General features: G+C 45.5%; 1 protein-coding gene across 1 annotated transcript; it reads left to right on the forward strand.

Moving 5' to 3' along the window:
- The first annotated feature begins 15,900 nt into the window (after positions 1-15,900).
- On the forward strand, positions 15,901-83,935 carry TMCO1 (transmembrane and coiled-coil domains 1). The gene is made up of 7 exons (XM_073642565.1): positions 15,901-16,054; positions 28,565-28,642; positions 48,946-49,005; positions 53,612-53,658; positions 69,914-69,981; positions 78,190-78,334; positions 83,028-83,935. Exons 1-7 carry the CDS (start codon positions 15,985-15,987, stop codon positions 83,124-83,126), a joined length of 567 nt encoding a protein of 188 aa, XP_073498666.1. The 5' UTR covers positions 15,901-15,984; the 3' UTR covers positions 83,127-83,935.
- The last annotated feature ends 60,244 nt before the right edge of the window (positions 83,936-144,179 follow it).

The following is a 144,179-nucleotide window of genomic DNA, read 5'->3' on the forward strand; positions in this document are numbered from 1 at the left end:
CGATCGGCACTCGTGCTTGCGGTTTTACACTTTTTTTTTTTTTCTTTTGTAGAGGACGGTCGCGCTGTCCGATCATGCGCTGAGCTGGGCCTTGCAGTGCCTGGGACACCACAATCACTGCTCCTGCTGTGATATCAGATTTCTGGATCCCTCCTCATCCACCCCATCCCCCCTACCTTTCCCACACCACCTTTCTGCCACCAAGGGCTGATCAGTGCTTGATCACTCAACTTTTGGCAGTTTTTTTTTTTCGTGCTTCCTCTAGCGGCAGATCACTGATACGCACTCGTGCTTGTTGTTTTACCCCCTTCCACCCCACCCCCTTTTGCACCATCTTCGTGCGCACATCCATCAGCTACCAAGCGTTGATCAGTGATGCAGTTCACTGATGCGCACTCGTGCTGTTACAGCTTTTTTCTTTAACTTTTTTTTTTTAACACAGGCACACCAAACAAACAAACACACCCACACACAGGTCCCGCACCCGCTATTCAGTGGAGGAGGCATATGCTTTCCCAGTGAGGGAAAGGATCCCACCTATCTTTATGAACCAGCGCTCCCCCCTTACTGACCCCGTATGGACCTCACACCCCCCTGAAAATTATGAGCCACTGATTATTGATTTTGTAGTGGAATCGAGTTTGACACCACAGGCCTCACAGAAATAGACTTTTTCAAATCTCAGAAGATTTTGTAAACCTTATGGTGGGCCAAACCAATTTGTACGCTCAGCAATTTTTGGTACAAAACCACTTATTTTCTAACTGGTCTCCTGTAGATGCAGTAGAAATGAATGAAGTTTTGGGGCCTGGTCCTTCATATGGGAATTCTAAAGAAGGCAGAAGTTCGGCAATGCTGGAGTGTTGATGTTTTGTATAACTCTCTAGTGTGCCGAATGGTCATGACCTGGACACGTCTTGAGGCCGTCCACAAGTTCTTGCATTACAACGATAATGCACGGTGTCCTGTACGAGATGACCCCAACTTTGATCGTCTTTGCAAAGTTCGGCTGGTCATTGAGCACTTCAACAACAAGTTTACTGAATGGTACGTGCCCCAAAGGGACATCTGCGTGCATGAGTCCTTAATTCGTTTTAAGGTGCGGTTTGGGTTCCTGCAGTGCCTGACCAGTAAGAAGCTGTAAAAACTGTATGAGAGTACCTCACAAGTTTAGAGTTTATGAAGGGAAGGACTTCTGGCTCAAACCCCCTGTCCTGGGGGTGAGTGGGAAAATTGTGTGGGATTTGGTGCTCCCCATGCTGGATCAAGGTTATCACCTCTATGTGGATAACTTTTTTTTTTTATTATATATACCAGCATCCTACTCTTAAAGTCCCCCTCTGCGCTAGGTACTTCAGCCTGCGGTACTGTCCACAAAACTCAGAGGGGCCTCCCGAAGACGCTAATTGGGCAGATGCTCAGGAGTGAGCGCAGAGCCCAATGTAGCAACCACCTATTGGTGGTCAAGTAGAAGAACAAGAGGAATGTCCTTTCCTTGACCCACCGTACATGGTGATGGCAGCACCCCCAGCACTGTACGAGGTTCCTCTATGACACAGGTCATCCAACCAGTTGCGCACAACAAGTACATGGGGGGAGTTGATCTTTCTGATCAAGTCCTTCAGTCGTACAGTGCTTTGAGAAAGGCCAAGATGTGGTATAAGAAGCTGGCCGTGCACATTGCTTTCCTTCTATCACGATGTGCAGGCCTGACTTCTTCGTCGTACCTTCAGTTCGAGGAGGTAGTGATCAAGGCCCTGATATTTGGCAGTGGTGACGGAGCGGGCCCCAGTACTTCCGGAACGGAAGGACCTCTAATCGTACCAGGCCAGCATTTCCTGGGAGAGGTCCCTCAAACAGGAAAAAAAGGTAAGTCACAAAAGAGGTGCCGAGTGTGTTACCAAAGGGGGATATACAAGGACACCATTTACCAATGTGACACCTGCCTCAACAAACCTGGCCTGTGCATGAAAGAATGCTTCAGAAAGTACCACACATCCATGGACTACTAAATTAATTTCTGACTTACACAACTGACATATGACAACCTGACGAACACTACAGTCATGGCCAAAAGTATTGAGAATGAGACAAATAGTAATTTTTCCAAAGTTTACTGCTTCATTTTTTGTAATGGCAATTTGCATATACTCCTGAATGTCAGAGTGATCAGCTTAACAGCAATTACTGTACTTGCAAAGTCAATATTTGCCCAGAAAATGAACTTTAACCCCCAAAACACATTTCAACATCATTGCAGTCCTGCCTTAAAAGGAGCAGCTAACATCGTTTTAGTGATTGATCCATTAACCCAGGTGTGGGTGTTGATGAGGACAGGGCTGGCGATCAATCAGTCATGATTAAGTAAGAATGACATCACTGGATACTTTAAAAGGAGGCTGGTTCTTGGTATCATTGTTTCTCTTCAGTTAACCATGGTTATCTCTAAAGAAACACGTGCAGCCATCATTGCACTGCACAAAAATGGCCTAACACGGAAGAGTATCGCAGCTACAAAGATTGCACCTCAGTCAACAATCTATCGCATCATCAAGAACTTCAAGGAGAGAGCTTCCATTGTTGTCAAAAAGGCTCCAGGGCGCCCAAGAAAGACCAGCAAGCGCCGGGACCGTATCTTAAAACAGTTTCAGCTGCGGGATCGCACTACCAGCAGTGCCGAGCTTGCGCAGGAATGGCAGCAGGCTGGTGTGAGTGCTTCTGCACGCACTGTGAGGCGGAGACTCTTTGAGCAAGGGCTGGTTTCAAGGAGGGCAGCAAAGAAGCCACTTCTCTCCAGAAAAAACATCAGGGACCGACTGATATTCTGCAAAAGGTACAGGGAGTGGACTGCTGAGGACTGGGGCAAAGTCATTTTCTCTGATGAATCCCCTTTTCGATTGTTTGGGACATCTGGAAAACAGCTTATTCAGAGAAGAAGAGGTGAGCGCTACCACCAGTCTTGTCTCATGCCAACTGTAAAGCATCCTGAAACTATTCATGTGTGAGGTTGCTTCTCAGCCAGGGGAATCGGCTCACTCACAGTCTTGCCTAAAAACACAGCCATGAATAAAGAATGGTACCAGAATGTCCTCCAAGAGCAACTTCTCCCAACCGTCCAAGAGCAGTTTGGCGCCCAAAAATGCCTTTTCCAGCATGATGGAGCACCTTGCCATAAAGCAAAGGTGATAACAAAATAGCTCATGGAACAAAACATAGAGATTTTGGGTCCATGGCCTGGAAACTCCCCAGATCTTAATCCCATTGAGAACTTGTGGTCAATCATCAAGAGACGGGTGGACAAACGAAAACCAACAAATTCTGGCAAAATGCAAGTATTGGTTATGCAAGAATGGACTGCTATCAGTCAGGATTTGGTCCAAAAGTTGATTGAGAGCATGCCAGGGAGAATTACAGAGGTCTTGAAGAAGAAGGGGCAACATTGCAAATATTGACTTGCTGCATTAACTCATTCTAACTGTCAATATAACCTATTGGTACTCATAATATGATTGCAATTATATTTCTGTATGTGATATAAACATCAGACAAACACTAATAAAAACCAGAGGCCAGCAGATCATGTGAAAATATAATTTTGGTGTCATTCTCAAAACTTTTGGCCATGACTGTACACAACTGACGTATGACACTACATTATAAAATTCACATATCAGGAATCAGTAGATCAGTTCAAAAAGGGGGCACTTGTTAGGCATTTCCACTGTTTAGGCATATCCAGGGCTCTGAAAACGTGACATGACGCCCACAGACCATTCTATTAAAGTCTGCATTCCAAAACTTCACTCCTTCCCTTCCGAGCCCTGACGTGCACCCAAACAGTAGTTTTCTCCCACATATGGAGTATCTGCGTACTCAGGAGAAATTGTGCAACATCTTTTGGGCTCCAATTTCTCCTATTACCCTAGTGACAAAAAGATTGCGGCTAAAAGGTCGTTTTTGTGGAAAAAAGTTTTTTGTTTTTTTCCATGACTACATTATAAACTTTTCTGACATACTTGGTGGTTCAAAGCGCTCACCACACATCTAGATAAGTTCCTTAAGGGGTTTAGTTTTCAAAATGGGGTCACTTGTGGGGGAGTTTCCACTGTTTAGGCACATCAGAGGCTCTTCAAACGCGATATTGCCTCCGCTCTCTAGTCCAGCGAGTTTTGGATTGAAAATGTCAAACGGGGCTCTTTCCCTTCCACCCAAAGTGACTTCAAATGTGGTGTGGTCCCAAAAAAAATAAATGTAAATTTTGTTGTAGAAATGAGAAATAGTTGGTCACCTTTATAATTTCCTAACAAAAAAAAAATGTTGGTTCCAAAATTGTTCTGATGTAAAGTAGACAGGTGGGAAATGTTATTTATTAACTACACTGCTCAAAAAAATAAAGGGAGCACTCAAATAACACATCCTAGATCTGAATGAATTAAATATTCTCATTGAATACTTTGTTCTGTACAAAGTTGAATGTGCTGACAACTAAATCACACAAAAATCATCAATGGAAATAAAATTTATTAACCAATGGAGGCCTGGATTTGGAGTCACCTCCAAAATTAAAGTGGAAAAACACACTACAGGCTAATCCAACTTTGATGTAATGTCCTTAAAACAAGTCAAAATGAGGCTCAGTATTGTGTGTGGCCTCCACGTGCCTGTATGACCTCCCTACAACGCCTGGGAATGCTCCTGATGAGGTTGCGGATGGTCTCCTGTGGGATCTCCTCTCAGACCTGGACTAAAGCATCCGCCAACTCCTGGACAGTCTGTGGTGCAACGTGATGTTGGTGGATGGAGCGAGACATGATGTCCCAGATGTGCTCAATCGGATTCAGGTCTGGGGAACGGGTGGGCCAGTGCATAGCTTCAATGCCTTCATCTTGCATGAACTGCTGACACACTCCAGCCACATGAGGTCGGGCATTGTCCTGCATTAGGAGGAACCCAGGGCCAACCGCACCAGCATATGGTCTCACAAGGGGTCTGAAGATCTCATCTCGGTACCTAATGGCAGTCAGGCTACCTCTGGCGAGCACATGGAGGGCTGTGCGGCCCTCCAAAGAAATGCAACCCCACACCATTACTGACCCACTGCCAAACCGGTCATGCTGAAGTATGTGTCAGGCAGCAGATCGCTCTCCACGGCGTCTCCAGACTCTGTCACGTCTGTCACATGTGCTCAGTGTGAACCTGCTTTCATCTGTGAAGAGCACAGGGTGCCAGTGTCGACTTTGTCAATCCTGGCGTTCTGTAGAAAATGCCAAGCGTCCTGCACGGTGTTGGGCTGTGAGCACAACCCCCATCTGTGGAGGTCGGGCCCTCATACCACCCTCATGGAGTCGGTTTCTAACCGTTTGTGCAGACACATACACATTTGTGGCCTGCTGGAAGTCATTTTGCAGGGCTCTGGCAGTGCTCCTCCTTGCACAAAGGCGGAGGTATCGGTCCTACTGCTGGGTTGTTTCCCTCCTACAGCCCCCTCCACGTCTCCTGGTGTACAGGCCTGTCTCCTGGTAGCACCTCCAGCCTCTGGACACTACGCTGACAAACAAAGCAAACCTTCTTGCCACAGCTCGCATTGATGTGCCATCCTGGATGAGCTGCACTACCTGAGCAACTTCTGTGGGTTGTAGAGTCCGTCTCATGCTACCACGAGTGTGAAAGCACAACCAACATTCAAAAGTGACCAAAACATCAGCCAGAAAGCATTGCTACTGAGATGTGGTCTGTGGTCTCCACCTGCAGAACCACTCCTTTATTGAGGGTGTCTTGACAATTGCCAATAATTTCCATCTATTGTCTATTCCATTTGCACAACTGCATGTGAAATTGATTGTCAATCAGTGTTGCTTCCTAAGTGGACAGTTTGATTTCACAGAAGTTTGATTTACGTGGAGTTATATTCTGTTAAGTGTTCCCTTTATTTTTTTGAGCAGTGTATATTAGATGGCTGTCGGACAAATGGCTTTAGGGCAGACTGCTCTCTCTCCTGACTATCACATACACAGGAGCAGTTCACCAAGCGTTCTTGTGCTCTCTATTAGCGGATGTCTGGCTCATCGAGCGGCGGCTTATCTTTAGAGAGAACAAGAGGATCAACCATTGGAATTCCAGTACGCCGGATCCTTCCCTTCCCTCACATAAAGTATGGAAGGAAAGTTGAGAGGCCCTATACACATCAGATTGTTGGCTGAACCTGTCGACTTTAGCCTTATGTGCATGGAAGCCTTAGTGTAAGGCCACGGCCCCACTATCAGTATTTAGTCAGTATTCGGTCAGTATTTTTTCTCCGGAGTGAGAGCCAAAACCAGGTGAGGAACAATCAGAGAAAAGGTATAATAGAAACAAGTGCTCCAATTATGCATTTCTCACCCACTCCTGGTTTTGGCTCCCACTCCTGAGAAAAAATACTGCCCAAATACTGATATTGGGTCCATGGCCTAATCTGTAGAATAGACATTACTGAGTTCATAGAAATCATGAACCTCAGTGCAGCAACTCCGATCTCATCTTCTCTATAGTGAGACAGCTATAATGGAGTTAGTGTACGAAGGATGTTCTTATAGACAGTACAGTGTGCCCAGAAATCATGAACCTCTGTACAGCAACTCCAATCTACAGTACAGACCAAAAGTTTGGACACACCTTCTCATTTAAAGATTTTTCTGTATTTTCATGACTTTGAAAATTGTACATTCACACTGAAGGCATCAAAACTGTGAATTAACACATGTGGAATTATATACTTAACAAAAAAGTGTGAAACAATATGAAAATATGCAGTTGCAAAAACCATCAAGCGCTACAAAGAAACTGGCTCACATGAGGACCGCCCAAGGAAAGGAAGACCAAGAGTCACCTCTGCTTCTGAGGATAAGTTTATCCGAGAAATCAGCCTCAGAAATCGCAGGTTAACAGCAGCTCAGATTAGAGACCAGGTCAATGCCACACAGAGTTCTAGCAGCCAACACATCTCTACAATAACTGTTAAGAGGAGACTTTGTGCAGGAGGCCTTCATGGTAAAATAGCTGCTAGGAAACCATTGCTAAGGACAGGCAACAAGCAGAAGAGACTTGTTTGGGCTAAAGAACACAAGGAATGGACATTAGACCAGTGGAAATCTGTGCTTTGGTCTGATGAGTCCAAATTTGAGATCTTTGGTTCTCTTGAAGCTCATCAAGAGAATGCCAAGAGTGTGCAAAGCAGTCATCAAAGCAAAATGTGGCTACTTTGAAGAACCTAGAATATAAGACATATTTTCAGTTGTTTCACACTTTTTTGTTAAGTATATAATTCCACATGTGTTAATTCATAGTTTTGATGCCTTCAGTGTGAATGTACAATTTTCATAGTCATGAAAATACAGAAAAATCTTGAAATGAGAAGGTGTGTCTAAACTTTTGGTCTGTACTGTATATATATATATATATATATATACACAGTGGGTACGGAAAGTATTCAGACCCCTTTAAATTTTCCATTCGGTAAATTCTTGGCTGAAAAAAACCAGAAATGTAGAAATTTTTGCAAATTTATTCAAAAAGAAAAACTGAAATATCACATGGTCATAAGTTTTCAGACCCTTTGCTCAGACACTCATATTTAAGTCACATGATGTCCATTTCCTTGTGATCCTCCTTGAGATAGTTCTACTCCTTCATTGGAGTCCAGCTTTGTTTAATTAAACTGATAGTACTTGATTTGGAAAGGCACACACCTGTCTATATAAGACCTCACAGCTCACAGTGCATGTCAGACCAAATGAGAAGCATGAGCTCAAAGGAACTGCCCATGAGCTCAGAGACAGAATTGTGGCAAGGCACAGATCTGGCCAAGGTTACAGAAGAATTTCTGAATTACTCAAGGTTCCTAAGAGCACAGTGGCCTCCATAATCCTTAAATGGAAGAAGTTTGAGACCACCAGAAGTCTTCCTAGACCTGGCCGTCCAGCCAAACTGAGCAATCGTGGGAGAAGAGCCTTGGTGAGAGAGGTAAAGAAGAACCCCAAGATCATTGTGGCTGAGCTCCAGAGATGCAGTAGGGAGATGGGAGAAAGTTCCACAAAGTCAACTATCACTGCAGCCCTCCACCAGTCAAGCCTTTATGGCAGAGTGGCCCGAAGGAAGCCTCTCCTCAGTGCAAGACATATGAAAGCCCGCATAGAGTTTGCTCAAAAACACTTGAAGGACTCCCAGACTATGAGAAATAAGATTCTCTGGTCTGATGAGACGAAGATAGAAATTTTTGGTGATAATTCTAAGCGGTATGTGTGTAAAAACCAAGCTCTGCTTATCACCTGCCCAATACAATCCCAACAGTGAAACATGGTGGTGGCAGCATCATGCTATGGGGGTGTTTTTCAGCTGCAGGGACAGGACGACTGGTTGTAATTGAAGGAAACATGAATGCGGCCAAGTACAGAGATATTCTGGATGAAAACCTCTTCCAGAGTGCTCTTGACCTCAGATTGGCCAAAGGTTCACCTTCCAACAAGACAATGACCCTAAGCACACAGCTAAAATAACAAAGAACAAATTTGTGACCATTCAGCGAGAGCCCTGACCTAAACCCAATTGAGCATCTCTGGAGAGACCTGAAAATGGCTGTCCACCAACGTTCACCATCCAACCTGATGGAACTGGAGAGGATCTGCAAGGAAGAATGGCAGAGGATCCCCAAATCCAGGTGTGAAAAACTTGTTGCATCATTCCCAAGAAGACTCATGGCTGTACTAGCTCAAAAGGGTGCTTCAACTCAATACTGAGCAAAGGGTCTGAATACTTATGACCATGTGATATTTCAGTTTTCTTTTTTAATAAATTTGCAAAAATTTCTACATTTCTGTTTTTTTCAGTGAAGATGGGGTGCAGAGTGTACGTTAATGAGAAAAAAAATGAACTTTTTAGAATTTACCAAATGGCTGCAATGAAGCTAAGAGTGAAAAATGTAAAGGGGTCTGAATACTTTCCGTACCCATTGTATATATATTACTATGTAATAATTTATGTCACTTCTGTGCTGTACATTATGATGACCGTCGGTGGCGCTCTTTTACGCCTCTCCCCGAGGAGCTCCGCCCATTCTTCACAATGTGCTGTGGACAGAGCTCGTGGACAAACGGGAAGAGTCACATTGTGGAAAACTGAATAATCAGCAATGAGTGTAATTTATTATATTACAAAAAGCAACAATAAAAATGTTTTATTAATCAAGAAAAAAAAGAATTTTGCCCAAATACATAAAATATATAACAGTGTAAAAATACATAAAATATATAACGCTACAAGCGTCCCTCTGTCTGAAGCCTCTATAGACTGCGCATGCGTGACGCGCCTGCACAGTCTGGCTCCAGACAGAAGACCGCATCCAGCCGTTACAGGTAAGAGGAGTGTATGGCGCTGGAAATCGCGGTATGCATAGTCACTGAACGCATACCATGATCTCCGGCACCATAAAGACATACTTACCTTACCGGGAGGAGCGTTGCCGCGGCGGAATGTGGCGTCAGAATCGGCGCATGCGCATAGCTCGCTATCCGGCGCCATTTTACTGAAGACACATTTGCAGTGTGTCTTCAACAAAATGGCGCCGGACAGCGCGGTATGGGCATGCGCGTACTCCAGCACCACACCCCTTCCCCGGCCTCCGGCAGAACGGGACACAGTGCTGGAGCACAGGGAAGAAAGGTGAGTAGAAGTGTTTTATTTTTTTGTGAGTGCAGTGTGATGGGGATGAGGGGGCCACACATACCAGAATTGGAGATGAGGGGGTACCATGCATACCAGGATTGGAGATGAAGGGGTACAATGCATACCAGGATTGGAGATGAGGGGTGACATGCATACCAGGATAGTGGATGATGGGGTACCATGCATACCAGGATAGGGATGAGGGGTGCCATGCATACCATGAAAAGGGGTGCCAAGCATACCAGGATTGGGGATGAGTGGTGCCATGCATGCCAGCATAAGGATGAGGGGTGCCATACATGCCAGGGTAAGGATGAGGGGTGCCATCCATACTAGGAAAAAAGGTGCCATACATACCAGGATTGGGGATGAGGGGTGCCATGCATACCAGGATAGTGGATGAGGGGTGCCATGCATACCAGGATAGTGGATGAGGGGTGCCATGCATACCAGGATAGGGGATGAGGGGTGCCATGCATACCAGGATAGGGAATGAGGGGTGCCATGCATACCAGGATAGGGGATGAGGGGGCCCCATACATACCAGGATAGAGGATGAGGGATGCCATGCATACCAGGATAGGGGATAAGGGATGCCATGCATACCAGAATAGGGGATGAGGGGTGCCATGCTTTCCAGAATTGGGGATGAGGGGTGCCATGCATACCAGGATAGAGGATGAGGGGTGCCATGCATACCAGGATTGGGGATGAGGGGTGCCATGCATACCAGGATAGGGATGAGGGGTGCCATGCATACCAGGATTGGGGATGAGTGGTGCCCTGCATACCAGGATAGGGATGAGGGGTGCCATGCATACCAGGATAGGGATGAGGGGTGCCATGCATACCAGGAAAAGGGGTTCCATGCATACCAGGATAGGGATGAGGGGTGCCATGCATACCAGGATAAGGATGAGGGGTGACATGCATACCAGAATAAGGATGAGGGGAGCCTTGCATACCCGTATGGGGATCAGGGGTGCCATGCATACCAGGCTGGAGGGGTGCCATATACCAGGATGGGGGATATTAATTGATTTGGGGGACATCTATAATATAACCAGGGATGTGTCCTTCTGTCTGAAGCATCTATAGACTGCATAGACACTGCGTAGACACTGAATGCGAGCTCCGGCGCCATAAGTACATACCTGACCGGAAGGAATGTTGCCGCGACACCTCTGTTTTGGCCGGAGTCCGGGGGAGGAGTGCGGCATGGGAATCGGCGCATGCGCATAGCTCGCTATCCGGTGCCATTTTAGTGAAGACACATTGGCGCCGGACAGCGCGGTATTGGCACACGCGTACTCTAGTGCCACACTCCTCCCCCAGCCTCCGGATGTGGGCTGCACATAAAATGATGGGGGCTGCACTTAACAGGATGGGGGCAGCACGTAACAGGATGGGGGCGGCACGTAACAGGATGGGGGCGGCACGTAACAGGATGGGGGCGGCACGTAACAGGATGGGGGCGGCACGTAACAGGATGGGGGCGGCACGTAACAGGATGGGGGCGGCACGTAACAGGATGGGGGCGGCACGTAACAGGATGGGGGCGGCACGTAACAGGATGGGGGCGGCACGTAACAGGATGGGGGCGGCACGTAACAGGATGGGGGCGGCACGTAACAGGATGGGGGCGGCACGTAACAGGATGGGGGCGGCACGTAACAGGATGGGGGCGGCACGTAACAGGATGGGAGCGGCACGTAACAGGATGGGAGCGGCACGTAACAGGATGGGAGCGGCACGTAACAGGATGGGAGCGGCACGTAACAGGATGGGAGCGGCACGTAACAGGATGGGAGCGGCACGTAACAGGATGGGAGCGGCACGTAACAGGATGGGAGCGGCACGTAACAGGATGGGAGCGGCACGTAACAGGATGGGAGCGGCACGTAACAGGATGGGAGCGGCACGTAACAGGATGGGAGCGGCACGTAACAGGATGGGAGCGGCACGTAACAGGATGGGAGCGGCACGTAACAGGATGGGAGCGGCACGTAACAGGATGGGGGCGGCACGTAACAGGATGGGGGCGGCACGTAACAGGATGGGGGCGGCACGTAACAGGATGGGGGCGGCACGTAACAGGATGGGGGCGAAACGTAACAGGATGGGGTCCGCACATAACAGGAATAAACCAATAGAAATGCTCACCATCCAGGCACAGATAAAAAAATCATGTCTGACCTGTGATGATTGCTCCATTAAGAACATGAGCAATTCCATAAAAAAACACTAAGGCTGTGTGCCCACTATGTTTTTTCCAAGCGTTTATGCTGTGGAATTTCCGCAGCATAAACGCTTGGGAAACGTTTGGTAATCCGTGACCCATCACATGACTCAATGACGTCACCGCAGGTTCTTCACACCACCGCGAGCCGCGCAACACACCGGACGCGGCAGAGAGAACACCGGGAAGACATCGGAAGGTGAGTATAAACTTTATTTTTTTATTTTTCACCATTCTTATTCTTATTTAACTAACTTGGTCACACTACTATAAATCCATGCCGGTTGCATGGATTTATATGGTGTGACCTAGTTGTCAAGCACTTTCCAAGTGATGCTAAAATCGCTTGGAAAAGCGCTTGATAACCCGCATGCAGAAATGCAAGTGAAGAACGCTTCACAAACGCTTCTACCTGGCAGGAAAAACACATGTAAAATCCGCATGCGTTTTTCCTGCCAGGGAGAAGCGGAAAAAATATGCAGAAATGAAGCAGAAAATTTCTGCAGCATTTCTGCATCTCCCTGGCAGAAAAAACGCATGCGGATTGTGCATGCGTTTTTCCTGCAGAATACATGCGGAATACATGCAGATTCACATGCGTACCCACATGCGTTAACGCATGTGTTTCCGCATGCGGACTGACAAACACTTTCCAGGCGATAGCATCACTTGGAAAGTGCTTGACAACTAGGTCACACTATATAAATCCATGAAAAAGGCATGGATTTATATAGTGTGACCGTAAAAATAAAAAAATAAAGCTATACTTACCCCCGATCCCCCGCCGCGTCTGCTGCAGCGCTCGTCCTGGCTTCTTCCGGGTTGCCGGCATCTCGCGAGACAGCCTGCGGTCACATGACTGCGACGTCATCTCAGGTCCTGGAAGGAGAAGCGCTGCAGGGGCCGCCGGACAGGTGAATATAAACTTTATTTATTATTTTATTCTTTTTTCACAGGTACAATGGTACCCAGGTCTGGACGAGAGTCTTCTCTCCTCCAGAACTGGGTACCATCCGCACACAGAGACGCATAAAATCCGCTTGTACAAATGTACAGACACGGATTCTATGCATCTCGATGCAAGTCAATGGCGGCGCTTCCGCAAAATTAATGAACATGCTGCGGATTTAGGCTGAGTTCACACGATGCGTATTTCATGCGTTTCCGCTACGTTTTTGCAGTTGCGTAAACGCCGCGGAAATGCATGAAAAACGCATGGTAGAAGGGAAGCAATATTCCCCAATTGAAATCCGCATGTGCTGTGCCCATGATGCAGATTTTTCCGCAGCGTAAACGCTGCGCTCAAAAATCCGCAGCATGTCATTTAATTTTGCGGAAACGCTGCGTTTTCGCCGCCATTGACTTGCATTAGAACGCGCCAATTCCGCAAGACTGCATCTGTACTTGCGTAATTGGTGCGTTCTAATGTGCGGATGGTACCCGGGTGTGGAGGAGAGTCTCATCCACACCCAGGTACCATTAAAAAAGCTGTAAAAACAAGAATAAAATAAAAAATATATATATACTTACCATCTGTCGGCCCGCGCAGCGCTCCTGCTTGCTTCCCGGCACTTGCAGTGAGTTGTAGGACCTGCGGTGACGTCAGAGTCATGTGACGGGTCACGTGACGCTGACGTCGGCAGGTCTTTCAATTCAAAGTTGCCGGCAGCCGGGAGAACGGAGTGAGCAGGACAGCGCGGGCCATCAGAGGTAAGTATATACACTCTCTCGGGTCACACTATATAAATCCATGCTGTTTGCATGGATTTATATAGTGTGACCAAGTTGTCAAGCACTTTCCAGGTGATGCTAAAATCGCCTGGAAAGCGCTTGTCAATCTGCATGCGGAAACACATGTGGATCCGCATGTATTCTGCAGGAAAAACGCATGCACAATCTGCATGTGACGCGCCCCCTGGGACATATTCCTTTTTGAGGGGAATACCCGGCACCGGATCAGATGGGGTGTTGTAGTCTCCGAGCGGCTGTGACCCGGTCCCGTGCCCAGGGCGTCAAGCTATGTGTTATGTGGCAGTCCTTACTGATGTTATTAGAGTTCTTTTTGTGTCGACTACGCCACCCGTTGTAATGCGGTCACTGTGGCCGCCGCTGCAGCAGGGTCCGCTGAGGCTGATGGTGGATGTGCAGCTTGGTGGGATAACCCCCAACGGGAGGGGTATAGCCTCAGAGGGGACAGGCGCAGAGGATGGGGGTTGTGGTGGTGCAGCATAGATGATAAAGGAAGACAGAGTCGGGTTGTGCAGTTAAGGGTTTTACTCACTGCTGATGTTCCTGGTCACTCTAGCTCCAAGTGACCACCCGAGCCGTGCTGCGTCCACCAGGTCCTGGATCCGGCCAACCCCCAAAGAAGTCCGGAGCGTGGCCCTGAGCTCCCCCTCTGTCCTTTCTTCAGCCGTCCCCACCAGTGATTCACCTAAGTCCAGCTCCCTCGGGCCTTCTGTTGGGCAACCTTTGGCCTTAGGTTCCCTGACCCTTCCTGTGGTGTGCCTTCAGGGTGAATGTAGTGGGTGACCGTGACAGACACTGCCCACGGTCTCCGGTCTCTGGCTGGGGAATGTCTTTACCCCCACCAGCTTGGGTTCCGGTACCCTCTTGCTGACTCCTCACCCGGTGCTCTAATTTGGGTTCTTGGGTCCCTTCTTTGTCTCCCTCTGGGTCTTTCTTCACTCCACTCTCTCTCTTCAGGGCCTCTCTTTCTTTCAGCTGCTCCTCTGCCAGCTTCCGCTCCTCCTCTCCTGCTGACTTGTCCTCTGCACTGACTGACTCTCTGCGTCTGACAGGCTCCTCTGCGTCTGACCCTGATCCTAGTTGGTGCCCTCCTTATAGATCCCTCTATGTGTGAGCTCAGGTGACCAGCACCCAATGAGCTCCTATCACTACCCAGACTGCTCCCCCTATCTGCCCCTACACTACATGGGATGTTCCTCCCCCCTCCCACTCCAGCCAGGAACAGGCTCGGTCGCACCTGCACATTTCTAAGTGGGAGTGCCGTCGGCCTGCTCCCCGGAAATGGGATGTATGTAGTGCATGCAGTCTATCTGAGCTCAGTTCCACACTCCTTCCTTACCCGGGAGTGGAATATCACACCTCTGGCTGAGGTGCAATACCCCTGTAGCAGCCGGATCCTCAGGGTGCTACACATGCGTTTTTTCTGCCAGGGAGATGCAGAAATGATGCAGAAATTTTCTGCTTCATTTCTGCATCGTGTGCACATAGCCTTATTTGCGCTGCAGAAACGCTGCGGAAAAATCCGCAGCATGTGCATTGACATTGCAGAATGCCTTTGGGGACCATGGGGTGCGGATTACCATGCATTTTTAATGCGTTTCCGCTGCGGAAATTCCGCAGCGTAAACGCTTGAAAAACGCATGTATATCCGCACCCCATGGTCCCCAATGGGATTCCGCAAGTTCTATGCACATGCTGCGGATTTTTCCGCAGCGTTTATGCCGCGTTCAAAAATCCGCAGCATGTCATTTAATTTTGCGTTTCCGCAAGCAGAATTGCCTTTGTCCAATGCATAAAAAACGCAAGGCAATTCCGCATGTGGAAAACGCGTGATAAACGCGCAAAAAATGCGCGATAAACGCGTGTGGAATTCCGCATGCGTTTTTCCGGGAGAGGACTTGCATTTATGCAGCAGAAATTTTCTGCTTCATAAATGCAACGTGGGCACATAGCCTTAAAAGCCAGATGAGGCGACTAGACTGCAATGTGTATGAGGATCCTGAAGCAGCGCCATCTAGTGGTGGCAGTGCTGTAACTGTCTACAGCGGAGGGGATTTATTGAGGACCTCGCTCCAGTATCTCCGATCCAGTCTCCTCAGCAGTGACCTGTCCAGAGTGGAGTGGATAATGGGAGAACCTCAGAAGATCAACTCCGATCTACACGCAACCGTCACTCGTGTCCGCTTACAACGCCCACAACACGTCACCCACTCAGGAGCAGTGTACGGTCACGCTCCCAGCATGCCTCTGTCTTCTGTACGCCGGCGCGTTGAGTGGCTGCTGCTGCTGGCTCTGGGATCATGAGTACGATGTTTGCGGACACCGTCCTGATCGTCTTTATCTCGGTGTGCACGGCGCTGCTGGCGGAGGGTGAGTGGCGCCTGGTGGGAAGCCTGGCCTATAGCTCTGTACGGGGGCTCAGTGACCTCCCTGTATAAGCCGCTGTACTGCACATGTGACCCGGGGCTGCAGGACCTGACCTGTAGGGGAGCCCCGGCCTATAGCTCGGTATGGGGGCTCAGTGACCTCCCTGTATAAGCCGCTGTACTGCACATGTAACCCGGGGCTGTAGGACCTGACCTGTAGGGGAGACCTGGCCTATAGCTCGGTACGGGGGCTCAGTGACCTCCCTGTATAAGCCGCTGTACTGCACATGTAACCCGGGGCTGCAGGACCTGACCTGTAGGGGAGACCTGGCCTATAGCTCTGTACGGGGGCTCAGTGACCTCCCTGTATAAGCCACTGTACTGCACATGTAACCCGGGGCTGCAGGACCTGACCTGTAGGGGAGACCTGGCCTATAGCTCTGTACGGGGGCTCAGTGACCTCCCTGTATAAGCCGCTGTACTGCACATGTAACCCGGGGCTGCAGGACCTGACCTGTAGGGGAGACCTGGCCTATAGCTCTGTACGGGGGCTCAGTGACCGCCCTGTATAAGCCGCTGTACTGCACACACAACCCGGGGCTGCAGGACCTGACCTGTAGGGGAGACCTGGCCTATAGCTCTGTACGGGGGCTCAGTGACCGCCCTGTATAAGCCGCTGTACTGCACATGTAACCCGGGGCTGCAGGACCTGACCTGTAGGGGAGACCTGGCCTATAGCTCTGTACGGAGCTCAGTGACCTCCCTGTATAAGCCGCTGTACTGCACACACAACCCGGGGCTGCAGGACCTGACCTGTAGGGGAGACCTGGCCTATAGCTCTGTACGGGGGCTCAGTGACCTCCCTGTATAAGCCGCTGTACTGCACATGTAACCCGGGGCTGCAGGACCTGACCTGTAGGGGAGACCTGGCCTATAGCTCTGTACGGGGGCTCAGTGACCTCCCTGTATAAGCCGCTGTACTGCACATGTGACCCGGGGCTGCAGGACCTGACCTGTAGGGGAGCCCCGGCCTATAGCTCGGTATGGGGGCTCAGTGACCTCCCTGTATAAGCCGCTGTACTGCACATGTAACCCGGGGCTGTAGGACCTGACCTGTAGGGGAGACCTGGCCTATAGCTCGGTACGGGGGCTCAGTGACCTCCCTGTATAAGCCGCTGTACTGCACATGTAACCCGGGGCTGCAGGACCTGACCTGTAGGGGAGACCTGGCCTATAGCTCTGTACGGGGGCTCAGTGACCTCCCTGTATAAGCCACTGTACTGCACATGTAACCCGGGGCTGTAGGACCTGACCTGTAGGGGAGACCTGGCCTATAGCTCGGTACGGGGGCTCAGTGACCGCCCTGTATAAGCCGCTGTACTGCACATGTGACCCGGGGCTGCAGGACCTGACCTGTAGGGGAGACCTGGCCTATAGCTCTGTACGGGGGCTCAGTGACCTCCCTGTATAAGCCACTGTACTGCACATGTAACCCGGGGCTGCAGGACCTGACCTGTAGGGGAGACCTGGCCTATAGCTCTGTACGGGGGCTCAGTGACCGCCCTGTATAAGCCGCTGTACTGCACACACAACCCGGGGCTGCAGGACCTGACCTGTAGGGGAGACCTGGCCTATAGCTCTGTACGGGGGCTCAGTGACCGCCCTGTATAAGCCGCTGTACTGCACATGTAACCCGGGGCTGCAGGACCTGACCTGTAGGGGAGACCTGGCCTATAGCTCTGTACGGAGCTCAGTGACCTCCCTGTATAAGCCGCTGTACTGCACACACAACCCGGGGCTGCAGGACCTGACCTGTAGGGGAGACCTGGCCTATAGCTCTGTACGGGGGCTCAGTGACCTCCCTGTATAAGCCGCTGTACTGCACATGTAACCCGGGGCTGCAGGACCTGACCTGTAGGGGAGACCTGGCCTATAGCTCTGTACGGGGGCTCAGTGACCTCCCTGTATAAGCCGCTGTACTGCACACACAACCCGGGGCTGCAGGACCTGACCTGTAGGGGAGACCTGGCCTATAGCTCTGTACGGGGGCTCAGTGACCTCCCTGTATAAGCCACTGTACTGCACATGTAACCCGGGGCTGCAGGACCTGACCTGTAGGGGAGACCTGGCCTATAGCTCGGTACGGGGGCTCAGTGCCCGCCCTGTATAAGCCGCTGTACCGCATACATAACCCGGGGCTGCAGGACCTGACCTGTAGGGGAGACCTGGCCTATAGCTCGGTACGGGGGCTCAGTGACCGCCCTGTATAAGCCGCTGTACCGCATACATAACCCGGGGCTGCAGGACCTGACCTGTAGGGGAGACCTGGCCTATAGCTCTGTACGGGGGCTCAGTGACCTCCCTGTATAAGCCACTGTACTGCACATGTAACCCGGGGCTGCAGGACCTGACCTGTAGGGATGACGTGGCCTATACCTCGGTACGGGGGCTCAGTGACCGCCCTATATAAGCCGCTGTACTGCACATGTGACCCGGGGCTGCAGGACCTGACTTGTAGGGGAGACCTGGCCTATAGCTCGGTACGGGGGCTCAGTGACCGCCCTGTATAAGCCGCTGTACTGCACATGTAACCCGGGGCTGCAGGACCTGACCTGTAGCTCTGTACGGGGGCTCAGTAACCGCCCTGTATAAGCCGCTGTACCGCACACATAACCTGGGGCTGCAGGACCTGACCTGTAGGGGAGACCTGGCCTATAGCTCGGTACGGGGGCTCAGTGACCGCCCTGTATAAGCCGCTGTACTGCACATGTGACCCGGGGCTGCAGGACCTGACCTGTAGGGGAGACCTGGCCTATAGCTCTGTACGGGGGCTCAGTAACCGCCCTGTATAAGCCGCTGTACCGCATACATAACCCGGGGCTGCAGGACCTGACCTGTAGGGGAGGCCTGGCCTATAGCTCAGTATGGGGGGCTCAGTGACTGCTCTGTATAGGCCGCTGTACCGCACATGTAACCCGGGGCTGCAGGACCTGACCTGTAGGGGAGACCTGGCCTATAGCTCGGTATGGGGGCTCAGTGACTGCCCTGTATAAGCCGCTGTAATGCACATGTAACCCGGGGCTGTAGGACCTGACCTGTAGGGGAGGCCTGGCCTATAGCTCGGTATGGGGGCTCAGTGACCGCCCTGTTATAAGCCGCTGTACTGCACATGTAACCCGGGGCTGCAGGACCTGACCTGTAGGGAAGCCCAGGCCTATAGCTCGGTACGGGGCTCAGTGACCACCCTGTTTAAGCCGCTGTACTGCACATGTAACCCGGGGCTGTAGGACCTGACCTGTAGGGGAGACCTGGCCTCTAGCTCTGTACGGGGGCTCAATGACCGCCCTGTATAAGCCGCTGTATCGCACACACATCCCGGGGCTGCAGGACCTGACCTGTAGGGGAGACCTGGCCTATAGCTCGGTACGGAGCTCAGTGACCGCCCTGTATAATCCGCTGTACTGCACACACAACCCGGGGCTGCAGGACCTCACCTGTAGGGGAGACGTGGCCTATAGCTCGGTACGGAGCTCAGTGACCGCCCTGTATAAGCCGCTGTACTGCACCCACAACCCGGTGCTGCAGGACCTGGCCTATAACTCTGTAGGGGGGCTTAGTGACCGCCTTGTATAAGCCGCTGTACCGCATACACAACCTGGGGCTGCAGGACCTGACTTGTAGGGGAGACCTGGCCTATAGCTCTGTATGGGGGCTCAGTGACCGCCCTATATAAGCCGCTGTACTGCACACATCCCGGGGCTGCAGGACCTGACCTTTAGGGGAGCCCCGGCCTATAGCTCGGTACGGGGGCTCAGTGACCGCCCTATTTAAGTCGCTGTACTGCACATGTAACCCGGGGCTGCAGGACCTGACCTGTAGGGGAGCCCCAGCCTATAGCTCTGTACGGGGGCTCAGTGACCGCCCTGTATAAGCCGCTGTACTGCACATATATCCCGGGGCTGCAGGACCTGACCTGTAGGGGAGACCCGGCCTATAGCTTGGTACGGGGGCTCAGTGACCGCCCTGTGTAGGCTGCAGGGCTTGACCTGTAGGGGAGGCCCGGCCACTCATACAAGGGCAGCTGCACTTCCTCTGTCATGGGCGCAAGGTCTGTGCATGGACATGGCTCCTTTCACCTTTCCTTACTGCTGCACTGGTCTGGGGTGTTACCTCACTGCATATATTGGGAGCTGGACCTGGCAGGTTGGCTTTTGACAAACCTGAACTTTTTCATCAGTGGTCTCAGGGGCAGCTGCTCTCTCCTCAGCCCAGGGCTAGCTGTCTGCTGAATAAGCCTGGTGAGCAGATATGTAAGGAGCGTGGCTGCCCTAAAGGATGGTTTTCTGCCGAAACGATCAATGATAAGATCAATCATCGCCCTAATACACAGGCTGCCCTAACCTGAGCAGGGTGCATTGGTCTCTTCCTACAGTTTGCATATTAGCAGTGCACTTACTCCAGGAGACGTGCTGCCGACAGCGTTCATTTATGGTCCAGCGCATATTATCGTGGCTGCTGGTCTGGAGCTGTGAGCCGCTCCTACCACCCGCCATACACTGGCCTGACGACACCTGTGTCATGCAGCAATGATGACCTTGTGCCAGGCCGGCAAATCCAAATAAGAGCCACGGATGGTAGGAGGTGGTTCTCACCGCTAATGTCCAGCAGTCACAGATTACTGACCAGGTTGGACGAGTTGCTTCACGACAAGTCCCATGATGAGTATTCTGAGTTTTAGATGTTGCTGTTCTGCACCATTAGCTAAATTAGGTTACTTGTGTTTTTTCATTGCATTTTTTACACACTTCTTTATTGTGGGGTTTTTTTTTCAGCTGCAATTTGTCTTTATTTGTATGTCATGCTTTGAATAAAACTGCTTTGTTTTCCATTCATCCTGTTACTTTGCTTTGATCAAAACGTTATACAGTCATGGGCTGATTACATGCATTTTTACTGCATGTCCCCTGCGGTAACACTATAAAAACATGAGTGTTTTTTTTTTTTTTTTTTTCCACGTATCGTTTTAAGTCTATGGGGAAAATTTACAAATAATATAGTAACATAGTTTTTAGGCTATATGCCCACAATGCAGAAATGCTCCAAATTTTTTCCTGAGAGTTTCTGCATCTCCCTGGCAGAAAAAACGCATGCCGATTGTACATGCGTTTTCCTGCCAGGGACATGCGGATGTGAAGCGTTCTTCACATGCATTTCAACATGCGGGTTGTCAAGCGCTTTCAAGAGATTTTAGCATCACTTGGAAAGTGCTTGACAACTTGGTCACACTATATAAATCCATGCAAACGGCGTGGATTTATATAGTGTGACCGAAAGAAAGGTAAAAAATAAAATCTATACTTGCCTTCTGATGGCCCCCGGTGTCTTTATCTGATGCGTCCTGGCAGCTCGTGGTACACTGAAGGACCTGCCGACGTCAGCGTCGCGTGACCCTTCACATGACTAAATGACGTCATGGCAGGTCCTATTTAGACCATCTTGAGCTGCCAGCAAGCAGTCTCCTCTTCTCCAAACCTGGGTATCATCCGCACATTGAAACGCATGGATTCCGCATGTACAGATGCAGTGGTCTGGATGTCATGTGGTCCAATGCAAGTCAATGGCGGCGAAAACGCCGCACATCCGCAAAATAATTGGTAGTGCTGCGGATTTTTCCGCAATGATAATCCGCAGCGGAAATTTCCACAGCACATGCGGATTATCATTGGGGAACATGGCAGACCATCTACCAAGGGTTTTTTAAGCGTTTCCGCAGCGGCAATTCCGCTGCAGAAACGCTTAAACCCTTGGTAGAAGGTCTGCCATGTTCCCCAATGATAATCCGCATGAGCTGTGCACATGCTGCGGAAATTTCCGCTGCGGATTATCATTGCGGAAAAATACGCAGCATGTCCATTAATTTTGCGGACACGCAGCGTAATCGCCGCCATTGACTTGCATTGAACCGCGTGACATCCACATCACTTCATCTGTACATGCGGATATCACACCGTTCAATGTGCGGATGGTACCCAGGTCTGGAGGAGAGGAGACTCCATAGAACCTGTTAAAGAATTTAAAATAAAAAAATAAAGATTATACTTGCCTTCCGATGTCGTCCCAGTGTTTTCTCCGCTCCGTCTGGTCTGCTGTATGGGTCGCGGTGTTGTGAAGGACCTGCCATGATGTCATTGAGTCATGTGACCTGACACATGACTCAATGATGTCGCCGCAGGTCCTTCACACCACCGCGAGCTGCCCAAGACACCGGACGGAGCAGAGAAAACACCGGGAGGACATCGGAAGGCAAGTATAATCTTTATTTTTTACCATTCGTATTCATTTTTTTTTTTTTTTTTTTTTTTCATCCAACTTGGTCACACTACTATAAATCCATGCCGGTTGCATGGATTTATATAGTGTGAACAAGTTGTCAAGCACTTTTCCAAGTGGTGCTAAAATCGCTTGGAAAAGCGCTTGATAACCCGCATGCGGAAATGCATAAAAACGCTTGACAAACGCTTCTACCTGGCGGGAAAAACGCATGTAAAATACACATGCGTTTTTCCTGCCAGGGAGAAGCGGAAAAAATATGCAGCATTTATGCATCGTGGGCACATAGCCTTACTTCAATCTTAAGGCTAAGTCCATCTAGTTCAACCCATAGCCTAGCATGTTGATCCAGAGGAAGGCAAAAAAAAAACCATGTGGCAACACTAAGCTCCACATTGGGGAAAAAAATTCCTTCCTGACTCCACATACGACAATCAGACTAGTTCCCTGGATCAACGCCCTGTCAAGGAATCTAGTATTTATAACCTGTAATATTATACATTTCAAGAAAGGCATCCAAGCCCATCATAAATTTTAACAGTGAATCACTCATTACAACATCATGCGGCAGAGAGTTCCATAGTCTCACTGCTCTTACAGTAAAGAAACCCATCTGTGATTATGATTAAACCTTCTTTCCTCCAGACGTAGAAGATGCCCCCTTGTCCCCGTCTCAGAGTAAAAAGATCAGTAGAAGGTCTTTGTACTGTCCCCTCATATACTTGTACATAGTAATAAGATCACCCCTAAACCTTCTTTTTTCCACAGTAAATAACCCCAAGTGTAATAACCTGTCTTCGTATTGCAGACCTCCCAGTCCTCTAATAAAACACATATTTACCATAAAAGAAATGTGCTTGATAAAGATATTAAAACCACACCTCAGGTCATTTACTGTAGTGTAAAAAAACAGTATATATATCTATGGTATATAAATCCGATCCACTTTGCAGGAACTAAAATACGCTGTGTTATGCACAATATTTTCACAGTTGGAACCTAGCCTGAACCCCTTCCTGCATTAGGACATGAATAAAGGCACATTCAGACATTTATCCAAATCTGTCTGAGATCGAGCCACAATGCATGGAAAGGTCATACCTCTCCTGACCCGAGCGTGATGGCTCCATATAAATATGATGGGTGCCCCATGCATACCAGGATTGGAAGAAGAGGGGTGCCCCATGCATACCAGGTTTGGGGGAAGAGGGGTGCCCCATGCATATCAGGATGGGGGACATTACCCCTATAACAGTGTCAGCAGCAGACCCCCTCCGCAGTAATTCAAACAAGCTGCTACCCTTGCAGGTAAATGATAATCTCTTGGGCTGTGTGAACTCTCCTTTCAAATCATTGAACGATATGAAATAATCAGAGAACATAAAGACCAGAAAAAAATGATCCTTGTTTTCCAGGTATGACATTCCATATATAGATAAGCCAAAGATTAGTTATAGGAAACAACAAAAAAAAAGAAAGGAAGAAGATCATGGGAAGATTCATATAACATAATAGATAAAATCCATACAAATTTAGAGGAGGAATCGCTATTAGAAATCACTATACACTGTACTAGTTCTTGTTCCTCCACTAGTCAAATGGAACAGGATAAAGTAGTTATGGACCCTATAGAGACTAATATAAATAACAAGGCGAAAGAATCTTTTCATCAAAAACATAAGAATGGGGCTGTATCATATCTCCCATTACCTAACTCCTGTGCAAATGGATCCAATAATTACACATAATAGATTTGAGACATTAACAGACCTGAATGTGGAAGATACACCAAAAGAAATAAATTCTCCAATAAAAACACGTTCTAGAACAAACAGAAAAAACCGGCAGTATAAAAGGATTGCAGTGAATGAAAAAATTTCTTCCACACCCGCCCCCAAAAAAACAAAAGGAGATTGTAGGGGGGGATCCTCCAAGAAAAAGATTACTGGATAAAAGAATATAAAGTAATTGATACGGGGCAAAAAAATCTACAATCTGAGCAAATATGAAATGACTAGAACGGAATACAACTTATTACAGAAGAAAAAATCATGCAAAATTTAGCCTTAAAGAAGTATTATTGGAAAAAAGATTTGAATAAACCAATTAATAAAATAGAAAAACATAGAATTAAAGGAACATCCATCCATCCATCCATACATACATAGTTGAAGTGCAAATCGATGTATAATCCAATACAGGAATACTCAGAAGCCTTCAACACTCTTCAAAATTTGGTTATTAGGGACATGTATAAGAGAGTAAAAAACAATATACTAATTTAACAAGGGAAGAGGAAATAAGTATCAAAAATGTTTTAAGATTCACTTCTTAGCGCATCTCTAGTTTTTTACATTGTATTTTACTGGTCTGCACTTGGGCAAAGGTGCCTTTGAGTTTGCAGCTTTGAAGTAGACAAACTTAGTACTAGTGCAAATCCCTCTTTTTTTAGTTAAAAACGTATCCCGCAAAAAACAAGCCCTTACATGACTGTCGGTCGAAATATGGAAAAATTATAGCTCTCAAATATGGCGATACAAAAAATAAATAAAACCAATTCTTCACCTGCTGTTGATTTGTTCATTCTGCCTCCCAAAGATCGCACTATGACTTGGCTCACATTTATCCTGTGCTCTGCGCTGAGCTCTTACATCGGGGTTTAATGTATTTCAGAGACACGGATTCAGACGGAACCACCGGTGGAAGATTCCCTGTAATGAAGCAGATGGAAACACTGTGGATGCCGTCTGGCCTGTGATCCGCTCTAGTCAGTCTTTTTAGGCATGCATAAAAGTGCTATCGGCCACAGTTTTGTGCACTTCTGAAAAGGACATTACTGATCAGAGGCCATACGGAGTCCAGAGTAACTCTGCTGCCTCATTATATAGAATGGATCTCTCAGTGGGGGAAGAGGGGTTCATCTGAATCACATCACGCTGAGATTTAGATGGAAATATAAGTGCTCAGCGTAGAAATGTCATCCCAAACGTTATGTAAAATGTTCCTAACTAAAGCTTCAAATTAATCCACAAAAAAAGCCCCCACGCAGATTCGTCATCTGTTAACTGAAATATAGGGAGCTTCCACGTTACCGATAGCACAAAGACTCTGGAAAAGCGAAATGGCTCCTGCCCCCCCCCCCCCCCAAAACAAATTCAGCAAATTCTGCACTCCCAAATCCAAATGCCCCCCTCTCTTCTGAGCTCCACAGTGTGCCTAAACTATATTTAGCGTCCACATGTTTGCCATTTTTTTGTAGCGATGAGAGCTCGTCTAATTTACAGGTGCATGTCTCCTGAAGCCTGAGCTGGTCACTACAGCGTACTGGTCACTACAACGGCAAATTTGCAATTTTCACTCTGCAACATCCATTGCTGCTTGTTTCTGGAAAACATCAATGGCGTCAAAATCGTCACTACACCTGTAAAGAAATTCCCAAAGAGGTATAATTTCCAAAATGGGATCACTTGAGAGGGATTCTGCTCTTCTAGAACTTAGGGTGCCTATATATGGAGTCTGCAAACTATTCTTGGAAAATCTGCGCTCCGTCCCTTTCGAGTCTCGCCGTGTGGCTAAGCAGTACTGTACAGCCACATATGGAGTATTTTTAAATTCAGCAGAAATTGTGGTAAAAAATTTGTTGCCATTTTTACCCATTTCCCAGTGTGAAAATATAAAATCTGGGGCTAAAACAAAATTTTGGTGGTAAAAATGTAATTATTTTTTTCTTCATTGCCCAATAGTATAAAATTCTGTGACCCACCTGTGGTGTCGATTTGATCACTGCACCCCTAGATGAATTCATTGAGAGGTGTAGTTTGTAAAATGGGGCCACTTATGGAGGGGCGTTCTGCTGTTCTGGCACTTCAAGGTCTCTGCCAATGTGACATGGTACCGTCAAACCAGTCCAGCAAAATCTGAACTCCAATTTGGCGCTGCTTTCCACTGTGCCTCCAAAAGTAGTTTTTGACCACATATGGGGTATCTATGTAAGCAGGAGAAATTGCACAACAAATTGTATGATACAATTTCTCCTGTTACCTTTGTGAAAATGCTAAATTTGGGGCTAAAAAAAAAACATTTTTTGTGGGAAAAATTATTTATATTTTCGCAGCTCAACATTATAAACTTCTGTGAAGCACCTGGGGTTTAAGGTGCTCACCACATATTGAGATGTGGAAACTAGACCCCTCGGGGAACCTAATTGTCACTTGTGGGGGGTTTCCACTGTTTAGGCACATCAGGGGCTCTCCAAATGTGACATGGCGTCTGCTAATTATTCCAGCAAACTTTACATTCAAAAAGTCAAACTGCGCTCCTTCCCTTCCGAGCCCTGCCGTGCGCCCAAACAGTGTTTTTTCCCCACATATGGGGTATCTGCGTACTCAGGAGAAATTGCACAACAAATTTTGGGGTCCATTTTTTTTGGTTACCCTTGTGAAAATAACAAAATTGGGGTCTAAAGTAAATTTTTTTTGTGAAAAAAACAAAAATGATTAACTTTTTTTTTTTAATTTTCTGTCATATAGACCCCTCAAAGTAACTTCTTCAAATGTGATGTGGTCCAAAAAAATGGTTTTGTATATTTTCATTAAAAAATGAGAAATCGCTGGTCAACTTTTAACCCTTATAACTTCCTAACAAAAAAAAATTGTGCTGATGTAAAGTAGACATGTGAGAAATGTTATTTATTAACTATTTTGTGTGACGTAATTTTTATGACCTTAAACCAGAGTTAAGTTTGAAAATTGTAAACTTTTCAAAATTTTTGCCAAATTTCCATTTTTTCGCAAATAAACGCAAGTCATATCAAATAAATTTTGCCACTATCATGAATTACAATATGTCACGAAAAAACATTCTGAGGATTACCAGGATCCGTTGACGCGTTCCAGAGTTATTACCTCATAAAGTGACACTGAGCAGAATTGTAAAAATTGACCTGCTCAGGAAGGTGAAAACCGGCTCGGGGGTGAAGGGGTTAATGTCCTGGCACTGGGCCCATGTATGGAGGGGACTCGGATGTTGAGCCCCTGGCACACGTTGCAGTTATATTTATAGCCAGCATTTGTCTCTAACAGCAGTAGCTGGAGCTGTGTTCTGTCAGCAGCTCTTAAGAGGAACCTGTCATGCTGAACACAAACTCTGTTAATCTATAGGTGAATAAAGTTCTGAACCTGCCCGGCGCCTGCACTTAGACCCCTGCTGCCAGGAGCAAATGAACTTTATGCCACCTGGCAGCGTTGAAGTTTCAGTCATGGGGTGGTGCCAGTGCGGGTTCAGTCACCGCTGTGTGTATAGAGCGTGACTGCTGTAACTGCGCCCACGGCACTGCCTGACAGTAGTTGGTTGCATTGTCATCTGATTGTCCAGCCCAATCATGTTTGCAGATCATTGTTACTGCACAATGAATGTCAGAAAAATAAAATAGAAAAAACAATGGCAGAATTGCTTTTTGTTTTTTCATCATTTCATTTTATTTGGTATTTTTTTTTCCCATTTTTCTGTACATTATTTGATAACATGAATGGTGTCATTTAAAACTACGACTCATCCCTTAAAAGACCAGCCCTGATACATCAAAGTCGATGGAAAAAATAACAAACTTATGGGTTTTGTAGGGGGGGGATACAAAAGCACAAAAATGGAAAATGTCCTCAATGTCAAAAGGTTTGAGTTCTCATAAGAGAGTGCAGCAGAGTACGTGACTGTGCACAGTACGGCTGCAGGTATAAGTTGGCAGTATACCGTTGCGTTGCTCATCCCCAGCTCTGTAGGTATAATGCAGTCTAGATTCCATATGAACCAGTGTCTATGGTTTGTGTGCAATGTGCTCACCTTGGGAATGGTTGTAGCTCTATTTTGACTATTTTCTTTGGTTACTAGTTGGGTGACAATGTACGGTGACTATGGAGGGGTGCATCGCTTTGCCCACCTCGCTGCTGCGTACCGTAGAGTAAGGAATGTAATTCTCTGATGAATCACCGTCACATTCTAATGAACAGTGAGCATGAAATTGGGAGATTCATCTGCTTCCCTCTCGCTCTGACTACATGGAAGATTCTGGAAGAGGCTTTAATAAATATTACTGAAAACCTCAATGTGGCCCCTGGCGAGTTCTCAATATGAACCTTTGTGTGCTGGATTTTATTGCACAGGTTAATGATTTCTTCTTTTTCTGTAGGTATCACATGGGTTTTAGTGTACAGAACAGATAAATACAAGAGGCTAAAGGCCGAAGTGGAAAAGCAAAGTAAAAAATGTGAGTTCCGTTTCTGCCATTTTTAGCTAGTATGAGTGACTGTCCACAGATGCAGACAGCCGTGAGTAAATGCATAGATTTGTATTGGTGAATTCCCTCTTTTCACCACAGCTCCCCATCAATGCCATGCTTCTATCCAAAAATTAGTAAAATATAAAACTGATGTATGTTTGTAAAAGCCCTCATTTCTGATAATAGAGTGCATAGTATGTAGATACGCAGTAGCACATGCTTCAGTTCCTGTTGTAATCTGCCATTTTGTAGTCTTGGGGTGCGTCTACACTACATAACATGTGGCCGGAAATGACCATCGGTCAGCTACATGTTTGCTGATCAGCAGTAGTTTAATAGTCTGTTCACACAGGCCGACCACACTCCTAATACACACAGAACATTTCTTAATAGAGTGTTCTGTGCTCTTAGAATATCATTGTTCTCAGCAGAAAAGGTCCTGGGACAATGTGCTGACCAGAATGATCATGTGTTTTTAGCCCGCTTAAAAGCAATTCCACTTGATGAACAAGAGTTTTGCTTGTTCGTTGGGTGATTGGCCATCTATTTACACTGTCCATGCGCACTCCTTCTTCATGATAATCACACACTATAATTGCACTCTTAGGGTATGTGCACACGATAGAACAACAAGTAGAAAAGAAGCATGCTAAAATGCAGTGATCACCAAATACCAAGTTTGGGAATATACAAATTTAATTGTTAAATATACGTGAAGGAACACTCAAAAATTAAAGCACAATTAAAAACCCAGTAGTCCCCACACTGAGTAAATGCCCATCCAACAACACACCATCCCCACAAATAGAGGAATAATAAACATAGATATCACAATAAAGACAAGAATAATAATTTCTGATGAGCAATGTATAACAGACCACACAACAATACTGTAAGTTTAGGGCAATACAATAATGACACCGTGTATCATTATACTGCACATAGGTAGTTGCAGACCACCCAAATAAGAAATATGTATAGGGGTAGGACCTGCACAAGGCAGTGTGATGACCACTCACCTAATACCTAATGTATGAGACCTGCCTAGTGAAGGATAATAAATCTATACAAAAACCTAAACGGCTCATATCGATCTTTGTGACAGCCAGACATCACTAGCTGGTCACAGTTTACCCTTAGAAAAGCCGACCTGATGTGGCACCAGAAGAAAAGTCCCGGGGATGGGGACGATGGGCAGGAAATGCCCTACGCGTGTCGCCTGGCTTCGTCAGGGGCCTATGCTTCACCTTACCTCACATCTCTATATATAAGTATGGCTTACTTTTAATTATTGATGAATCCACAATCAGCTGGAGTGGTCCGGAGTTCAGTGTGATGGAAGCGGAGGCGCGACCTCCATACCGGAAGTAAAGAAGTTTGTATTTGCGCTGGTTAGAGGAAACCCAGCGCATGCGCAGATACCCACGGTCTGCTATGTCAGTAACCGGAACAACGCTTCCACAGCCATGGGAACAGGACTCTATTGCAGCAGGCTTCTGTAAGTCTAGCGCAGTGCTGATAAATGAATAGAGTAACCAGCCCAGATTTGTCTAAAGCCCCCGTCTCACATAGCGAGATCGCTAGCGAGATCACTGCTGAGTCACGGTTTTGGTGACGCAACAGCGACCTCACCAGCGATGTCGCTGTGTGTGACACTTTGCAACGATCAGGCCCCTGCTGTGAGGTCGCTGATCGCTGCAAAGTGTCCTGGACCATTTTTTGGTAGTTGCTCTCCCGCTGGTCAGCACACATCGCTGTGTGTGACCAGCGGGGAGCAGCGATCAGGCTGGTAACTATGGTAAACATCGGGTTACTAGGGGCACACGCGCACCTAGTAACCCATTGTTTATCATGGTTACGAGCCTGCTAAAGTGAGCGGTAACCTCCCGCTCACTGTAGCAGAGTGGTAACCATGTTAAACAACGGGTTACTAGGAGCGCGTGTGCCCCTAGTAACCCGATGTTTACCATAGTTACCAGCCTGCTCCTGCTTCAGCAGGCTCGCAACCAGGAGCAAGACATCGTGGAAAGATTCTTTCCACGATGTCGCTGCTCCCCTGATCGTTGGTGAGCCTGCCTGTTTGACAGCTCACCAGTGACCACATAGCGACGCAGCAACGATCCCTGACAGGTCATATCGTTGTCGGGATCGTTGCAGCGTCGCTAAGTATGACGGGGCCTTAAGGCTAAATGCCCACGATGCAGACATGCTGCAGATTTTTTCCGCATCTCCCTGGCAGGAAAAACGCATGTGTATTTTACATGGCTTTTTGCCTGCCAGGTAGAAGCGTTTGTCTAGCGTTTTTGCATGCATTTCTGCATGCGGCTTGTCAAGCGCTTTCCAAGCGATTTTAGCATCACTTGGAAAAGTGCTTGACAACTTGGTCACACTATATAAATCCATGCAACCGGCATGGATTTATATAGTGTGACCAAGTAATAGTTAAAAAAAAGAATAAAAATGGTAAAAAATAAACATTATACTTACCTTCCGGTGTGTCCGGTATGTTGTACGGCTCGCGGTGGTCTAAAAGAACCTGTGGTGACATCATTGAGTGATGTGACCTGTCACATGACTCAATGATGTCACCGCAGGTCCTTTTAGTCCACCGCGAGCCGTACAACAGACCGGACGCATCATACAGGAGGCCGGGGGACATCGGAAGGTAAGTATAATGTATTTTTGTATTTTAAATTCTTTTTTTTTTTTACATGTACTATGGTACCCGGGTCTGGAGGAGAGTCTCCTCTTCTCCAGACCTGGGTACCATCCGCACATTGAATCGCTTAATATCCGCATGTGCACATGTAGTCATGTGGATATTAAGCGATTCAATGCAAGTCAATGGCGGCGATTCCACTGTGTGTCCGCAAAATTAATGGACGTGCTGCGTATTTTTCCGCAATGATAATCCGCAGCTGAAATTCCCGCAGCAGGTGCACACACATGCGGATTATCATTGGGGACCATGGGGCACGTATTACCAAGCTTTTTTTAAGCGTTTTCGCTGCAGAAATTCCGCGGCGAAAATGCTTGAAAAACGCAGAGTGGGCACGCAGCCTAAGAGCGGTTTGTACATGGAAGCTCCTAACTGACAGAAGCCCATGACGAGAGATTTTGTATAGGTGACCACCAAAAATAGGTGGTTCAAACATACAAGAATTATATTGACAGTAAAACCCACAATTGATGTTAGGAGTCCTGGGTAAAATAGAATTCAAATGTATCTTAGTATTAGGTCAAGTATACACAATCATCTGCATTTTACACACATAGGGGGTTCTCACTCCCTCTTGTGTGCAATTTCTTTATTGTTGGGGATTAGAAAGGGACGTTTGGACTTGCTGACTGGACTTTTTGGACTGGACTGTGACATATATACCATCATGAATTTCGTCCCAGAATGGGTGAATAGTAATAATTCCCCTGTGCTAGACTTACTGTACACATTTATATCAATATTGGGGTCGTTCTGATTGACCTGTAAATGTAATATTTATGGGTGCATTGATACAGACTTGTTTGCAGTCATGTATCTATAGGCACTTTCTGAGTAAAGTTATGCATGCCATTCAGGTATTTGACCAATAATTAGTGTTGAGCGAGTATGTTCTATTAACCTTTTCGCTGAGTATGCTCGGGCCGAGCTCTTAGTATTAACAGCTGCTCGGTGATATGGTTAAATCGCTCCCGTGTGCATGAATTGCAACTGTTTGGCAGCTTTATTACATGTGAGGAATGTCTATTTCTTACACATTCCTCACATGTAATAAAACTGTCAAACAGTTGCAAATCATGCACACGGGAGCGATTTAACCATATCACCGAGCAGCTGTTAATACTCGGAGCTCGGCCCGAGCATACTCGGGCAGAACATACTCGCTCAACCCTACCAATAATACCAAATATATATTTTGCTTGTATGTGTTGCCAAATAATAGATATATTGATATATAATTGTGCATTTTCCAACTGGTCATATTTCTAATAATTACTGGTTATTGATTAAACTTTTATTAAGATCATAAGCGCATATCTGCGTTAAGGGCTGAAAAATACCCAGGACTTCTAACATCAATTGTGGGTTTTACTGTTGATATAATTCTTGTATATATTTAAACCTCCTATTTTTGATGGTCACCTATACAAAATCTCTCGTCATGGGCTTCTGTCAGTTATGAGCTTCCATGTGCACCTGGTCATAGTACGAACGCTCTTAGACAAATCCGGGTTGGTTACCCTGTTCATTTATCAGCACTGCGCTAGACTTACAGAAGCGTGCTCACCAGTTGTGACATATAAGGTTTATGTCTAGCTATATGAGCGGACTATCTGTGCTGCTAACTCTATGCACCAAGCACTTTAGTATCACGCTGATTTATTTGGCGTTCCATTGTGACTGCCTGTTTGAACTTTATGCAACAAGCATTTTAGTTGCAGACCTTTATATAAGCCTAAGATATTGGGCAGGCCTGTTGACTGTCTGGCTTTTCTATGTGTGTTGTATGTGTCCTACATGATTTTATCTTAAATGTTAAGTTTTAATCATAAAATCCTCTTTTTTTTGCTTATGTCTTATCTGTGTTTTTCACACATGGATAAATTATAACGTTTCCATTCGTTGCAATGTTAAATATGAACATCACACACTGATGCCATCCATGTGCTGTTCACAGATCCATAGATTTGCATTGGACCTTTTTATCTGTGATACCGGAAAACGGACATCTCTCCATGTGTTTTGCATGAACACATGTTCTGTGAGAAAACATGGCCATCCTATGAAATAGTTTGATACTTACCTTCCATGAGGGACTTTGTTGGTCTATATCTTGTATTATGTTAGTGTTAGAACTTATTCATTCACCCAATTCTATTGTGTTAAATAGGTGCATCTTTGTGCATGCCCTGTACGGTCATCAATTCCTTTGTCTATTGAATAAAGCTATCACTTCTCTGTTCACTTACCCCTTGTCCGTCTTCATCCAAGTCATTGTTTGACATTTATATTATACATTTGTTGCTCAATACATAGCGTACTATTGTTTAACAGGCACCTGAGGTTTGGCATTTGCTCCACTATGAGCATGTCATGGTCTGTACGTATAAACTTTGACTATTTGAATTGTTTTTAATTTTGTGGTTTGTTTGTTTAATAAACATGGATTTAAAGGTGATTCCTTGTTGGCATACTTCCTTTCTCTGTTTTCTTCTCCGAGGCTGCGTGCACACGATGCGTTTTTCATGCGTTTATGCTGCGGAATTTCCGCAGCGGAAACGCATCAAAAACGCATGGTAATCCGCACCCCATGGTCCCCAATGGCATTCCGCAATGTCAATGCACATGCTGCGTATTTTTCCGCAGCGTTTCTGCAGCGCTCATAAATCCGCAGCATGTTCATTAATTTTGCGGAAGCGCCGCCATTGACTTGCATTGAGACGCATAGAATCCGTGTCTGTACATTTGTACAAGCGGATTTTATGCGTCTCTATGTGCGGATGGTACCCAGTTCTGGAGGAGAGGAGACTCTCCTCCAGACCTGGGTACCATTGTACCTGTAAAAAAAAGAATAAAATAATAAATTTATATTCACCTGTCCGGCGGCCCCAGCAGCGCTTCTCCTTCCAGGACCTGAGATGACGTCGCGGTCATGTGACCGCAGGCTGTCTCGCGAGATGCCGGCAACCCGGAAGAAGCCAGGACGAGCGCGACAGCAGACGCGGCGGGGGATCGGGGGTAAGTATAGCTTTATTTTTTTATTTTTACGGTCACACTATATAAATCCATGCCTTTTGCATGGATTTATATAGTGTGACCTAGTTGTCAAGCACTTTCCAAGTGATGCTATCGCCTGGAAAGTGCTTGTCAGTCCGCATGCGGAAACACATGCGTTAACGCATGTGGGTACGCATGTGAATCCGCATGTATTCCGCAGGAAAAACGCATGCACAATCTGCATGCGTTTTTTCTGCCAGGGAGATGCAGAAACGCTGCCGAAATTTTCTGCTTCATTTCTGCATCGTGGGCACATAGCCTTTGGCATGCTTTAGGTTGATCACTGTTTACTTGGTGGTGCCCTCTTTATTTCATTATACCATCAGATATGGACAGCATACACTCATGCCGTCCGTGTGCTGTACGTGTTTTTCACAGACCCATAGACTTGTATTTGACCTTCTTATCTGTGGTACCGGAATAAAAGTACAAGTTATATCAGTGAAAAAAACAGAACAAGTGTTGGATGGAATCACTGACTGGGTGGATCAGGGAAATGCGGTTCATATAGTATATCTTGACTTCAAAAAAGCATTTGATAAAGTATCTCATACTATCCTTATTGAAAAAATGACAAAGTATGGGATTGACAAGGCTACGGTTAGGTGGATTCATAACTGACTCTGATCCTACTCAACGTGTTAATAAATGGTTGCACTTCCAGTTGGAAGAGTGTTTCAAGTGGGGTAGCACAAGGCTCTGTCTTGGCCCCATTGTTGTTCAACATTTTATAAATGATCTAGATAAGGGAACTGAAGGTAAACTAATCAAATTTACAGATGATGCAAAGCTAGGAGGGATAGCTAACAGAGAAGATAGAGAAAGAATTCAGAAGGATCTAGATAGACTTGAACAATGGGCAGCGACTAGAACGGTATTTGACTGTGCACATGGTGCGTTTTTGATGCGTGTTTTGTTTTGCGCAGAAATGGACCAAAAATGCATTGAAATCCTTATTCCAGCATTTCCTATGAGAATTTGGAAGATCTGTGCACATGATCAGGAATTTTCCTGACCGGATTTCATGTGCGTTTAAATATGCAGCATGTCAACTCTTTGTGCGGATTTGCCCGCGTTTTTCCTATACAATGCATTGGAGAAAACGCATGGCAAAAACACACAAACAACGCATGAAAACGCAAAAAAATTGCATAAAAATGCATGGAATTTCCACAGCGTTTTTACTGACAAGGTGCAGAACCTTGCAGAAATTTCTGCAAGCAAATACTGATCGTGCACACACACCCTTACAGGGAGAGATGCAAGATTCTACTTCTGGGCAAGAACATTGAAAATTACATTTACAGAATGAGAGGAATAGAACTAAGCAACAGCACGTGTGAAAAAGACTTGGGTATACTAATAGATCACAGACTGCACATGAGTCAACAGTGTGATGCAGCAGCAAAAAAAGGCAACCATAGTTCTGGAAAGTGTTAAGAGAAGCATGGAATATAGATCACGTGAAGCAATTATCCCCCTCTACTCCTCCTTGGTCAGGCCCCATCTGGAATACTGTGTGCCGTTCTGGTCACCACATTTTAAAAAAGACATTAAAAACTTGAGCAAGTTCAGAGAAGAGCTACCAGGATGATGAGCGGACTGCAAACTATGTCCTACGAGGAACGGTTAAAGGATCTGGGAATGTTTAGCTTGTGAAAAAGACGGCTTAGAGGAGACTTAAAGGGAATTTGTCACCCCCCCCCGGGCGATATCAGACCTCTACTATGGGCATACAGGTTATAGAAAAGTAAATCTATACTTACCTGTATGGCCCATAGTAGAGGTCTCAATGCAGAGAAATCTGGTTTTATAAAGTCTGTTTTCCGGAGGCTTGGCGTCCGCATGCGCGGGAGGGGAGGCAGAGCAGGGGACGTCACAGGGCCCTGTGACGTGCAGGGGAGGGGGGGGGTGATATAATTTAGCACAGAGGCGGCGATTTAGGGGAATAGTAAGCAGATAGGGGGGGGTTTTGCTTGGCATCTCCCGATCTGCTTACTATTCCCCTAAATCGCCACCTCCGTGCTAAATTATCATATCCCCCCCCCCCTCCCCTGCACATCACAGGGCCCTGTGACGTGCCCTGCTCTGCCTCCCCTCCCGCGCATGCGGACTCCAAGCCTCTGGAAAACAGACTTTATAAAACCAGATTTCTCTGCATTGAGACCTCTACTATGGGCCATACAGGTAAGTGTAGATTTACTTTTCTGTCACCTGTATGCCCATAGTAGAGGTCTGATATCACCCAGGGGGGTGACAGATTCCCTTTAATAGCAGTCAACAGATATCTGAAGAGATGTAGAGGGATCATCCATATTCTCATTTGCACATGGAAACACGAGAAGCAATGAAATGAAACTGAAGGGGAGACGATACAGATTAGTTATTAGAAAAACTTTTTGACAGTGAGGGTGATCAAGTGGAACAGGCTGTTACGAGAGTTGGTGAGTTCTCCTTCAATGGAAGTCTTCAAACAGGATGGACAGACATCTGTCTGAGATGGTTTGTGAATCCTGCTTTGAGCAGGAGATTGGAGACGATGACTCCCGACTCCTCAATTTCCATGACACTGACTCCGACTCTCCGACTCCCGCATACATGGCTCATGTTTAAGTGATAAATTTACTTCAGCACAGGTTCATATCTGCTAAATGTCTGGACCCTTAGATCAGGAATAGGGAAGACATTTATAGGACATTTCATAACTTTCCCAAATTCTTATGAAAAAATATTCCGCACAAACTGCATTGAACTACTGTACCCAATTTATTATATATTTTAGGAGTTGGAGTCGATCCATTTTATACCGACTCCACCAAAATGGACACAGACTCCTGACTCCACAGCCCTGGTCCCTTCCAATTCTAACATTCTATGATTCTATGAAGTGCGTGCAACACGGATGTCTAATTGAGGCCTTATGCTGGAATTACAAATGCAGTTTTTGATGCAGCTTTTTGACATCCAGCTAAAGTCAGGAGTGGATTCAGCAAGAAAAAGAAATGTGTAGAAAAGACTTCTGCTTGTCCTGCATTGAAAACTGCATATGTTTTTCTGGCCTACGGGTATTTGCACATGGTGTCTTACACCGGCTTCTGTATCTCTAAAATAATCATGGATGTGTCCGTCTGTCCGAAACCCCTATAGACTAAGCAATCGCAATGCGCCTGCGCAGTCTGGCCCCAGACAGAAGAATGCATCCAGCCGTTACAGGTAAGATGAGTAAATGGCGCCGGAGATTGCGGTATGCTCAGGCACTGAACGCTTACCATGACCTCCGGCACCATAAGTACATACCTGACCTGGAGGAGTGTTGCCGTGGCGCCTCTGTTCGGACCGGGAAAGAAGTGCAGCATCGGAATCGGCGCATGCGCATAGTGCACTATCCGGCACCATTTTAATGAAGACACATTTGCAGTGTGTCTTCAACAAAATGGTGCCGGACTCCGGCGCCACACTCATCCAGCCTCGCTGGAGATCGAGGATGCACTGCAAAGGAGAGGGGAAAAGGTGAGTAGGAGTGTTTGTTTTTATTGTATGGAAAGAAGAACAGAAGAGCTGGCAGAATATGGGACCTGGATGGGGGAGCAAAATACCCTGGATGGGGGAGCATATACCAGGATGAGGGATCCAGATGGGGGAGCATATACCTTGATGGGGTACCCGGATAAGGGGACCATATGACAGGATGGGGGAGCATATACCAGGATGGGAGAATAGGATGGCGGAGCATATACCAGGATGGGGGACCAGGATGGCGGATTGAACCTGAAGGTAACTCGATACTAAGTTTCAGTAAACAATGTTTGTGTTTGTTTTCACTCTCGCCCCCTTAATCCTTCAATTTTTACAACCACCCTTAATCCCTACACCGAGAAACGAACTCATCATCTCTCCCTCCATCCTCACCATTCATCTCACCTCTTCCTTTGAACTATTCCTCAACATTCAATCCTGTGTATCTAAGCACAGACAGCCACCTCATGCTCTCTCCTGCTCCCACCTACTAATACTTTCTCTTCTCCTCCTCACTGCTGGCGACATCTCCCCAAATCCTGGCCCTCCTCACCACATCCCCACAGTCACTTCCACCTCCTATCCACGATCTATCACAAACTCTCTCAACCCTTCTAACCTCAAACACATCCTCCCAGCCCCGGTGCCCCAGTCACACTAACAGGAGCTCTATGGAATGCTCGCTCCATGTGTAACAAACTTTCCTACATCCATGATCTTTTCACCACTAGCAAACTTTCCTTCCTCGGCATCACTGAAACCTGGCTCACCCCCTCTGACACTGCCTCTCCAGCTGCACTTTCATACGGTGGATTCCACCTTTCCCACACACCCCGCGCCAGTGGCAAGCATGGTGGAGGAGTAGGTTTTCTCCTATCAGGCAACTGCTCCTTCACCCTAATCCCACTGCCACCCTCCGTTATTCTCCCCTCTTTTGAGGTGCACTGTGTGCGCATCTACTCCCTCTCCAACTGGCCGTCATCTACCGTCTCCCCAGAACCAGCCACCACCTTCTTAGACCATTTCACCACCTGGCTACTTCATTTCCTTACCGCTGACATCCCCACCATCATCATGGATGACTTCAACATCCCTATTGACCCTTCCCTCTCAGCTGCCTATAAGCTTCTATCTCTCACTTCCTCCTTCGGCCTTGCTCAATGGTTCTCTGCCCCCACTGACAAAGATGGCCACACACTGGACCTCATCTTCTCCCGCCTCTGTTCCCTATCTAACCTCTCCAACTCACCTCTCCCTCTTTCTACCACAACCTATTTACATTCTCTACCCTCTCCTCTCCTGGGCAACAATCCCCACTCCACAAACTTGCACACCCTCGCAGAAATCTTAAACACCTTGATGTACACTCACTCTCTGAATCCCTCCTCCCTCTTACAGACATCAGTTCCTTACATGACGCAGATTTTGCTGCCGCTTTATATACCTCCACAACAGCTGCAGCCCTCAATTCGGTCGCCCCCCTCACACATACCAAAGCTTGCACAATCAACAGGCAACCCTGGCACACCAGCCTAATCAAAGAGCTGCAACGATCCTCCAGGGTTGCTGAGCATAGATAGAAAAGGTCCCACTCCAATAAGCACTTCATCGCATTGAAACAGTCCCTCATATCCTCCCTGTCACACAACCCCAAACAACTATTTAACACCTTCAATTCTCTCCTCCGTCCCCCAACGCCTCCTCCCTCTCCTCTCCTCTCAGCTGAAGACTTTGCCTCATTCTTCAAGCAGAAAGCTTTTACCTAAAGTCCCCCCAGCCCCTCCTCACACCTATTCAATCCTCCAACAAAACCAGCTTCTCCACCATTACGGAAGATCAAGTTTCCTCTTTACTCTCCAAATCACACCTCACCACCTGTGAACTTGACACAATCCCATCCCACCTCATCCCTAACCTCACCACAGTCTTCATCCCAACCCTAACCAACCTTTTCAACCTGTCACTAACAACTGGTGTTTTCCCCTCATGCTTCAAACATGCCTCGATCACACCCATCCTCAAAAAGCCATCCCTCGACCCATCCTCTCTGTTTAGCTATCGCCCCATATCACTCCTCCCCTATGCCTCAAAACTTCTGGAACAACATGTCCACTTTGAATTGTCCTCCCAGCTCTCTTCCTGCTCTCTTTTTGACCGCCTCCAATCTGGCTTCCAACCGCACCATTCTACTGAAACTGCCTGACTAAAGTCACCAAAGACCTACTAACCGCCAAATCCAAGCGACACTACTCTGTCCTCCTCCTCCTTGACCTGTCATCTGCCTTCGACACAGTGGACCATTCCCTCTTACTACAGATTCTCTCATCTCTTGGCATCACAGACTTGGCCCCATCTTGGATCTCATCATACCTAAGAGACTGGACATTCAGTGTCTCCCACTCACACACTACCTCCTCATATCGTCCCCTATCTGTCAGTGCCCTCCAAGGTTCAGTTCTAGGACCCAGGCTTTTCTCCATCTACACCTTTGGCCTGGGACAACTCATAGAGTCTCAAGGCTTTCAGTACCACCTCTATGTTGATGACACACAGATCTTCCTCTCTGGACCCAATATCTCCTCCCTACTAACCAAAATCCCACAATGTCTGTCCGCTATCTCTTCCTTCTTCTCTGACAGATTTCTAAAACTTAACATGGATAAACAGAACTCATCGTCTTTCCACCATCTCATTCATCCCCCCCCCACCTGACCTATCTATCCATGTCAATGGCTCTTCACTCTCCCCAGTCCCACAAGCTCGCTGCCTTGGTGTAACTCTGGACTCTGACCTCTCCTTCAAACCACATATCCAAGCCCTTTCTACTTCCTGCCGACTCCAACTCCAAAATATCTCCCGTATCTGCACATTCCTCAACCACAAATCTGCAAAAACACTAGTGCACGCCCTCATCTCCCGCCTCGACTACTGCAATCTCCTGCTCTGTGGCCTCCCCTCTAACACTCTTGCACCCCTTCAATCGATCCTAAACTCTGCTGCTCAACTAATCCACCTGTCCCCACGCTATTCCCCGGCCTCTCCTCTGTCAATCCCTTCACTGTCTCCCCATTGCCCAGAGACTCCAGTTCAAAACCCTAACCATGGCATACAAAGCCATCCACTACCTGTCTCCTCCTTATATCTATGACCTAGTCTCATACCTGCACGCAACCTCCGATCCTCACAAGATTTCCTGCTCTACTCTCCTCTTATCTCCTCTTCCCACAATTGTATACAAGACTTTTCCCGCGCATCCCCCCTACTCTGGAACTCTCTACCCCAGCATATCAGATTCTCGCCTACCATGGAAACCTTCAAAAAGAACCTGAAGACTCACCTCTTCCGACAAGCTTACAACCTGCAGCAATCATTGCTCCACCATACCTTGCACGACCAGCTCTACCCTCACCTACTGTATCCTCACCCATCCCCTGTAGATTGTGAACTCTCGCCGGCAGGTTCCTCGCTCCTCCTGTACCAGTCACAGTTACGTTTTGTTAAAGATCATTATAATTGTTCATGTATGTATACCCCTTTTTTCACATGTAAAGCGCCATGGAATAAATGGCGCTATAATAATAATAATATACCAGGATGGGGGATCAAGATGGGAGTGCAAATACCAGGATGGGGGAGCATATACCAGGATGGGGGACCTGGATAAGGGGACCATATACCAGGATTGGGGAGCATATACCAGTATGGGTGAATAGGATGGCGGAGCATATACCAGGATGGGGGAATAGGATGGCGGAACATATACCAGTATGGGTGAATAGGATGGCGGAGCATATACCAGGATGGGGGAATAGGATGGCGGAGCATATACCAGGATGGCGGAACATATACCAGGATGGGTGAATAGGATGGTGGAGCATATATCAGGATGGGTGAATAGGATGGCAGAGCATATACCAGGATGGGGGAATAGGATGGCGGAGCATATACCAGGATGGGGGAATAGGATGGTGGAGCATATACCAGGATGGGTGAATAGGATTGCGAAGCATATATCAGGATGGGTGAATAGGATGGTGGAGCACATACCAGGATGGGTAATTAGGATGGCGGAGCATGTACCAGGATGGGGGAATAGGATGGCAGAGCATATACCAGGATGGGGGAATAGGATGGCGGAGCATATACCAGGATGGGGGAATAGGATGGTGGAGCATATACCAGGATGGGTGAATAGGATTGCGAAGCATATATCAGGATGGGTGAATAGGATGGTGGAGCATATATCTGGATGGGTGAATAGGATGGCGGAGCATATACCAGGATGGGGGAATAGGATGGCGGAGCATATACCAGGATGGTGGAGCACATACCAGGATGGGTGATTAGAATGGCGGAGCATATACCAGGATGGGGGAATAGGATAGCGGAGCATATACTAGGATGGGGGAATAGGATGGCGGAGCATATACCAGGATGGGAGAATAGGACGGCGGAGCATATACCAGGATGGGTGAATAGGATGGCGGAGCATATATCAGGATGGGTGAATAGGATAAGGGAACATATACCAGGATGGGGGAATAGGATGGCGGAGCATATGCCAGAATGGCAGAGCATATACCAGGATGGGGGGGGGGCATATACCAGGATGAGAGACCTGGATGGGGGAGTGTATACTAGGATGGGGGATCTGGATGGGGGAAGCATGTACCAGGATGGGGGGGGCATTCGGTTTCATTCATGGGGTCTGGCCCAGTGCCAGTTCAGTCATTGAGAATCCAGAGCAGCTGCTGTAACCCTGACTGACTGACTGACACTGGCTCTACATTGAGGCCGTCTGTCAGTGCGGGGGGCGCGGTTAAAGGGGGACCCCCTGTATACTCAGAGTGGTATAGAAAAAAAGATAGTACCAGCTTACCCGGGTTAATGGCGTCTGAAGCAGGGATTCCAAGGGACCACTTGGCAAGCAGAGAAAATGACTGAAGAGAAAAATCCAGCTTCATAAAAAGTTAAAAATTTATTTTCAAAGCAGCTTAAAAGTCATTAAAATCCATAATAGATAGAGCATCATGTCCCAATGATAATCCGCATGTGCTATGCACATGCTGCGGAAATGTCCGCTGCGGATTATCATTGCGGAAAAATCCGCAGCACAACCAATATGGGCGGGATTTCGCTGTGAAATGATAATCCGCAGCGGAAATTTCCGTAACATGTGCAGAGCACATGCAGATTATCATTGGGATACATCCCAGACCTCTTAACAAGCGATTTTAATGCGTTTCCACGACGGAAATGCCGCTGCGGAAACGCATTAAATCCACATCGTGGGCACACAGCCTAAGTCCTGCTCAGAGAGGTATTCTGAAGACACAGCAATGAAAGGGGAACTTTCAGGTATGAGGAAGTGATCCGTGGGCTCAGGAAAGCGCTGGTTCAGAAAGCAAGTTATTGGCTATTGTTTAAAGTGAACCTGTCAGAAAATGTATTAACTAACCCCCCAACCTTTTATATGACACTGTAGCCCTTCAAAAGATAGTCAGTCCATCCATTTATGATGCCAAAGTGCTGCTCCAGCAGCAAGAAGTCACCTTTTTGAGGTTGTCTGGAAATGCATTGGGTCTTGACAATGCACTTATAGCTTCCCAGCCTCTCTCTATTTCTTACCTAGCAGCACCCTCCTCTCACTGACAGGTCAGTGGCCATGTACCAGAGCAAACAACCTGTCAATCAAGCAGAGGAGAGTGGCAGTAGGCAGGGAATACAGCGTGAGGTTAAAAAGCCAGAGGTGCTTCATCATGACCCAGTGCACTTTACACACAATATCTCGCTGCTGGCCCAGAGCATTATGGTCAAATATCGATTGACTGGCTTATCTTTAAAGGGCTAGACAAGGATAATTGTTTTGGGGAGGTGTTCTGACATGTTCCCTTTTAATATTGATTTCTCTGTCTGTGTGAACAGAGCACTGGTGTGCAGTAATTCCCCTCTCCCTGGGCACCTTGATGCATACACAAGTGTTGCTGTGCTTGTTTATGTCTTGGAAATAGGAGAGTGAGAGAGCAGGGCATCTGTAGATAGACATGTTGCTGATTTATGCTTGAAACAAACAAAAAAAAAAAACACCAAACACATTGAATTAGAGTTTTGGGGGGTACAATCCCCCACCCCCATAGAAAGTCTGACTGTTCTTTTTTCACTCAAAACCACTTTTTTTTTTTTTTTTTACCTTTTACTTTCATTTTTTGCCTCCTCTCCAGCCCCCTATAGCCATCCTCGAGTTCTGATATTGGTTACATTCTGAATTTTTTTACTGGCAGTCCCTCTGTGCTTGTGGACTGCATATCCAAGAAGCACAGCTCTATATATCTCACAGCTCACATACTTCCACCCAACCTACAAAGCACCATCCTATACCGTCTCAGAATGGACAAATTACCGCCCACAGTTTCTCCTTCCTAACATTACTTCAGATCCATCTAGTATACACTGTCCTGACACTTTCCTGCACTCAGTAATGTTACCAGTGCCGAAACTAGCACCACCGTGGTCTCTGCTCTCCCTCCCTGTACACCTCACCATTCACTCACAATTTGAGGATAACTGCTGAGACCTGCTTGCTGAGCAGGGCTGTGGAGTCGGTAAGCCAAACCTGCGACTCCGACTCCTCAATTTCCCTTACACCGACTCCACAACTCCGACATATATTGCTTATATTTAAGTGAAAAATTTATTGTAGTACAATGTGAACATCAGACATTTAATCATTTTTATGATACAATAATCAAGATATTTAGATAGAATGTAATATATATTTATTGGAATACAACTTTAGAACACAAAAAACTGTAATAAATTGTAAATATTTCATACACTATGTAATATCGATTATATATATATATATACTGTATATTGTGTGTGTGTATATTTTATATATAGATATATATATATATCTATATATGTGTGTGTAAACACTATGTAATAAACTATGTAAGTGGCAAAAAACAGTTTTCAACAAAAACATACTAAATAACATTTGTGCAGTCTATGAATTTGTTCTAAGAAATAGTATCGCCTCCATCAGATCCTCCTTCATAGATGACCTCAAATCTGACCTAATAATTTTAAGGCTAGAGAAAAACCTCTACACTAACTTGGGTTGGAGGCAAAGCTGTAACCACATGGGCAACATCTCTAACATCTCTAAAGGAATTGCACAGTCAGTTTTAATGAACGGTTGAATTTTTCTATTTCTTTGAGAGCAAGTGAAACATTTTGATGAAATATGGTCAATCTGCTTGCTATAGGAGACGGAGTGAAATCTTTTTACTTGCGGCAACGCTTTGCCTGCTCCATGTCATCCAATACTTGTCAAAGTCAAACTCCTCATCTGATGAGGATGAAGATATGGCAGCAGTAGCACTATCAGGACCCAAGCCCCCTTGCGCCTGGCAGTCCTCCTGTAGGCCACTCATCCTAACTGCTACCTCAGTCAGAGCTTCTTTTCCTTTAGTTAGCTGTTGATCATCAAGCCGTATACGATGACTTGGGTCCCCATAAACAGCTGCCAGAAAAATGATATTTTCCAATAGCTGTGTCTCTCTCCGTTTCATTGAAGCAGAATTGCCATCTGTGATTAAACCTCCTCCTTGGGACAGGCAAAATAGCAAGTTCTTCCACTCCCTTATGAAAATGCCAGGAGTTAAATCCTCAGCTTGTAATTTTTTAGTCACGGTAAATGGGTGATTAAGCAATTCCTTCAATTCAGCCACCTGTGTCCATTGACCTTCATTTAGGGTTACCTGAGGGTTCGCTATGTCTTTAAGAAACGGTTTTAGTTCAAGCAATCGCTCAATCATTAAATAAGTGCTTCCCCACCGAGTGGCTTGATGGACAATTGCCCCTTTCCCAGCACGTCTCCAAGATGGAATCAATTTTAGGGGTTCTGGCGGCAATAACCAATTTCCTCACTTTTTCAATCAGATTTCCAGCATGTCCTTCTTTCAGACTATCTCTTATTGCCAGCTTCAGCGTGTGCACAACACAACGCATGTGATGAATAGGAAAGTGTCTTGAGGCAGCTTCAATAAGCTCATCTATTTCTAAAGTATAATTTTGCTGTTCTTCTGTTGTAATATCTGTTTGTTCCTCAGTTACATGAACAGCAAGCACTGTGGCCTTCCATCTCAAACATACTGAATCCTAAATTTTCTTCTAGCTGTTGTTCATTACTCTCATTAATCAGTTTAATTGTACTTATCATGTTTGAAGCATTGTCCGTTACAATAGCAAGAACCTGTTCTTTTTTGAGTTCGTAATCTTGCAGAACTTTTTCCACTAAGGCCTGGAGAAACTGGCTGGTGTGATGAGCTTTAGTATCTTTTACTGCCAGTGTCTTGGTAACAATTTCTTTGTTGTCACAAACATATCGAACATTGATGGCAAAATAGTTCACTCTGTGACGTGTGCAGGCATCCATTTTAAGAAACATGAAGCGTCTTTTGAGAGTCTTTTTAAAAAATATTCCCCACAAACTGCATTGATCTACTGCACCTAATTTATTATAAATTTTAGGAGTCTGAGTCGGTGCATTTTATACCGACTCCACCAAAATGAGCACTGACTACACAGCCCTGTTGCTGAGCCCTGCCTCCTGCATGCAGGGCTGTGCTTGACTAACAGGTTGTCTTCCGTTCTAAGCACAGAAAATAAATCTCCAATAAATGTTCGTGTTCGGCACCTGATCCCGAACAGCTGTAGTTTCCCACGCTGTCATCTGCGTGACAGCGCTGGAAATGGGCTGTGACCAGCGGTAACATTGTTACTGTGGGTCACAGCGTTACCGTGGGTCACAGCGTTACCGTGGGTCACAGCGTTACCGTGGGTCACAGCGCTGCGGGATCACACTGTCAAGTGTCAGCGTGATCCTGCAGCTGTGACAGTGACACGCGGTAAAAAGCTTACCACAGGTCACAGGCGCCGGCTGATGGGACTACTACCCCCATCAGCCGTCACCTGCTGTCACAGTTAACTGCCAGCGCATGCGCCACAGATGAGAGGGGTAACCTCATCACTGACAGGAGCGTCATCACTCCCTCAGTGTATCGTGAGGAGCTGCCGGCAGAGAGGTCAGAGGCGTTAAATCAGCTGGTGAACTCGTGTGACCCCACAGCAGCACTGCTGCATGAGAAAATGCTCACACAGCAATGCTGCCGTAAGTGAGGTCACTAGAGCTCTCAGCTGATTGAACTCCAGTGACCTCTCTGCCGGCAGCTCAGACTGTACACTGACAAAGGAATTATTACACACCTGTGTCAGTGTCAGCCTGCTGTGCTCTAGAACAGTCACATCAGTGACTGCTGATGTGACTGTTCTAGCGGTGACCCAGATCGCCGTGTGACAATCTAGATTGTCATCGCGTCAGACAGGTGGGGGGATACGTTTTTTTTTTCTTGGTTTGTTACAGGAGACGAGGGCTTCAGCGAATTAGGCGTTGGGTAAGTTGTTTTTTTTTGTATATTAAGAATTAATAATTAAAAAAAAGTGTCTATTTCAAATAAAGGATTTTTTTCTCTCCGTGTGTTTATTTCTCAATTTTACTATGGGGATAGTAATGGAGGACGTCTTACAGACGCCCTCCATTACTAACCTGGCTTCATGTCAGCCGCCAATACAAGGCTGACATGAACCCCAACCTTATTACCCCACTCGCCACCGCTACATGGCATTGGGAAGAGCGGAGCCTAAGCGCCAGATTTGGCGCATCTTATGGACGCACCATTTCAGGGGCCGCAGAGGGCTGATATTAGCCTCGAAGGGGGCCAGGATCCATGGCTCCTTCCCTGGCTATTAATATCAGCTCACAGCTGTCTGTTTAGCCTTTGCTGGTTAGATTTTATAGAGGGACACTAGATCAATTTTTTTCTGGGGTCCCCCTGTAATCTAGCCAGTAAAGGCTAAGTAAACAGCTGTGGGCTGTTAATAGCCAAGGAACATCTTTGGCTATGGCCCATTCCCCGGCTAGTAATATCAGACCCCAGCGATCGACTTTCCCTCTGCTGGTTATAAAAATGACGCTGGAGCCCACGCCATTTTTTTTATTGTTTAATTTTATTTCATTTATAAGAAATCCCATTCCCACTGTGCTTGTTTTTGACGCTGCGTAAACTCACCCGTAACATGTAAATTTCTGTAGTGGAGACGCAAATCTCCAGTGCAGATTTTGACCAATTAAAATGTCATTTCGTGCGGTGGATCAGCTTGTACTGACAAAACAAGTGCGGCATTAGAACGCAGCATTTTGGACGCATTGAAAATACTCACCCCGGGTCCAGCGGTAATCCAAGGGTTAAAGCGATGTCCCACGTTTTTTTTTTTTCAAATATATTTTTTTAGCTCCAAAAAGCATTCATTGCTGTACAAAAACACATGCAAAAAATGCACCAAAAACCTGTTTATTCCACATCAAAGTGAATGAGAAGCCTGAAGTGTCATGCACATGTTGAGTATTTTTTGACTTGCAGATTTGGTGCAGAAAATAATCTTCAGCATGTCAATTCTCTGTGCATTTTTGTTGCTTTTTATTGCCTTCAATTTTTGCCGTGATTTTGCTGCGCTTTATTGCCTTCGATTTTGACACGTTTTTGGTGCGCTTTTTGAATGTTTTTTTTTATGTGTTTTTGTGCTGCAATGGAGCTAAATAGAGATATTTGAAAAAAAAAAAAAACGTGGGATATCGCTTTAACCCTTGGATTACCGTCGGATGCCAGGAAAAGCAGCGCTATACAGCTGAGGCATATAAAGCCATGTGGAATGCGTGCATGACAGTGTGGGAAACCAGGGATGTTTGTGTTCTTGGCCCATTTTTGCGCAAAAGGCTCGGGAACACTAATCCGAATTTGAAAAAGCGAACGTTTGCCCAACATGTTCACTCATCTCTAATTATGACATGTTTTTATTTCGAAGAGGCTTTACAATACTTTAATCTATGTTTCCAGAAAACCCCTATAACATTTTCTGGCATTCTTTTTCCTTCCAGTGGAAAAGAAAAAGGAAGCTATAACAGAGTCTGCTGGCCGTACGCAAAAGAAAAAAATAGGTAATATTAAATCAAAATTTGTAGAAAAATGTGTGTAATGTATCAATATGTTTTATCTATTTAAATTTTACAGTATTCTAAATGGAAAAGGTCGCCAGGTTTTTGCTGCTTCATCTGCGAGCAGCTTAATGTAGGAAAAGAGACCCAGATTCCAGTGATGTAACAGGCTATGTTCACACATTGTGTTTTTTCAGCATTTTTTTAATGCAAATTTTCAGCTGCGTTTTACAGCACCAGCAAAGTCTGAGATTCCAGAAATCTTATACACACACCTTGGTTTTTGTTAGATCAGTATTTTGTGCTTTGCATGTTTTTTTGCATCATAGAGAATGTCACTTCTTTCAGTGTTTTTTCAGCGTTTTTCACCCATTGGAAGTAATGGGTAGTGAAAAAAACGCTAGTGTGAACATGGCTATCAGGTTTTTCTGCATTTTTAGTGAAAATAAGCAAGTACAATAGTATGTGAAACACATTTATTTTTGTGATTTTATCATCTTGTTTTGGTCACTGAGATGGTAGTTTGTATTAGGAGAGTTTAATTAAATTAGTGATGTGTATTCAGTAAACATTGGCTGAGCTATGTGTAAGATTGAACAGTACCTGTGGCACAGGAAGGTGTGAAATTGAACAATACCCTGAGTTACTGAATGGCGGACCATAGTGTGAAAGTAAATGGTGTCAAACAAACTCAATGCACTGCCAGTGTCTTAGGTAAACTATTCCTGAACAATTCACCTCCCCCACTGTTACATTTGAAATTCTGTTTAATATGGTTTCACATATGTCTATTGGTGACCTGTGTTCAGGCTTCTGTGGTGGATGCAAAGCTGAACTTTTGGATCCTCAAAAACTCACCAAAAAATGCACCAAAACCTGCGTTTTTGATGCAGCTTCTTTCCTGCCAAGAGATCAGTTTTTGCAGCAGAAATAAAACGCTAAAAAATTGCAATGTGTGAACATAGCCTCACTTAGTCTACTAGGTGAAGCAGTTTTGACAGAGTTTTTAGATGTACAGCGGAATAAAGAAATTATTTATGAAGACGCGAGTACAGACATTTTCACTTGGATTATCAGTTCTAGATTTAGCATGTAGCAGAGCTGAGAAAGCTGACCACGCCCACTCCACAGTTCTCTATGTGCCTTGTGTATTGACAGTGAGCTGCTTATCACGGGGGGGGGGGGGAGTTAGGCTACGTTCCCACCCTCCGGAGCCACCTGCGGCCCCAACACTGTGGAGAAGCCGCCGGTGGCTTCCGCTCAATATGCTAATAAGTGGCCCCATTTTTTTTTCCCACATGCTGACTTTCCTTATAGAGGATAGGTCTATGGGGAAAGTCCGCATGCTGACCCGCAAGAGAAATTGACATGCTGCGGTCTGGAAAGACTCTCCGCATGTCAGTTTTCGCGGGTGCACAGAGACGTATAGTGCACATGGAATTTCTACAAACCCCATCCACTATGCTGTAACATCTGGCTGCTGCGGTTTGGACCCAGGGCAAGTGCACTGTGTCCAATCCGCTGCGTTCAATCCGCAGCAATTACTGACCATGTGCACATACCCTTAGACAGGGCTCTCCGGCACTGTGCTCCAGGCAGTGATGAAACATTGTATGGAAAATGCACACAGCCTAATAAGTGACACATCCCAAAAATCTGTGTCTCAGCCCCTACCTCATTCTGTCTTCAGATTACATGGCACAAAACCTATTCACTTTAAAGGGGTTGTTTGACAGTAATATTATTATTTTTTTAGGCATTGATTGTTTAAAAATAATGACTCTTCCAGTGCCCCGCAAATCCAGCACGAAAATGGCAGTACAAAACAATTTTTTTCATATTGTTTTTTCTTCAAATTTATGATAACCGTGTGTGTGTGTGTGTGTGTGTGTGTGTGTGTGTATACACAGTGGGGAAAATAAGTATTTGATACACTGCTGATTTTGCATGTTTTCCCACCTACGAAGAATGGAGAGGTCTGTAATTTTTATCATAGGTACACTTCAACTGTGAGAGACAGAATCTAAAAAAAAATCCAGAAAATCACATTGTATGATTTATTTATTTTTTTTTTTTACATAATTTTCATTTCATTTCATGAAATACGTATTTGATGCAATAGAAAAGCAGAATTTAAAGAAGTTGTCCGGGACTTTTTTCAATTGCCCCAATGTATTTAGCATGTGCCCATAAGTGTGTTTGTAATTACCTTTAGTTTTATGTATTGCCTGTGAGTGGCACTATTGCTGTCCGATCACAGGCATCACGTGACCCCTGGTGGCAACCAGCTTTTTCTTCCGCTGATGTCACATCAAGTGAGACGTGACATCAGTGACGCAGTCCCCGCGGTGGATCCTGGGTTGTGGGCGGGGTTACACCCAGGTTCCACCGCGCGTCACACCCAGCTTCCACCGCGCGCTTTCCCAATGAATGAGGAGAGGGAAAGCGCGCAATGGATGCTGGGTGTGACGTGCGGGGTAACCCCGCCCACAGACCATCACTCACTGTGGAACGCAGCACTGAGTCACGCCTGGCTGCAGCTGGAACTTGACGTGACGTCAGCGGATGTCAGAGCCGGCTGCAGTCGGGGGTCACGTGATGCCTGTGAACGGCCAGCTATAGCGCCGCTCACAGGCATGCATACAACTAAAGGTAAAAACACTTATGAGCACATGCTAAATACATTGGGGCAATTGAAAAAAGTACTGGACAACTCCTTTTAATATTTGGAACAGAAACTTTTGTTTGCAGTTACAGAGGTCAGACGTTTCCTGTAGTTCTTGACCAAGTTTGCACACACTGCAACAGGGATTTTTGTCCTACACCTCCATATAGATCTTCTCCGGATCTTTCAGGTTTCAGCCCCTCCAAAGATTTTCTATTGGGTTTAGGTCTGGAGACTGGCCTTCAAATGCTTCTTACAGAGCCACGCCTTAGTTGCACTGGCTGTGTGTTTCAGGTCATTGTCATGCTGGAAGACCCAGCCATGACCCATCTTCCATGCTCTTATTGAGGGAAGAAGGTTGTTGGCTAAAATCTCACGATACATGAACCCATCCATCCTCTCTTCAATACGGTGCAGTTATCCTGTCCCCTTTGAAGAAAAGCACCCCCAAAGTATGATGTTTTCCCCACCATGCTTCACGATTGGGACGGTATTCTTGGGGATGTACTCATCCTTCTTTTTCCTCCAAACACGGCGAATGGAGTAGATACCAAAAAGTTCTATTTTGGTCTCATCTGACTACATGACCTTCTCCCATACCTCCTCTGGATCATCCTTATGGTCATTGGTGAACTTCAAACAGGCCTGGACATGTGCTGGCGTGAGCAGGGGGACCTTGTGTGCCCTGCAGGATTTTAATCAATGACAGCGTAGTTTGTTTCTAACTGTAATGTTTGAGACTGGTCCCAGCTCTCTTCAGGTCATTGACCAGATACTCCCGTGTAGTTCTGGGCTGATCCCTGACCTTTGTCAGAATCATCCTTGCCCCACGAGGTGAGATCTTGCATGGAGCCCCAGACTGTGGAAGATTAACAGTCATCTTGTGTTTCTTCCATTTTCTAATAATTAGGCCAACAGTTGTTGCCTTCTGACCAAGCTACTTGCCTATTGTCTTGTAGCCCATCCCAGCCTTGTGCAGGTGTACAATTTTGTCCCTGGTGTCCTTAGACAGTTCTTTGGTCTTGGCCATGGCGGAGAGGTTGGAGTGTGAATGATTGATTGAGTGTGCGCACAGGTGTCTTTTATACAGGTAACAAGTTTAAACAGGTGCAATTAATACAGGTAATGAGTGCAGAGTATGAGGGCTTCTTAAAGAAAAACTAGCAGGTCTGTGAGAGCCAGAATTCTTGCTGGTTGGTAGGGGATCAAATACTTATGTCATGCAATAAAATGCAGTCTAATTATTTAAAAATCATACAATGTGATTTTCTGGTTTTTATTTTTAAATTCTGTCTCTCACAGTTGAAGTGTACCTACAATAACAATTATAGACCTCTCCATTCTTTGTGGGTGGGAAAACATGTAAAATCTGCAGTGTATCAAATACTTATTTTCCCACTGTGTGTGTATATTATATATATACATACATACATATACACACAGTACAGACCAAAAGTTTGGACACACCTTCACATTTAAAGATTTTTCTGTATTTTCATGACTATGAAAATTGTACATTCACACTGAAGGCATCAGAATGTGAAGGTGTGTCCAAACTTTTGGTCTGTACTGTATGTGTGTGTAATATATATATATATATATAGATATATATATATTTATTTTTTTCCTTTAATGGAGAATCTTGATGGCATATTTTTACCGCACAATAAGTGCTATAAAAACAAAATAAAAAAAAAACAATGGTGAAATTGCAGTTTATTTCACTACACTTGGAAGATTTTTCACTACGTTCAATTTTAAAATAAATGGTGTCATTCAAAACTACAACTCATCTTGCAATAAAACAAGCCCTCATGGCAGTCTGGACATAAAAACATTTTGGCTCTTGGCAGAAGGGGATGTAAGAAACGAAAATTGGCTGTCGGCATAAGGGTTAGAACAACTTTTATGTAGGGTTTAAAGTATAACATTTCATTATTGTAGAGCGTCAAGAGGAGAAACTGAAGAATAATAATCGGGATTTGTCTATGGTAAGTAACCTTCATTGCAGACAGCAATGATCTTTGTGTTAGTGGCCTTTGTCACTATTTTATATAACTCTGTAGGTTTATGCTCTTCATTCGACTCAATGACTGAATTTAATTGCATTTTAAGCCTAATAAATCCGATTTAGACACAAATGTATGTACCGTATTTTTCGGACTGTAAGACACACCAGACCATAAGACGTGCCTAGGTTTTAGAGGAGGAAAATAGAAAAAAAATGTAAGCAAAAAATATGGTCCTGATGCCCTTTTAAAGGGGATGGTGTCTGCTGCTGACACTGTTATAGGAGTAATGTCCCCAAATTCTGTTAATATCCCCATCCTGGTATATATGGCCTTCTCCTTCCTGTTATACGTGGCCCTCATCCCCATCCTGATATGCATGACACCCCAATCCACCATCCTGGTATGCACAGCACCCCAATCCCCCATCCTGGTATGTATGGCACCTGCATCCCTCTTCCTGGTATGTATGGGTACCTTCATTCCTCTTCCTGGTATGTATGGCACCTGCATCCCTCTTCCTGGTATGCATGGGTACCTTCATTCCTCTTCCTGGTATGTATGGCACTCTTCATCCCTGTATGTATGGCCCCCCTCATCCTAGTATGTATGGCCCCCTTCATCCCTGTATGTATATCCCCCCTCATCCTCCATCCCTGCATGTATGGCCCCCCTCATCCCCATATGTATAGCCCCCCTCATCCTCCATCCCTGTATGTATGGCCCCCTTAATCCCTGTATGTATGGCCCCCTTCATCCCTGTATGTATGGCCCCCCTTCATCCCTGTATGTATGGCCCCCTCATGTCTCATCCCTGTATGTATGGCCCTCATCATCCCTGTATGTATGGCCCTCGTCATCCCTGTATGTATGGCCCTCCTCATCCCTGTATGTATGCCCCCCCCTCATCCCAGTATGTATGGCCCCCCCTCATCCCTGTATGTATGGCCCCCTTCATCCCATATCCCTGTATGTATGGCCCCCCTCATCCTTCATCCCTGTATGTATGGCCCCCTTCATCCCTCATCCCTGTATGTATGGCCCTCCTCACGCCTCATCCCTGTATGTATGGCCGCCCTCATTCCTGTATATATGGCCTCCCTCATCCAGGTGTGCTGCACAGGAAAAAAAATAAACTTTCATACCTCCTCTCTCCTCCAGCGCTGTGCCCAGCTCTGTGCTGGAATAGTCACTGCTCCCCACGCCGGGACTGCGTGCTTGGGGAACAGTGACCATTCATTTTCCCTAATAGTGCGCACGCTGTAGCTGCGCTCGGCGGTCAGTGTGCCCGCTATTAAAGGCCATGAATATTCACCACACCCATGGGAGTGGTGAATATTCATGACCTTTAATAGCGGGCACACTGACAGCAGGAGCCGCGCTGCGGGCACAGTATGCCTGTTATTAAGGAAAATTAATATTCACTTCTCCCCAATCCCATGGGCGTGGGGAGCAGTGAATATTCATTTTCTTTAGTAGCGGGCACAGTGTAGGCTGCAGCAGGCGGCTGCTTGCCTCCTGTGCCCCGCTATTCTGCCACTGTCCCCCCACAGCCATAGTATTTATGTATATCGACTATAAGACACACACCCCACTTTCCTCCAAAATTTTGGAGGAAAAAAGTGTGTCTCAGGCTGTGTTCACACGATGCGTATTTCATGCGTTTCCGCGGCGTTTTTGCAGTTGCGTAAACGCCGCGGAAACGCATGAAAAACGCATGGTAGAAGGGCAGCAATGTTCCCCAATGGAAATCCGCATGTGCTGTGCCCATGATGCGGATTTTTCCGCAGCGTTAACGCTGCGGTCAAAAATCCGCAGCATGTCAATTAATTTTGCGGAAACGCGGCGATTTCGCCGCCATTGACTTGCATTAGAACGCGCCAATTCCGCAAGACAGCATTTGTACTTGCGTAATTGGTGCGTTCTAATGTGCGGATGGTACCCGGGTGTGGAGGAGAGGAGAGTCTCATCCACACCCAGGTACCATTAAAAAAGCTGTAAAAAGAAGAATAAAATAAAAAATAAATGTATTCTTACCTTCTGTCGGCCCGCGCAGCGCTCCCGCTTGGTTCCCGGCACTTGCAGTGAGTTGTAGGACCTGCGGTGACGTCAGAGTCATGTGACGGGTCACGTGACGCTGACATCGGCAGGTCTTTCAATTCAAAGTTGCCGGCAGCCGGGAGAACGGAGTGAGCAGGACAGCGCGGGCCATCAGAGGTAAGTATATACACTCTCTCGGTTCACACTGTATAAATCCATGCTGTTTGCATGGATTTATATAGTGTGACCTAGTTATCAAGCACTTTCCAGGTGATGCTAAAATCGCCTGGAAAGCGCTTGTCAATCTGCATGCGGAAACGCATGTGAATCTGCATGTGGATCCGCATGTATTCTGCAGGAAAAACGCATGCACAATCTGCATGCGTTTTTTCTGCCAGGGAGATGCAGAAATGATGCAGAAATTTTCTGCTTCATTTCTGCATCGTGTGCACATACCCTCATAGTCCAAAAAATACGGTACCTGAAATTGTTTGAGACAGGCGAGCTAGCAGAGCTTGGACAGTTTGCCAAAAACTATAATCATGATTTATTTTTTAAAAATATAAAACATTTTTGTTTTCAACTGCTGATACTCCTTTTCACGGCGGTCATTAAGGGCTCTTATTCTTAAGCATCACTTAAGAATAAACAACCCAACCAGACTAAAAATTCAGTAGATGTCATCTGTATATTATATCTGACCCCCTTCTATATCAGTCACTGTTGTTTTTAGCACTGATCGTGGCATGTACCCCCTGTATGCCACTGTCAACCGCCACTGTGACATCTAGATGATTATGGCATTTAAATCTGTGCTCCTACTTTTCAAAGCCCCACCATGTTACCAAACATTAGATTCTAATGACATATGGGGTAAAATTTTCTCCTATTACCCTTTGTAAAGATTGAAAATTTGAGGAAAAATTAACATTTTAGTTTAAAAAAAAAAAAGCCTAATTTTTCTTTTTCACGGCCCAATCTTATTCTATCTTTTTTGAACTTCTATACGCACCTGTGGGTTAAAAATGCTCCTTTAGGGGTCTATTTTCCCTAATGGGGTCACTTGTGGGGTGGTCTCAGCTGTTTTTGATACCTCAGGGGCTCTGCAAATTCAACAGCATTTCAGTTTATTCCAGCCAGATTTGCAGTGTAAAACGGCCGAGATTCACCAATGCAAGTCAAGGGGTGCGAGAAAAGAATCACAGGGCACATAGACCATACGTGTGCTGTCTGATTTTTATGCACACATCTCAAGGGAAACCCGACATCATTATCCAAGTACAGTAAATTCACAGCATGACCCGTCAGAATTGATAGACAGATGTCCGTGAGATATATAATTAGTGCAGTGCATGTGTAGCCTACTGTACAGGTGTTTAGCTAATAAATATACAATTAAATGACAAAAATGGTGTGGGCTCTCCCTTATTTTTATTAAAGGGGTTGTCCTTAACAACCAACCCCTTAGCGACCTTGGGTTTTTTCGTTTTTGCGTTTTCATTTTTTGCTCCCCTTTTTCCCAGAGCCAGAACTTTTTTATTTTTCTTTTATTATGGCCGTGTGAGGGCTTATTTTTTGCAGGACAAGTTGTACTTTTGAACAGCATCACTGGTTTTACCATATCGTGTACTGGAAAACAGGAAAAAAATTCCAAGTGCTGTGAAATTGAAAAAAAAATGCAATTCCACTGTAGTCTTTTGTTTGTTTTTTTACCACGTTCATTGAATGCTAAAACTGACCTGCCATTATTATTCTCCAGGTCACTACGAGTTCACAGACTCCAAACATGTATAGGTTCTTTTTTATTTAAGTGGTAAAAAAAAAATCCAAAGTTTGCTTAAAAAAAAAAAGTGACATTTTCCGAGACCCTTAGCTTCTCCATTTTTCGGGATCTGGGGCCAGGTGAGGGCTTATTTTTTGCGCGCCGAGCTGTCGTTTTTATTGATACAATTTTGGGGTAGATCCGATGTTGTGATCGCCTATTATTGCATTTTATTGCAATGTTGCGGCAACCAAGAAAACGTAATTCTGGCGTTTAGAATCTTTTTTCTCGTTACTCCGTTTACCGATCGGATTATTTTTTTTTATATTGATAGATCGGGTGATTCTGAACGCGGCAATACCAAATATGTGTATGTGGGGTTTTTTTTTATTATTTTATTTTGAATGGGGTAAAAATGGGGGGTGATTTAAACTTTTTACACTTTTTTTATTTTTTTAATATTTTTAAAAACATTTTTTTACACTTTCTGCATGCTTCAATAGTCTCCATAGGAGACTAGAAGCAGCAGTTATCTGATCCCCTCTGCTGCATACAGCAGATCGGCTGTATGCAGCAAAAATGCTCATTTGCTATGAGCGCCGACCACTGGGTGGCGCTTATAGCAATCGAGACATGACAACCACAGGGGTCTACTGCAGACCCCAGGTTGTCATGCCCACCCATCGGTGACCCGCGATCATGTGACTGGGTCACCGATGGGCAGGGCTAATGCCGCGCTTCCGGTGCGGTGATGTTAAATGCCGCTGTCAGAGATTGACAGCGGCATTTAACTGGTTAACAGCCTCGGGTGGATCGCGATTACACCTGTCACTGTTGTGGGCACATGTCAGCTGTAAGAATCAGCTGACATGTGCCCGGTTCAGTGCGGGCTCAGCGCCGGAGCCCTCACTGAACCGGCCTTTCCGACCTGGTGCCTACTATTACTGACCAGGTCGGAAAGGGGTTAAAGGGAATCTGTCACCAGGTTTTTGCTATGTAATCTTAGAGCACCATAATGTAGGAGCAGAGACCCTGATTCAAGTCATGTGTCACTTTGTGCTGTTTCAATACAATCAGTTTTTATCAGCAGGAGATTATCACAACAGGCCAACTGGCCTCCAAGTTCAACCATGCCCCAAACACTGATTAGCACCTCTCTATCCATTGTACACAGAAAGCTGCCAATCTGTAATGTGAGCAAGGTTATACGTAGCTCAACTGAGCTTTGCTAGATCTGCAGCAGAGACAAATCAGTGACTCTATCATAACTGGTGCACCCAGTGAACTACGTGATATATCGCTGGAATCAGGGTCTCTGTCCCTACCTCAAGGTGCTATCAGATTACATAGCAATAACCTGCTGACAGATTCCCTTTAACCGCTTCCCAACCTCCCACTGTACATAAACGTCCGCGCCTGCTGGGCTCTGTGCATCGCAGACATTTATGAACGGTCGACGGTCTCACAGCGCTCAGGACCCCTAGGGTCCTGCAAGCACTGCTATTCCGTTGCAGAGCAACAGCTCTGACAGGTCACATCATCGGGACCTAATTGGTTCAGGTGCCAATGATGTTAACCCTTTGCTATCTTTTAGATCCTTAGCGATTGCAGCATTTAGAAGATAATGAGAGGGAGTCGCCCATTCACCTTTCCGACGGCCCCCATGAAAGGACCTGGCGTTGTCATAGCAGCCGGAGGTCAAATGATGACCTCCGGGTCTGCCATATACGGTGGCCAGCAGCTGAGTCTTAACAGGAGATCTGCCAGTGTAAAACTTTCAGGTCTCATGCAATAGATGTCTATTGCATTGCATGACACAAGTGATCAGAAAAATAAAAATTGAAGTCCCATACAGGGACTAAGTAAAAAAGTAAAAAAAAGAAAAGTTTTTAAAAATGTTTAACTGTTAAAAAAAATCACTGAATAAATAATAAAAAATATGAAACCAATAAATCCCTATATTTATGCAAAAACAATAAAAGTACACATTTGGTATTGCTGCGTCCAGAACAACACGATCTATAAAACTGTCACACTAGTTAACCCCTTCTGCGCACAACGTAAAAAATTAAAAATGGAGCAAAAACAATGCTTTTTCATCATACTGCCAAAAAAAGGGGAATAAAACGCGATCAAAAAGCCAAATGGAAATAAAAATGGTACCGTTAAAAACTTCATCTTGTCCCGCAAAAAAAAAGTCGCCATACATCTCCATCATTGGAAAAGTAAAAAAGTAATAGCTCTCAGAACAAAGCGATGCAAAAACAATTATTTTTTTCTATAAAATAACTTTTATTGTGAAAAATCACCAAAACATAAAAAAACTATATAAATCACTGTAATTGCACTGACCCGTAGAATAAAGCTGCCTCATCAATTTTACCACACGCGTAACGGCATTAAAAAAAACCTCTAAAAACAAATCCTGAATTGCTTGTTTTTGTTCATTCTGCCTCCCAAAAAACGGAATAGAAATTGATCAACAAATGTTATGTGCCCAAAAATGGTACCAATAAGAATGTCAACTCGTCCCGCAAAAAACAAGCCCTTACATGACTCTGTTGGCCAAAATATGGAAAAATTATAGCTCTCAAAATATGGCGATGCTAGTTTTTGCAAAAAAAAGCGTCTTTTAGTGTGACGACTGTCAAACATTGCATCGATATCCGGTTTATATCAGGTTTTTATCGCACCTAGCGGAAGAATAAAGTCATCTAATCACTTATACCACACGCGGAACGGCGTAAAAAATAAAATAAATTCTACACCTGCTGTTGATTTGTTCATTCTGCTTCCCAAAACAGCGCAGTAAGACTCGGATCACATTTATCCTGCGCTCAGTGCTTACACCGGGGATTCCATGTCAGTCTCTGAAATACGTGATTCAGACTGATATCCCCCGGTGGAAGATTCCCTGTGATGAGGCAGGTGGACTGTGGATTCTGTCTGACCTGTGATCCCGCGGTGTCAGTTTTTTTTTAGCGCCTTATTGAGGGACACAGGTAACCATGGTTGTATGCTGCTGTCGCTAGGAGGCTGACACTAGGCTAAAAAAAAGGAATTGGCTCCTCCTCAGAAGTATAGACCAACCGACTGGCACTAAGCTCGTCAGTTTAAGCTTAGTGTCAGTAGGAGGCGGACCTGGATTTGATCCCAGATCCGTCTTTTTTCTTTTAGTAACCCTGTTGTGTTTTATTAATCCTTTTCTTTCAGATTTTTCCTTCCCAGGGTAACGGGATGTAATATCTCACGCTGTTTTTCTGCATAGGTGCAACCGAGAGAGTAGTGTGGTGCCATCCACATTGCCCACGCTCCAGTCTGCGAGCCAGGACCCTTTTTCTGTCACCTCACGGTGTTTAAGGTGGTCAAAGCGGCTCTGTCCTTGCCTTTTCCCATCCCCAACCCTCTACTCGGAGCGAACTGGGAGGAAGACTGTGTGACTAGCAGTGACCTTCCCCCTCTCAAGGGGTCGGTACCGTCTAATGCACCGTCAGGGACCAATACGGTGCGGGATGGACATCTTCCAGCGACACCCCCCCCCCCCCTAGCTTTCCTCTTTCCCCTGGGACTCCTGATGCCGTCCCAGGATGTGGAGAACAGCTACCGGATGCCGTGTCAGTACCTCTTCAGTGCACATGTACAGTACGCCCTCTTCACTATCCATCAGCACGGCGGGGGTGCATCGGTTGAATTGTCCTACTCCTGATGCCCGACAACTCCCGATACCGGTTCCAAATCTAGTCCCCAGTTTTTGCCAGCTCCCAGTCACGTCCCTTTCTTTCCCATCATGCGGCCTAGCACGGATCCTTCAGACCTCTGCACCCGCCCACATCCCTTGCGCGCTTTTTTTTTTTCTCGCCTGTCCGCTTTCCTGCTGCTGGTGAAACCACGCCCCCTAGCTCAAACTGCACAATCAGCGTGCGGGCTTTCTGGTCAGGCGCTTTTATCTGTCTAGGGTTGTTTCACCATCTTTCTTCCTGTGCCCTGTGTGGAACCTCCCTTCGTCGCTCACACGGGCTCATATTCACGGTCCCCTCTCTGCCGCCATCATCAGTGACTACAGAGCCCATAGCATCGCTGTCTGATCTGCTCCTGCACCAAACAGCTATCACAGGATCATTCCTCCAGACCGGATAGGCTCTACCTAGGCTATTTTTCCTTTCTCAGGATTAGCTCTACCCAGCAGTACCCCATGCACGTACAAGTGCTTCTCACAAAATTAGAATATCATCAAAAAGTTAATTTATTTCGGTTCTTCCATACAAAAAGTGAAACTCGTATATTATATAGAGTCATTACAAACAGAGTGATCTATTTCAAGTGTTTATTTCTGTTAATGTTGATGATTATGGCTTACAGGCAATGAAAACACAAAAATCATTATCTCAGTAAATTAGAATACTTTATAACACCAGCTTGAAAAATGTTTTTAATATCCGAAATGTTGGCCTACTGAAATGTATGTTCAGTAAATGCACTTAATACTTGGTCGGGGCTCCTTTTGCATTAATTACTGCATCAATGCGACGTGGCATGGAGGCGATCAGCCTGTGGCACTGCTGAGGTGTTATGGAGGCCCAGGTTGCTTTGATAGCAGCCTTCAGCTCGTCTGCATTTTTGGGCCTGATGTCTCTCCTCTTCCTCTTGACAATACCCCAGAGATTCTCTATGGGGTTAAGGTCAGGCTAGTTTGCTGGCCTATCATGCCAGTGATACTGTTGTTTTTAAACCAGATATTGGTACTTTTGGCAGTGTGGACAGGTGCCAAGTCCTGCTGGAGAATGACATTTCCATCTCCAAAAAGCTTGTCTGCAGAGGGAAGCATGAACTGCTCTAAATTTCCTGGTAGACGGCTGCACTGACTTTGGTCTTGATAAAACACAGTGGACCTACACCAGCAGATGACATGGCTCCCCAAACCATCACTGATTATGGAAACTTCTCACTAGACCTCAAGCAGCTTAGATTGTGGCCTCTCCACTCTTCCTCCAGACTCTGGGACCTTGATTTTCAAATGAAATGCAAAATTTACTTTAATCTGAAAACAACACCTTGGACCACTGAGCAACAGTCCAGGTCTTTTTCCTTGGCCCAGGTAAGACGCTTCTGGCGTTGTCTATTGGTCATGTGTGGCTTGACACAAGGAATGCGACACTTGTAACCCATGTCCTAGATACTTCTGTGTGAGGTGGCTCTTGAAACAATGACTCCAGCAGCAGTCCACTCCTTGTGAATCTCCCCCAAATTTTTGAATGGGCTTTTCTTAACAATCCTTTCAAGACTGCAGTTATCCCGGTTGCTTGTGCACCTTTTCCTACCACAGTTTTTCCTTCCACTCAACTTTCCATTAATATTCTTGGATACAGCACTCTATGAACACCCAGCTTCTTTAGCAATGACCTTTTGTGGCTTACCCTCCTTGTGGAGTGTGTCAATGACTGCCTCCTGGACATCTGTCAAGTCTGCAGTCTTCCCCATGATTGTGGAGCCTACTGAAACAGACTAAGGGACATTTTTAAACACTCGGGAAGCCTTTGCAGGTGTTTTTTGTTAATTATTCTAATTTACTGAGATGACTTTTGGGTTTTCATTGGCAGTAAGCCATAATCATCATCATTAACAGAAATAAACACGTGAAATAGATCACTCTGTTTGTAATGATGCTATATAATATGAGTTTCGCTTTTTGTATTGAAGAACTGAAATAAATTTAACTTTTTGATGCTATTCTAATTTAGTGAGAAGTACTTGTACAAAGTGGTCCGCAGGCAGGCGAAAACATTCTGCCTAATCTGCAGCCCCTCCATCATGTTATCCTCACATTAGCCACCCGGGACAAGTGCATGCCCTCTCCTCCAGAGTGGGCTTTGCCCTATCACAATCCGTATCAGACCTTACCAAGGTCTCCCAATCCTTGGTCCAGGTCATGGAACGTTTACCTATTCTCCCATCCGCTTCTACCGCTCCGTGTGTTCCTCAGCATAATTTGCAGGCACCCAGCCTCCACTCTCACAAGGACAGGGACTAGATCCAAGAAGGGAGTGCTCACCCCTTCTTCCAGATCTCCATCCCCGTCCACGTCCTCCAAGATGCCTTCAGTTTTGTCCTCCGAGATGACCCCTGGTTCTGACCGAGTCCGACTCGTAATCTGATTCTGATGTCCAAACTCCAGGACATAGTTGACAGCCTCATAACGACGGTTAATCATACCCTCAATATCAAAGAGGATGATTGCACTCCTCAGGACCACTCCGTCTCCTTCAAAAAGACTAAATTCCGTCCGCTCCCCCACGTACGTTTTCTAGTCACGAGGAATATGAGGGAATTCTCACAAAACACTGGGATCACCCTGACAAGAGCTTCCCAGGTAGAAGACAACTGGATGTTTTATACCCTTCTAGCCCAGATCTCATCAATAGGTGGGCGGAATCCCCATCCATCGATCCTCCGGTCTCTTTGATCCGCTAAGACAGTTCTGTCATTACCTGAAAGTTCTTTTCTTAAGGACACCACGGACAGGCAGGTCAACTCCCTCACCAAATCAGCCTTTGAGGCTGCAGGCGCTTCCCTCTGTCCCCTTTTCACTTCCACATGGATAGCCAAGTCTGTTTCCACTTGGGCAAAACTTCTCCATTAGGGTCTTGTATCTTTCACTCTGCCAGAGGTGATGGCTGATCTGGCGGAACAGATTTCCCATGCAAGGAAATACCTGCTCTCTGCTTCTCTAGATGCTGCCACAGGCCAGCAGTAATATTGTTGCCATATGTAGGATTCTTTGGCTTAAGGGCTGGAACGCTGATCCGCCTTCCAAAAAATATCTTACCAAAGGCCCCTTCCAGGGTTCCCGGCTCTTCAGTTCTAAGCTGGACCAGCTTATTTCGGACACCACAGGTTGCAAAAGCACCGCTCTTCCTCAGCCTAAGCCCAAACCCCCGTTTAACACCAGACATTTTCTACAGTTTCGTTCCTTCCCCTCTTCCAGGGGCCCAATTCCCTCCGCGGGACCAATACCCGGCCCAAAGGGAAAGAAGGAAACCATCATACAAGCCTGCCCCTGTCTGGTGAAGAAGGGGTTGCCCTAAAATACCCTCAGAATTCCATTCTAGCAGATTCACTTCTGCATGATGGGTCACCCTCGCCTGGGAATCCTCTCAGAGTGGGTGGCCATCGCCTCTTCCGTGACACGTGGCTGTCAGCGATCGACGAACCCTGTGTCAGGGAAATAATTTCCACAGACTGCATAATAGAATTTTCTTCCCACCCAAACAGTATTTGTTTTTCATGTCCCTTTCCCCCAAGAAACACTGCACACTTTTTAGTTTTTTCCAGGCCATCACCTATCTCCTACAGGCAGGAGTTATCATTCCTGTTCCCTCAGAGGAACGCTTCACGGGTTTTTATTCCAACCTGTTTGTTGTCCCAAAAAAGGAGGGCTCCCTTCACCCAATCCTGGGTGTCAAGCTTCAAAATCGGTGGGTGTGGCTCCATAATTTCAGAATGAAGCCTCTCTGCTCGGTTATCTGTTCCATGGAACCCGAGGAGTTTCTTTCGTCGGGGGACATTCAGGATGCTTACCTTCACATCCCAATTTACGTGGCACATCAGAAATTCCTCCAGATTTGCAGTTCAGGAGAATCATTATCAATTCACAGCACTCCCTTTCAGCTTAGCCTATGCCCCAGAGTGTTCACGAAGGAGATGGCAATTGTCATGGCCATTCTTCGATAGTCCTCATCCTCTACCTGGATGACCTGCTAGTCAAAGGTGCGTCCTTCTGGGACTGCTGCCAGAGCTTCCAGATCACCTTGGTCACTCTTGCCCATATTGGTTGGATCGTGAACAGAGAAAAATCGTCCCGGATTTCGTCCCAGTGCCTTGGGTATGTTGTTAGACACCTCCTTGGCCAGGGTTCTCCTTCCAGAAGATAAGATCACGTACCTCAGCCTGGGAATCCATGTGCTAAGACTCCTAACCCCTCACAGTCTACGACTCTGCATGTGTGTTCTGGGGAAGATGATATCCTTAATAGAGGCTGTTCCCTTTGCTCAGTTCCAAACTTGCCCTCTCCAACTGGCTCTTCTGTCTGCTTGGGACAAACCGCCCCATTCTCTTGCCTCCTCGAGTGAGACAGTCATTGGCTTGGTGGACCCTCTCCCCTTCCATCCGCCTAGGGAGATCATTCCTCCCTCTCCATTGGCTAGACGTCACGACTGACGCCAGTCTTCTCGGATGGGGAGCAGTTTTCCGTCATCCCACCATTCAGGGTCACTGGAATGCTCGAGAGATCTCCCTTACCATCAGTCTGCTGGAAATCAGAGCCATCTACCTCTCCCTTCTCCATTGGCAGGACCTTCTAGCGGGCCAACCTCTCCAGATGCAGTCTGACAACGCCATGGCTGTGGCTTACATAAATCATCAGGGTGGCACACGAAACGGGTCCGTTCTGTTGGAAGTCTCACGGATTCTAATTCGGGTGGAACACCACATCCCGACAATTTCAGCAGTACACATGCCGGGTGTGGAAAATTGGGCCGCTGACTTTAAGTCGTCAGGGTGTGTCCCCGGGCGAATGGTCCCTTCACCCAGCCGTGTTCAACCAGATTTGTCAGAGGTGGGGCACTCCCGACGTCGACCTAATGGCGTCTCTGATGAATCACAAGGTCCCTCCGCTTCAAACCAGGTCTTGAGATCCTCTGGCGATCACTTACAACTCCGTAGTCATTCCATGGTCTCAATTTCATCTTCCATATCTCTTCCCGCCCCTTCCTTTGATTTCCAAAGTCATCAAGAAAATAAAGAGGGAGTTCCTGTTCTCCTGGTGGCTCCAGACTGGCCCAGAAGGGCCTGGTATGCAGAGCTGGTCAACCTGCTTGCAGACGTCCCCTGGAGACTTCCAGTCCGCGCAGACCTTCTCTCCCAGGGGCTACTCTTCCACCCGAATTCTCGGTGTCTCCGTTTAATGGTATAGCAGTTGAAGCCGTGGTACTGAGGGAGACAGGTTTTTCTTCCCAGGTCATGCAGACCATGATCAGTGCAAGAAAACCTGCCCTTGCAGGTGGCCCTTGCCCCTCAAAAGAAATTGAGCAAACTCTGTGCTCCCAAATCCAAATCCCCCCCTCCCTCTTGAGCCCCACAAAGTGCCTAAACCACATTTAGAGTCCACATGTTTGGCATTTCTGAATCAATGAGAACCCGCTTAATTTATGGGTGCATGTCTCCAGAAGCTTACTTGTCAATTCAAGGGCAGTCTGCAATTTTCACTCAGCAACATCCACTGCTGCTTGTTTCTGGAAAACACCCATGAAGTCAAAATCGTCACTACGCCTGTAAATAAATTCCCAAAGGTGTATAATTTCCAAAATGGGGTCACTTGAGGGGGTATTCTGCTCTTATAGCACTTAGGGGCTCTGTATATGGAGTCAGCAAACTATTCTACAATAATTTGTTCTCAAAGAGTCAAATAGTGCTCTGTCCCTCCCGAGTCTCGCCGTGTGGCTAAGCAGTACTGTACAGCCACATACGGGGTATTGCCATGTTCAGCAGACATTGTGTGACACGTTTTGGCACTATTTTTACCCATTGCCCTGTGTGAAAATGTAAAATCTGGGGCTAAAATATTTTTTTTTTTGTGGTAAAAATATTTTTTCTTCAATGCCCAATGGTATACATTTCTGTGGTGTCATTATGATCACTGCACCTCTAGATTAATTCATTGAGAGGTGTAGTTTGTAAGATGGAGTGACTTATGGGGGTTTTCTGTTGTTATGGGACCTCAGGAGCTCTCTCAGTGGGTCATGTCACCTGCAAACCATAACTGTAAAATCTGCATTTTAACATGGCGCTCCATCCCAGCTTTGCACCATGCCTGAAAAGTAGTTTTCAACTACTTAAGGGGGTATTGATGTACTCAAGAGAAATTGAGTAACATTTTACCCCTTTTGAAAATTGCAAACTTGGGGTCAAAGCAACATTTTAGTGGAAAAAAATTGTAATATTTCACTTACTCAGCCTAATGTTATACAAGTTTGTGTATTTCCTGAGAGTTAAAAATATTTACTACTCTCTTAGATGAATTCCTTGACAGGTGTAGTTTACAAAATGGGGTCATTTGTGTGAGTTTCTGATGTTTGGACATGTCAGGGGCTCTTCAAAAGTAACATGGAATCCGCAAGCAATAACAGCCAAAATAGCGTTCATTTCCTTCCAAGCCCTGCCTTGTGCCAAAGCAGTAGTTTTCCACCACGTATGGGGTATCTATGTACTCAGGAAAAATTGCACAACAAATTTTGGCTTCCATTTTCTCCTGTTATGAAAAGTGGAAAAGACGTAAAGGTAGCCCTCACCAAATCTTCTTTAAAATATGTCCTTTATTGGTACAAGAGGGACATCTCAGCGTGCGGCATAGGACGGAGACCCCGAAGGGTGTGCGGGGGAGAGGAGGAGCAAAGGACAACAGCCGTTTCGCTGCCTTCCGGCGCTTCAACGCGTCCAAGGAAGATTTGGTGAGTGCTACCTTTGTCTTTTCCACTTTTCATGTTCAATTTATCTTGGATGTGCACTGCCAGAGAAATCTTAAAGCATATAGTCTGAGGTGGTCCCTAGTGATTGATTTTGGAAAACAGCGTGGTGCCGTGAAGTTTCTCTCTTGTTGAACTATTTTCTCCTGTTATCCTTGTGAAAATAAAAAAAAATGGGGCTAAAATAATGTTTTTGTTGGAAAAATGTGTTTTTTAATTTTCACGGCTCAGCATTATAAAATTCTGTGACACCCCTGAAGGTTCAAGGTGCTCAACACACATCTAGATAAATTCCTTGAAGGGTCTAGTTTCCAAAATGGAATCACTTGTGGGGAGTTTCCACTGTTTAGGCACATCAGGGGCTCCCCAAACGTGACATGGTGTCTTCTATTGATTCCAGCCAATTTTGCATTCCAGAACGCAAACGGCGCTCTTTCCCTTCTGAGCCCTGTTGTGCGCCCAAACAGTAGTTTTCCTCCACATATGGGGTATCGGCGTACTCGGGAGAAATCGCACAATAAATTTTATGGTGCAGCTTCTCCGGTTACCCTTGTGAAAATGAAAAATTTGGGGCTAAAGTAACATTTTTGCGGGAAAAAGTAAAATAATTTTTTTCTTCCATATTCCTTTAATTCCTGTGAAGCACCTGAAAGGGTTAATAAACTTGAGTGGTTTTGAGCACCTTGAGGGGTGCAGTTTTTAGAATGATGTCAGTTTTGGGTATTTTCTGTCATATAGGCCCCTCAAAGTCACTTCAAATGTGATGTGGTCTTTAAAAAAAATATGGTTTTGCAAATTTTGCTGGAAGAATGATAAATTGCTGATTAACTTTTAACCCTTAACTTCCTAACAAAAAAAATTTTCAAAAATTGTCCTGATGTAAATTACACATGTGGGAAATGTTATTTATTAGCTATTTTGTGTGACATAACTTTGGTTTAAGGGCATGAAAATTCAAAGTTTTGAAAACTGCACACGTTTCCAAAATTGTCTCCAAATTTCCAATATTTTCAGAGTTATAGCGAAGAAATTTTACCACTATCATGAAGTACAATATGTCATGAAAAATCATTCTCAGAATCAGTGGGATATATTGAAGCGTTCGAGAGTTATTACCTCATAAAGTGACACTGATCAGAACTGAAAAAATTGGCCTGGTCACAAAGGCGAAAACATGCTCTGGAGCAAAAGGGTTAAGGACAAAGTAGTGATTTAAAATTAAAGGGACATAATTTAGATTTTTAAAGGATGACAAATGGAGCAACCACTGTGCTATGATTAATGTGCTGAAACAGTATTACATTAGAGAAGACCAGGGCTAGTCACATACTTTTGCAATACCTCTACAGTATGTTAAAGAAGCACTCCCGTCAACATTTTTAACTTATATTGCAATCCTCATTGTATAGCACTGTGTACTTACAATTGCCTATTTTGCTTTACAGCACAGGATCACAAATTATTCTTTTTGTGAGGTAAAACATTTCCCTGCCTGTTTTTAAACAATGCTTTACTTCAAAGAAAGCATCAGCTGTGATCCCGTGTTGTAATGTCTGTATACTCTTTTTCTTCCTCCCCTGCCCAGGAGCTGTGGTATGATCAGACCATGTTCCTGTATGGTCAGACACAGCCATTACACAGTATGTGGCAGGGGCACATTTATAAGATTATCTAAGCACAGCAACATTTTATTTAAACACATCCAACTGTAGAACTTATTATTATTCCAAGATCTACTGATTAAAATGAACTTTTGTTCGTGGGAAAACCCTTTAAGTGCTTTTTTTAATAGCTCTTATATTACGTGGTCGCTGTACATGGCTAAGCATATCTTGTTCTGCGGGTATTCTATTCTCTTGTACAGCACCACTACCAATGTTGTTACTGGCTTTGTAAGTTTATGTTTACTGTCTCCTAGGTCCGAATGAAGTCTATGTTTGCCATTGGATTTTGCTTTACAGCTTTGATGGGGATGTTCAATTCTATGTAAGTTATGTAATACATTACGACACTGTATTCCAGAACAACATTTTTTTAAATAATTAAAACAGAATCTTTATTTTTCGTCTATGTAAAGAACATTTTCTACCACTTTTCGCTTTCATCAGGTATATATTTGTATCGAAAGATTTTATACAAGCAGATATTGCGATGTGTTCACAATCGTCTATTGTCCTTACATAAGGCAATTTGTATGCCATTTTTTAATGGTTGTATATTATTCATGTGTTTTGTTGTTGTTTTTTTATTTAATCTGGCAGAATATACAAAGTAAACTGGCTAAAGGTGTATATTTCATATACCGTATTTTTCAGACTAGAAGACGCACTTTTTTCCTCCAAAATTTTGGAGAAAAGTGGGGGGTGCGTCTTATAGTCCGAATATATATGTATACTATGGCTGTGGGGGGAGCGGCAGCGGAGGATGAGCGGGTCACAGGAGCCAGCAGCTGCCTGCTCCGCCTACACTGTGCCCGCTACTAAAGAAAATGAATATTCACTGCTCCCCACGCCCAAGGGCGTGGAGAGTAGTGAATATTAATTTTCCTTAATAGCACGCACACTGTACCCGAACAGCGACTCCTGCTGCACTCGGCGGTCATGTGTGCCCACTATTAAAGACCATGAATATTCAATACAACCCACTCCCATGGGTTGTAGTAAATATTCATGCTCTTTAATTGCGGGCACACGTGACCGCCGGCCACAGCAGGAGCCAGGCTGCGGGTACAGTGTGCGCGCTATTAATGAGAGTGAATGGTCACTGTTCCCCACGCTCACAGTTCCGGCGTGGGGAGCAGTAACTATTCTGGCACAGCATCTCAGTGTGAGGGCGCATGACAGTGACGCCATGCGCAGCTCACACAGTGAAATCCGCGTCAGCAGCAGAGCGGGACGCATCGCTGGAGCAGAGAGGAGGTGAGTATAATTGTTTTGTTTTTTTGTGTGCAGTGTGATGGGGATCAGGGGGTGCCAAGCATACCAGGATGGAAGGGTGCCATGCATACCAGGAAGAGGGATGAGGAGGTGCCATGCATACCAGGAAGAGGGATGAGGGGGTGCATGCATACCAGGAAGAGGGATGAGGGGGGGGGCATACATACTAGGATGAGGGTTGCCAAGCATACCAGGAAGAAGGATGAGGGGTGCCATGCATACCATGATGAGGGTTGAGGGGGGCCATACATACCAGGAAGAGGGATGAAGGGTGCCATACATTCCAGGGTGAGGGATGAAGGGCCATGCATACCATGATGATGGATGAGGGGGGGGCCATACATACCAGGAAGAGGGATGAAGGGTGCCATACATTCCAGGGTGAGGGATGAAGGGTGCCATACATTCCAGGAGTAGGGATGAGGGGAGCCATGCATACCGGGATGAGGGGTGCCATGCGTACCGGGATGAGGGGGAGCCTTGCATACCAGGATGGGGATCAGGGGGTACCTTGCATACCAGGATGGGGATCGGGGGGGTGCCTTGCATACCAGGATGGGGGATCGGGGGGGTGCCTTGCATACCAGGATGGGGAATAGTGGGTGCCATGCAAACCAGGATGGGAGATGAGGGCCATGTATAACAGGATGAGGGGGCCATATATATCAGGATGGGGGATATTAACAGCATTGGGGGGACATTACCCCTATAATAGTATCAGCAGCAGGCCCCCTCCCCCATAACAGGGCATCATGACCACATTTTTTGCTTTAATTTTTTATTTCTATTTTCCTTCTCTAAAACCTAGGTGCATCTTATGGTCCGGTGCATTTTATAAGCCAAAAAATACAGTATACATCTAATCCCAAATGTGAGCATAGACTGATAGACAAGAATCGATTTTGCTTTTAAAAATTGTAGATGTAGTGGTTGAAATTGAAGACTGAAATCTTTGGGTTGTGCTAGTGCTGTCTGACTTGTGTTAATGCTCAATCTTTACTTGTAGAGCCTAGTGTCTTTCTTATTTTGAAGCGTGGTCAGTTGCAAAGGCAATTTAAGTATTCACATAGAATAAATGGGGTGACCTGAGGTGGGATGACTTTTGAATGGGAGAAGCTGTGCGTTCTGTGCAGGAACACTAGTTTAATGTTTAGGAAGGGAATTGCATCATTAGAAGTTAATGGAGCAATTGTTGTTGGGCAGGAAGTCTGTTCACCGTTAGTTTTCCTGTTGGTATATGATTTCACACAAGCCTTTATGCCTCAAGTGTGAACAAAATTGAATGATAATCAGAGATGCTTACTTTTGCTTCTCGGAAAACTGGAAAACAAATCAATCTCCTTCCTTGTCTATGAAGCAGGTAAGTATAACTCTGCATTCACCATGTGTACCAGTCTCCCTCCTCGTGGGCTCAGTACCTGGTTTATTGGTGCCACAGGCTTCCCTGTTTCTTATGTAGGCCATAAGTGGAGTCTTTTTTTTTTTTTTCTCATCGATGTCGGCCCTTTACCAGCACGGCCTGGGCCTTCTCCCTATTTATACATGAAGCATGCTGATCCTGCCCCATCTCCAGTGGCTCTCCAGCCATTCCTGCATCATTGCCAACCGTGATGGCCTTCAACTCCTGGGTTAAGCCAACAGATTGAGCTCCTGTTTCCAACATTTCTCCACTGGCTATGTTTCACCGTTGTTACCTTTTGTGAAATCTTGGAAATCTTTTGCTTCACCTCTATATCTATACTGGCTCCAGGATTCTTTCTACTGTCCTGTGTGATAGAAATGAGCAACACTTTTATTCTGCTCCACAGCGCCCATCATAAGCTGTCATTTCCATCACTAGGACCTGTTTTATCATAGAAGGCTGGCAGTAAGTCTCCCTACTTAACCTAGTCTTTTCTCTCTTCTCCTGCCTAATTTTGCAATAAAAAAGGGGAGAGCGTCAGGATTTGATATCCAATTACAGATGTCTGCAAAAAATAAAATTTCAAGAGCTGTTTTGGTTATTCCATGTAATCTTTGTTTTTTGGTGCGTTGAATCTGAAAATGACCTCCATTTTGTCATAGGACATCACGTTTCCTGACAATTTAGGTAACTATGTTAAATAAGGCAATACCGCAAAATAAATTAAAATAGACTTATAAAATTAATTTTTTATTACAAATTTTTCATGAAAATCATTTTTGAACTGAAATGAGTTCACTAACACTCACTAAAATCAATTTTTTTCCCCTGTGAGGCTCCTCTTGGTACATTTACGCTTGTGAGTAGCATCTGGAAATGTCTCTCTGAAGCTTCCAACAATAGTCTGCCATCATTGTAATGCTAATTTTCCCTGATATCTTCTTTACATATCTTTAATGTCCTGGTGGAATCGTTCACCTTGCTCTTCACTCATAGCTCCCAAATTTTCAGGAAAGTAGTCAAGGTGGGAATGGAGGAAATGCGCTTTCAAACTCATCAGGCAACCTAAAGCTTGAAATGCTTTCAGCATTCGTCCGACGATCTTTTTGTAGTCAGGATCTTTTTTATTGCCTAAAAATTTCTCTACGACCTCTTTAAATGCAATCCACCCTTCTTTTTAAGGATCCGTCATGGTATTGACAAACTGTTTATCAGCTATAAGTCTTCTAATGTCTGGTCGGACGAACACACCTTCCTTCAATTTTGCCTCCGAGAGGCTTGGAAACTTGGTGACCAAGTATTTGAAGCATTCTCCATCTCTTGAAAGTGATTTTACGAATTGCTTCATCAAGCCCAATTTTATGTGGAAGGGTGGTAGAAGAACTTTATAGGGAGGTACCAAAGTTTCTCAGAGGACATTTTTTTCACCGACTGTAAGCACCTTCGGCTGACAACTCTTCTTGGTCCAGTGATTTTGTTGGTCTTGACTGTCCCACAGACACAGAAAACAAGGGTATTTGGTATACCCAGTTTGTTGCCCGTGCAGCATGCACAAGACCTTCAAATCCCCACACACTTGCCAACCGTTTAAGTTTACGAAGAACCAATTCCAAGTTCTCGTAGGTTTCCTTCAAGTGTACGGAATGACCTACAGGGATGGAAGCGTAAAAATCACCGTTGTGGAGTAAAACTGCTTTGAGACTTCTTTTTGAAGAATCTATAAAAAGATGTAATTCGCTGAATCATAATGCATTTTGAATTGACCCATTAAACCTTTTACATCGATTCAATAAACCAACTTGTCTTCCTGGGCAAAGTAAGGAATGAACTCCTTTTCACCTTTTCACAATGTCTGAACCATGAAAAAGACACTCCTGTTAACAATAAATTCCTGCTTTTGAGCCTCGATCCGAGTAACTCAGCGGCATCTTTGGGAAAATTCAAGTCTCTTACTAAATCCTTCATCTCCTCCTGGGAAAAAAATTTTGGTCTTGTATCATCTTCAAAGTCAGAACTTGATTCGTCATCTGGTTCAGGTATGATTCCACCTTCATCGGAGCTAGGTATCTCTTCCAAGGTAGCAGGGGCATTGGGTATATCTGTGCCAACGGGGATGGGACGAATTGCTGAGTGAAGATTGGGGTATGAAATGGAATGCTTCCATTTGGAATTATACCCTTTCACATAGCATGAACAAAAGTAGCAGTCGTCACTATGGCTCTTTTCTCTCGCCATACCATAGGAATCCCATAACGGAAAGCTTTTTTCTTAACCTTGAACCAATTTCGGAGGTCCTCAACACACCGTTTGCACACTTTGAGATTCCCAAACTTTATCTTGATCTCCAAGTTTTATTTCGAAGTATACTTTTTTCACAAAGTCTGTAATATTCGGCTGTTGATTCAACGCTGTATATTCACTACAAATGAAACAGAAATAGTCAGGCGAATTAATACACAAAGCTATAATGCTAATTTGGGGAAACACGGTTGATGAATGAAATTCCAATGCAAGTTTCTTGAAAGCATAAGGACCTTTCATTATGTTGCTAACCACCTGACTGCCACCAGCCAATCACGCAGTTCCTATTGATGTCAATGGGGAAAGAAAATAAGCTGCCTGCCGATGATTCACAGCAGAGTTTGCAGAAGAACCTATAGGTTTGTGGCAAGTCCTGACGTTTAGGATTTTTTTCAATATTTTTTTTGTTATCAAAACACCAAAATGCATGAAAATAAACATTTTTTTAGTCGCAGACCTGTGTTATATTTTACCCTTCTGGTCATTCTAAGAATTCAGTATGTCAAACCCTGGAGATTAGAGCTTCCACTTTACTGGGTCATATGTTTTTCTTAATTTGCCTGCGTTGTTGTTTGCAAGCGTATTTTTCTCTCGCACCAATGTGAGCTTTTCATTCACAGGCTTCCCAAAAACTCCTCTCTGGGGTAGTATTACTACTTCACCTGAATAGTCCCTCTCCATGTTTTAGTTGGTTGCATAGATTAGTAGAATTTTTCAATTTATGATTATGACGGTGTAGTGACCATTGTTGCACTCAGCAAATTCTTGTCCTCTGTCCACAGGCTAGAGCAGGGATGTCAAACTAAAACATACAGAGGGCCAAAATGAAAAACTTGAACAAAGTTGTGGGCCAACCACGTGCAATACTAAGGAAATTCTGAAAACATGATCTGTTAGTGGGCCTTGAGGACTGGAGTTGGTGAACACTGCTCTACTGGGACACCACTTTTCTCAAAGAAAATACAGGTGGACACATTGAATCCCATGACAACGTAGCATATTCTGCGCTCCATCCAACTTTGGTAGTCACCTGGGTCTACAGTAGGCTTTTTGGTTTCACATTAAATTCTGCCTGAGGCCTTGGCATGCCAACTAATGAATTCGCCGAACTAGATTTCCCTTGTTTGCTAATATCTATGTTCTGCATCTTTGGAATCCATCAGATGCTCCTCTCAAGCTTTGAGCAACTTTACATTTCCTCTCGATCTTATGATGTCCATAATGGTAGTTCCCTTTGCTCCACAGGCTCTGTACTTCCACCAAGTCACCAGCAAATTCAGAGACCAATCGTTTCCAAGGCCCAGAAAGAGAATTCTTTTCTTTTATTCATCCAAAATGCATCATAAAAGCAATGTTTTTGGCCAGCAAGCGGCTTTTTTCAAGCATAAAAAACAATTGCTTCATCTGCCATTTTGTCTCTCGATCTTGTGAGTCAAAGCATGGAGTTCAGATACACCCCCATCCCCAAGAGAAGAGGACTCTGTCCAAGCCTCACATCTCATGGAAGCTTGGTGCCCAACCAGCTTCTTTTTAGAGTAACTTTTTTTTTGTATAATTGATTGCCATTGATAAATTTGAGACATTTTGTAATAGACAGACCACCGTACGTTCTTGAGTCTGGAGGAGCTGGAATCAGTGATCCTTCTTGTGCTTTGCATGCTTCTGGTATTCAGAAGTGCAGTTATCCAGGACATGTCTCCTCTCCTAGACTCTGCTCCCAATACAAGATGACTTTTTTTTGCTTTCTCAGCTCATCTTTCTCACCCGCATAACATATATTTATGGGCTCAAATTGTGAGACTGCATTCACACATTCCAGCCATATCTGAATGCAGCCTCACACTTCAAGACCATAAATATACTTTTTTGTGGGTAGGAAGACTAGCTGAGACAGCAAAAGACCAGTTGCCTTGTGTTAGGAATAGAAGCTAAGATAATGAGAAGACACTTTGTGAATCATTTAATTTATGAATAGCGGCAAAAAAGCATGCAAGGCACATGCGAAGGGGTCACTTATTCCAGCTCTTCTACATTTGTGAACGAGCACACTGACCTGTCTGCACCCCACCCCATGGATGTGTACACTTGCCAGTCTGCACGCCATCCCCGTAATATCTCTACTCTCGATTTAAAGGGATAGTGTCAGTCAACTCCAGTAATAGATCACAAAATCTCTTAATTTATAATTTGGCAGTCGATCATATTAAAAAAAAAAAAAAAAAGTTTTAGTTTTTCTTTAAGACTAGAGCTCTAAAGTCCAACACTACATAAATGGGCATTTCAGAGGGCATGTTTCCAGGGCCTTCCTCCTTGCTCTCCCACTGTCTTCATTTTATCAAGTGAATGCTCCACTTTCTCCTGGATCTAGTCATCACTGTCCCAGTTTCTCCTCACTAGAGATTCACAGGTTTCCATTCAAACTTGTCTATAGTTCCTAAATAAGGACTGCTGAAATGCATTTGTTTATGCTACTCCTAAATGGGAGTCCTCCACTTGCTAATGTCCTCCACAGGTATGACATAATGGTGTTGTAGTTCTGTTTAGTCTGCAGGTTGGCTATAGTCTGCATAGTAGGAGACAAGGTTTTTTTTTTTTTTTAATGTCCTCGCTTAATAGCAGTAGTGTAAACCTGTGTGTTTCCTGTGTCCTCTAATGAAGACTTTTAAAATGAAGAGATTTTACAGTGAGTACAAAAACTTTGTAGTAGGACAGAAATGTGGTTTAATTCACAAGCCTTATAGCTGTGCTGAGGTGTAGTTGCCATTGAAAAATATGCTGACTTAGATAAGTCTACATAGTTATTCAGTGCTCATACAGAATATTCACATTTTCACACACTTCAGTAAATGAGGCCAATGGTTCGATTGTAGCAGCTGATCGCCTTTAAAGGGAATCTGTCAGTACCGGCAATGAACGGTGTCGGGCACAACAGGTGGGTAGGTAGCACCTACCTGCCTGTTAGTGCTTAAGCTCATTTTTAGATTTTCACAAAGTCCCAGATATCCCCTTTTAATATTCTAGGCTCATCCCTTCCTCTTACTACAAGCGGAGGGTGTGAGGAGAGCAGACCTGAGTGTTCTTACTAACACCTCTGCTTCTGCAGCTCTTGCTTCATTGTTAGCTCTTTCTTTACTCTCCCTCACCCCTATTGACAGTGCCCTGAGAACTGCTGATGCATGTTTGTAATGAGCCTCAGGTCTGCTCTCCCCACCCCCTTCTGCTTGTAATCACAAGGAGGGAGGTATCAAGAGTATGAATAATCCGAGAAGGCAACGTTTAGTTAAGTGCACTGTCTCACCCATAGCACTTAACACCTCATTTGCATAGCGCTAAAAAGGTGCCTTTATCAGTTTTCAGGCAATGGATTGACAGTATAAAGGTACCAATTGGTTCATTTTTTACTGGGTTACATATGTATATGAACAGTTTAGGGGGAGTCAAACTTAATGACAGATTTACCTTCAAGATACTAATAGGCTTTTATTTCAGTTGAATTCCTCTGTATAGTCTGCAATATATTGTAACTTTTGTGCAATTTATTCTGTTTATTTTCAGTTTTGATGGTCGCGTTGTGGCAAAATTACCCTTTGTTCCCCTGTCCTACATTCAAGGGTTATCACACAGGAACCTATTGGGAGAGGATTATACTGACTGCTCATTTATTTTCCTCTACATACTTTGCACTATGTCTATCCGGCAGGTAAGTAAGGTTATCACTTGGACAATATGGTTCCACTTACAATCATTCACACACATGGAGTGTAAGAGAGTTAGATCTCTGGGGCGACGAGCAATGGGGTGTCTGTTGGGCTCCTTGATCTGATGGGCAGCTTGGTTGGTAGGGCGCCTACTTGCTTATGGTCAGTGTAAGAGCATTATTTTCTTAGTATTTTATCCAGTGGGTATACAGCAATGTGTAGTAGAATAACGTTCTCGAGCAGTGAGTAACATATTGTTTAAATCATTGATGCATCATAGATGTACAGATTATAAATAGGTGATTTGAGTATATTTACCCCTTCCCGTATCTGGCTGTGCAAGTACGTCACAATGTGAAGCAACTTCATCAGGATGTACATGTACATCCCAGGGATGGTGTGGGCACAGCTGTTGGGTCTGTGCTAGCCACATTGGGAGTCTGCTAGAACAGAGGTCCCCAACCGCCGGTCCGCGGACCAGGACCGGGCCGTTGGGGTTTTTCAGCCGGTCCGCGGGGAGAGGGGGCCCCTCCAGCCTCCAGCAGGGCCGCCATCAGGGCATGACTGCCCTGACTCCAGTATGGGGCCCGGCCGGTAGGAGCCCCCTCGGAGCCCCCCTCTTGTGCGTCTCTCTCCTCATGGGGCCCCCGGCCGCATGCTAAGCGCCGGGTCCGGGACATCTTAGCGCTGCGCTGCTGCAGCAGCACCTTCATGATTCCCCTGACTTCCGGTCATGTGACGGCGCCGTCACATGGCCGGAAGTCAGGAGAACCTGGTGTCAGCGATTTGGACGAGCGCCAGGATTCTGCAGGGATCGCATGGGGGTAAGTATAACAAGTTTTATTTTTTTTTAAATACAATTAACTAGGAGTGGGGGGAATGGGAGATGCACATGGGGGGAGGGGAGAGATGAGAGATCCACATGGGGGGGAGGGGAGAGATGCACATGGGGGAGGGGAGAGATGAGAGATCCACATGGGGGGGAGGGGAGAGATGAGAGATGCACATGGGGGAGGGGAGAGATGAGAGATCCACATGGGGGGGAGGGGAGAGATGAGAGATGCACATGGGAGGGAGGGGAGAGATGCACATGGGGGGAGGGGAGAGATGAGAGATGCACATGGGAGGGAGGGGAGAGATGAGAGATGCACGGGGGGGTGAGAGATGCACGGGGGGGATGAGAGATGCACGGGGGGGATGAGAGATGCACGGGGGGATGAGAGATGCACGGGGGGTGGATGAGAGATGCACGGGGGGGTGAGAGATGCACGGGGGGGTGAGAGATGCACGGGGGGATGAGAGATGCACGGGGGGGATGAGAGATGCACGGAGGGGATGAGAGATGCACGGAGGGGATGAGAGATGCACGGAGGGGATGAGAGATGCACGGGGGGTGGATGAGAGATGCACGGAGGGGATGAGAGATGCACGGGGGGTGGATGAGAGATGCACGGGGGGGTGAGAGATGCACGGAGGGGGATGAGAGATGCACGGAGGGGATGAGAGATGCACGGGGGGTGGATGAGAGATGCACGGAGGGGGATGAGAAATGCACGGGGGAGTGAGATGCACGGGGGGGATGAGAGATGCACGGGGGGATGAGAGATGCACGGGGGGATGAGAGATGCACGGGGGGATGAGAGATGCACGGGGGGGATGAGAGATGCACGGAGGGGATGAGAGATGCACGGGGGGTGGATGAGAGATGCACGGGGGGTGGATGAGAGATGCACGGAGGGGGATGAGAGATGCACGGGGGGTGGATGAGAGATGCACGGGGGGTGGATGAGAGATGCACGGAGGGGGATGAGAGATGCACGGAGGGGGATGAGAGATGCACGGAGGGGGATGAGAGATGCACGGGGGTGAGCTGCACATGGGGGGGTGAGAGATGCACATGGGGGGGTTATGTTTACATAACTTTGTTGCCTTATGAAGGGCGGGGGGGGCCCCCAAAAATTTCTTGCACAGGGGCCCACTACAGTCTGTGTCCGCCCCTGGGATGAAGTAAATGCAGCTGAACAGCAGCTGTCAGGACAGCTGCCCTGTCCTGCTGCAGGGCGTGATGGGGCCTCAGTGATGCGGCTCCTGGCACAGCACATTATGTGGGGCTCCTGGCATAGCTCCTGGCGGGGACCTGGTCTACACTATATGATAAGTATGCACTAAACTCCAAATCCCTCCATTACCCCGCCCCCATATGACCAAAGCCCCGCCCACCCCACCCCCTCCTTGCTGGGCCATGGAAAAATGATCTTGCTTCAAGCCGGTCCCTGGTGCAAAAAAGGTTGGGGACCACTGTGCTAGAACACACATCTGCTGGGACTGAAACTAGCTCTGATCTCCTCAGATGCCGAGAAAAAGTGACCATTCTGCAAACAGAATAATGTAACTATGGTTCTCACAATAGGATGACCAGAAAGTGTTTTTTCTTTATGTAAAAAAAAACCATATAAATTGGGTTTCATCGTAATGACCTGAGAAATATTAACATTTTGATTCTGCTGCACAGTGAATGCAAGAAAAATCAAAAACCCTTCCAGTTTTTTTTGTACATCAATCCTGCCAAAAAAATAAAATACAAGTGATCAAAAAGTTAAATTGTCTCACAAAAGATCAAGCCCTCACACAGCCCTGTCTATGAAAAAATAAGTTATTGCTCAGAATAAAGTTACATGGAAAAAGACTGATCCATGAAGTTCAGCCTTTCTCCACCAATAGTTATACATTCTCTTGCTAGGTTATCTATAACCCACAATGCCATTTGTTGCGAGAAAAGATCCAGCTTTTTTTTAAATGCTGTTAGTGTCTGCCTTCACTACCTCCTTGTGGTCAGCATTCCACAGTCTGACTGCTCTAACTGTAAAGAACCCTTTCCTATTTAGGTACTGAAATTGCGTTTCCTCAACACTTGATGAATGCCCCTTAAGCCTTTGAAGGGCTAAATCTTGTGCTAGTCCTTTGTGTTGGAACATACAGGTATTTATACATGTAAATGAGATTGCCTCTGAGGCATCCAAAAGTAACAATAACATGTGTTTGGGGTCTCATTACAGGAAAAACCTGATGTGGTTTTTTTTGTGTGTGTTTTTTTGCTCAAAACACCGCTTTAAAATAGGTCATGATCATATATGCAAAAATACTTCAAGGCTAACCCAAACATTTCAATAGTCGCAGTAAATGCCCGGTATAAAGAAACCCCAAATCTGCTGAGGCATAGGTTAGATGTGGGAGTGGGTAAGTGGAACCCCTACTTGTATTGCTGAAGACTGTAGCTTCTTTAGGGGTGCATGGTGCAGCATAGTGAATAACGTAAAACTTAAGGTTAAAGCCACAGAATTGACAAGTACAACACATCCAGAAATAAAACAAAGAACAGGTCCTTATACGGGTCTTTGTTTTCGTTTTTTTTTTTTTAAAAAAAAAGGTATATCTTCCTGGAAAGCAACAGTAAAAAAGTGTGTTCATCAGAAAGGCAATGGCTAATTAGCAGCATTAGTGTTTGTATGAGAATTGTTCTAATCTGGATCACAGCCAGGTTTCCTGCTTGAGGAATGCCCATGTCATAAATCATGGGTATTTAGTGGTGGATAATTACATTCCCTTTTTCCTCATTGTGCTTGTCTTGGTAATGAATGCATGCTATTATTTATTCAAACATATGTGAGGGAGCAGTGATCTTTTTGCCATTTACTAACTTTACTGATTCCGGATGAGATGTGTCCAGTTCTGTTATGTAGCTCTGTTAGGGCTCATTCGGACATCAGTTTTTCACATACTAGTTCTAAGTGTTTTCCACTGATAGAACTTATACCTATTATAGTCTATAGGGCTGTTCACATACTTTTGTATTTTTGGAGGCAGAGTGATCGACATCAAATCATGGAAACATGTCCTATTTTGATCCAAGTCACAGATCAAACTTGCCAATTCAAATTTATGGGCCAATGAAAACAATCGGACCGCACTTGGATGCCCTCCATGTGCTGTCCGGTTATCACTGGCTTTTGGAAAAGCTTGAGAAACCTACGTATTTTTTTTCCCTTATGAGTAAAACTGATGATAAAAACTGTTACTTTGACCAAATACTGATGAATATTTATTTTTCTAGAGAGCAAAAAAAATTACACTAACATCTGAATGAGGTTCCTATTTCCCAGTAACACTTTCCCCTGTAGCTAAGGATGCTCCATTTGTTGTGTTCCTTTCTCAGGGAAGCGTGCAAATCCTGTGTCTCAGCTAGTGGCTTCCTGTGTATAGTGGCCCAGACGGTGGGAATACAAAGTTAGGTGTGGTTTATTAATGTCCTCGTATCCTGTGTTAATTTTAGGCATTGGCTGCATGTACATGGCTCCTTAAGTGATTTGGGTAATCCATAATCCTGTTCAGAACTGTGAGATCTTGTACAAAAGGATCTATTAGACCAGTATTTACTGATGGCCCGACATCAGCGGAAATAATAATTTCTGCTTGCCTGGTATTATTGCTTTATACTATCCCTTCATACTTATCACGTTAGACAAAATACATGTTTAATTTTTTCTTTTGCTCTGATAAAGGCAAAAATATCCTCATCTTTTCCCTGAAGCGGCATGTGATGTGCATAGTAAGCACTGGCTACATTTCTTGGTTTTAATGTAAGCAAATTGTGAGTCAACTGGGAAAAATATCAAACTAATTTCCGTTTGTTTGCAGAATATCCAGAAGATGCTGGGACTCGCACCCTCACGGGCTGCTACCAAACAAGCAGGGGGATTCTTGGGACCACCTCCACAAGCTGGAAAGTTCTCCTAGTGAACTAGAGGAAAGGAATTAAACAATTGCTACTGCCTCTATTGGGAATCCAAGTATTAAAGCCATTGATTTCTCTGTTGATGGAACTTCTGAAGACTAAACTTGTGCACACTTTCACATATGTAATTTCCCCCCCCCCCCTGGAAAATTGAACAAATGTTTTATAGAAAATGATATATTTATATCAGGTCAGGTGCAACACTTTATACAAATAAGCAATATCTAGAATAGCATTCAGGGGTGTGGAGTCGAAAAAAAAAATGATTTGTCTCGATGGTAGATTTCATACATCAAGTTATAAATTTTGAATATCTGTTTAGCTGCTCCTAGATACAGATAAGGTTAAGTCTAACGGTCATTGAGTTAGTGGGGCACAGACTGATGCTTTTTCAAGTTTACAATGTTTAACACAGTATTTTTGTACGGTAATTTAAGAACTAGTCAGTAACGTTTTATCTTGAAGGAGCAAACTTAAATTCAATTATATAAGTGTGTTAAATTTGACTAACCAATAACTTATTGGAATAAAAATTGCTTTTAGTTTATGATCATCTATATACTCATTTTCTGTATGTTAATCAGTTTGTTTCATTGGTGCTTGGTTTAGATAAGGTGAAGGCAATACATCTTAAATTCATTTTTTCTTATTTTAAAATGCAAAAAAGGGTTTGTTTTGAATTTAGCGCAAACAAAAAGTACTGGCTTATGTAGTGCAAGGAAATGGATTCCTAAAATTAATTTTTTTCTGTTTTGGTGCACAGAAGATGTATTGCAAAAATAAATACAAGTGTGTTTCTGATATCACAAAACTTGGCTCTTTAACAACTAGGTATTCAATTGAAAATGTATTTTTTGTCAACATAAATTTAATGGTGACACAGCAATTGTTTTGAGAAGTGATACATTACATGCTAACTCTGAAAACACGTATGACCTAAACAGAACGTTAGACAACATTTCCTTAAGGAAAAACTAAACTTTCATTTTTCTTTTACTAATTTTGTCCTGGGAAAGTAATGAAACTTTGTAAATCACATTATTAGGTTCAGAACATTGATGCTTCACTTCAGGGTTTGATGGCACAGAGTGCAAACAACCTATCACTTGTCGGCAGCACATTCCCTGCCGGAGAGCTCTTTTGATCTGTCTTTGCGTAACATCCTGTCGCCTGCGTATACATGAGGAAGGTGTTTTATTTGTACACGTAGCAGGTACAGAACAACCATGTCTTCTCCCTGCATCAGCTACACCAACACACCCACGTCCCTTATTGGATGCTCTCCTCCGTTTTGGAAGTGTTTTTGTCTAAACACTTCTCGCAAAGAGAAGGCGGAAGAATAGATATATTTATTTGCAACAGTATTAAAAAAAACAGCGGTCCTGAAAACTTATTTCTTTGGCCTACAAATGGCAACTAGACAGCTGATGCCAATTATTTATTTCCCAGACTACTAAAAAACACACACTAGTCCAGAATTTTTTTTTACACCTAGAAATAATAACGAGACAACTGATGCAAAATATATTAATTTGAAAGTCTACTAGAAAACACAACAGTCCTGAAAAATTATTTCTTTGTCCTACTAATGGCAAGGAGACGACTGATGCCAACTATTTGTCAGACTACTGGAAAACACAGTGGCTTAAAAGACAGTTCTCCCACAGGTGGGGTGGGGGTATGCTGAGTACACACAGCGGATTTTAGGACCGTACTCCCACAGGCGGGATCCAGTGTACACACAGTGGCTTTTAGCACAGTACTACCACATATAGGGGTTGCAGAGTACACAGTCACAGTCTATCCTTCACTCCAGCTGCATCCTGTTCTTACATTAATGAGCGCATAATGGCGGCGGCACTCGTGATCCATCCTTTGGCCAGCGCAGCCAGTGACCCTGACTGTATAATCACAGCCATGCCTATATTTGGCATGGCTGTGATGGCTCCGGAAGTGCCCAAAGTCCAGCATGTCAATTGGCGGCGCTACAGCCTTTCCAACTGCCTTATTAGACTGGCGAACAGGAAAACAGACGTACAGTAAAAAGTCAGTGTTCAGGGTTCAGTAACTAACACTAGGTGTCCGGTATCGACCCCGAACTTTCCTGTCCAGGTTCGCTCATCCCTAATGCTGAATGACAAAGCATCTAGAGAACACAGGGAAATCCGTGATAAAGTCAATCGCAATGTGCTGCCAGGTGGCTGAAGGAATAGGAAGAGGTAAAGTCACCCGGGAGTTGCTTGGGAGTCTTTTTTTTTGTGCACAGACACACAGGCAGAAATTAACTCCAAAATATCCTTTTGCATGGTTGGCCACTAATAATGAAGCAAGATAAGTTGAGTAGTCTTTCTCTGCCCGGCATGGCCAGTCAATTTAGTAGAGTGTCCCCACAACAGAACATGCATCTTATCTGATTCTGACACTAAAGTCTTCCCTGGAGTAATAAGAGACTAGCTCACCGGGGCCACAGTAATCATCTTGGAGGAATTTATATGTTTGGACTCCTACTCAAGGTCAATGTGTAGGAAGGACCTAGAGAGGGCGTCTGCCTTGACATTCTTGTTGGCCGGGTGAAAATGTAGAACGAAGTCAAAGCGGGCAAAGAACAGCGACCACCTAGCTTGGTGCAGATTCAGCTTTTGTGCAGACTGCAGGTAAGCCAAGTTTTTATGGTTGATGTGTAAATGACTGGATGGACTGCCCCTTCGAATAGGTAATGCCACTCTTTTAAAGTCACTTAATTGCCAATCGAATAGTTATGTTCAGGAGCCGAGAAAGCCTTGAACAAGAAACCGCAGGTTACCATTTGACCTTAGGGAGACTTCTGCATGAGGACAGCCCTGGCCCCAGAGGATGAAGCGTCTACTTCCAGGAAGAATTGTTTGTTCATCTCAGGCCAATGAAACATGTGAGTAGAAGAGAAAGACTATCTTAGAGAAATGCATTTTCAGTCTCCGGAGTCCAGATCTTTGGATTGGCATACTTACAGATCCTAGCTGAAATGGGAGCGGTCCGAGATGAGACGTGAGGAATAAACTGGCAGTAATAGCAAACCCTAAGAATCGCTGAATTACCTAAATGCCAGTAGAACACAGGCATTTGAGAACAGAAGACACTTTCTCAGGATCCATCTTCAAACCAGTGTCCGAAATTATATACAGGTGCATCTCACAAAATTAGAATATCATCAAAAAGTTCATTTATTTAAGTTCTTCAATCCAAATAGTGAAACTCATATATAGTCATTACAAACAGTGATCTATTTCAAGTGTTTATTTCTGTTAATGTTGATGATTATAGCTTACAGCCAAAGAAAACACAACAGTCATTATCTCAGTAAATTAAAATAATTAAAAAACACCTGCAAAGGCTTTCTAAGCATTTAAAAAGGTCCCTTAGTCTGTTTCAGAAGGCTCCACAATCATGGGGAAGACTGCTGACTTGACATGTCCAGAAGGCAGTCATTGACCCACTCCACAAGGTCCCAGAGTTCCAATTTTCATTTGGAAATCAAGGTCCCACAGTCTGGAGGAAGACTGGAAAGGAACACAATCTAAGCTGCTTGAGGTCTAGTGTGAAGTTTCCTCAATCGGTGATGGTTTGGGGAGCCATGTCATCTGCTGGTGTAGGTCCACTGTGTTTTATCAAGACCAAATTCAGCGCAGCCGTCTACCAGGAAATTTTAGAGCACTTCATGCTTCCCTCTGCCGACAAGCTTTTTGGAGATGGAAATTTCATTCTCCAGCAGAACTTGGCACCTGTCCACACTGCCAAATACATGGTTTAAAAACAACAGTATCACTGTGCTTGATTGGCCAGCAAGCTCGCCTGACCTTAACCCCATAGAGAATCTATGGGGCATTGTCAAGAGGAAGAGGAGAGACACCAGACCCAACAATGCTGAAGGCTGCTATCAAAGCAACCTGGGCTTCCATAACACCTCAGCAGTGCCACAGGCTGATCGCCTCCATGCCACGCCGCATTGATGCAAAAGGAGCCCCGACCAAGTACTGAGTGCATTTACTGAACAATACATTTCAGTAGGCCAACATTTTGGATTTTAAAAACCTTTTTCAAGCTGGTGTTATAGAGTATTCTAATTTACTGAGATAATGACTCTTGTGTTTTCATTGGCTGTAAGCCATAATCATCAACATTAACAGAAATAAACACTTGAAATAGATCACTCTGTTTGTAATGACTCCTATATAATGTGTTTCACTTTTTGTATTGAAGAAAGAAAGAAACTTTTTGATTATATTCTAATTTAGTGAGATGCACCTGTGTCTGAGAATAGGCAGAGAGGAGTGTTCAAAGATGCATTTCTCAAACTTGGCATACAGGCGATTCTCCCTAAGTGTTTGCAAGACTGGGCAAACATTCCACCTTTGAGAGGGCAGATCTGGAAAGAATACCACAATATCATCCAGATATACCCAAATCACAAGCGTAAAGGAGATCTCTGAAGAAGTCGTTCACAAACTCTTGGAAGACAGCTGGGGCATTGCTGAGCCTAAACGGCATAACACGGTAGGTACTTGTAGTGGCTTCCCAGGTGTTTAAAGCGGTCTTCCTCTCATCTCCGTGGCGTATTTGGATGAGATAGTATGTTTCTCTCAGGTCGAGCTTGGTGAAGAGCCTGTCACCTCTAAGATGATCAAACATTTACGGGATTAGTGCTAAGGGATATATGTTTTTAATCGTGATCTAGTTGAGGCCTCTATAGTCAATACAAGGCCAGAACGTTCCATTCTTCTTAATGACAGAGAATCCAGCTCCTGATGGCGAAGAAGACTTTTGGATGAATCCCCTAGCTAGATTCTCCTTAACCCTGTCACAACATGTGATGTACATGTACAGCGCATAGCGTGTCTCCAGCTTTAGTGCGGGCTTCAGCGATGAGCCCACACCTTTCCGGGGACATGAGAGCTGATCGTGTGGAATCGTAATCCACCCACGGCTGTTAACATGTTAAATGCCGCTGTCAATGTCTGCGGCATTTAACATGACTGCGGCGGAAGGACATCACTAGTCCCACCCATCGGTGCCCATGTCACATGACCGCGGGTGGCCGATGGGTTGGTAGGACAACCCGAGGTCTGCAGTAGACCCCTGCCATTGTCATTGCCGGGATGCTTTGAGCGCCGCCCAGCAATCGGCGCTCATAGCAATTGAGCATTTCTTCTACACACAGGCGATCAGATGATCTCAGCTTTTAGTCTCCTATGTAGACTATTGAAGCATGTAAAAAAAAAAAAATAACATCACGCCCATTCAAAATAAAACCATAAAATCATAATCGCCCGATTTATCAATATCTGAAAAGAATTAATTCGATCAGTAAACAGCGTAAAGAGAAGAAAAATCAAAACGGATAGAATTACGTTTTTTTGGTCGCCACATTGCAATAAAATGCAATAATGAGCGATCAAAATATTGTATCTACCCCAAAATGATATCAATAAAAATGTCAGCTTGGCGCGCAAAAAATAAGCCATCACCCGGCCACCGATCCCGAAAAATTAAGGTGTTACGGGTCTCGGAATATGGTGACCTTTTTGTTTAAAAAACAAAAAACTGGATTTTTTTCACTTCAGTAAAAAAGAACCTATACATGTTTGGTATCTATGAACTCGTAATGACCCCGGGACTCATAATAACAGGTCAGTTTTACCATATAGTGAACATGGTAAAAAAAAAAAGTGAAATTGTACTTTTTTGGCAATTTCACCGCACTTTGAATTTTTTCTCCGTTTTCCAGTACATGATATGGTAAAACCAATGGTGTCATTCAAAAGTTTAACTCATCCTGCAAAACAACAAGCCCTTAAACGCCCATATTGAAAACCAAAAAAATTATGGCTCTGGGAAGAAGAGTAAAAACCAAAGCGCAAAAATGGAAAAGGGCTGCGGCGTGAAGGGGTTAATGTAATCGGACATGGCTAGAGTCTCCGTCTGAGACAGAGGGTAGATACACCCTCGAAGAGGTGAGGATACCGGGAGCAGGTTAATGAGACAGTCGTATGATCTTGTCGGAGATAACGTTTCCACTTCCCTCATCAAAGATATCTGCATAGGACCAGTAAAGGGTTGACAGTCCTAGCAGGCTAGACTCACTGGCGGCAGAACTGGCCGTATAGGGACAAGCTACTCTCGTGGCAAGAGTGTTCCCAATGAGGCACCTCACTAGAGCTCCAGTCTAGGATGAGCTCATGAATTCATAGCCACAGCAAGCCCAGGAGAATTGGATGTGAGAGGCTAGGCAACACATAAAAAGTGTGCATAATTCTTACCCGTAGCTCTACCTGCTCAGTGACCACATGAATGACCCTTCCATCGACAGACAACACCATCAAAGAATTCTGGAGACATCTGATAGGAATCTGGTATCGGTCAACCAAGTTTCCAGATAATCTGGAATCTAGGTAGGCCATCTCAGTAAACCGGGTAACTCCACAAGACACGGATACGGACAGAGTCAATGGTGGAGAAGGATTACTCTCGCCCAGGGTAACCTCTCCAACAGACCCTAGGCTTGGGAGTTTCCCGACTTCACGGGACATTAGCAGATAAGATATTCCGTGCTGCCACAGTAGAAGTACAATCCCTTGATACAACGGTGTTTCTGCCAATGCTCTGCTAACTTGACGCGGTCGACCTACATGGGTTCAGGAGAGACAGCTGGTGTGGAAGGCTGGAGAATGAGTGGTCTCTGGAAGAACGGAGGCAGATGCAACTATCACCTCTCTGGAGTGTTCCTGGAACCTGAGGTCTATCCGGACAGCGAGGGAAATTAGGTCATCTAGCGGGAATGTCTCGACCAACCAGTTCGTCCTTAAAGAAGTTATCCACTACTTTCACATTGATACCCTAGAAGGCCTCATGAAAAAATGTTCCCATTATTAGGAAGTGGGTCTCACATAGTGTTGGCCTATGCTGTGAATGCAAGGGCTGCCAAAATTTAGGAGGCACTCCAATGCACCTTGGAAAAGATGTGGAGGAAGACCTCATAAAAAAATGTTCCCATTAGAAAGGAGCTGGTCTCCTATACTTGTAATGCCCATGCACTAAGCGTATGGGCTGACAAACATTTACCCCTGGGGGGTATACATGAATATACTGTATAAAAAAATTTTATACAGGCATCATAAACACCGTTTAAAAAAATGATGTGGGTGTTGCATCACGGGCCACGGTCACCCTGATGATGTGGTGGAGGATGAGGATGAGGAGAAGGAGGAGGACAAGAGCAAATAGCCAAAATCAGGAGGCGTATACCCATGTGTTGGTGTGAAAAGGTGCATGGGAATACACCTCCCAAAAAACGACACTGGATTTGAGTTTATGTTATACTGTTATCATTCGGTGATGTTGAGAAGTCTGGCCCAATCCAGCCCTTGTTCATTTTTATAAGAGTCAGCCTGTCAGCATTTTCAGTTGACAGGCGGATGCACTTATCAGTTATGATTAGTGTTGAGCGATACCTTCCGATATCAGGAAATATCGTATCGGATTGGATCGGACCGATACCCAAAAAGTATCGGATATCACCGATTCCGATACCGGAAACCAATGCAAGTCAATGGGACACAAATATCGGAATGAAAATAAACCCTTTCTTTCCTTGTAGGTTAATTCTACATGAAGTAAAACCACTAAGAATAATGTAGAATGTATTAAGCGAAAAGCCGGCAATTCAGCAGCGGCATACACCAGTACCCGACAATTTACAAGAGAAAGAATAGAGCTTCACACATAGATTAGATAGATAGAAACATGCCAGTCACATATATATGAAGTACAGTGACAGTGTTGCTTACTATACTTGTCATTTAGTGTAAAGGATTTATTAAAAAAAATAATAGTGTTTTCATGCACCGTCTCTTTAAAAAAGCCGGCCGGCAATTCAGCAGCGGTACCCGACAATTTACAACAGAAAGAATAGAGCATCACACATAGAATAGATAGAGAGAAACATGTCAGTCACATATATATGAAGTACAGTGACAGTGTTGATTACTGTACTTGTCATTTAGTGTAAAGGATTTATTAAAAAAAATAATAGTGTTTTCATGCACTGTCTCTTTAAAAAAGCCGGCCAGCAATTCAGCAGCGGTACCCGACAATTTAGAAAAGAAGGAATAGAGAATCACACATAGATTAGATAGATAGAAACATGTCAGTCACTGGAAAACACAGTGGCTTAAAAGACAGTTCTCCCACAGGTGTGGTGGGGGTATGCTGAGTACACACAGCGGATTTTAGGACCGTACTCCCACAGGCGGGGTCCAGTGTACACACAGTGGCTTTTAGCACAGTACTACCACATATAGGGGTTGCAGAGTACACAGTCACAGTCTATCCTTCACTCCAGCTGCATCCTGTTCCTACATTAATGAGCGCATAATGGCGGCGGCACTCGTGATCCATCCTTTATACAGTCAGGGTCACGTGCTGCGCTGGCCAATCACAGCCATGCCTATATTTGGCATGGCTGTGATGGCTCCGGAAGTGCCCAAAGTCCAGCATGTCAATTGGCGGCGCTACAGCCTTTCCAACTGCCTTATTAGACTGGCGAACCCGAACAGGAAAACAGACGTACAGTAAAAAGTCAGTGTTCAGGGTTCAGTAACGAACACTAGGTGTCCGGTATCGACCCCGAACTTTCCTGTCCAGGTTCGCTCATCCCTAATGCTGAATGACAAAGCATCTAGAGAACACAGGGAAATCCGTGATAAAGTCAATCGCAATGCGCTGCCAGGTGGCTGAAGGAATAGGAAGAGGTAAAGTCACCCGGGAGTTGCTTGGGAGTCTTTTTTTGTGCACAGACACACAGGCAGAAATTAACTCCAAAATATCCTTTTGCATGGTTGGCCACTAATAATGAAGCAAGATAAGTTGAGTAGTCTTTCTCTGCCTGGCATGGCCAGTCAATTTAGAAGAGTGTCCCCACAACAGAACATGCATCTTATCTGATTCTGACACTAAAGTCTTCTCTGGAGTAATAAGAGACTAGCTCACCGGGGCCACAGTAATCATCTTGGAGGAATTTATATGATTGGGCTCCTACTCAAGGTCAATGTGTAGGAAGGACCTAGAGAGGGCGTCTGCCTTGACATTCTTGTTGGCCGGGTGAAAATGTAGAACGAAGTCAAAGCGGGCAAAGAACAGCGACCACTTAGCTTGGTGCACATTCAGCTTTTGTGCAGACTGCAGGTAAGCCAAGTTTTTATGGTTGATGTGTAAATGACTGGATGGACTGCCCCTTCGAATAGGTAATGCCACTCTTTTAAAGTCACTTAATCGCCAATCGAATAGTTATGTTCAGGAGCCGAGAAAGCCTTGAACAAGAAACCGCAGGTTACCATTTGACCTTAGGGAGACTTCTGCATGAGGACAGCCCTGGCCCCAGAGGATGAAGCGTCTACTTCCAGGAAGAATTGTTTGTTCATCTCAGGCCAATGAAACATGTGAGTAGAAGAGAAAGACTATCTTAGAGAAATGCATTTTCAGTCTCCGGAGTCCAGATCTTTGGATTGGCATACTTACAGATCATAGCTGAAATGGGAGCAGTCCGAGATGAGACGTGAGGAATAAACTGGCAGTAATAGCAAACCCTAAGAATCGCTGAATTACCTAAATGCCAGTAGAACACAGGCATTTGAGAACAGAAGACACTTTCTCAGGATCCATCTTCAAACCAGTGTCTGAAATTATATACAGGTGCATCTCACAAAATTAGAATATCATCAAAAAGTTCATTTATTTCAGTTCTTCAATCCAAAAAGTGAAACTCATATATAGTCATTACAAACAGTGATCTATTTCAAGTGTTTATTTCTGTTAATGTTGATGATTATAGCTTACAGCCAAAGAAAACACAACAGTCATTATCTCAGTAAATTAAAATAATTAAAAAACACCTGCAAAGGCTTTCTAAGCATTTAAAAAGGTCCCTTAGTCTGTTTCAGAAGGCTCCACAATCATGGGGAAGACTGCTGACTTGACATGTCCAGAAGGCAGTCATTGACCCACTCCACAAGGTCCCAGAGTTCCAGTTTTCATTTGGAAATCAAGGTCCCACAGTCTGGAGGAAGACTGGAAAGGAACACAATCTAAGCTGCTTGAGGTCTAGTGTGAAGTTTCCTCAATCGGTGATGGTTTGGGGAGCCATGTCATCTGCTGGTGTAGGTCCACTGTGTTTTATCAAGACCAAAGTCAGCACAGCCGTCTACCAGGAAATTTTAGAGCACTTCATGCTTCCCTCTGCCGACAAGCTTTTTGGAGATGGAAATTTCATTCTCCAGCAGTACTTGGCACCTGTCCACACTGCCAAATACATGGTTTAAAAACAACAGTATCACTGTGCTTGATTGGCCAGCAAACTCGCCTGACCTTAACCCCATAGAGAATCTATGGTGCATTGTCAAGAGGAAGAGGAGAGACACCAGACCCAACAATGCTGAAGGCTGCTATCAAAGCAACCTGGGCTTCCATAACACCTCAGCAGTGCCACAGGCTGATCGCCTCCATACCACGCCGCATTGATGCAAAAGGAGCCCCGACCAAGTACTGAGTGCATTTACTGAACAATACATTTCAGTAGGCCAACATTTTGGATTTTAAAAACCTTTTTCAAGCTGGTGTTATAGAGTATTCTAATTTACTGAGATAATGACTCTTGTGTTTTCATTGGCTGTAAGCCATAATCATCAACATTAACAGAAATAAACACTTGAAATAGATCACTCTGTTTGTAATGACTCCTATATAATGTGTTTCACTTTTTGTATTGAAGAAAGAAAGAAACTTTTTGATTATATTCTAATTTAGTGAGATGCACCTGTGTCTGAGAATAGGCAGAGAGGAGTGTTCAAATATGCATTTCTCAAACTTGGCATACAGGCGATTCTCCCTAAGTGTTTGCAAGACTGGGCAAACATTCCACCTTTGAGAGGGCAGATCTGGAAAGAATACCACAATATCATCCAGATATACCCAAATCACAAGCGTAAAGGAGATCTCTGAAGAAGTCGTTCACTACCACATATAGGGGTTGCAGAGTACACAGTCACAGTCTATCCTTCACTCCAGCTGCATCCTGTTCCTACATTAATGAGCGCATAATGGCGGCGGCACTCGTGATCCATCCTTTATACAGTCAGGGTCACGTGCTGCGCTGGCCAATCACAGCCATGCCTATATTTGGCATGGCTGTGATGGCTCCGGAAGTGCCCAAAGTCCATCATGTCAATTGGCGGCGCTACAGCCTTTCCAACTGCCTTATTAGACTGGCGAACCCAAACAGGAAAACAGACGTACAGTAAAACGTCAGTGTTCAGGGTTCAGTAACGAACACTAGGTGTCCGGTATCGACCCCGAACTTTCCTGTCCAGGTTCGCTCATCCCTAATGCTGAATGACAAAGCATCTAGAGAACACAGGGAAATCCGTGATAAAGTCAATCGCAATGTGCTGCCAGGTGGCTGAAGGAATAGGAAGAGGTAAAGTCACCCGGGAGTTGCTTGGGAGTCTTTTTTTTGTGCACAGACACACAGGCAGAAATTAACTCCAAAATATCCTTTTGCATGGTTGGCCACTAATAATGAAGCAAGATAAGTTGAGTAGTCTTTCTCTGCCCGGCATGGCCAGTCAATTTAGAAGAGTGTCCCCACAACAGAACATGCATCTTATCTGATTCTGACACTAAAGTCTTCTCTGGAGTAATAAGAGACTAGCTCACCGGGGCCACAGTGTTATGCACACGCCCGGGCTAAGCGGCGTGTGCGTGTGATTGGTAGTGATTCCACTGGACCGTGCCGGAGAGTGAATGCCTGGAGGGGCGTGACTAAGTATTCACCCGATCCGACCAGGGTCGCACGACGGCATACGACGCCAGTGCACCAAGGAGGAACCGAGCAGAGGAACCAGGTGCTACTCCAGGACAGACCCCGGACACGGCTGTTGACCCACACAGGGAAATACAGGAACAGGCTGGTAGGCTGGCACACAGACTGGAGGGTATAGGCAGGCACGACTGGTATGCAGGCAGGCGGGTATGCAGGCAGGGGGGTAAAGGCAAGCACAGCTAGAGTGCAGACAGGGAGCAACTAGCAGGTAGGAACACAGGCGGGATAGGACCCAGTACACACCGGGACTCAGGAACAATACAGGCAGAGGGTTACAGGCAAGCACAGCTAGAGTGCAGACAAGGCTGAGCAGGGAGGACAGGGCTCTGTTCACACGGAACAGACAGGAAGGGAAAGACAGAGCCAGATACTCACACAGTACTTGCAGAGACAACAAGCAGGAGTTAGGTACGAGTTCAGACTCTGCAGAAAAAGGAAGGGAACGGACATAGAGGCAAAACAGGTAAAGGACAGGAGAGAGTTCAGACTGGAACTGAGTGTACGGAGGAGACCGACACTGCAGAGGGATACAGGAGCGGGTCTGGGAATACGGCCCCCAGAGAGGCGGAACGAACAGGCAAGGAGCGTGTTCAGACAGGACAGACCAGACACAGGAGCGGGTCTAGGAAATCGGCCACTAGAAGGCGAGAGGAACAGGCTAGGAGCGTGTTCAGACAGGACAGACAAGAGAACACAGAAAGGAGTCAGTTCAGACACGGGAGCTGATACCGCAAAGCAGGAGACATACAGGACTCAGTTCAGACACGGGAGCTGATACCGCAAAGCAGGAGACATACAGGACTCAGTTCAGACACGGGAACTGATACAAAAAGCAGGAGACAAGAGACGGGACCTGGCACCTTCAGAGTGCAAGCACACACTGAAGGAAACACTATGCTCAGGCAGGGATAGAAGGGAGCTGCTGAGCTATATACCAAGTGACAGACAGCAATAGGCTGAGGACGCACAAGGGGTGTGACCCACAGCAGGTACAAAAGGCAGGAAGTGATCGGGCGCCGCCCTTAAGCAGCAGAAACAGACACAGACAGCATGGAGGGAAGCCAGAGAGACATTCTGGACAGGAGATCAAGTGCGCCCTCTTGCACAGTGGGAGATGGACCACCATGCAAGGACGCCGCCAGGTATGTTACAGTACCTCCCCCCTTACGCCCCCTCTTCTTCAGGCCTGCCAGAATCTTCCGCAGGGAATTCGAGGGCCAGTCGTTCACTGGGTTGGAGGGGGACAGAGACTTAAGGGTAATCTCTGCTTCGAGGTACATCTTGTCAAGCTCACAGGAAGAAATAGACGGGTTATCACGTACATAATGAGGAAAAGTCACTGTCTCTTTATCTGGTGGTATCCCGGAGGATTCAGGAAACAACTGGAGGTCCTCCGCCGGGTCAGAAGAGTGCAGAGGCTCAGAGAAAACAACTGCTTCAGAGTACACTAGGTAGGACTCACTGGAGGAAGCAGGCGAGGTATCGGGTACCGAGTATAGGAAAGTCTCTGTCCATTCACCACCAGGTGGCACCCCGAAGGGTTCTGGAGACAGCTGGCGGTCCTCCGCCTGGTCAGAGGGGTGTAGAGACTCACGGGTAACCTCTGCTTCAGAGTACACTAAGTCGGACTCACTGGAGGAAGCAGGCGAGGTATCGGGTACCGAGTATAGGAAAGTCTCTGTCCATTCACCACCAGGTGGCACCCCGAAGGGTTCTGGAGACAGCTGGCGGTCCTCCGCCTGGTCAGAGGGGTGTAGAGACTCACGGGTAACCTCTTCTTCAGAGTACACTAGGTCGGACTCACTGGAGGAAGCAGGCGAGGTATCGGGTACCGAGTATAGGAAAGTCTCTGTCCATTCACCACCAGGTGGCACCCCGAAGGGTTCTGGAGACAGCTGGCGGTCCTCCGCCTGGTCAGAGGGGTGTAGAGACTCACGGGTAACCTCTGCTTCAGAGTACACTAGGTCGGACTCACTGGACGAAGCAAGCGAGGTATCAGATCCAGGATATAGGAAAGTCTCTGTCCATTCACCACCAGGTGGCACCCCGAAGGATTCTGAACACAACTGGAGGTCCTCCGCCTGGTCGGAGGGGTGTAGAGACTCAGGAGTAACCTCTGCTTCGGAGTACACTAAGTTGGACTCACTGGACGAAGCGAGCGAGGTATCAGGTACAGAGTATAGGAGAGTCTCTGTCCTTTCGCTACCAGGTAGCACCCCGAAGGGTTCAGGAGACAACTGGAGATCCTCCGCCTGGTCGGAGGGGTGTAGAGACTCGGAGGTAACTACCACTTTGGGGTACCCATTGTCAGGCTCACAGGACGAAGCGGACAAAGTATTGAGTACCGGGTGTAGAGAAGTCTCTCTCCATTTGTCATCGAGTGGTATCCCGGAGGGTTCAGGAGGCAACAGGGGATCCTCCGCCAGGTAGTAGAGGTGCACAGACTCTGAGGTAACCACAGCTTTGGAGCATCCTTGGACATGCACACCGGTTAAAGAGAAAGAAGCATCTGATGCCGGGTGCAGGAAGTTCTCCTGTGTGGAGTCTGGATGGGCAGAAGTCTCTTCGGCCAGGAGAACTGGTGCACTACCCACGCACATTACCCATTGGGGTTTCTCCGGGATACAGGGAGATGAAGCTTCAGTAGGGACTCCAAGGCTGGGGTCAGGAGGTCTCAGGGAGGACAGACCCTGGCGTGACGGCTTGCCTCTAAGTCTAGCACGTCTGGACTGCCTCTTGAGGTTGAGAGAAGTATTCCGGAAAGCGTAGTCACCCTGTGAGGATTCTGGGTGGGCAGTAGTCTCATTGGGCTGGAGGACTATTGCGCTACCCACACACATTACCCGTCGGGGCTGCTCCGGGATATTGGGAAGTGAAGCTTCAGCAGGGGCTTCAGAGTTAGGGTCCTCGAAGACCATACGAAAGGCCACCAGGAAGGCCTGCAGGTCAAGGATGACAGGATCCCATGCTTCCCATAGGGGGGTGACCCATTTCAAGGCATCACCCGCTAGGTAGTCAATCATAAAGGCCACTTTAGCCCAATCGGAAGGAAAATAGAGAGGGTAGGCCTTAAAGTGTAGCATGCATTGCTCCACAAATGCACGACACTGTCTTGGATCCCCATAGTAACGTGGCGGATCCGCAGGAACGAGGGCTGATAGATCCATCTGGACGGGTGCGTAATTCGCCTGGAACTCAGCTAAAGGGGGAAAAAAAATTTATTTATTTTATTTTAATGCATGTATTCGCTGGAAAAACTTCTCAAAGAGCGAAGGCCGTGGGGCTCAACGGGAACCATGGCCTGAGCATGCTGTTATGCACACGCCCGGGCTAAGCGGCGTGTGCGTGTGATTGGTAGTGATTCCACTGGACCGTGCCGGAGAGTGAATGCCTGGAGGGGCGTGACTAAGTATTCACCCGATCCGACCAGGGTCGCACGACGGCATACGACGCCAGTGCACCAAGGAGGAACCGAGCAGAGGAACCAGGTGCTACTCCAGGACAGACCCCGGACACGGCTGTTGACCCACACAGGGAAATACAGGAACAGGCTGGTAGGCTGGCACACAGACTGGAGGGTATAGGCAGGCACGACTGGTATGCAGGCAGGCGGGTATGCAGGCAGGGGGGTAAAGGCAAGCACAGCTAGAGTGCAGACAGGGAGGCACTAGCAGGTAGGAACACAGGCGGGATAGGACCCAGTACACACCGGGACTCAGGAACAATACAGGCAGAGGGTTACAGGCAAGCACAGCTAGAGTGCAGACAAGGCTGAGCAGGGAGGACAGGGCTCTGTTCACACGGAACAGACAGGAAGGGAAAGACAGAGCCAGATACTCACACAGTACTTGCAGAGACAACAAGCAGGAGTTAGGTACGAGTTCAGACTCTGCAGAAAAAGGAAGGGAACGGACATAGAGGCAAAACAGGTAAAGGACAGGAGAGAGTTCAGACTGGAACTGAGTGTACGGAGGAGACCGACACTGCAGAGGGATACAGGAGCGGGTCTGGGAATACGGCCCCCAGAGAGGCGGAACGAACAGGCAAGGAGCGTGTTCAGACAGGACAGACCAGACACAGGAGCGGGTCTAGGAAATCGGCCACTAGAAGGCGAGAGGAACAGGCTAGGAGCGTGTTCAGACAGGACAGACAAGAGAACACAGAAAGGAGTCAGTTCAGACACGGGAGCTGATACCGCAAAGCAGGAGACATACAGGACTCAGTTCAGACACGGGAGCTGATACCGCAAAGCAGGAGACATACAGGACTCAGTTCAGACACGGGAACTGATACAAAAAGCAGGAGACAAGAGACGGGACCTGGCACCTTCAGAGTGCAAGCACACACTGAAGGAAACACTATGCTCAGGCAGGGATAGAAGGGAGCTGCTGAGCTATATACCAAGTGACAGACAGCAATAGGCTGAGGACGCACAAGGGGTGTGACCCACAGCAGGTACAAAAGGCAGGAAGTGATCGGGCGCCGCCCTTAAGCAGCAGAAACAGACACAAACAGACAGCATGGAGGGAAGCCAGAGAGACATTCTGGACAGGAGATCAAGTGCGCCCTCTTGCACAGTGGGAGATGGACCACCATGCAAGGACGCCGCCAGGTATGTTACACACAGTAATCATCTTGGAGGAATTTATATGATTGGGCTCCTACTCAAGGTCAATGTGTAGGAAGGACCTAGAGAGGGCGTCTGCCTTGACATTCTTGTTGGCCGGGTGAAAATGTAGAACGAAGTCAAAGCAGGCAAAGAACAGCGACCACCTAGCTTGGTGCAGATTCAGCTTTTGTGCAGACTGCAGGTAAGCCAAGTTTTTATGGTTGGTGTGTAAATGACTGGATGGACTGCCCCTTCGAATAGGTAATGCCACTCTTTTAAAGTCACTTAATCGCCAATCGAATAGTTATGTTCAGGAGCCGAGAAAGCCTTGAACAAGAAACCGCAGGTTACCATTTGACCTTAGGGAGACTTCTGCATGAGGACAGCCCTGGCCCCAGAGGATGAAGCGTCTACTTCCAGGAAGAATTGTTTGTTCATCTCAGGCCAATGAAACATGTGAGTAGAAGAGAAAGACTATCTTAGAGAAATGCATTTTCAGTCTCCGGAGTCCAGATCTTTGGATTGGCATACTTACAGATCATAGCTGAAATGGGAGCGGTCCGAGATGAGACGTGAGGAATAAACTGGCAGTAATAGCAAACCCTAAGAATCGCTGAATTACCTAAATGCCAGTAGAACACAGGCATTTGAGAACAGAAGACACTTTCTCAGGATCCATCTTCAAACCAGTGTCCGAAATTATATACAGGTGCATCTCACAAAATTAGAATATCATCAAAAAGTTCATTTATTTCAGTTCTTCAATCCAAAAAGTGAAACTCATATATAGTCATTACAAACAGTGATCTATTTCAAGTGTTTATTTCTGTTAATGTTGATGATTATAGCTTACAGCCAAAGAAAACACAACAGTCATTATCTCAGTAAATTAAAATAATTAAAAAACACCTGCAAAGGCTTTCTAAGCATTTAAAAAGGTCCCTTAGTCTGTTTCAGAAGGCTCCACAATCATGGGGAAGACTGCTGACTTGACATGTCCAGAAGGCAGTCATTGACCCACTCCACAAGGTCCCAGAGTTCCAGTTTTCATTTGGAAATCAAGGTCCCACAGTCTGGAGGAAGACTGGAAAGGAACACAATCTAAGCTGCTTGAGGTCTAGTGTGAAGTTTCCTCAATCGGTGATGGTTTGGGGAGCCATGTCATCTGCTGGTGTAGGTCCACTGTGTTTTATCAAGACCAAAGTCAGCGCAGCCGTCTACCAGGAAATTTTAGAGCACTTCATGCTTCCCTCTGCCGACAAGCTTTTTGGAGATGGAAATTTCATTCTCCAGCAGAACTTGGCACCTGTCCACACTGCCAAATACATGGTTTAAAAACAACAGTATCACTGTGCTTGATTGGCCAGCAAACTCGCCTGACCTTAACCCCATAGAGAATCTATGGGGCATTGTCAAGAGGAAGAGGAGAGACACCAGACCCAACAATGCTGAAGGCTGCTATCAAAGCAACCTGGGCTTCCATAACACCTCAGCAGTGCCACAGGCTGATCGCCTCCATACCATGCCGCATTGATGCAAAAGGAGCCCCGACCAAGTACTGAGTGCATTTACTGAACAATACATTTCAGTAGGCCAACATTTTGGATTTTAAAAACCTTTTTCAAGCTGGTGTTATAGAGTATTCTAATTTACTGAGATAATGACTCTTGTGTTTTCATTGGCTGTAAGCCATAATCATCAACATTGACAGAAATAAACACTTGAAATAGATCACTCTGTTTGTAATGACTCCTATATAATGTGTTTCACTTTTTGTATTGAAGAAAGAAAGAAACTTTTTGATTATATTCTAATTTAGTGAGATGCACCTGTGTCTGAGAATAGGCAGAGAAGAGTGTTCAAAGATGCATTTCTCAAACTTGGCATACAGGCGATTCTCCCTAAGTGTTTGCAAGACTGGGCAAACATTCCACCTTTGAGAGGGCAGATCTGGAAAGAATACCACAATATCATCCAGATATACCCGAATCACAAGCGTAAAGGAGATCTCTGAAGAAGTCGTTCACTACCACATATAGGGGTTGCAGAGTACACAGTCACAGTCTATCCTTCACTCCAGCTGCATCCTGTTCCTACATTAATGAGCGCATAATGGCGGCGGCACTCGTGATCCATCCTTTATACAGTCAGGGTCACGTGCTGCGCTGGCCAATCACAGCCATGCCTATATTTGGCATGGCTGTGATGGCTCCGGAAGTGCCCAAAGTCCATCATGTCAATTGGCGGCACTACAGCCTTTCCAACTGCCTTATTAGACTGGCGAACCCAAACAGGAAAACAGACGTACAGTAAAAAGTCAGTGTTCAGGGTTCAGTAACGAACACTAGGTGTCCGGTATTGACCCCGAACTTTCCTGTCCAGGTTCGCTCATCCCTAATGCTGAATGACAAAGCATCTAGAGAACACAGGGAAATCCGTGATAAAGTCAATCGCAATGTGCTGCCAGGTGGCTGAAGGAATAGGAAGAGGTAAAGTCACCCGGGAGTTGCTTGGGAGTCTTTTTTTTGTGCACAGACACACAGGCAGAAATTAACTCCAAAATATCCTTTTGCATGGTTGGCCACTAATAATGAAGCAAGATAAGTTGAGTAGTCTTTCTCTGCCCGGCATGGCCAGTCAATTTAGAAGAGTGTCCCCACAACAGAACATGCATCTTATCTGATTCTGACACTAAAGTCTTCCCTGGAGTAATAAGAGACTAGCTCACCGGGGCCACAGTAATCATCTTGGAGCAATTTATATGTTTGGGCTCCTACTCAAGGTCAATGTGTAGGAAGGACCTAGAGAGGGCGTCTGCCTTGACATTCTTGTTGGCCGGGTGAAAATGTAGAACGAAGTCAAAGTGGGCAAAGATCAGCGACCACCTAGCTTGGTGCAGATTCAGCTTTTGTGCAGACTGCAGGTAAGCCAAGTTTTTATGGTTGATGTGTAAATGACTGGATGGACTGCCCCTTCGAATAGGTAATGCCACTCTTTTAAAGTCACTTAATTGCCAATCGAATAGTTATGTTCAGGAGCCGAGAAAGCCTTGAACAAGAAACCGCAGGTTACCATTTGACCTTAGGGAGACTTCTGCATGAGGACAGCCCTGGCCCCAGAGGATGAAGCGTCTACTTCCAGGAAGAATTGTTTGTTCATCTCAGGCCAATGAAACATGTGAGTAGAAGAGAAAGACTATCTTAGAGAAATGCATTTTCAGTCTCCGGAGTCCAGATCTTTGGATTGGCATACTTACAGATCATAGCTGAAATGGGAGCGGTCCGAGATGAGACGTGAGGAATAAACTGGCAGTAATAGCAAACCCTAAGAATCGCTGAATTACCTAAATGCCAGTAGAACACAGGCATTTGAGAACAGAAGACACTTTCTCAGGATCCATCTTCAAACCAGTGTCCGAAATTATATACAGGTGCATCTCACAAAATTAGAATATCATCAAAAAGTTCATTTATTTCAGTTCTTCAATCCAAAAAGTGAAACTCATATATAGTCATTACAAACAGTGATCTATTTCAAGTGTTTATTTCTGTTAATGTTGATGATTATAGCTTACAGCCAAAGAAAACACAACAGTCATTATCTCAGTAAATTAAAATAATTAAAAAACACCTGCAAAGGCTTTCTAAGCATTTAAAAAGGTCCCTTAGTCTGTTTCAGAAGGCTCCACAATCATGGGGAAGACTGCTGACTTGACATGTCCAGAAGGCAGTCATTGACCCACTCCACAAGGTCCCAGAGTTCCAATTTTCATTTGGAAATCAAGGTCCCACAGTCTGGAGGAAGACTGGAAAGGAACACAATCTAAGCTGCTTGAGGTCTAGTGTGAAGTTTCCTCAATCGGTGATGGTTTGGGGAGCCATGTCATCTGCTGGTGTAGGCAGGGGCGGACACAGACTGTAGTGGGCCCCTGTGCAAGAAATTTTTGGGGGCCCCCCCCTGCCCTTCATAAGGCAACAAAGTTATGTAAACATAACCCCCCCATGTGCAGCCCTCATCCCCCCCATATGCAGCTCTCATCCCATGTGCAGCTCACCCCCCCGTGCATCTCTCATCCCCCCCGTGCATCTCTCATCCCCCCCGTGCATCTCTCATCCCCCCCGTGCATCTCTCATCCCCCCCGTGCATCTCTCATCCCCCCCCGTGCATCTCTCATCCCCCCCCGTGCATCTCTCATCCCCCCCATGTGCATCTCTCATCCCCCCCATGTGCATCTCTCATCCCTCCCCCTGCATCTCTTGCCCCCCCGTGCATCTCTCATCCCCCCGTGCATCTCTCATCCCCCCCGTGCATCTCTCATTCCCCCCCCCGTGCATCTCTCATCCCTCCCATGTGCATCTCTCATTCCCCCCCCCGTGCATCTCTCATTCCCCCCCCGTGCATCTCTCATCCCTCCCATGTGCATCTCTCACCCCCCCGTGCATCTCTCATCCCCCCATGTGCATCTCTCATCCCTCCCATGTGCATCTCACATCCCTCCCATGTGCATCTCACATCCCTCCCATGTGCATCTCTCACCCCCCCGTGCATCTCTCATCCCCCCCATGTGCATCTCTCATCCCCCCCATGTGCATCTCTCATCCCCCCCATGTGCATCTCTCATCCCCCCATGTGCATCTCTCACCCCCCCCATGTGCATCTCTCACCCCCCCATGTGCATCTCTCATCCCCCCCCATGTGCATCTCTGATTCCCCCACTCCTGATTAATTAATTGTATTTAAAAAAAATAAAACTTGTTATACTTACCCCCATGCGATCCCTGCAGAATCCTGGCGCTCGTCCACGTCGCTGCCACCAGGTTCTCCTGACGTTCGGCCATGTGACGGCGCCACATACATAGCCATCAGCTTTTGTTTTGGCCAAAAGATTTTTAAAGCCGCCACCACGATAAGGTAGACTCTTCTGGCCGGGCCCTACTCTAAGCTATTAAAATTTTCTTAAAATATCCAATACTCTTTTTAGATATATTTTTATTTAGTTTTCTTTAAGGGAATGTGTCATATACATTTTTTTTTTAAATGACCAATAATACCACATACAGGGAATACCGCCACACCATGACCAGACCACATATTACCACAACATAGTGGCCGAATAATACCACACAGAAGGGAGAAAAACTGCCACACCATGACCAGACCACATATTACCACCACATTACTAATATTACCACCACATTACTAATATTACCATAAGTGTCATTATACACGGGAGCTCTATACATGGTATGTATAATGTAAGTGTCCAGGTAATCTAGTGATCACCAGTGACATTATACACAGGAGCTCTGTATATAGTGTACAGGTAATACAGTGATCACCAGTGACATTATACACAGGAGCTCTGTATATAGTGTCAGTGTACAGGTAATACAGTGATCACCAGTGACATTATACATAGGAGCTCTGTATATAGTGTACAGGTAATACAGTGATCACCAGTGACATTATACACAGGAGCCCGGTACATAGTATATAGTGTAAGTGTACATGTAATACACTGACTCACTGGTGACGTCTCTAGGTGAAGTCCTTCAGCTACGCTTTTCTCCTTCATTCAGCACAGACCGCCATCACGTCTTCCAGCCAGGACTTGTCTCTGCATAAAATAACACAGTTATCTAGAGCACATTCCCCAACTTCTACATTACGCAGCTGAATACAGACGTGCATCCACCATCAATATATGGTTAGTTATTATGCCACCTACCATTCCAAATATAAATTGTAATCCACCACGGTGCCCCCATTAACTGTAAATAGGCACTTAATATATAATTTAATTAGAACCTCTACTCTTTCCGCCAATTTGTTACCAGTTACACTCCTGCATCCGCAATGCCCCCTACTCTATGCTTCCTGCTCCCCGCATTCATTATTTACATGCACCCCCTGCCCCAATTCATTATATCATGTCCGTGCTCTCCCCACCCCATCATCATTTACTCTCCCCCACCCCACATTCATTATGTGCAGCTCATTATCCCCCTACTCCCAATTCCCCCATGTGCAGCTCATTTTCTCCCAATTCCCCCATGTGCAGCTCTCATCCCCCCCATGTGCAGCTTTCAAACCCCCCCCATGTGCAGCTCTCTCATCCCCCTCCCCCACATGTGCACTTCTCTCATCCCCCTCCCCCACATGTGCACCTCTCTCATCCCCCCCACATGTGCATCTCTCATCTCCCCCCCCCACATGTGCCTCTCTCATCCCGCCCCACATGTGCCTCTCTCATCCCCCCCCCACATGTGCATCTCTCATCCCGCCACACATGTGCATCTCTCATCCCCCCCCCCATGTGCATCTCCCATTCCCCCCACTCCTAGTTAATTGTATTTAAAAAAAAATAAAACTTGTTATACTTACCCCCATGCGATCCCTGCAGAATCCTGGCACTCGTCCAAATCGCTGACACCAGGTTCTCCTGACTTCCGGCCATGTGACGGCGCCGTCACATGACCGGAAGTCAGGGGAATCATGAAGGCGCTGCCACGGCAGCGCAGCGCAGCGCTGAGATGTCCCGGACCCGGCGCTTAGCATGGGGCCGGAGGCCCCATCAGGCGAGAGATGCACAAGAGGGGGGCCCCCAACGGGGCTCCGAGGGGGCCCCTACCGGCCGGGCCCCACACTGGAGTCAGGGCAGACATGCCCTGATGGCGGCCGTGCTGGAGGCTGGAGGGGCCCCCTCTCCCTCGGGGCCCCCGTTCAATGAACCGGCTGCACGGGCGGTAGTTCCGCCCCTGGGTGTAGGTCCACTGTGTTTTATCAAGACCAAAGTCAGCGCAGCCGTCTACCAGGAAATTTTAGAGCACTTCATGCTTCCCTCTGCCGACAAGCTTTTTGGAGATGGAAATTTCATTCTCCAGCAGAACTTGGCACCTGTCCACACTGCCAAATACATGGTTTAAAAACAACAGTATCACTGTGCTTGATTGGCCAGCAAACTCGCCTGACCTTAACCCCATAGAGAATCTATGGGGCATTGTCAAGAGGAAGAGGAGAGACACCAGACCCAACAATGCTGAAGGCTGCTATCAAAGCAACCTGGGCTTCCATAACACCTCAGCAGTGCCACAGGCTGATCGCCTCCATACCATGCCGCATTGATGCAAAAGGAGCCCCGACCAAGTACTGAGTGCATTTACTGAACAATACATTTCAGTAGGCCAACATTTTGGATTTTAAAAACCTTTTTCAAGCTGGTGTTATAGAGTATTCTAATTTACTGAGATAATGACTCTTGTGTTTTCATTGGCTGTAAGCCATAATCATCAACATTAACAGAAATAAACACTTGAAATAGATCACTCTGTTTGTAATGACTCCTATATAATGTGTTTCACTTTTTGTATTGAAGAAAGAAAGAAACTTTTTGATTATATTCTAATTTAGTGAGATGCACCTGTGTCTGAGAATAGGCAGAGAAGAGTGTTCAAAGATGCATTTCTCAAACTTGGCATACAGGCGATTCTCCCTAAGTGTTTGCAAGACTGGGCAAACATTCCACCTTTGAGAGGGCAGATCTGGAAAGAATACCACAATATCATCCAGATATACCCAAATCACAAGCGTAAAGGAGATCTCTGAAGAAGTCGTTCACTACCACATATAGGGGTTGCAGAGTACACAGTCACAGTCTATCCTTCACTCCAGCTGCATCCTGTTCCTACATTAATGAGCGCATAATGGCGGCGGCACTCGTGATCCATCCTTTATACAGTCAGGGTCACGTGCTGCGCTGGCCAATCACAGCCATGCCTATATTTGGCATGGCTGTGATGGCTCCGGAAGTGCCCAAAGTCCATCATGTCAATAGGCGGCACTACAGCCTTTCCAACTGCCTTATTAGACTGGCGAACCCAAACAGGAAAACAGACGTACAGTAAAAAGTCAGTGTTCAGGGTTCAGTAACGAACACTAGGTGTCCGGTATTGACCCCGAACTTTCCTGTCCAGGTTCGCTCATCCCTAATGCTGAATGACAAAGCATCTAGAGAACACAGGGAAATCCGTGATAAAGTCAATCGCAATGTGCTGCCAGGTGGCTGAAGGAATAGGAAGAGGTAAAGTCACCCGGGAGTTGCTTGGGAGTCTTTTTTTTGTGCACAGACACACAGGCAGAAATTAACTCCAAAATATCCTTTTGCATGGTTGGCCACTAATAATGAAGCAAGATAAGTTGAGTAGTCTTTCTCTGCCCGGCATGGCCAGTCAATTTAGAAGAGTGTCCCCACAACAGAACATGCATCTTATCTGATTCTGACACTAAAGTCTTCCCTGGAGTAATAAGAGACTAGCTCACCGGGGCCACAGTAATCATCTTGGAGCAATTTATATGTTTGGGCTCCTACTCAAGGTCAATGTGTAGGAAGGACCTAGAGAGGGCGTCTGCCTTGACATTCTTGTTGGCCGGGTGAAAATGTAGAACGAAGTCAAAGTGGGCAAAGATCAGCGACCGCCTAGCTTGGTGCAGATTCAGCTTTTGTGCAGACTGCAGGTAAGCCAAGTTTTTATGGTTGATGTGTAAATGACTGGATGGACTGCCCCTTCGAATAGGTAATGCCACTCTTTTAAAGTCACTTAATTGCCAATCGAATAGTTATGTTCAGGAGCCGAGAAAGCCTTGAACAAGAAACCGCAGGTTACCATTTGACCTTAGGGAGACTTCTGCATGAGGACAGCCCTGGCCCCAGAGGATGAAGCGTCTACTTCCAGGAAGAATTGTTTGTTCATCTCAGGCCAATGAAACATGTGGGTAGAAGAGAAAGACTATCTTAGAGAAATGCATTTTCAGTCTCCGGAGTCCAGATCTTTGGATTGGCATACTTACAGATCATAGCTGAAATGGGAGCGGTCCGAGATGAGACGTGAGGAATAAACTGGCAGTAATAGCAAACCCTAAGAATCGCTGAATTACCTAAATGCCAGTAGAACACAGGCATTTGAGAACAGAAGACACTTTCTCAGGATCCATCTTCAAACCAGTGTCCGAAATTATATACAGGTGCATCTCACAAAATTAGAATATCATCAAAAAGTTCATTTATTTCAGTTCTTCAATCCAAAAAGTGAAACTCATATATAGTCATTACAAACAGTGATCTATTTCAAGTGTTTATTTCTGTTAATGTTGATGATTATAGCTTACAGCCAAAGAAAACACAACAGTCATTATCTCAGTAAATTAAAATAATTAAAAAACACCTGCAAAGGCTTTCTAAGCATTTAAAAAGGTCCCTTAGTCTGTTTCAGAAGGCTCCACAATCATGGGGAAGACTGCTGACTTGACATGTCCAGAAGGCAGTCATTGACCCACTCCACAAGGTCCCAGAGTTCCAATTTTCATTTGGAAATCAAGGTCCCACAGTCTGGAGGAAGACTGGAAAGGAACACAATCTAAGCTGCTTGAGGTCTAGTGTGAAGTTTCCTCAATCGGTGATGGTTTGGGGAGCCATGTCATCTGCTGGTGTAGGTCCACTGTGTTTTATCAAGACCAAAGTCAGCGCAGCCGTCTACCAGGAAATTTTAGAGCACTTCATGCTTCCCTCTGCCGACAAGCTTTTTGGAGATGGAAATTTCATTCTCCAGCAGAACTTGGCACCTGTCCACACTGCCAAATACATGGTTTAAAAACAACAGTATCACTGTGCTTGATTGGCCAGCAAACTCGCCTGACCTTAACCCCATAGAGAATCTATGGGGCATTGTCAAGAGGAAGAGGAGAGACACCAGACCCAACAATGCTGAAGGCTGCTATCAAAGCAACCTGGGCTTCCATAACACCTCAGCAGTGCCACAGGCTGATCGCCTCCATGCCACGCCGCATTGATGCAAAAGGAGCCCCGACCAAGTACTGAGTGCATTTACTGAACAATACATTTCAGTAGGCCAACATTTTGGATTTTAAAAACCTTTTTCAAGCTGGTGTTATAGAGTATTCTAATTTACTGAGATAATGACTCTTGTGTTTTCATTGGCTGTAAGCCATAATCATCAACATTAACAGAAATAAACACTTGAAATAGATCACTCTGTTTGCAATGACTCCTATATAATGTGTTTCACTTTTTGTATTGAAGAAAGAAAGAAACTTTTTGATTATATTCTAATTTAGTGAGATGCACCTGAGTCTGAGAATAGGCAGAGTGGAGTGTTCAAAGATGCATTTCTCAAACTTGGCATACAGGCGATTCTCCCTAAGTGTTTGCAAGACTGGGCAAACATTCCACCTTTGAGAGGGCAGATCTGGAAAGAATACCACAATATCATCCAGATATACCCAACTCACAAGCGTAAAGGAGATCTCTGAAGAAGTCGTTCACAAACTCTTGGAAGACAGCTGGGGCATTGCTGAGCCTAAACGGCATAACACGGTAGGTACTTGTAGTGGCTTCCCAGGTGTTTAAAGCGGTCTTCCTCTCATCTCCGTGGCATATTTGGATGAGATAGTATGTTTCTCTCAGGTCGAGCTTGGTGAAGATCCTGTCACCTCTAAGATGATCAAACATTTACGGGATTAGTGCTAAGGGATATATGTTTTTAATCGTGATCTAGTTGAGGCCTCTATAGTAAATACAAGGCCAGAACGTTCCATTCTTCTTAATGACAGAGAATCCAGCTCCTGATGGCGAAGAAGACTTTTGGATGAATCCCCTAGCTAGATTCTCCTTAACCCTGTCACAACATGTGCTGTACATGTACAGCGCATAGCGTGTCTCCAGCTTTAGTGCGGGCTTCAGCGATGAGCCCACACCTTTCCAGGGACATGAGAGCTGATCGTGTGGAATCGCAATCCACCCACGGCTGTTAACATGTTAAATGCCGCTGTCAATGACTGCGGCATTTAACATGACTGCGGCGGAAGGACATCACTAGTCCCACCCATCGGTGCCATGTCACATGACCGCGGGTGGCCGATGGGTTGGTAGGACAACCCGAGGTCTGCAGTAGACCCCTGCCATTGTCATTGCCGGGATGCTATGAGCGCCGCCCAGCAATCGGCGCTCATAGCAATTGAGCATTTCTTCTACACACAGGCGATCAGATGATCTCAGCTTTTAGTCTCCTATGTAGACTATTGAAGCATGTAAAAAAAAAAAAAATTACATCACGCCCATTCAAAATAAAACCATAAAATCATAATCACCCGATTTATCAATATCTGAAAAGAATTAATTCGATCAGTAAACAGCGTAAAGAGAAGAAAAATCAAAACGGATAGAATTACGTTTTTTTGGTCGCCACATTGCAATAAAATGCAATAATGGGCAATCAAAATATTGAACTACCCCAAAATGATATCAATAAAAATGTCAGCTTGGCGCGCAAAAAATAAGCCATCACCCGGCCACCGATCCCGAAAAATTAAGGTGTTACGGGTCTCGGAATATGGTGACCTTTTTGTTTAAAAAACAAAAAACTGGATTTTTTTCACTTCAGTAAAAAAGAACCTATACATGTTTGGTATCTATGAACTCGTAATGACCCCGGGACTCATAATCAAAGGTCAGTTTTACCATATAGTGAACATGGTAAAAAAAAAAAAAAAGTGAAATTGTACTTTTTTTGCAATTTCACCGCACTTTGAATTTTTTCTCCGTTTTCCAGTACATGATATGGTAAAACCAATGGTGTCATTCAAAAGTTTAACTCGTCCTGCAAAAAAACAAGCCCTTAAACGCCCATATTGAAAACCCCAAAAATTATGGCTCTGGGAAGAAGAGTAAAAAACTAAAGCGCAAAAATGGAAAAGGGCTGCGGCGTGAAGAAGTTAATGTAATCGGACATGGCTAGAGTCTCCGTCTGAGACAGAGGGTAGATACAGCCTCGAAGAGGTGAGGATACCGGGAGCAGGTTAATGAGACAGTCGTATGATCTTGTCGGAGATATCGTCTCCACTTCCCTCATCAAAGATATCTGCATAGGACCAGTAAAAGGTTGACAGTCCCAGCAGGCTAGACTCACTGGCGGCAGAACTGGCCGTATAGGGACAAGCTACTCTCGTGGCAAGAGTGTTCCCAATGAGGCACCTTACTAGAGCTCCAGTCTAGGATGAGCTCATGAATTCATAGCCACAGCAAGCCCAGGAGAATTGGATGTGAGAGGCTAGGCAACACATAAAAGGTGTGCAGAATTCTTACCCGTAGCTCTACCTGCTCAGTGACAACATGAATGACCCTTCCATCGACAGACAACACCATCAAAGAATTCTGGAGACATCTGATAGGAATCTGGTATCGGTCAACCAAGTTTCCAGATAATCTGGAATCTAGGTAGGCCATCTCAGTAAACCGGGTAACTCCACAAGACACGGATACGGACAGAGTCAATGGTGGAGAAGGATTACTCTCGCCCAGGGTAACCTCTCCACCAGACCCTAGGCTTGGGAGTTTCCCGACTTCACGGGACATTAGCAGATAAGATGTTCCGTGCTGCCACAGTAGAAGTACAATCCCTTGATACAACGGTGTTTCTGCCAATGCTCTGCTAACTTGACGCGGTCGACCTACATTGGTTCAGGAGAGACAGCTGGTGTGGAAGGCTGTAGAATGAGTGGTCTCTGGAAGAACGGAGGCAGATGCAACTATCACCTCTCTGGAGTGTTCCTGGAACCTGAGGTCTATCCGGACAGCGAGGGAAATTAGGTCATCTAGCGGGAATGTCTCGACCAACCAGTTCGTCCTTAAAGAAGTTATCCACTACTTTCACATTGATACCCTAGAAGGCCTCATGAAAAAATGTTCCCATTATTAGGAAGTGGGTCTCACATAGTGTTGGCCTATGCTGTGAATGCAAGGGCTGCCAAAAATTAGGAGGCACTCCAATGCATCTTGGAAAAGATGTGGAGGAAGGCCTCATAAAAAAAATGTTCCCATTAGAAAGGAGCTGGTCTCCTATACTTGTAATGCCCATGCACTAAGTGTATGGGCTGACAAACATTTACCCCTGGGGGGTATACATGAATATAGTGTATAAAAATTTTGTATACAGGCATCATAAACACCCTTTAAAAAAATGATGTGGGTGTTGCATCACGGGCCACGGTCACCCTGATGATGTGGTGGAGGATGAGGAGAAGGAGGAGGACAAGAGCAAATAGCCAAAATCAGGAGGCGTATACCCATGTGTTGGTGTGAAAAGGTGCATGGGAATACACCTCCCAAAAAAGACACTGGATTTGAGTTTATGTTATGCTGTTATCATTCGGTGATGTTGAGAAGTCTGGCCCAATCCAGCCCTTGTTCATTTTTATAAGAGTCAGCCTGTCAGCATTTTCAGTTGACAGGCGGATGCACTTATCAGTTATGATTAGTGTTGAGCGATACCTTCCGATATCAGGAAATATCGTATCGGATTGGATCGGACCGATACCCAAAAAGTATCGGATATCACCGATTCCGATACCGGAAACCAATGCAAGTCAATGGGACACAAATATCGGAATGAAAATAAACCCTTTCTTTCCTTGTAGGTTAATTCTACATGAAGTAAAACCACTAAGAATAATGTAGAATGTATTAAGCGAAAAGCCGGCAATTCAGCAGCGCCATACACCGGTACCCGACAATTTACAAGAGAAAGAATAGAGCTTCACACATAGATTAGATAGATAGAAACATGTCAGTCACATATATATGAAGTACAGTGACAGTGTTGCTTACTGTACTTGTCATTTAGTGTAAAGGATTTATTAAAAAAAATAATAGTGTTTTCATGCACCGTCTCTTTAAAAAAGCCGGCCGGCAATTCAGCAGCGGTACCTGACAATTTACAACAGAAAGAATTGAGCATCACACATAGCTTAGATAGATAGAAACATGTCAGTCACGTATATATGAAGTACAGTGACAGTGTTGCTTACTGTACTTGTCATTTAGTGTAAAGGATTTATTTAAAAAAATTATAGTGTTTTCATGCACTGTCTCTTTAAAAAAGCTGGCCAGCAATTCAGCAGCGGTACTGTGCTTGTCATTTAGTGTTAAAATAAAGGATTTATTTAAAAAAAAATTGGTGTGGGGTTCCCCGTAATTTTAGGCTCTAGCGGAGGTTAAGCAGACAGCTGGGGCAGATGTTTGAAGCCTGGGAAGAGGGTAATACCCACGGAGCTTCCCAGGCTACTAATATCAGCCCCCAGCTGAATACCTAGCCTTTACTAGCTATTAAAATGGGGGACCCCTCTAAAAAAATGACGTGGGGTCCCCCCTATTTTAATAGCTAGCAAAGGCTAGGCAGACAGCTGGGGGCTGACATTAATAGCCCAGGAAGGGTGCCATGAATATTAGCCCCCTCCCAGGCTCGAAACACCAGCCATAAGCCGCCCCAGAAATGGCGCATCCATAGGATGCGCCAATTCTGTCACTTAGCCTCGCTCTTCCCACTGCCCTGTAGCGGTGGCAGTGGGGTAATAGGGCTGGGGTTGATGTCAGCTTATAATGCCAGCTGACATCAAGCCCAGGTTAGTAATGGAGAGTCATCTATAAGACACCCCCATTACTAACCCCATAGTCAAAGTTAAAAAAAAACACAAACACCCAGAATAAAGTCCTTTAATTGAAATAAAGACACGATTCTTTATTGTTCTAAATTAAACTATACTTACCATCACACCCATTCCAGCTGAAGCCAATGATCTCCTGCAATAAAAGAAAAATAATAAAGCAACCTCATCCTTACCTTTCCATGGTTCCCAGGACAGCTTCAGCTCTGCTACATTCACATGATAGGCTGGACCGCAGCAGAACGCTGCCATCCAGTCTGTCATCCTGCGGACACTGAGAAGCGCAGGCATGCTTGCGCTACTCAGTGTCTGGCTGTGACGGCATAAAGATGAGCCGAGGTCATGTCCAATGAACTCGGCTCACCTCATGCACGTCACTGACAGCGTGGGAGAATTCTCACGCTGAAGCGCTGAGTGCAGGAGAATTTTCCCACGCTGTCAGTGACGTGCATGAGGTGAGCTGAGTTCATTGGACTTGACCTCGGCTCATCTTTATGCCGTCACAGAGAGACACTGAGGAGCGCAAGCATGCCTGCGCTTCTCAGTGTCTGCGGGATGACAGGCTGGATGGCAGCGTTCTGCTGCGGTCCAGCCTGTCATCTCGATGTAGCAGAGCTGAAGCTGTCGTGGGAACCATGGAAAGGTAAGGATGAGGTTGGTTTATTATTTTTCTTTTATTGCAGGAGATCGTTGACTTCAGCTGGAATGGGCGTGATGGTAAGTATGGTTTAATTTAGAACAATAAAGAATTGTGTGTTTATTTCAATTAAAGGACTTTTTTCTGGGTGTTGTGTTTTTTTTAAATACTTTACTAGAAATTCATGGCGGTCATGTCTAATATTGGCGTGACCCCGTGAATTTCGGGCTTAGGGCCAGCTGATAATGCCAAGCTGGCCCTAACCCCTTTATTACCCAGTGAGCCACTGCACCAGGGCCCTGGATGAGTTGGGTACAGCGCCAGAAGATGGCGCTTCTATGAACGCGCCATTTTCCGGGGTGGCTGCGGACTGCAATTTGCAGCGGGGGTGGCCCAGAAAGCTTGGGCCTCCCTGCGATGCGGATTCCAGCCCCCAGCTGCCTAGTTGTACCTGGCTGGACACAAAAACAGGGCGAAGCCCCACGTTAATTTTTTTTAAATTATTTCATGAAATAATTAAAAAAAAAAGGGCTTCCCTATATTGTTGTGTCGGGCCAGGTACAAATAGGCAGCTGGTGGTTGGGGGCAGCCCATTCCTGCCTGCTGTACCTGACTGGACACAAATATAGTGCGAAGCCCCACATCAATTTTTTTTTAATTATTTCATGAAATAATTAAAAAAAAAAGGGCTTCCCTATATTGTTGTGTCCGGCCAGGTACAAATAGGCAGCTGGGAGTTGGGGGCAGCCCGTTCCTGGATGCTGTACCTGGCTGGCATACAAAAATATGGCAAAGCCCACGTCCAAATTTTGGGGAAAAATTTATTAAAAAATAAATAATAATTTAGGGACTGCATCTTTATTAACCCCTCAAGTGTCATTTAGTGTTAAAATAAAGGATTTATTAAAAATAAAATTGGCGTGGGATCCCCCATAATTTTAGTCTCTAGCGGAGGTTAAGCAGATGGCTGGGGCAGATGTTTGAAGCCTGGGAAGGGGGTAATACCCACGGAGCTTCCCAGGCTACTAATATCAGCCCCCAGCTGAATACCTAGCCTTTACTAGCTATTAAAATGGGAGACCCCCCCAAAAAAATGACGTGGGGTCCCCCCTATTTTAATAGCTGGCAAAGGCTAGGCAGACTGCTGGGGGCTGATATTAATAACCCAGGAAGGGTGCCATGAATATTGGCCTCCTCCCAGGCTAGAAACACCAGCCGTCAGCCGCCCCAGAAATGGCGCATCCATAGGATGCGCCAATTCTGGCGCTTAGCCTCGCTCTTCCACGCTGCCCTGGTGCGGTGGCAGGGGGTAATAGGGTTGGGGTTCATGTCAGCGCCAGCTGCCATGAAGCCCAGGTTAGTAATGATGGGCGTCTATAAGACACCCCCATTACTAACCTACAAATTGTTAAAAAGAAAACACACACTACACCCAGAAAAAAAATAATTTATTTGAAATAAAACACACCATTTTATTTCATTCTTAGTTTACTAAAAAAAAAAATAGTTACCTGTCCACGTTCCTGCGCTGATCTCCCATGCACAGCTGTCACATCTGGAGATGGTGACAGCTGTGCATGGCTGCTGTAAGCTCACACTGCCGGGAACACGTCCGCTCCCGGCAGCGGGAGCCACTAACTGAGGTCACTGGAGTGCGTTCAGTCAGCGCAGCTCCGGAGACCTCCTTTACGGCACTGCTGTACCGTGGGAATTTCTCACGGTACAGCGGGGCCGTAAAGCAGCTAACCGGAGCAGCGCTGCCTGAACTCCGGTGAACCCGCTTATGCAATGACGGAGCTGCTTTACGGCCCCGTCATTCTAGCGGCGGCAGCGGTTCAGAGCGGTCACGTTTTATGTGGCTGCTCTAAACTGGAGATCTTCGTGGGACACTCGTGGACTACTACGGAGGGGTAAGGATAAGGTTGTGGTTTATTATTTTATATTTTATTACAGGAGATCAATGGCTTCGGGGAATTAGGTGTCTAGGTGAGTATAGGTGTAGTTTTTTATTTTTTACTTTATTTTAGGTGGCGATCGGCGGGGACAGGTAATGTATAAACTAATTTATTTTAGGTAACCACTGGCCACCAATGACATGTATTTAAAATTTATTGGGGACCAACAACCCCAAAAAAAAATATGGGGGCCTAAAAAAATAAAACATGTATAGGGCCAAAATAACATATGGGGTAGTTTAAATAGCAGGATCAGGCTGATGGGAACTACTGCTCCCATCAAGCTGATCCTGCTGGCACAAGTGGACGGGGGACAGACATAGGCCGATGGGAGTAGTAGTGTCACATCGGCCTATGTTTGCCTGCACGCACACACCCGCAGACATCGCACAGACACCGCACACACCCGCATACATCGCACAGACACCGCACACACCCGCATACATCGCACAGACACCGCGCACACCCGCACACATCGCACAGACACCGCGCACACCCGCACACATCGCACAGACACAGCGTACACCCGCAGACACCGCGCACACCTGCACACATCGCACAGACACCCACACACACCAATCATGACCGGTCTGATGGTCTGGGAGGTGAGGCTGACCTGTGCGGCTGTGGGAAAGTTCATGTGAGTTCATGCAGTCAAGCATGAACTCACATGAACCCTCTGAGGGCACCGCTGCTACTTCAAATGAACAGCTGATCAGCATCAGTGGATACCTCAGCTGTTCATTTGAAATAACCAGCGGGAAAGCGCAGCACAGAACGGGAAAGCCGGCGGTGAAGTCTTTTCACTGCCGGCTTCCCCGCCCGGGTCCTTCGCTCCCCGCTCCCTGGTGCTGCGCTCCCCGCCCGGTCCTAACTTACGATCGGTATGGGAGGTGGCAGGGGAAGCGGAGGATCGGGGTGGGAAGCTACGGGGAAACAGTATGGGGCTGTGTGATTGTTTAAAAGCCGGTGGCTTTTTACAGCCCGCCGGCTTTTAAACAATCAGGAGAATTCTCTCACGCTAGGATGGCATTCTGATGACAGGCTGGATCTCAGCTGAGCGCTGCCATCCAGCTTGTCATCCTTCAGAGACACTGCAGAGCGCAGGCATTATGGGAACTTCCGATTCCGGTATTCGATATTCTAAAAGTATCGGAATTAAGTGACGGAATTCCGATACCGCGAATATCGGCCGATACCCGATATATCAGTATCGGAATGCTCAACACTAGTTATGATTCCACCAGCGACACTAAAAACCCACTCTGATAAAATGCTAGTGGCAGGGCAGGCCATGACCTCCAAGGCGTAGAGAGCCAGTTCATTCCACTTGTCCAGATTGGAAACCCAATAATTACAAGGCACAGAGGAATCAAGGAGGACGTTGGTACAGTCAGCAAGGTACTCCCTCAGCATCTTCCCAAACTTTGCACTCCTTGTGAGAGTGCTAGCGTTGAGCGAGCACTAAAATGCTCGGGTGCTCGAAGCTCGGGCCAAGCTCACCGTGATACTCGGGTGCTCGACCCGAGCAACAAGCACAATGTTAGTCTATGGAAGACCCGAGCATTTTTGCGGCGGCACCCCCGGCAGTCTGTAGAAAGCCTAAAAAGTGCCCAAAACGATAGTGACAGTGCTCAAATGGCATGGAGACAGCATGGGGATCGCCCCAGGAAGCATTTCTGACCCCCAGGTCACAGCTGTCAACAACGTGATCAGAGGTATTAAGCCACTTTTACAGGCTCACAATAAAATGTTCAACAACGAAACTGAAACTGCTTTCCTGTGAAATATGTTAAGGAACATCCTTTCCAGGGTAAAGACTTGTGTATAAGGTAAAATAAATAACCAAAACAAAAATACTCCTCCACACCTTGGGCTATGTTCACAAGTAGCATTTTTTATACGATTTTGCACTTTTGTATTGCTTTCAACCGTGACAAATGCATTCACCGGGAAATGTCATTTTAACATTTTACAACCTTATCTGGCCATGTGCTGTGTGACACATGCATACAGTGCTGAAAAGACATGGGAACAGCATGGGGAAGACCCCTGGAAGTATCTCTGACACCCAGGTCACCGCCTAAAAGTGTGCCTATCAGAAGTGATACTTGCCGCAACAGAAGATGCAGACTTGCAACTATCCCCGTGCAAGTCCTTGTCCCAGGGGAGTGTTCAATTGTACCTCCCCCATTCCTTTCAATGCAAGCGCAAGTATGCAGCCTGCCACCCACCCACCCCCAGGCTGCAATACCATACTGCTTGCTTGCTTGCACTTGAAATTGGGCCTTTTAGGCATGTGGAGGCGGAATCTGGCCACCTCATCATGGCTGCGTCGGCGGCCTGGTATCCATACTCAGTCCCCAGCCGCCCGGCGGGCGGGTGTCCACGCTTGGTCCCCAGCCGCCTGGTGGTGGCCGGGTGTCCATAAACGGTCCCCAGGATCCCCTTTTTGTCCCAGTGCGCCTTATAGACAAGCGCGCATACCAAAACATTACCTGTGCCCTCACCAGTGCATTTAGTGGGAAGGACAGCCTAACCACAAACACGTGGACAAGTGAATGTGGCCAGGGATGGTCCATCTCACTGACGCATTCACACTGGATTAATATTGTGGAAGCCGGGACACTGTTGGACACTGGGATGCAACACGTCCTCCAGACATAGAGAATTGCGGGTCCTGGGTCAATCAGGCTTCAACACAAAATATTCATGATCATGAGGCCATCCATCTCCTTAGCTTTCTGTTCCTTGGAATGCAAGCGCATGTACAGTACTGACCAAAAGTTTGGACACACTTTCTCATTTCAATTTTTTTCTGTATTTTCATGACTATGAAAATTTTACATTCACGCTGAAGGCATCAAAACTATGAATTAACACATGTGGAATTATATACTTAACAAAAAAGTGTGAAACAACTGAAAATATGTCTTATATTCTAGGTTCTTCAAAGTAGCCACCTTTTGCTTTGATGTCTGCTTTGCACACTATTGGCATTCTCTTGATAAGCTTCAAGAGGTAGTCACCGGAAATGGTCTTCCAAGAATCTTGAAGGAGTTACCTGAGATGCTTAGCACTTGTTGGCCCTTTTGCCTTCACTCTGCGGTCTAGCTCACCCCAAACCATCTCGATTGGTTTCAGGTCTGGTGACTTTGGAGGCCATGTCATCTGGTGTAGCCCCCCATCACTCTCCCTCTTGGTCAAATAGCCCTTACACAGCCTGGAGGTGTGTTTGGGGTCATTGTCCTGTTGAAAAATAAAAGATGGTCCAACTAAACGCAAACCGGATGGAATAGCATGCTGCTGCAAGATGCTGTGGTAGCAATGCTGGTTCAGTATGCCTTCAATTTTGAATAAATCCCCAACAGTATCACCAGCAAAGCACCCCCACACCATCACACCTCCTCCATGCTTCACGGTGGGAACCAGGTATGTAGAGTCCATCCGTTCACCTTTTCTCCGTCGCACAAAGACACGGTGGTTGGAACCAAAGATCTCAAATTTGGACTCATCAGACCAAAGCACAGATTTCCACTGGTCTAATGTCCATTCCTTGTGTTCTTTAGCCCAAACAAGTCTCTTCTGCTTGTTGCCTGTCCTTAGCAGTGGTTTCCTAGCAGCTATTTTACCATGAAGGTCGGCTGCACAAAGTTTCCTCTTAACGGTTGTTGAAGAGATGTGTCTGCTGCTAGAACTCTGTGTGGCATTGACCTGGTCTCTAATCTGAGCTGCTGTTAACCTGCGATTTCTGAGGCTGGTGACTCGGATAAACTTATCCTCAGAGGCAGAGGTGACTCATGGTCTTCCTTTCCTGGGGTGGTCCTCATGTGAGCCAGCTTCTTTGTAGCACTTGGGGACACTTTCAAAGTTTGCCCAATTTTTCGGACTGACTGACTTTCATTTCTTAAAGTAATGATGGCCACTCATTTTTCTTTACTTAGCTGCTTTTTTCTTGCCATAATACAAATTCTAACAGTCTATTCAGTAGGACTATCAGCTGTGTATCCACCAGACTTCAGCACAACACAACTAATGGTCCCAACCCCATTTATAAGGCAAGAAATCCCACTTATTAAACCTGACAGGGCACACCTGTGAAGTGAATACCATTTCCGGTGACTACATCTTGAAGCTCATCAAGAGAATGCCAAGATTGTGCAAAGCAGTCATCAAAGCAAAAGGTGGCTACTTTGAAGAACCTAGAATATAAGACATATTTTCAGTTGTTTCACACTTTTTTGTTAAGTATATAATTCCACATGTGTTAATTCATAGTTTTGATACCTTCAGTGTGAATGTACAATTTTCGTAGTCATGAAAATTCAGAAAAATCTTTAAATGAGAAGGTGTGTCCAAACTTTTGGTCTCTACTGTATGTAGTAGCGTGAGGTGGTCAGCGTTTTGGCGCATATCTTACCTCCTCCGAGGATTGCTGGATGTTTTCCTGCTACTATCCCAGTTCTATGACTCCCGTTAAAGCAAAGCTTCAGGTGATGAATGATGGATGAGGTGGTGGCAAAGGAGAAAGAGCAGGAGGAACAGGGATCATTCACATCAATATCAGGCCAGTCAACCACACATGTCTTGTAGGATATGTTTCTGTACCAAAAAGAGGGGTTCGGCTACACAGTTATAGGGCACACAGTGAGTGCAATGCCTACCAAAAATTTCGAGGCACTCCAATGCCCCTTGGAAGTGACATGGAGGTCACAGGGCCTTAACTAAACCGTTTTTTCCATTTATAGAAACTGGGTCTCCTGTACACTGTTGGCCTAAGCAGTGAATGGAAGGCTTTCCAAAAATTATGAGGAACTGCAATGCCCCTTGAAACAGGCATGGATTACAGCATACTGAAAAGCTTCTACCCATTATGGGGGAGTGGGTCTCCCTTAGTGTTCGCCTATGCATTGAAAAGCAAAAGCTGACTAAAATTAGGAGGAAATGCAATGCCCGTTGGAAGAGTCGTGGAGGTTAGAGTTAATTAAAACAACATTTCAATGCCCCTTGGAAGAGCTGTGGAGTTCAGAGTGGTTTAACAAGACGGTTTTAATGCCCCTTGGTAGAGATGTGGAGTTCAGAGTGGTTTAACAAGACGGTTTTGATGCCCCTTGGAAGAGACGTGGAGTTCAGAGTGGTTTAACAAGACGGTTTTAATGCCCCTTGGAAGAGACGTGGAGGTCACAGTAGATTAACAAGACGGTTTTAATGCCCCTTGGAAGAGACGTGGAGTTCAGAGTGGTTTAACAAGATGGTTTTAATGCCCCTTGGAAGAGACGTGGAGGTCACAGTAGCTTAACAAGATGGTTTTAATGCCCCTTGGAAGAGACGTGGAGTTCAGAGTGGTTTAACAAGACGGTTTTAATGCCCCTTGGAAGGAATGTGAAGTTCAGAGTGGTTAAACAACACGGTTTTAATGACCCTTGGAAGAGACGGGGAGGTCACAGTAGCGTAACAAGACGGTTTTAATGCCCCTTGGAAGAGAAGTGGAGCTCAGTGTGGTTTAACAAGACGGTTTTAATGCACCTTGGAAGTTATGTGGAGGTCACAGTAGCTTAACAAGACGGTTTTAATGCCCCTTGAAAGAGACATGGAGTTCAGAGTGGATTAACAAGACGGTTTTAATGTCCCTTTGAAGAGACGTGGAGGTCACAGTAGCTTAACAAGACGGTTTTAATGCCCCTTGGAAGAGACGTGGAGTTCAGAGTGGTTTAAAAAGACTGTTTTAATGCCCCTTGGAAGAGACGTGGAGTTCAGACTGATTTAACAAGACGGTTTTAATGCCCATTGGAAGAGACGTGGAATTCAGAGTGGTATAACAAGACGGTTTTAATGCCCCTTCGAAGAGACGTGGAGGTCACAGTAGCTTAACAAAACGGTTTTAATGCCCCTTGGAAGAGACGTAGAGTTCAGAGTCGTTTAACAAGACGGTTTTAATGCCTCTTGGAAGAGACGTGGAGTTCAGAGGGGTTTAACAAGACTGTTTTAATGCCCCTTGGAAGAGACGTGGAGCTCAGAGTAGTTTAACAAGACGGTTTTAATGCCCATTGGAAGAGACGTGAAGGTCACAGTAGCTTAACAAGACGGTTTTCATGCCCCTTGGAAGAGACGTGGAGTTCAGAGTGGTTTAACAAGACAGTTTTAATGCCCCTTGGAAGAGACGTGGAGTTCAGAGTGGTTTAAAAAAACAGTTTTAATGCCCTTTAGAAGAGACGTGGAGGTCACAGTAGCTTAACAAAATGGTTTTAATGCCCCTTGGAAGAGACATGGAGTTCAGAGTGGTTTAACAAGACAGTTTTAATGCCCCTTAGAAGAGACGTGGAGTTCAGTGTGGTTTAACAAGATCGTTTTAATGCCCCTTGGAAGAGACGTGGAGGTGACAATAGCTTAAAAAGACGGTTTTAATGCCCCTTGGAAGAGACGTGGAGTTCAGAGTGGTTTAACAAGACGGTTTTAATGCCCCTTGGAAGAGACGTGGAGGTCACAGTAGCTTAACAAGATGGTTTTAATGCCCCTTGGAAGAGACATGGAGTTCAGAGTAGCTTAACAAGACGGTTTTAATGCCCCTTGGAAGAGACGTGGAGTTCACAGTAGCTTAACAAGATCGTTTTAATGCCCCTTGGAAGAGACGTGGAGGTGACAATAGCTTAAAAAGACGGTTTTAATGCCCCTTGGAAGAGACGTGGAATTCAGAGTGGTTTAACAAGACGGTTTTAATGCCCCTTGGAAGAGACGTGGAGGTCACAGTAGCTTAACATGAAGGTTTTAATGCCCCTTGGAAGAGACGTGGAGTTAAGAGTGAATAACAAGACGGTTTTAATGCCCCTTGGAAGAGACTTGGAGTTAAAAGTGGTTTAGCAAGTTGGTTTTAATGCCCATTGGAAGAACGTGGAGGTCGCAGTAGCTTAACAAGACTGTTTTAGTGCCCCTTGAAAGATATGTGGAGTTCAGAGTGGTTTAACAAGACGGTTTTAATGCCCCTTAGAAGAAACGTGGAGTTCAGAGTGGTATAACAAGATGGTTTTAATGCCCCTTGGAAGAGACGTGGAGGTCACAGTAGCTTAAGAAGACGGTTTTAATGCCCCTTGGAAGAGACGTGGAGTTCAGAGTGGTTTAACAAGACGGTTTTAATGCCCCTTGGAAGGGACGTGAAGTTCAGAGTGGTTAAACAACACGGTTTTAATGACCCTTGGAAGAGACGGGTCGGTCACAGTAGCGTAACAAGACGGTTTTAATGCCCCTTGGAAGAGACGTGGAGCTCAGTGTGGTTTAACAAGACGGTTTTAATGCACCTTGGAAGAGATGTGGAGGTCACAGTAGCTTAACAAGACGGTTTTAATGCCCCTTGAAAGAGACATGGAGTTCAGAGTGGTTTAACAAGACGGTTTAATGCCCCTTTGAAGAGACGTGAAGGTCACAGTAGCTTAACAAGACGGTTTTAATGCCCCTTGGAAGAGACGTGGAGTTCAGATTGGTTTAAAAAGACTGTTTTAATGCCCCTTGGAAGAGACGTGGAGTTCAGACTGATTTAACAAGACGGTTTTAATGCCCCTTGGAAATGACGTGGAATTCAGAGTGGTTTAACAAGACGGTTTTAATGCCCCTTCGAAGAGACGTGGAGGTCACGGTAGCTTAACAAAACGGTTTTAATGCCCCTTGGAAGAGACGTAGAGTTCAGAGTCGTTTAACAAGACAGTTTTAATGCCTCTTGGAAGAGACGTGGAGTTCAGAGTGGTTTAACAAGACTGTTTTAATGCCCCTTGGAAGAGACGTGGAGTTCAGAGTATTTTAACAAGACGGTTTTAATGCCCAATGGAAGAGACGTGAAGGTCACAGTAGCTTAACAAGACGGTATTCATGCCCCTTGGAAGAGACGTGGAGTTCAGAGTGGTTTAACAAGACAATTTTAATGCCCCTTGGAAGAGACGTGGAGTTCAGAGTGGTTTAAAAAAACAGTTTTAATGCCCTTTAGAAGAGACATGGAGGTCACAGTAGCTTAACAAAATGGTTTTAATGCCCCTTGGAAAAGACGTGCAGGTCACACTAGCTTAACAAGATGGTTTTAATACCCCTTGGAAGAAATGTGGAGGTCACAGTAGCTTAACAAGATGGATTTAATGCCCCTTGGAAGAGACGTGGAGGTCACAGTAGCTTACCAAGACGGTTATAATGCCACTTGGAAGAGACATGGAGTTCAGAGTGGTTTAACAAGACGGTTTTAATGCCCTTTGGAAGAGACATGGAGGTCACAGTAGCTTAACAAGACGGTTTTAATGCCCCTTGGAAGAGACGTGGAGTTCAGAGTGGTTTAACAAGACGGTTTTAATTCCCCTTGGAAAAGATGTGGAGGTCACAATAGCTTAACCAGACGGTTTTAATGCCCCTTGGAAGAGACGTGGAGGTCACAGTTGCTTACCAAGATGGTTATAATGCCACTTGGAAGAGACATGGAGTTCAGAGTGGTTTAACAAGACGGTTTTAATGCCCCTTGGAAGAGACATGGAGGTCACAGTAGCTTAACAAGATGGTTTTAATGCGCCTTTGAAGAGACGTGGAGTTCAGTGTGGTTTAACAAGACGGTTTTAATGCCCCTTGGAAGAGACGTGGAGGTCACAGTAGCTTAAGAAGACGGTTTTAATGCCCCTTGGAAGAGACGTGGAGTTCAGAGTGGTTTAACAAGACTGTTTGAATGCCCCTTGGAAGAGACGTGGAGTTCAGAGTGGTTTAGCAAGATGGTTTTAATGCCCCTTGGAAGAGACGTGCAGGTCACACTAGCTTAACAAGACGGTTTTAATGCCCCTTGGAAGATACGTGGAGTTCAGAGTTGGTTAACAAGACGGTTTTAATGCCCCTTGGAAGAGACGTGGAGTTCAGAGTGGTTTTACCAAGACGGTTTTAATGCCCCTTGGAAGAGACGTCGAGTTTAGAGTGGTTTGACAAGACTGTTTTAATTCCCCTTGGAAGAGACGAGGAGGTCACAATAGCGTAACAAGACGGTTTTAATGCCCTTTGGAAAAGACGTGGAATTCAGAGTGGTTTAACAAGACGGTTTTAATGCCCCTTGGAAGAGACGTGGAGGTCACAGTTGCTTACCAAGACGGTTATAATGCCACTTGGAAGAGACATGGAGTTCAGATTGGTTTAGCAAGACGGTTTTAATGCCCCTTGGAAGAGACATGGAGGTCACAGTAGCTTAACAAGACGGTTTTAATGCGCCTTGGAAGAGACGTGGAGTTCAGTGTGGTTTAACAAGACGGTTTTAATGCCACTTGGAAGAGACGTGGAGGTCACAGTAGCTTAACAAGACGGTTTTAATGCCCCTTGGAAGAGACGTGGATTTCAGAGTGGTTTAACAAGACTGTTTGAATGCCCCTTGGAAGAGATGTGAAGTTCAGAGTGGTTTAACAAGACGGTTTTAATGCCCCTTGGAAGAGACTTGGAGTTCAGAGTGGTTTAACAAGACGGTTTTAATGCCCATTGGAAGAGAAATGGAGGTCACAGAAGCTGAACAAGACAGTTTTAATGCCCCTTGGAAGAGACGTGGAGTTCAGAGTGGTTTAACAAGAAGGGTTTAATGCCCCTGGGAAGAGACGTGGAGTTCAGGAGGTTTAACAAGACAGTTTCAATGCCCCTTGGAAGAGACGTGGATGTCAAAGTAGCTTAACAAGACGGTTTTAATGCCCCTTGGAAGAGACATGGAGTTCAGAGTGGTTTAACAAGACTGTTTGAATGCCCCTTGGAAGAGATGTGAAGTTCAAAGTGGTTTAACAAGACGGTTTTGATGCCCCTTGGAAGAGACGTGGAGTTCAGAGTGGTTTATCAAGACGGTTTTAATGCCACTTGGAAGAGAAATGGAGGTCACAGAATCCTAACAAGACAGTTTTAATGCCCCTTGGAAGAGACGTGGAGTTCAGAGTGGTTTAACAAGAAGGGTTTAATGCCCCTTGGAAGAGACGAGCAGTTCAGAGTGGTTTATCAAGACAGTTTTAATGCCCCTTGGAAGAGACGTGGAGTTCAGAGTGGTTTAACAAGACGGTTTTAATGCCCCTTGGAAGAGATGTGGAGGTCACAGTAGCTTAACAAAACGGTTTTAATGCCCCTTGGAAGAGACGTAGAGATAAAAGTCATTTAACAAGACGGTTTTAATGCCCTCTGCAAGAGACGTGGAGTTCAAAGTGGTTTAACAAGACGGTTTTAATGCCCCTTGGAAGAGACATGGAGTTCAGAGTGGTTTAACAAGACTGTTTTAGTGCCCATTGGAAGAGACGTGGAGTTCAGAGTGGTTTAACAAGACGGTTTAAATGCCCCTTGGAAGAGACGTGGAGTTCAAAGTGGTTTAACAAGACGGTTTTAATGCCCCTTGAAAGAGACTTGGAGTTCAGAGTGGTTTAGCAAGACGGTTTTAATGCCCCTTCGAAGAGACTTGGAGTTCAGTGTGGTTTAACAAGACGGTTTTAATGCCCCTTGGAAGAGACGTAGAGGACACAAAAGCTTAACAAGACGGTTTTAATGCCCCTTGGAAGAGACGTGGAGTGCAGAGTGGTTTAACAAGACAGTTTTAATGCCCCTTGGAAGAGATGTGGAGGTCACAGTAGCTTAAAAAGATGTTTTAATGCCCCTTGGAAGAGACATGGAGTTCAGAGTCGTTTAACAAGACAGTTTTAATGCCCCTTGGAAGAGACGTGGAGGTCACAGTAGCTTTACATGAAGGTTTTAATGCCCCTTGGATGAGACGTGGAGATCAGAGTGGTTTAACAAGACGGTTTTAATGCCCCTTGGAAGAGACGTGGAGTTCAGAGTGGTTTAGCAAGATGGTTTTAATGCCCCTTGGAAGAGACGTGGAGGTCACACTAGCTTAACAAGACGGTTTTTATGCCCCTTGGAAGATACGTGAAGTTCAGAGTGGTTTAACAAGACGGTTTTAATGTCCCTTGGAAGAGACGTGGAGGTCACAGTAGCTTAACAAGACGGTTTTAATGGCCCTTGGAAGAGACGTGGAATTCAGTCTGGTTTAACAAGACGGTTTTAATGCCCCTTGGAAGAGACGTGGAGTTCAGAGTGGTTTAACAAGACGGTTTTAATTCCCCTTGGAAGAGACGTGGAAGTCACAATAGCTTAAAAAGACGGTTTTAATGCCCCTTGGAAGAGACGTGGAGTTCAGAGTGGTTTAACAAGACGGTTTTAATGCCCCTTAGAAGTGATGTGGAGGTCACAGTAGCTTAACAAGACGGTTTTAATGCCCCTTGGAAGAGAAGTGGAGTTCAGTGTGGTTTAACAACACGGTTTTAATGCCACTTGGAAGAGACGTGGACGTCACAGTAGCTTAACAAGATGGTTTTAGTGCCCCTTGGAAGAGACGTGGAGTTCAGAGTGGTTTAGCAAGACGGTTTTAATGCCCGTTGGAAGAGACGTGGAGTTCAGAGTGGTTTAACAAGACGGTTTTAATGCCCCTTGGAAGAAACGTGGAGGTCACAGTAGCTTAACAAGATGGTTTTAATGCCCCTTGGAAGAGATGTGATCAGAGTGGTTTAACAAGACGGTTTTAATGCCCCTTGGAAGAGATGTGGAGTTCAGGGTGGTTTAACAAGACGGTTTTAATTCCCCTTGGAAGATATATGGAGTTCAGAGTGGTCTAACAAGACGGTTTTAATGCCCCCTGGAAGAGACGTGGAGGCCACAGTAGCTTAACAAGACGGTTTTAATGCCCCTTGGAAGAGACATGGAGTTCAGAGTGGTTTAACAAGAAAGATTTAATGCCCCTTGGAAGAGATGTGGAGTTCAGAGTGTTTTAACAAGACGGTTCTAATGCCCCTTGGAAGAGACGTGGAGGTCACAGTAGCTTAACAAAACAGTTTTAATGCCCCTTGGAAGAGTCGTGGAGTTCAGAGTGGTTTAACAAGACGGTTTTAATGCCCCTTGGAAGAGACGTGGAGTTCAGAGTGGTTTAACAATACGGTTTTAATGCCCGTTGGAAGAGACGTGGAGGTCACAGTAGCTTAACAAGACGGTTTTAATGCCCTTGGAAGAGACATGGAGTTCAGAGTGGTTTAACAAGACGGTTTTAATGCCCCTTGGAAGAGACATAGAGGTCACAGTAGCTTAACATGAAGGTTTAAATGCCCCTTGGAAGAGATGTGGAGTTCAGAGTGGTATAACAAGACGGTTTTACTGCCCCTTGGATGAGACGTGGAGTTCAGAGTGGTTTAACAAGATGGTTTTAATGCCCCTTGGAAGAGACGTGGAGGTCACAGTAGCTTAACAAGACGGTTTTAATGCCCCTTGCTAGAGAAGTGGAGGTCACAGTAGCTTAACAAAACAGTTTTAATGCCCATTGGAAGAGTCGTGGAGTTGAGAGTGGTTTAACAAGATGGTTTTAATGCCCCTTGGAAGAGACGTGGAGTTCAGAGTGGTTTAACAAGACGGTTTTAATGCCCCTTGGAAGAGACGTTGGGGTCTCAGTAGCTTAACAAGACGGTTTTAATGCCCCTTGGAAGAGACGTGGAGTTCAGAGTGGTTTAACAAGACGGTTTTAATGCCCCTTGGAAGAGACATGGAGGTCACAGTAGCTTAACAAGACTGTTTTAATACCCCTTGGAAGAGACGTGGAGTTCAGAGTGGTCTAACAAGACGGTTTTAATGCTCCTTGGAAGAGACGTGGAGTTGAGAGTGGTTTAACAAGACGGTTTTAATGCCCCTTGGAAGAGATTGGAGTTCAGTGTGGTTTAACAAGACGGTTTTAATGCCCCTTGGAAGAGATGTGGAGGTCACAGTAGCTTAACAAGATGGTTTTAATGCCCCTTGGAAGAGACATGGAGTTCAGAGTCGTTTAACAAGATGGTTTTAATGCCCCTTGGAAGAGACGTGGAAGTCACAGTAGCTTAACATGAAGGTTTTAATGCCCCTTGGAAGAGACGTGGAGTTCAGAGTGGTTTAACAAGATGGTTTTAATGCCCCTTGGAAGAGACGTGGAGTTTAGAGTGGTTTAGCAAGACGGTTTTAATGCCCCTTGGAAGAGACGTGCAGGTCACACTAGCGTAACAAGACGCTTTTAATGCCCCTTGGAAGATACGTGGAGTTCAGCGTGGTTTAACAAGACGGTTTTAATGCCCCTTGGAAGAGACGTGGAGTTCAGAGTGTTTTACCAAGACGGTTTTAATACCCGTTGGAAGAGACGTCGAGTTTAGAGTGGTTTAACAAGACTGTTTTAATTCCCCTTGGAAGAGACGAGGAGGTCACAATAGCGTAACAAGACGGTTTTAATGCCCTTTGGAAGAAATGTGGAATTCAGAGTGGTTTAACAAGACGGTTTTAATGCCCCTTGGAAGAGACGTGGAGTTCAGAGTGGTTTAACAAGATGGTTTTAATTCCCCTTGGAAGAGACGTGGAGGTCACAATAGCTTAACCAGACGGTTTTAATGCCCCTTGGAAGAGACGTGGAGGTCACAGTAGCTTACCAAGACGGTTATAATGCCACTTGGAAGAAACATGGAGTTCAGAGTGGTTTAACAAGACGGTTTTAATGCCCTTTGGAAGAGACTTGGAGGTCACAGTAGCTTAACAAGACGGTTTTAATGCCCCTTGGAAGAGACGTGGAGTTCAGTGTGGTTTAACAAGACGGTCTTAATGCCCCTTGGAAGAGACGTGGAGGTCACATTAGCTTAACAAGACGGTTTTAATGCCCCTTGGAAGAGACTTGGAGTTCAGAGTGGTTTAACAAGACTGTTTGAATGCCCCTTGGAAGAGATGTGGAGTTCAGAGTGGTTTAACAAGACGGTTTTAATGCCCCCTGGAAGAGACGTGGAGTTCAGAGTGGTTTAACAAGACGGTTTTAATGCCCCTTGGAAGAGAAATGGAGGTCACAGGAGCTTAACAAGACGGTTTTAATGCCCCTTGGAAGAGACGTGGAGTTCAGAGTGGTTTAACAAGACTGTTTTAGTGCCCCTTGGAAGAGACGTGGAGTTCAGAGCGGTTTAACAAGACGGTTTTAATGCCCCTTGGAAGAGACGTGGAGTTCAGAGTGGTTTAACAAGACGGTTTTAATGCCCCTTGGAAGAGAGTTGGAGTTCAGAGTTGTTTAGCAAGACGGTTTTATGCCCCTTGGAAGAGACGTGGAGTTCAGAGTGGTTTAACAAGACGGTTTAATTCCCCTTGGAAGAGACGTGGAGGCCACAATAGCTTAACCAGACGGTTTTAATGCCCCTTGGAAGAGACGTGGACGTCACAGTAGCATAGCAAGACGGTTATAATGCCACTTGGAAGAGACATGGAGTTCAGAGTGGTTTAACAAGACGGTTTTAATGCCCCTTGGAAGAGACTTGGAGGTCACAGTAGCTTAACAAGACGGTTTTAATGCCCCTTGGAAGAGACGTGGAGTTCAGAGTGGTTTAACAAGACGGTTTTAATGCCCCTTGGAAAAGATGTGGAGTTCACAGTAGCTTAACAAAATGGTTTTAATGCCCCTTGGAAGAGACGTAGAGTTCAGAGTCATTTAACAAGACAGTTTTAATGCCCTTTGGAAGAGACGTGGAGTTCAGAGTGGTATAACAAGACGGTTTTAATGCCCCTTGGAAGAGACGTGGAGTTCAGAGTTGTTTAACAAGACTGTTTTAGTGCCCCTTGGAAGAGACGTGGAGTTCAGAGTGGTTTAACAAGACGGTTTTAATGCCCCTTGGAAGAGACGTGGAGTTCAGAGTGGTTTAACAAGACGATTTTAATGCCCCTTGGAAGAGACTTGGAGTTCAGAGTGGTTTAGCAAGACGGTTTTAATGCCCCTTCCAAGAGACTTGGAGTTCAGTGTGGTTTAACAAGACGATTTTAATGCCCCTTGGAAGAGACGTGGAGGACACAATAGCTTAACAAGACGGTTTTATTGCCCCTTGGAAGAGACGTGGCGTGCAGAGTGGTTTAACAAGACAGTTTTAATGCCCCTTGGAAGAGATGTGGAGGTCACAGTAGCTTAAAAAGATGTTTTAATGCCCCTTGGAAGAGACATGGATTTCAGAGTCATTTAACAAGACAGTTTTAATGCCCCTTGGAAGAGACGTGGAGGTCACAGTAGCTTAACATGAAGGTTTTAATGCCCCTTGGATGAGACGTGTAGTTCAGAGTGGTTTAACAAGACGGTTTTAATGCCCCTTGGAAGAGACGTGGAGTTCAGAGTGATTTAGCAAGATGGTTTTAATGCCCCTTGGAAGAGACGTGGAGGTCACACTAGCTTAACAAGACGGATTTTATGCCACTTGGAAGATACGTGAAGTTCAGAGTGGTTTAACAAGATGGTTTTAATGTCCCTTGTAAGAGACGTGGAGGTCACAGTAGCTTAACAAGACGGTTTTAATGCCCCTTGGAAGAGACGTGGAATTCAGACTGGTTTAACAAGACGGTTTTAATGCCCCTTGGAAGAGACGTGGAGTTCAGAGAGGTTTAACAAGACGGTTTTAATTCCCCTTGCAAGAGACGTGGAAGTCACAATAGCTTAACAAGACGGTTTTAATGCCCCTAGGAAGAGACGTGGAGTTCAGAGTGGTTTAACAAGACGGTTTTAATGCCCCTTGGAAGAGACGTGTAGGTCACAGTAGCTTAACAAGACGGTTTTAATGCCCCTTGGAAGAGACATGGAGTTCAGAGTCGTTTAACAAGACAGTTTTAATGCCCCTTGGAAGAGACGTGGAGGTCACAGTAGCTTAACATGAAGGTTTTAATGCCCCTTGGATGAGACGTGTAGTTCAGATTGGTTTAACAAGACAGTTTTAATGCCCCTTGGAAGAGACGTGGAGTTCAGAGTGGTTTAGCAAGATGGTTTTAATGCCCCTTGGAAGAGACGGTGAAGTCACAATAGCTTAACAAGACGGTTTTAATGCCCCTTGGAAGAGAAGTGGAGTTCAGAGTGGTTTAACAAGACGGTTTTAATGCCCCTTGGAAGAGACGTGGAGGTCACAGTAGCTTAACAAGACGGTTTTAATGCCCCTTGGAAGAGACATGGAGTTCAGAGTGGTTTAACAACACGGTTTTAATGCCCCTTGAAAGTGATGTGGAGGTCACAGTAGCTTAACAAGACAGTTTTAATGCCCCTTGGAAGAGACGTGGAGTTCAGAGTGGTTTAGCAAGATGGTTTTAATGCCCCTTGGAAGAGACGGTGAAGTCACAATAGCTTAACAAGACGGTTTTAATGCCCCTTGGAAGAGAAGTGGAGTTCAGAGTGGTTTAACAAGACGGTTTTAATGCCCCTTGGAAGAGACGGTGAAGTCACAATAGCTTAACAAGACGGTTTCAATGCCCCTTGGAAGAGAAGTGGAGTTCAGTGTGGTTTAACAAGACGGTTTTAATGCCACTTGGAAGAGACGTGGAGGTCACAGTAGCTTAACAAGATGGTTTTAATGCCCCTTGGAAGAGACGTGGAGTTCAGAGTGGTTTAACAAGACGGTTTTAATGCCCCTTGGAAGAGACGTGGAGTTCAGAGTGGTTTAACAAGACTGTTTTAATGCCCCTTGGAAGAAACGTGGAGGTCACAGTAGCTTAACAAGATGGTTTTAATGCCCCTTGGAAGAGATGTGGAGTTCAGAGTCGTTTAACAAGACAGTTTTAATGCCCCTTGGAAGAGATGTGGAGTTCAGAGTGGTTTAACAAGACGGTTTTAATTCCCCTTTTAAGATACATAGAGTTCAGAGTGGTCTAACAAGACTGTTTTAATGCCCCTTGGAAGAGACGTGGAGGTCACAGTAGCTTAACAAGACGGTTGTAATGCCCCTTGGAAGAGACATGGAGTTCAGAGTGGTTTAACAAGACGGTTTTAATGCCCCTTGGAAGAGACGTGGAGTTCAGAGTGGTTTAACAAGACAGATTTAATGCCCCTTGGAAGAGACGTGGAGTTCAGAGTGATTTAACAAGACGGTTTTAATGCCCCTTAGAAGAGACATGGAGGTCACAGTAGCTTAACAAAACAGTTTTAATGCCCCTTGGAAGAGTCGTAGAGTTCAGAGTGGTTTAACAAGACGGTTTTAATGCCCCTTGGAAGAGACGTGGAGTTCAGAGTGGTTTAACAAGACGGTTTTAATGCCCCTTGGAAGAGACGTGGAGGTCACAGTAGCTTAACAACACGGTTTTAATGCCCTTGGAAGAGACATGGAGTTCAGAGTGGTTTAACAAGACGGTTTTAATGCCCCTTGGAAGAGACGTAGAGGTTACAGTAGCTTAACATGAAGGTTTAAATGCCCCTTGGAAGAGACGTGGAGTTCAGAGTGGTTTAACAAGACGGTTTTAATGCCCCTTGGAAGAGACGTCGAGGTCACAGTAGCTTAACAACACGGTTTTAATGCCCCTTGGAAGAGACGTGGAGTTCAGAGTGGTTTAACAAGACGGCTTTAATGCCGCTTGGAAGAGACGTGGAGTTCAGAGTGGTTTAAAAAGACGGTTTTAATGCCCCTTGGAAGAGACGTGGAGGTCACATTAGCTTAACAAGACGGTTTTAATGCCCCTTGGAAGAGACGTGGAGTTCAGAGTGGTCTAACAAGACGGTTTTAATGCTCCTTGGAAGAGACGTGGAGGTCACAGTAGCTTAACAAGATGGTTTTAATGCTCTTTGGAAGAGACGTGGAGTTCAGAGTGGTTTAACAAGACGGTTTTAATGCCCCTTGGAAGAGACGTAGAGGTCACAGTAGCTTAACAAGATGGTTTTAATGCTCCTTGGAAGAGATGTGGAGCTCAGAGTGGTTTAACAAGACGGTTTTAATGCCCCTTGGAAGAGATGTGGAGTTCAGAGTGGTTTAACAAGACGGTTTTAATTCCCCTTGGAAGATACATGGAGTTCAGAGTGGTTTAACAAGACGGTTTTAATGCCCCTTGGAAGAGACATGGAGGTCACAGTAGCTTAACAAGACGGTTTTAATGCCCATTGGAAGAGACATGGAGTTCAGAGTGGTTTAACAAGACTATTTTAATGCCCCTTGGAAGAGACGTGGAGTTCAGAGTGGTTTAACAAGACAGTTTTAATGCCCCTTGGAAGAGACGTGGTGTTCTGAGTGTTTTAACAAGACGGTTTTAATGCCCCGATGAAGAGCCGTGGAGGTCACAGTAGCTTAACAAAACAGTTTTAATGCCCCCTGGAAGAATCGTGGAGTTCAGAGCGATTTAACAAGACGGTTTTAATGCCCCTTGGAAGAGAAGTGGAGTTCATAGAGGTTTAACAAGACGGTTTTAATGCCCCTTGGAAGAGACATGGAGTTCAGAGTGGTTTAACAAGACGGTTTTAATGCCCCTTGGAAGAGACGTAGAGGTCACAGTAGCTTAACATGAAGGTTTTAATGCCCCTTGGAAGAGACGTGGAGTTCAGAGTGGTTTAACTAGATGGTTTTAATGCCCCTTGGAAGAGACGTGGAGTTCAGAGTGGTTTAGCAAGACGATTTTAATGCCCCTTGAAGAGACGTGGAGGTCACAGTAGCTTAACAAGATGGTTTTAATGCCCCTTGGAAGAGATGTGGAGCTCAGAGTGGTTTAACAAGACGGTTTTAATGCCCCTTGGAAGAGATGTGGAGTTCAGAGTGGTTTAACAAGACGGTTTTAATTCCCCTTGGAAGATACATGGAGTTCAGAGTGGTTTAACAAGACGGTTTTAATGCCCCTTGGAAGAGACATGGAGGTCACAGTAGCTTAACAAGACGGTTTTAATGCCCCTTGGAAGAGACATGGAGTTCAGAGTGTTTTAACAAGACTATTTTAATGCCCCTTGGAAGAGACGTGGTGTTCAGAGTGTTTTAACAAGACGGTTTTAATGCCCCGTTGAAGAGACGTGGAGGCCACAGTAGCTTAACAAAACAGTTTTAATGCCCCTTGGAAGAGTCGTGGAGTTCAGAGCGATTTAACAAGACGGTTTTATTGCCCCTTGGAAGAGACGTGGAGTTCATAGAGGTTTAAGAAGACGGTTTTAATGCCATTTGGAAGAGACATGGAGTTCAGAGTAGTTTAACAAGACGGTTTTAATGCCCCTTGGAAGAGACGTAGAGGTCACAGTAGCTTAACATGAAGGTTTTAGTGCCCCTTGGAAGAGACGTGGAGTTCAGAGTGGTTTAACAAGATGGTTTTAATGCCTCTTGTAAGAGACGTGGAGTTCAGAGTGGTTTAGCAAGACGATTTTAATGCCCCTTGAAGAGACGTGGAGGTCACAGTAGCTTAACAAGATGCTTTTAATGCCCCTTGGAAGAGACGTGGAGTTCAGAGTGGATTAACAAGACGGTTTTAATGCCCCTTGGAAGAGACGTGGAGTTCAGAGTGGTTTAACAAGACGGTTTTAATGCCCCTTGGAAAAGACGTGGAGTTCAGAGTGGTTTAACAAGACGGTTTTAATGCCCTTTGGAAGAGACGTGGAGGTCACAGTATCTTAACAAGACGTTTTTAATGCCCCTTGGAAGAGACGTGGAGTTCAGAGTGGTTTAACAAGACGGTTTTGATGCCCCTTGGAAGAGACGTGGAGGTCACAGTAGCTTAACAAGATGGTTTTAATGCCCCTTGGAAGAGACGTGGAGGTCACAGTAGCTTAACAAAACAATTTTAATGTCCCTTGGAAGAGTCGTGGAGTTCAGAGTGGTTTAACAAGACGGTTTTAATGCCCCTTTGAAGAGACGTGAAGTTCAGAGTGGTTTAACAAGACGGTTTTAATGCCCCTTGGAAGAGACGTGGAGGTCACAGTGGCTTAACAAGATGGTTTTAATGCCCCTTGGAAGAGATGTGGAGTTCAGAGTGGTTTAACAAGACGGTTATAATGCCCCTTCGAAGAGACGTGGAGGTCACAGTAGCTTAACAAGACGGTTTTAATGCCCCTTGGAAGAGACGTGGAGTTCAGAGTGGTGTAACAAGACGATTTTAATGCTCCTTGGAAGAGACGTGGAGTTGAGAGTTGTTTAACAAGATGGTTTTAATTCCCCTTGGAAGAGACGTGGAGGTCACAATCGCTTAACAAGACGGTTTTAATGCCCCTTGGAAGAGACGTGGAGATCAGAGTGGATTAACAAGACGGTTTTAATGCCCCTTGGAAGAGACGTGGAGGTCACAGTAGCTTAACAAGACGGTTTTAATGCCCCTTGGAAGAGACATGGAGTTCAGAGTGGTTTAACAAGACGGTTTTAATGCCCCTTGGTAGTGAAGTGGAGGTCACAGTAGCTTAACAAGACGGTTTTAATGCCCCTTGGAAGAGAAGGGGAGTTCATTGTTGTTTAACAAGACGGTTTTAATGCCCCTTGGAAGAGACGTGGAGGTCACCGTAGCTTAACAAGATGGTTTTAATGCCCCTTGGAAGAGATGTGGAGTTCAGAGTGGTTTAACAAGACGGTTTTAATGCCGCTTGGAAGAGATGTGGAGTTCAGAGTGGTGTAACAAGACGATTTTAATGCTTCTTGGAAGAGACGTGGAGTTGAGAGTGGTTTAACAAGATGGTTTTAATTCCCCTTGGAAGAGACGTGGAGGTCACAATCGTTTAAAAAGACGGTTTTAACGCCCCTTGGAAGAGACGTGGAGATCAGAGTGGTTTAACAAGACGGTTTTAATGCCCCTTGGAAGAGACGTGGAGGTCACAGTAGCCTAACAAGACGGTTTTAATGCCCCTTGGAAGAGACATGGAGTTCAGAGTGGTTTAACAAGACGGTTTTAATGCCCCTTGGAAGTGATGTGGAGGTCAAAGTAGCTTAACAAGACGGTTTTAATGACCCCTTGGAAGAGAAGGGGAGTTCAGTGGGGTTTAACAAGACGGTTTTAATGCACCTTGGAAGAGACGTGGAGGTCACAGTAGCTTAACAAGATGGTTTTAATGCCCCTTGGAAGAGACGTGGAGTTCAGAGTGGTTTAACAAGATGGTTTTAATGCCGCTTGGAAGAGATGTGGAGTTCAGAGTGGTTTAACAGACAGTTTTAATGCCCCTTGGAAGAGACGTGGAGTTCAGAGTGGTCTAACAAGACGGTTTTAATGCTCCTTGGAAGAGACGTGGAGTTGAGAGTGGTTTAACAAGATGGTTTTAATGCCCCTTGGAAGAGACGTGGAGGTCACACTAGCTTAATAAGACGGTTTTTATGCCCCTTGGAAGATACGTGAAGTTCAGAGTGGTTAAACAAGACGGTTCTAATGCCCCTTGGAAGAGACGTGGAGGTCACAGTAGCTTAACAAAACAGTTTTAATGCCCCTTGGAAGAGTCGTGGAGTTCAGAGTGGTTTAACAAGATGGTTTTAATGGCCCTTGGAAGAGACGTGGAGTTCAGAGTGGTTTAACAAGACGGTTTTAATGCCGCTTGGAAGAGATGTGGAGTTCAGAGTGGTTTAACAGACAGTTTTAATGCCCCTTGGAAGAGACGTGGAGTTCAGAGTGGTCTAACAAGACGGTTTTAATGCTCCTTGGAAGAGACGTGGAGTTGAGAGTGGTTTAACAAGACGGTTTTAATTCCCCTTGGAAGAGACGTGGAGGTGACAATAGCTTAACAAGACGGTTTTAATGCCCCTTGGAAGAGACGTGGAGATCAGAGTGGTTTAACAAGACGGTTTTAATGCCCCTTGGAAGAGACGTAGAGGTCACAGTAGCTTAACAAGACGGTTTTAATGACCTTTGAACTGACATGGAGTTCAGAGTGGTTTAACAAGACGGTTTTAATGCCCCTTGGAAGAGACTTGGAGTTTAGAGTGGTTTAGCAAGACAGTTTTAATGCCCCTTCGAAGAGACTTGGAGTTCAGTGTGGTTTAACAAGACGGTTTTAATGCCCATTGGAAGAGACGTGGAGGACACAATAGCTTAACAAGACGGTTTTAATGCCCCTTGGAAGAGACGTGGAGTGCAGAGTGGTTTAACAAGACAGTTTTAATGCCCCTTGGAAGAGATGTGGAGGTCACAGTAGCTTAAAAAGATGTTTTAATGCCCCTTGGAAGAGACGTGGAGTTCAGAGTGGTTTAACAAGAGGGTTTTAATGCCCCTTGGAAGAGACGTGGAGTTCAGAGTGGTTTAGCAAGATGGTTTTAATGCCCCTTGGAAGAGACGTGGAGGTCACACTAGCTTAACAAGACGGTTTTTATGCCCCTTGGAAGATACGTGAAGTTCAGAGTGGTTTAACAAGACGGTTTTAATGCCCCTTGGAAGAGACGTGGAGGTCACAGTAGCTTAACAAAACAGTTTTAATGCCCCTTGGAAGAGTCGTGGAGTTCAGAGTGGTTTAACAAGAAGGTTTTAATGGCCCTTGGAAGAGACGTGGAGTTCAGAGTGGTTTAACAAGATGGTTTTAATGCCCCTTGGAAGAGACGTGGAGGTCACAGTAGCTTAACAAGACGGTTTTAATGCCCTTGTAAGAGACATGGAGTTCAGAGTGGTTTAACAAAACGGTTTTAATGCCCCTTGGAAGAGATGTAGAGGTCACAGTAGCTTAACATGAAGGTTTAAATGCCTCTTGGAAGAGACGTGGAGTTCAGACTGGTTTAACAAGACGTTTTTAATGCCCCTTGGAAGAGACGTGGAGTTCAGAGTGGTATAACAAGATGTTTTTTATGCCCCTTGGAAGAGACGTGGAGTTCAGAGTGGTTTAACAAGACGGTTTTAATGCCCCTTGGAAGAGAGGTGGAGGTCACAGCAGCTTAACAAGACGGTTTTAATGCCCCTTGGTAGAGACGTGGAGGTCACAGTAGCTTAACAAAACAGTTTTAATGCCCCTTGGAAGAGTCGTGGAGTTCAGAGTGGTTTAACAAGACGGTTTTAATGCCCCTTGGAAGAGACGTGGAGCTCAGAGTGGTTTAACAAGACGGTTTTAATGCCCCTTGGAAGAGACGTGGAGGTCACAGTAGCTTAACAAGACGGTTTTAATGCCCCTTGGAAGAGACGTGGAGTTCAGAGTGGTTTAACAAGACGGCTTTAATGCCGCTTGGAAGAGACATGGAGTTCAGAGTGGTTTAACAAGACGGTTTTAATGCCCCTTGGAAGAGACATGGAGGTCACAGTAGCTTAACAAGACTGTTTTAATGCCCCTTGGAAGAGACGTGGAGTTCAGAGTGGTCTAACAAGACCGTTTTAATGCTCATTGGAAGAGATGTGGAGTTAAGAGTGGTTTAACAAGACGGTTTTAATTCCCCTTGGAAGAGACGTGGAGTTCAGAGTGGTTTAAGAAGACGGTTTTAATGCCCCTTGGAAGAGACGTGGAGTTCTGAGTGGTTTAACAAGACGGTTTTAATGCCCCTTGGAAGAGACAGGGAGGTCACAGTAGCTTAACAAGATGGTTTTAATGCTCCTTGGAAGAGATGTGGAGCTCAGAGTGGTTTAACAAGACGGCTTTAATGCCCCTTGGAAGAGATGTGGAGCTCAGAGTGGTTTAACAAGACGGTTTTAATTCCCCTTGGAAGATACATGGAGTTCAGAGTGGTTTAACAAGACGGTTTTAATGCCCCTTGGAAGAGACGTGGAGGTTACAGTAGCTTAACAAGACGGTTTTAATGCCCCTTGGAAGAGACATGGAGTTCAGAGTGGTTTAACAAGACTATTTTAATGCCCCTTGGAATAGACGTGGAGTTCAGGGTGGTTTAACAAGACAGTTTTAATGCCCTTTGGAAGAAACGTGGTGTTCAGCGTGTTTTAACAAGACGGTTTTAATTCCCCGTGAGAGAGACGTGGAGGTCACATTAGCTTAACAAAACAGTTTTAATGCCCCTTGGAAGAGTCGTGGAGTTCAGAGTGATTTAACAAGACGGTTTTAATGCCCCTTGGAAGAGACGTGGAGTTCATAGTGGTTTAACAAGACAGTTTTAATGCCCCTTGGAAGAGACGTGGAGGTCACAGTAGCTTAACAAGATGGATTTTAATGCCCCTTGGAAGAGACATGGAGTTCAGAGTGGTTTAGCAAGACGGTTTTAATGCCCCTTTGAAGAGACGTAAAGGTAACAGTAGCTTAACATGAAGGTTTTAATGCCCCTTGGAAGAGACGTGGAGTTCAGAGTGGTTTAACAAGATGGTTTTAATGCCCCTTGGAAGAGAAGTGGAGTTCAGAGTGGTTTAGCAAGACGATTTTAATGCCCCTTGAAGAGACGTGGAGGTCACAGTAGCTTAACAAGACGCTTTTAATGCCCCTTGGAAGAGACGTGGAGTTCAGAGTGGATTAACAAGACGGTTTTAATGCCCCTTGGAAAAGACGTGGAGTTCAGAGTGGTCTAACAAGACGGTTTTAATGCTCCTTGGAAGAGACATGGAGTTGAGAGTGGTTTAACAAGACGGTTTTAATTCCCCTTGGAAGAGATGTGGAGTACAGAGTGGTTTAACAAGACGGTTTTAATGCCCCTTGGAAGAGACGTGGAGTTCAGAGTGGTTTAACAAGACGGTTTTAATGCCCCTTGGAAGAGACGTGGAGGTCACAGTAGCTTAACAAGACGGTTTTAATGCCCTTGGAAGAGACATGGAGTTCAGAGTGGTTTAACAAGACGGTTTTAATGCCCCTTGGAAGAGATGTAGAGGTCACAGTAGCTTAACATGAAGGTTTAAATGCCCCTTGGAAGAGACGTGGAGTTCAGAGTTGTTTAACAAGACGTTTTTAATGCCCCTTGGAAGAGACGTGGAGTTCAGAGTGGTATAACAAGACGGTTTTAATGCCCCTTGGAAGAGACGTGGAGTTCAGAGTGGTTTAACAAGACGGTATTAATGCCCCTTGGAAGAGAGGTGGAGGTAACAGCAGCTAAACAAGACGGTTTTAATGCCCCTTGGTAGAGACGTGGAGCTCACAGTAGCTTAACAAAACAGTTTTAATGCCCCTTGGAAGAGTCGTGGAGTTCAGAGTGGTTTAACAAGAGTATTTTAATGCCCCTTGGAAGAGACGTGGAGTTCAGGGTGGTTTAACAATACGGTTTTAATGCCCCTTGGAAGAGACGTGGAGGTCACAGTAGCTTAACAAGACGGTTTTAATGCCCCTTGGAAGAGACGTGGAGTTCAGAGTGGTTTAACAAGACGGCTTTAATGCCGCTTGGAAGAGACGTGGAGTTCAGAGTGGTTTAACAAGACGGTTTTAATGCCCCTTGGAAGAGACATGGAGGTCAAAGTAGCTTAACAAGACTGTTTTAATGCCAATTGGAAGAGACGTGGAGTTCAGAGCGGTCTAACAAGACCGTTTTAATGCTCCTTGGAAGAGACGTGGAGTTGAGAGTGGTTTAACAAGACGGTTTTAATTCCCCTTTTAAGAGACGTGGAGTTCAGAGTGGTTTAACAAGACGGTTTTAATGCCCCTTAGAAGAGACGTGGAGTTCTGAGTGGTTTAACAAGAGGGTTTTAATGCCCCTTGGAAGAGACGGGGAGGTCACAGTAGCTTTACAAGATGGTTTTAATGCTCCTTGGAAGAGATGTGGAGCTCAGAGTGGTTTAACAAGACGGTTTTTATGCCCCTTGGAAGAGATGTGGAGTTCAGAGTTTTTAACAAGACGGTTTTAATTCCCCTTGGAAGATACATGGAGTTCAGAGTGGTTTAACAAGACTGTTTTAATGCCCCTTGGAAGAGACGTGGAGGTCACAGTAGCTTAACAAGACGGTTTTAATGCCCCTTGGAAGAGACGTGGAGTTCAGAGTGGTTTAACAAGACTATTTTAATGCCCCTTGGAATAGACGTGGAGTTCAGGGTGGTTTAACAAGACAGTTTTAATGCCCCTTGGAAGAAATGTGGTGTTCAGAGTGTTTTAACAAGACGGTTTTAGTGCCCCGTGGAAGAGACGTGGAGGTCACAGTAGCTTAACAAAACAGTTTTAATGCCCCTTGAAAGAGTCGTGGAGTTCAGAGTGATTTAACAAGACGGTTTTAATGCCCCTTGGAAGAGACGTGGAGTTCATAGTGGTTTAACAAGACAGTTTTAATGCCCCTTGGAAGAGACGTGGAGGTCACAGTAGCTTAACAAGACGGATTTTAATGCCCCTTGGAAGAGACATGGAGTTCAGAGTGGTTTAACAAGACGGTTTTAATGCCCCTTGGAAGAGACGTAGAGGTCACAGTAGCTTAACATGAAGGTTTTAATGCCCCTTGGAAGAGACGTGGAGTTCAGAGTGGTTTAACAAGATGGTTTTAATGCCCCTTGGAAGAGAAGTGGAGTTCAGAATGGTTTAGCAAGACGATTTTAATGCCCCTTGAAGAGACGTGGAGGTCACAGTAGCTTAACAAGACGCTTTTAATGCCCCTTGGAAGAGACGTGGAGTTCAGAGTGGATTAACAAGACGGTTTTAATGCCCCGTGGAAAACACGTGGAGTTCAGAGTGGTCTAACAAGACGGTTTTAATGCTCCTTGGAAGAGACGTGGAGTTGAGAGTGGTTTAACAAGACGGTTTTAATTACCCTTGGAAGAGATGTGGAGTTCAGAGTGGTTTAACAAGACGGTTTTAATGCCCCTTGGAAGAGACGTGGAGTTCAGAGTGGTTTAACAAGACGGTTTTAATGCCCCTTGGAAGAGACGTGGAGGTCACAGTAGCTTAACAAGATGGTTTTAATGCTCCTTGGAAGAGATGTGGAGCTCAGAGTGGTTTAACAAGACGGTTTTAATGCCCCTTGGAAGAGATGTGGAGTTTAGAGTGGTTTAACAAGACGGTTTTAATTCCCCTTGGAAGATACATGGAGTTCAGAGTGGTTTAACAAGACGGTTTTAATGCCCCTTGGAAGAGACGTGGAGGTCACAGTAGCTTAACAAGACGGTTTTAATGCCCCTTGGAAGAGACATGGAGTTCAGAGTGGTTTAACAAGACTATTTTAATGCCCCTTGGAAGAGACGTGGAGTTCAGAGTGGTTTAACAAGACAGTTTTAATGCCCCTTGGAAGAGACGTGGTGTTCAGAGTGTTTTAACAAGACGGTTTTAATGCCCCGTGGAAGAGACGTGGAGGTCACAGTAGCTTAACAAAACAGTTTTAATGCCCCTTGGAAGAGTCGTGGAGTTCAGAGTGATTTAACAAGACGGTTTTAATGCCCCTTGGAAGAGACGTGGAGTTCATAGTGGTTTAACAAGACGGTATTAATGCCCCTTGGAAGAGACGTGGAGGTCACAGTAGCTTAACAAGACGGATTTAATGCCCCTTGGAAAAGACATGGAGTTCAGAGTGGTTTAACAAGACGGTTTTAATGCCCCTTGGAAAAGACGTAGAGATCACATGAGCTTAACATGAAGGTTTTAATGCCCCTTGGAAGAGACGTGGAGTTCAGAGGGGTTTAGCAAGATGGTTTTAATGCCCCTTGGAAGAGACGTGGAGTTCAGAGTGGTTTAGCAAGACGATTTTAATGCCCCTTGAAGAGACGTGGAGGTCACAGTAGCTTAACAAGACGCTTTTAATGCCCCTTGGAAGAGACGTGGCGCTCAGAGTGGTTTAACAAGACGGTTTTAATGCCCCTTGGAAGAGATGTGGAGTTTAGAGTGGTTTAACAAGATGGTTTTAATTCCCCTTGGAAGATACATGGAGTTCAGAGTGGTTTAACAA

Source organism: Phyllobates terribilis, unplaced genomic scaffold (genome assembly GCF_046119375.1).
Source record: "Phyllobates terribilis strain yellow unplaced genomic scaffold, ASM4611937v1 Scaffold_8__6_contigs__length_399053987, whole genome shotgun sequence".
Lineage (NCBI taxonomy): Eukaryota > Metazoa > Chordata > Amphibia > Anura > Dendrobatidae > Phyllobates > Phyllobates terribilis.

What these genes read in the sequence shown, in the direction of transcription:
- TMCO1 (XM_073642565.1), top strand. Translation starts at nt 15,985, where the DNA reads ATGAGTACGATGTTTGCGGACACCGTCCTGATCGTCTTTATCTCGGTG. An exon ending in ATGGGGATGTTCAATTCTAT is followed by an intron (nt 69,982 to 78,189) that starts GTAAGTTATGTA and finishes GTTTATTTTCAG; the next exon opens with TTTTGATGGTCGCGTTGTGG. An exon ending in GCACTATGTCTATCCGGCAG is followed by an intron (nt 78,335 to 83,027) that starts GTAAGTAAGGTT and finishes GTTTGTTTGCAG; the next exon opens with AATATCCAGAAGATGCTGGG.